The 143,202-nt window shown below is 49.8% G+C and overlaps 1 protein-coding gene and 2 long non-coding RNA genes across 4 annotated transcripts; 1 reads left to right on the plus strand and 2 right to left on the minus strand.

Moving 5' to 3' along the window:
- Positions 1-6,925: 6,925 nt before the first annotated feature.
- LOC105884756 (uncharacterized) lies at positions 6,926-12,232 on the minus strand. The gene is made up of 4 exons (XR_012913629.1): positions 11,033-12,232; positions 10,311-10,395; positions 8,255-8,402; positions 6,926-7,388 (listed from the first exon to the last, which is right to left on the minus strand). It is a non-coding gene; the product is annotated as an uncharacterized LOC105884756 (long non-coding RNA).
- Positions 12,233-55,163: 42,931 nt separating this feature from the next.
- On the minus strand, positions 55,164-58,554 carry CBLN1 (cerebellin 1 precursor). Its single transcript, XM_012788978.2, has 3 exons — positions 58,287-58,554; positions 58,018-58,137; positions 55,164-56,793 (listed from the first exon to the last, which is right to left on the minus strand). The coding sequence occupies exons 1-3, from the start codon at positions 58,548-58,550 to the stop codon at positions 56,596-56,598; spliced, it is 582 nt and encodes a 193-aa protein (XP_012644432.1). The 5' UTR covers positions 58,551-58,554; the 3' UTR covers positions 55,164-56,595.
- Positions 58,555-59,183: 629 nt separating this feature from the next.
- LOC105884754 (uncharacterized) lies at positions 59,184-99,209 on the plus strand. Of its 2 annotated transcripts, none has more exons than XR_012913666.1 (7): positions 59,184-59,266; positions 60,629-60,704; positions 67,827-67,905; positions 69,086-69,211; positions 73,183-73,339; positions 75,089-75,208; positions 87,598-99,209. It is a non-coding gene; the product is annotated as an uncharacterized LOC105884754 (long non-coding RNA). The 2 variants fall into 2 exon arrangements; XR_012913665.1 differs by having other exon boundaries at positions 74,946-75,208; positions 87,598-99,208.
- Positions 99,210-143,202: the final 43,993 nt, after the last annotated feature.

Here is a 143,202-nt window from a genome sequence, read left to right on the forward strand (position 1 = left end):
TAATTGACTGTATGCCTGAAAGAAATCAAAGTTAGACCTCTATCTGACACGATTTGTAACAAGAAACTCCAAATGGATTGACAATTTAAAAAACACAAAAAAAGAACACTAAATTACAACTATATCCATTGTCCACAGTGTATTAAGTGGAGGGAAAAGCAAGTTACAGTGAAATCCCATTTGGAGGGGGAAAAGACAACAGAGAAGAAGCCCACAGAAAGAGTGTATCTGCCTGCAATCGTCTGCCCAGCTTGGAGAAGGGCCTGGAAGCTCGGACACCAGGCAGGAAGCATCGGTTGCCTCCCTCAGGGAGGGGGGCAGAGGGTGGTGGAGATGATAAGAGGAGGGGGTGTACGATAGAAATTAAAACGGGTCCACTGCAAAATGGAAGAAAAGCAGCATGACAAGTAAAAGCACTTGATATAAAATATGATCGAAAACATCACTGCAAATGTTTACAAACTGAATATCCGTGTAGGCGAGGGTTATAACATAACAAACTCCAATAAAAACATTGATTTGATTAGGTAATAGAATTGTGGCTGACTTTTATCTTCAATTTCTGCTATTTTAAATTTTTTTGCAATAGTAAATGCCAAAATGATGTTTTGCAGAGCTTAAAGTCATTAAAAGTATATTTTCCCCATTTTTCTGGATATGTTCAGGAAAACAAGGACGTTTCATGTACGCGGTACAGAGTTGCTCTACAGGTCACCCGAGCCAGGCAGGAGGCAGCTCTCCTCTGCTCCAGCCATGATGACTCTGGCTCTCTTCATAGTTATCCTCTGTCTAAATTTATACAGGATTTTCCAAATTAAAGAAAAGGCCCTTCTTGATCTGTGCTTTCCTCTGTGAGGCTTTCATTTTAGTTATTTAATTTGGATTCAAATGAGCTGGAGAAACTGATGACAGAAATTCCTGGGTAACAAAGGTCACATTGGCCAAGGCTGGAAACGTCGCCGTTGATTGACTTTCTGATTTTGACTTCTCCAAGGCACCCCGGGTCTGTGCCAATCAGATGAAGGTGGCCGCAGGCCTCCCTAGCCAACAGAACGAAGGTTTTCATCTTTTATTAAGCTTTGGAGATGGCTAGTAGTGCTACCTCTGAGAGGCAAGGTTTAAAGAAGCAAACTGATATATTTTGCTCATTAAACCATTAAAAACCTCATTTAGGTGTAAATAAGGAAGGCCCATTAAACCTTAATGGGCAGCACGGGTGTGGCTTGGCTGCAGAGCTGAGTGCCCAGGCCCTGACCCCCGGGAAGTGATTGAAATAGAACCGCCACCAAAGCACTTCCCAAGCCCCCACTGAAACAGGGACGCTCCCGCAAGGGGAGGCACACGCAGACCACAGGGCGGGCGGAGGGGCCTCCCCGCTCACCAGTTTGGGAAAGGGCAGCTTTAGGGCCCAGTGGGAGCCAGAAGCCGGACAGTCTTAAGCCTGTGAGTCTGAAATCGGGCACAGCGGAGTGTGGATTCTGAGGCTGCCCCTTGCTCTCTACAAGCTTCTAGATTACTTAATGTCCATGAGCTTTCACTTCACTGATAAAATAGGATTGGGAAGTACCAAGCCCTCTTCACAGAACCCAATGAAGATTAAATGTGATAATGTATATGAAACCAGCTAGAGCAAAGCTCAATAAATATTTTAGAAACATTTTCTAAAAGATTAAAATATAGGAAAACCTCTTGAAAATATACACAAAATTTTCAGTATTTTCTAGGTGGTTTTGATTTTCTATCATTTATCTATGTTTTCTAACTTTCTATAATAAATTTATATTGTAAAAATGTTTTAAATACTCAAGAGACCTTCTTCTCTGCCAGCTCGCCAGCGTTCGGGTGAAGCTACAGACATGAGATGTGAGTTTACTTCTTACTCTGTAGGATTTTTGTGCCTTTTTTTAACCACAAACATGCATTAGCTTTTACAAAAATGAACACATGAATTAATTAATGAACTAAAAATGAAAACACTTTTATTTATAAATGGGGAAACTGAGGCTCTGAGGAACAAATGTATGTCCAGGCTGGTGGGCAGGGTCTCTCACCCCAGCCTGTGTCCTTTCCCTCTGCACGACTTCTCTTCACGTGACCCTCTTGAGAAACATTTATTAGAAAAGCAGTTGTCCTGGCAAGGTACAAACGGTGAAGGGGAACAAAAAGCTTATGTGTCTGGGTCTGTCTGCACCTGCCAGGCGAGTGTGGGAGGAGAGGGTGGCTGCGGCCTGCCCACAGGACTGTGGGGAGTAACGCCAGGGCAGGGCGTGCAACACGTCACCCTCGACTGAGTCCGCCACCACTCAGCGAGCACGTGCCCAGCGCCCACCGCGCCAGGCCCGTCTGGGACACAGGTGAACAGAACGGGCCTCTGTGGAGTTTGGAGCCTCCTGGAAGCAGCAAGTGACCAGGTAAAATGAATACATCTGACACATGCTGGCCAGGACCAGGAAGGACAAGGCCAGGGACTTGGTTGGCAGAGGCCAAGGAGAGGCTTTCTAGAGAAATGATGGATAAACTGAGACCGGAAGGATGTGTGAAGATCAGCCAGGTTAAAAGCAGAGGAAGGACCATTCTAGAAGGAGGAGCTGCATACGGGAAAGCCTTGTCTGGCCAGGGTGGCTGAAGTATAGTGAGCTTGGGGGGGCACAGGGTATGTCAGGGATGGGCTGGGAGAGATGGGGCTGCAGGGCTGGGTGGAGATTTGGAGGTTATCCTAAGCACCGGGGGAAGGTATCACAGTCTCAAGCAGGGGAGTGACATCACCTGTCCTTCATGCTTATAACCTCCAGCTACCACGTGAATTCTGTACCATACCCATTTCTCCTTCAGGCTTCTCTATGATGGGCCTCATGCCAGTAACCCAGAAGTCAACACGCACTCTTCTTTTTCTCTCCGCCAACTCTGTGTATACTCTAGCCACAAGCTCTTCCAGTTCTGCCTCCTTAATACGTTGTGGATCTGCTCGCCTCTCTCCAGCCCCAAAGTCATTGTGTGGACCTTGGCAATAGCGTCCTAACTGCATTCTAGGCTGCCACCCTCAACTCTAGCCCACAGTCTGATCAGGAACCCTAAAGCAGCTGGGATGGTGTGCAGAATGGCTGTGGGTGCCTGAGACTGCAGGGGAGAAATTACCAACCCCCCCCCCAAAAAAAACCTTGTATATCCTGTGGGCAGTTGAACTAGGGCAACAGCCAGAAGTCCATGGGGGAAGCTAGCAGATGCTGGGTGGGTCTGGTGGAACTGCCCACATGACCTTCTAGATCCTAGGTCCCTTGGACCCATCTGGGCCACCACCACATACACACAGCCTGGGGTCACCACTTGAGGTCTATGCTGGGAGCACCAAGAACAAGAAGAGAGGGACTCTCAATCGCTGTGGGTATAATGTAGGTATTTTCTCTTTGCCCAGCATGCTTCTGGGCCTTTGGCAAAGGATACAAAAATTCCAGACCTCAACTTACAATTTTGTTGAGGAAGCAAAACACATAAAACAAGTGCCCCATCCAGATATGTCTCTGCTCAGAAATGATCTCCCTCAAGTCAGGGTAGGTGATGTGCATGCTAAGGTATTTCTGTCCCATAATCAGTCATCATTAATTCCTGCATTTTAGCAGGGCTTTGGTTTAATGTTGAAAGTCAAGGATGATGACTGGTGGATATTAAGTTTCCATGACAGTGACCGTGGTTGCCTGGGAGTCCCCTGGTCAGCCTGCCCAGGGTGTGACTTCCCAGGAAATCCCCATCCATAAGGCCCTACAGAGTCAGGGCCTCATTCCATCTCTCCTCGCACTCTCCTTGGTTCAGGCACACCTGCCTTCCTTCAGCTCCTGCAAAGTGCCAAGTTCTTTCTTGCCTCGGGGCACGTGCTTACCCCTTGTCCTCTTACCCTCTTGCCCTTCCCTGCCCCACTCAGCTCCTCCTGCTGGTTCAGCCCTCAGCTCGAGCCTCACTGCCCAGAGGAAGCCTCGCCCAGCGGCCTCCTCCCTCGCAGCCAGGCGCCTGTGTTACCGCACATGAGGACGGCCCCCGCTCCTTAGTAGGCTTCCCTAGTTCCCAGTGAACACTCATCGGTGTGATAGTGAGTCCGGGGGCACTGGAGGAAAGTGCTGGCTAGAACTCCCCAGCAGCTGTCCTGCTCCCGGCCAGCTCTGAGCTGAAGTGGGGTTTAGGACATCGGAGCAGGGAGGCTCCCAAGTCAACCTCCTCACCCAGGGCCAGGGGTCTTCCCTGCACTGGGGGATGGTAACCTTGTGACTTGCGTACTCGTACCCTTGTGCACAACATCCGACAGCTTTGCCCGTCCACCTGCTGGCCTGCGGGTGTGTAAGACCTGCTGTTCTCTGTCAGCCTCCAGCACTGGGAAGTGAGGAAGGCCACCAAGCACGGAGCGAAGCCACCGGGGCTGGAGAACAGGCTGAGGCAGCAGAGCAAGTCAGAACCCAAACTGAAGGCCGACACACTGGGGACCTTTCTGGAGGGGATTCAGATGGCACCCTACAGCAGAAAGCAGGAACCAGAGGCGAAGGAAGGGGTGAGGGGCGGAGGGGCGGTCTGACACCTGCGCTGCTGTGACACTGGTCGGGCTTGCCACAGGGACTAGGGGAGCAGAGGCGGCCACGCCCAGGAAGCCAGCCAGTGCGGTGGAGGAGGGACACTTCGAGGCAGACCGCAGGCTTGCTGGGCGAGCCTCCATCGGAGCCCGTGGCTGTGTCTGCCTGGTGGCTCTGGCGTCCCGTTTCAGGGGCTGTTTCCATGTCTGGCGACGCTCGGAAGGCCCCTCCGGCGGCGTCCCACTCGCCCAAGCTGAGCTGCGGTCTTCCAGGAACCAGCGCTCGCTCTTCGCGTGATAATCAAACCGAGTCGAAGGGAGGAAGATGCCGACGGCATCCCGCCCGTGGCTCGGAGCCCGAGCGCCTTCCACGAGCCCTCAGCAATCCCACGCCTTTCCCAAGACGAGTGGCGCTGGGGCTCGTGTTTCCACTCGTATTCGGGGAGAAAGCCCAGCCGGGTTACGGCCACACCCCGGCCCTGGGCCTCGGGGATGAATGACTGAATACTGCGGATCTCTCCCTTCCCATCTGTGACAAGATGGACAGGGCCCAGTGGCCCAGGAAGCCCTCTCCAAGGAGGTGTCACTCAAACTGACACCTCATTTGAGAAGAAAATAGAAGTGAATTTCTGGGGAAAGTGCCTTGCAGGCAAAGGCAGCGGCGGTGCAAATGCCCAGGCAGGAGCAAGCCCAGACATCTGGGGAATGGCAACAGCACCGGCAGCTGCTGCGGCGGGTCGCAGTGAGGGGCTGTGGGGGGCAGCCCAGAGGATGTCAGAGAAGTGGCGGGAAGCCCCTATGTCTGACCTTAGAGGTCATGGTTTATACCGGGTGTGATGAGAAGACGTCAAAGTATTTTAGGCAAGGGTGGGACATGATGTGATTTACATTTGTGAAAATGCTATGCTGTGCTCTGCGATGTAGCGAATGGATTGGGCGGGGGAGCGACAAGGTGTAAGTATGAAGAACATTTATGAGACCTGAAGTTATGCAGGCGAGAGATGGCGGAGGAACAAGAATTGATGGCAGCTGGGACTAGAGTGATGCAGTGGAGACAGAGGTTGACAGACGTGGATATGGAATTAGAGTCAACAAGACATACCCTCGCATGGCCTGTAGAACCCCAGAAGTCCAACAGCCCTCCTTCATTTCATCCCATCTCTGTCCCTTCAGTCCAGGCTGGCAGCACACCTGCTGAAATGGCTGATGGACCCGCAAGTCATGCACCTGTTTTGTTTAGCAAATGGCTGCTCAGCCGCACGCTTGGTGTTCTCTGCATAGCACATGTTCCCTTTTTTTTTTTGCCATATGGATAGGCTGAGAATTTTCCAAATCTTTAAGTTCTGGCTCCGTTTTGCTTGAACACGGCCACGCCTTTGATGCTTTGCTTGAAAATTTCCTCAGCTAAATATCCGCAGTCATCACAAAACAGTGAACCCAATCCATCCAAGTTCTCTGCCACTTGATAACGAGGGTGGTTGCTTCTCCAGTTTGCGATATGTTCCTTATTCCCGTCCGAGACCTTGTCCACATTTCTAGCAATGGCCTCTTCGAGACACTTCAGGCCTCTTCTGTCATGCACCTCAAAGCTCTTCCAGCTTCTAGGCATTGCCCAAACCAAGCGGCTCCCACGCGGCCAGGGCTTTGCTACAGCAGGCTGGTGCATGGGGCTGGAGGGAGGATGAGGGGAAGGACTCTCAGACGACACCCGCACTTACTTTCAGCTGGGTTCGCTGGGTCAATGTTAGTCCATTTACCAATGCGAGAAGGCTCAGGAGAAATAAGTTCAGGGGTGGCTGTTAGACATCCATGTGGAAATGTGAACAAGTGTTTAGAAATGCAAGCCCGGATGCGTGGGAGAATTCTAGGTTTGAGATAGGTAGGTATTTGGGAGTCGTAAGCATATGGCTGGTACCAAGGGGGTCGAGGGAGATGCACTTAGGTAGGGAGATAACCTGCCCGGCCCGGGAGCCTCTCAACCTTGCAGGTTCGGAAGAGGAGAAAGCAGCAGCCAGGAAGCTAAGGGGCGGGGACTCTTTGGTAGCCTTGACGGGAGCAGTTTCAGTGGGCAGGTGGGCTGGCCTTGACGGGAGCAGTTTCAGAGGGCAGGTGGGCTGGCCTTGACGGGAGCAGTTTCAGAGGGCAGGTGGGCTGGCCTTGACGGGAGCAGTTTCAGTGGCGTGGTGGGCTGGCCTTGACGGGAGCAGTTTCAGTGGCGTGGTGGCTGGCCTTGACGGGAGCAGTTTCAGTGGCGTGGTGGCTGGCCTTGACGGGAGCAGTTTCAGTGGCGTGGTGGGCTGGCCTTGACGGGAGCAGTTTCAGTGGCATGGGGCTGGCCTTGACGGGAGCAGTTTCAGTGGCGTGGTGGGCTGGCCTTGACGGGAGAAGTTTCAGTGGCGTGGTGGGCTGGCCTTGACGGGAGCAGTTTCGGTGGGCAGGTGGGCTGGCCTTGACGGGAGCAGTTTCAGTGGCGTGGTGGGCTGGCCTTGATGGGAGCAGTTTCAGAGGGCAGGTGGGCTGGCCTTCCTAACCTCAGTGGGTTGAAGAGAAAGCGGGCTGAGCAGCGACGGCAGTTGCGGGAAACTGGTGTGAAGAGCTCCGGCCGCAGGAATGGTCCAGACGGCAGGGGGGGGGGGCAGTGCGAGCAAAGAGAGCTGCTAAAGGCGGGACCGGACACTTGCACAGAGACAGTCACCAGAGCAGGGCGGCTGGAATCCACAGGGTGGCTGAGAGGCAGGAATTTTCACGGGGTCCCCGACCCCCGTGGAGAGGGTGGAGCCCGCAGGGCACCGTGCGGTCCACACCGCCTGAGCAGTCGCTCCTGTGCTCGCGGAGCCTGAAGAGAAGGAGGGGACAGGCTGAGAGCAGAGATCAGAGAGCCAGAAAGAAGCAATTTAAAAGGAAGAAGAAGAAAGGCTAGAGCCACCAAGAGTTCTGATTCTGTCAGGATAGAAGCCAACCTCTGAGGAAAAAGAAGTTTATCAGACATTGGTTCTCTGTCTTCTGGTTTTCTGGTTGGTTTACCTAGTCAATACGTTTAGTTTTTCCTTGGAGACTTTTATTGCATTAAAACTTTTAAAAAATGTTTATTTTAAGCAAATTTCTAGACTTAGAGGAACCTCTTTCTTTCTCTCTCTCCCTCTCTCAGACACACAAACACACACACACACACACATATATATACAATGTCCCTTCTATCTACCTACCTAGAGAGATAAAGGTCACCTATCCCTAGTCGAATAGCATATCCCATTATCTTGGCCACTGTGATTGATTCAGACAAGACATGTGACCAACATTTGCCCAATGAGATTCAATCCTGGGACTTTTCCTTGAATTGTTGGGAAAGAGGCCCTCCTCTTTCCAAACAGGTGTCAAGCTGATAAAGCACAAGCCTAGGGCTGCAAGATACATGTCTTGACCACACATGGGGAGAGCCTGCATGAAAATGGAGTCAGAAAGACAAAAGTAGAGCTGAGAGATGGAGATGAAGCCAGCACTGTCCATGAGATTCTAAGGTTCATGAATAAATGAACGTTTCCCCCACTCAAGTCAATTTGATTTGATTTTCTACCACTTATGACCAAAGAGTCCTCACTAATGGAAACACCCAACGTGTGTAGCACAGACGTAGTACTAAGCTAGCAGAGGTAATCAAAGGAGTCTCAGAATCACTGGAGAAGGCAGGACAAAGAGGCTCACCTGAGTTGGGCTTCAGGGGAGATGGGAGGGGCATTGAATGAAGTCCGGAGAAAGAGGAGTTTCCAAGACTGGCTGTAGACAGTCTCAGCATTCCACAGTGTACCATACATCTTCTACATCTTTAATCTGATTTGATTCCATGGCAGACCTGTGAACAGTGGGGAAGCCATATTCTGTTTCATGAAAAAGAAAACTGAGTCTCAAAGGGGACATAGGACTCGCTCTAGCAGAGCCCTGATCCCAGCCCAAGTTTTCTGAGTCTAAGAAGACTGTGCAGGGTCTCTGCCAGCTTGGATAGCACCTTCGTACTAATTCACAAAATCCGCACTGTGCAGGTAGGCACAGCCCCCTGGGGAGGTGGGCGGATTGCTGCCTACCTCTGATCACAGAAGGGCACTGCCCACCCTGCGCCCCCTGGCTGTGCAGAACCAAGCTGCACACTGTCCTGCAACTCTTGACCTTGTCCCAGTTTGCTTCCTTCCTCCTCTCTCCCTTCACCTACACTCTGCTTCCCTCCCTCTCTCCACGCCCACACACAGAATGAAGTTGGCTTAAGCAAGCTTCCCCAATAATCCTTCCTGTTCTGGAATGCTATCACTATGCCTCAGCTGAAGTGGTTAAGAAGCTGCCACCCACCCACGAGATATGACATTAGCATGCCAAGAGCACCCCCAAAATTGCCTTCACTGTGATCTCAACTTCACCTTACATTCAATCAATGCTTTGGATTTAAGCATTGAAGACAATCATCACAATATGGAACCGGGAGCTCGCAATGGTAGACTACCGTATCCTTAACATATATCATTCAATTTCCTCTGAGAGACATGACACACCATATTTCCATTTCAATGGTTGAAAGTGCCAAGTTCGGAGAAGTTAAATATCTTGCCTAAGATCACCCAGAAGGCAAACTTAGTTCCATCTGATGCTACAGCCAGAATCTACCCCCATCATCACCTCCTAATACTTGGTCCCATCTTATCAAGTTTTACTCAGGACACTCTAGAGATCCAGGACAATTGAGCTTTGATGGGAAAAGAGTGAAAACCATACCCTAAGCAAAGCTAGCATCTCTGGCACAGTGGAGTGGAGGTATGAAGGCTCAAGAAGAGTCACCTTGGCTGAAATTCAGAGCCCCCCATCAAACCGCCCCTCCCCACAACATGCTGTATGACTGCACACAAGTCCCTTCACCTCTCTGGGTCCCAGGTTCCTCATTTGCTGAAGGGGATATTAAGCCATTTCTGTTTTTACAAACCAGTGCTGTCACAAGGGCATGGAGAGATGACACGTGACCCAGGCCATGCAGGTGAAACATCCTCAGCTCTGCCAGGCTACGGACAGCCTATCTGCTGTCGCCATAACTTCTTAAATGGCTGGCCTGCACTGTGAAGCTATAGAATTCAACTGAGGAATGCAGTCATCCTTAAAGAAAAAAGCACTATCTCCTTCCAAAAACCCCTCACAAGGATAAAACCACATTTGCCCTTGTCCCTTGTATTGAGGTGAAGTCACATACTCAGTTATGCTGGCCTCCCCATCTCCCTTTGCAGGTGCTGGGTGAGGTTAGACCAGGGTTATTGATGCAACCTTCCTATTTTAAATGCAAAACAAAAGATACATCGTTTGTCTTGAATGCAAAATAAAGCCCCAGTGCATTTTTCAAGCTGCAAAGGCTCAGTTGGTCCAGCATTCATCTCTGTGGCAAAAAGAACCAGCAAAAACTTAGCAGATTTTTAAGGTGCTTGTTTCCCTGAGAAAATAATCAAACAAACTCTAAGGAGGCATTTTCTAATTTGCTTTTGCATTGAATGCTTAAATTTATATAAATATGTGAGAAATGAAACCCTTGTGTTCTTATGATATTGCATATGGTTTCTAGAAATTAAACTTCCCCAGATTTAAAAAAAATTAGCAGGAACTTAACATCAAATGCATAAGATCTGAAGTGTGTTGTTCTTCACTATTTTTGTAGTTGCTGAGATAGTAGCGATTTTTAAAGCAGCCTGTCCACTAAAGCTTCACATTTTGCATTGGAACACATCATAAATACCTGCTAGAAAGCTCATGGCTCGAAGGACCTGTACCAGCTTTCTAATATCTGCAGCTAATTTCCTTTTCATAACAGGGTTGTCTTTCTTTCATTTGAAAAAAGAGAGAGAGAGAGACATTATTGAATCATTAGAATAATTGGTCCCCAATAAGTAAAATTTTCTTCAGATGATTAAATTAATTCTATAGGAAAAAGATAATTTTCCACTAAGCTCTGATGTCTTATTTCTTACTCAAAGAAATGATCACCCCTTCTGCCATCCCATCCTCCTTATTGTACACAAACACAGACAGCAATCATTTGCTTCCTAGTAAAGGGCTGGTGTTTAATTTCTCTGTATCAGGGAGCCAGTGTTTTGGGTCTCAAGGCTTCTTTTCAATGGGTGCCTAGAGACAACTCATTGGTGATGCTGGTGGAAGAGGGAGGGGCACGTACCTCAGTGGAATTTCAATCCTTATCCTCTGAGCCCTCAAGCCCACTTGCCCGGCTGGGTGCCAACCAAAGATATCACTTCCATTCAGTTCCATGACTGTTCACTACAAAAGAGACTGGACAACGCTGAACTTGGAATTGCAGGACAGACAAAGACACTCGTGTAGTGACCCTCTCATGCATGCAGAACTTCTGTGGGCCGGGCTTATTACTAATTTGGGGAGACATGTGGTTATTGAGTAAATGGGGGGCCCAACCAGGGGGTGGCAGGAGAGTAAACCCAGACTGACCTGGGTTTCAATCTTGACCCCACCTCCTAATAGCTCTGAGATCTCAGGCAAGTAGAGTAGCATCTCTAAACTTCCTTTGCTGTAAAATGTGACTAATGTCCTAACGCTTCTATCAGAGGTAATGTGATGTCATAGAGATGAGTGTTTGGCGTGCAGTGCCTGTCACTCAGAGACAAGGGAACCACCATGGCACATTGAGATTAGCCACAGAAGCTTCTTGGACATAGGTTTCAAGTGGGAAGAGGTACTTGGGCTTGACCAGACACAAAAGATCCCTGTTAGTGTATCGCTGGACTAAAGGCATAAACGGGATGCTGGGCTTGACACCCGCCCTGAAGCCTTCCTACCACCGTCAGCCCAGCTCCATTCATCCGGGTGGTTCGGGGAACGTTTGCTGTTCTTACCACTTGTCTATTTGCCATAATGAAAAAGGCAAGATTGCAGCAAACAAAATTTCCGGAGCATTCCAACTCGAGGCACACATGCTGATTTGAGTTAGCACAAAGGCTGTCAGATAATATCCTCTCAATAAGCTCTTGTTGGTGACTGCCACTGCTCTCCCCATCACTATGGACAGTAACAAGAATAGTTTACAAATGAAGCAGAACATACGTTCAATTCTCTGTAAGTATCCAAGATACTAGTGTCTTTCCTCCCTGAATCCACTTTTGAGAAGAAACGCAAGTGATACTGCAGAGAGCTCAGAGTTGACAATTAGTCCTTTTGGAACTAACCACTCTCCATGGTGTAGTCTGTGCTCAATGAACATTCAGCCAAAACTCTTGGACCTTTCCCACCTGGATCCCTGACAAACAGGAACTCGTTCTGGGTGAGGACTTGAGGTCTTGCTGGGCCTTCTAGTGGGAAAGAAAGATTCTGTTGTGGCCACTAGACTATCTTTGCTAGGGCAGGAAAGGAGACTCGCACGTTTTCACAGAGTATTGGAGCTGCAGGGACTCCAGAGGCCGTCCAACCAGAGCTCCTTGCTCCAAGGGGAAAACAGTCCTAGACCGGAGGAAAGACTTGTTCAAAGTCAAACAGCCAGCAAAGCGGAGCTGGGACTTGAACCCAGAACGCCTGGCCATTGCTCACCTCATGTATGTGCCAGAAAGATCTTCAGTGATAAGAATTAAAACCAGCACAATAAACCAAAGTGAGCTAGATTAGAGTAAAGATACTGATGGGAAAACAGATAGAGGACAGAGGTAGGTAGGTAGACAGATATAGATAGATAGATAGATAGATAGATAGATAGATAGATAGATAGATAGATAGATAATTGATAATTAGAGCAGAATATCCATTTCTCACAATTATCTGTGGATAATCAGAATTTTAACCACTTCTGCTTCCACTGTATTCAGTGGACAGAGGTATTCACCTCTGTCCTCATGAGGCTACACCCAGTCTTCCTTCTCTTCAGAACAGTCTGTTTCTAACTTTGACTCAACTTGTACACATGTCACAGTTTATGAAGCATACCTCTGTTATCCCAGTAAAATGCAAGCTCAGTCATTCTAAACCAGAGGTGGCCTTCACCACGTGACAACGTATCCTGGGCCAATGTGAGCTGTAAACCCTCTCTGAGCAGGGAGCCTCCCCTCCTCTTCTCTTGCAGTGTCCGTAGCAGAGATTCCAGAACAATTTTATGGGCTGGCTGCATTACCATTGCTCAGGAAGCTTTCCAAAAATGCTTATTCTTGGGCTCCACTCGCTGCAAGGCCAGTTCAGTATGAGGTTGGACCGATAACCCGTATATCCACACAGCTCCTCATGTGAGTCTGAGGGCTAGCCAAGCTTTGCAGTGCCCAACAGAGGGCTGACATCATGTAAGGCCCCAGTAAATACCTTCTACATCTGCAGTCCCCAACCCTGGGCCACAGACCAGTACCTGTCCCTGGCCTGTTAGGAACTGGGCCACACAGCAGGAGGTGAGCAGCAGGGGAGAAAGTGAAGCTTCATCTGTACTGACAGCCGCTCCCCACTGCTCGCACACCGCCTGAGCCCGCCTCCTGTCAGATCAGCAGCATTAGACTCTGTGTTATGGTGAGTTGTATAATTATTTCATTATATATTACAATGCAATGATAATAGAAATAAAGTGTACAATAAATGTAATGCACTTGAATCATCCTGAAACCATCCCCCGCACCCTGGTGCCAAAAAGGATGGGGACTGCTGATTTAAATGACCTTTGAAGGAGAAAGTCAAGCCCTTTCCATAAAACTAACAATTTCCCAGAAATGTGAGAGCCTTTTGATTCTAAAGCCTGCAGGCCATTGTCTTATCATTTTCTTATTCAAAATCATAAAGGAATTAATCTCCTTTTTGGGATAATTTGTTACAGACTGTGCAAGTGGATGACTAGAAGATATTTAATCATTTATAATCTAACAGAACTTAGCTTCACTGTGATGTAAAGGCATTAAAAATTATCTCTGGATCATTTGACAAATAATGTCAGAGAAAGAGGGAGAAAGAAGATGAAAGTCTGGGGAAGGGGGACATTCTTTTGCCAAGACCAAAATAAATTGCACCAACTCTATTATGACAACTTCTTTGCCTGAAAGAGGTTGAAAGGAAGATCATAAATAAAGATGTTCATGGCCAGAGGCCCAGTATCTGCCTGGAAGCCAATGGCCAAACTTAGACATGCCTTCCTTGCTCCATGCCAAAGCTTCAAACACACTGTCAGTAACTGGGGCCATCAAGGTGACCCAGGGCTGAGGATGATCTACCCAGATGTTGCGTGTGGTCATTTATTTTAATAATTTTTATTAGCTATGAACAGATAGCTCAGAAGTTATTAATGTAAAGATATAGGGTTCTCATCACAGAGTGACCTTGGAATGATATAAAGGTTCCCAAGAAGGACCCCCGACTCCAAGGTCTAAGCCCGAAGCCTGGTCACATATTTGCGAAGGGTGGGTAGAAGGCTCTACATCTGCAGAAGAGCCAGCTCATGCTGCCCAAAGCAGACACAGGGAGGTCGGACGTAGAGACAAGCTAATGTACATCATGCATATGGATGAGAGCTGTCGCAGCTTGACTGATGACAACGAAGACTTCTGAGATACCTATTTTTTTAAACTTGCTGGCCTTTTCTTGACTCTAAAATAATAATATCACAAGAAGAGATGAGACAACTGGCAAATATCCATGAGCAAGTGGTCCCAATGAGAACTGCTCGTGCTCTGCCCCCCTGAACAATGTGACACTCTGCTCCCCAAACTGCCTATTCAGCAAACCTTCCAACATCTGCGTGTCAGCACCTCAGTATAGCAAAGTCATCCTTGGAGCAGAGAAAGCTCAAGGAATTTGGATGAAAATGGACTTGGGAACTTAGAGACAGGGGACTCAAAGCATTCATAATTTTGTATGTGTGCCCTTTCATGCATAATTATAAATAAATGAAGTGGTAAGAAACAAAGAGCAATTCTAGCTATATTTATCCAGTTGGACCCACCTTATACAACTTGGATAAGAACTCTCAAATTTTTCTGAGATTCCTAAAATCACAGAATGTCAGAGAAGGGAATGCTTTTACACATCTCATAGGCCAATCCTCTCAATTGATTAATGGAGAAACTGAGGCCAAGGTAGTCAAAGGCCTAGGTGAGTAACTAGAGATGAAGCTCATTTAGAAATTCCAGTCTTCTTAAATGCTCAGTACTCTTTCACATATCCCATGAAAGAGAAAGGCATGATGGGAGGGTGGATGGATAAATGGGTAGATAGGTGGATAGCTTGGCTTTCGTGCATAGAAAAAAGTGAGGTACTTGCAGAAATGTAAAAACATATGTGAGAGCCTGGATCCATAACTTTTTCTTTCACTCACTTCTTCACCCCCTCAATTACCTAATTCCCCCATAATTAAGGTAATTAATTCAAGTCCTTCTTTTTAATATACAGTTGACCGACCCTTGAACAGTGCAAGGGTTAGGGTGCCAACCCCCCACAGCTGAAAATCTTAGTATAAATTTTGACTCCCCCCAAACTTAACTAGTAATAGGCTACTGTTGACCAGAAGCCTCACCAATAACAGTCAATTTATACATATTCATTACCTTATATGTATTATATATTATATTCTCACAATAAAGTAAGATGGAGAAAAGATAACATCATTAAGAAAATCATAAGGAAGGGAAAAAATATTTACTATTCATTAGGTGGAGGTGAATCATCATAAAGGTCCTCACCCTCATCATCTTCACATTGAGTAGGAGGAAGAGGAGGGGTTGGTCTTGCTGTCTCAGGGGAGGCAGAGGCAGAATGAAATCCACACATAAGGGAACCTGCGCAGTTCAGACCTGTGTTGTTCAAAGGTTAACTGTGCCTCCTTCACTCCTTCACTGAGCTCCTCTGGTCTCGTGACTTTACATTATCATCTAAATGTTAACAATTCCCATATGGAAACTCTATCTGCAGCCTTAACTTCTATCCCAATATTCTAGACACACAAGATCTGTCCAAAAAGTATCCAGCCATTGTTAACATAACGAGAACGTGGTGTGGCTCACATGTAGCCTGGCAGCCGCGGAGAGTGGCTGGGCGCGCCTGCGAACATGGCGACCTCACTGCACTAGTCAGTGGGGCGCTAGGCGCCGCTGAGTGAGCACGTGCACTGCGTGGCCGTCACACCCAAAATCGCTGAGTGGGTAGAGCAACGAATCTACATCAAATTTTGCCTTAAGCTTGAACATTCCCTCTGAGGAAACTATTGGGATGATTCAGAAGGCTTTCGGACGATGCAATGAGTGCAGAGCAAATGAAAGTGTGGCACATGCACTTCAAAGATGGTCGAGGAGCTGTTGAAAGTGATCCACGTTCTGGAAGGCCTGCAACAAGCAGAACAGCTGAGAATGCGGAACGTGTGCTGGTTAGGGTAAGAGACGCCGGGAGAACTGTGTGAGGTCCCAAGGTGCCCACTGTGAAGGGGACTGAGGCGTCGTTGTGCTACGTACAATGTTTCTTGTATCTTGCATCTTCTTCAATAAATGTCTCTATTTTTCCTATTACATGGCTTGATACTTTCTGGACAGACCTCGTTCATCTAACTGCCTACACGACTTCCTCTCTTGACTATATAACAGATATCTTAAACTTAACCTGTCCGGGAGTCCTAGTTTCTGGTGCTCGACACCTGGCGCCCCCGAATCTTCCCCGTATCTGTTCATGGCAGCTCTGTTCTTCTGAGAGCTTCAAGCCAAATCCTCGGAATCACCAGTAACGCCATTTTTTTCTCTTAAATTTCACATACAACCTGTCAGCAAATCTTGTTGGTTCTACTTCAACAAAATAATCAGATCAGTCTTGCCACTTACAGTGACTCCAATCCGGTTCCAGCTGCCATGATCCCTCAGTTGGATTCTTGCAATATCCTCTTAAGTCTTCTCCTTGGCTCTACCTTGTTTCCCTTCGGTATACAGTGTTTTCAATACACATCAGAGAGATCCTCTTAACATGAAAAGTAGAGCACATCACTCTTCCACCCAGCACCTGCAAGAGGTTCCCATCTCACTCAGAGTGAAAGCTAAATTCCTTAAGATGAACCACAAAGCCCCGCGTGATCCAGATGCCCTCACCTCCCACGGCTCCCGTGCTCTCTCCTGCCGCCCCCGCCACTCTCCCTGCACACACCAGGCCTGCCCCACTCTCAGAGCGTTTGGCCTTTCCATTCTTTTTGCCTCAGGTCTCCTCCCCACATTCCTGCCTGGCTCCTTTTCTCATCTCCTGCATGTCTTTATTTAAATGTCACCTTCCCAGTGACGTCTTTTCAAGTCCTAATATTTACAATTGCAGCCCACACACTCAAAGCTTCCTAGCCCTTTCTTTCCTCTATTTTTCTCCAATGCCATAAGGCTCAGATGATTTTGCTGTTTCCCAGATTCATCCATTCAAGGACACTTTGGTTATTTATTGTTGAAAGGGCTTGGCAATCAGACATTCGTAATTGCAGCAGCATGGTAGTCTGTATTCTACCAAGAAATGGAGGAAAGTTAAATTATTCCTAAAACAGACACTGCATTGCCCTTGGTCTTCTGCTTCCTCTTCATGGAAACTATGCAAAGTTATGAGGCTTGACTCCTTCTACGTTTCCCTGGAAATCGGGCACTAAATCTAGAGCAACAGGCCGGAATTAAAGATATTGATTTGCTTAAACGAAGCACATTTTCCAACACCTAGTTTAAAGGAGAAAAATCTCTCTCGATGCTGTCAAGACACTTTACATTTTGCAGCCTTGAAACAAATGCCAAGAGAATGTCTTTCTTCTTTTGACTTTTTTCCCTTGTAATATTTTTATTGTATTTTAATTTACCCTTTTGTTATCTAAGAGCAGAAGGAAAAATAATTCAAATAAAAAGACTACCGTGACTTGGGATGAGGTAAGAAGGCAGCCTCTCTCTGTCTCTGTCCCTCTGCCTCTGACACACACACACACACACACACACACACACACACACTTCTCACACATCCCCTTCACACATTTCTTTCTCTCCTCTTTCTGACTCGGAGTCACCGGAGTCGCCGGAGTCGCCGGCATGTGGTTTGGGAGGCGTGGTGCCAAACGCTGGAGCCTGCCTGGCAGCGCAAACATAAGAACAAGGTTCTGACGCTTTTGCTGTGTCCCAGATTCGTGCATTCAAGGACACTTGCTTATTTATTGTTGAAAGGGCTTGGAAATAATGCGCTCACAGTTGCACCCAAAGCGTCAGCTGATTGGCCACTCCTGTCTCGTCATTGTCTTCCAGGCTCCTCCTCTGTTTTCCACACTCACCATGTTTTTATTCATTAAGGAACATAATTGAGGAATACCTGTTTTTCAGAATTCTCATCTTACATTTTACATGACTGGCCAGACCATGTTTTCCCTGCTACCTATAAATTTATCTCTTTGGGTGCTAACTTCTTTCTGAGGTGGTCACAACTAGTGTGACAGTCTATTGTTTGTTGAGGCTTCAGTGTGTCCTACAGGGGAAGCCTCCTAACTGTTTCTAAACTTGCCTTCTTAAGTCAACTAAAAATGCCTTTAAAAAAAATAAGTCAGAGGTTGTGATTCTCCTGTCTAGAACCCTGGAGTAGATCACAGCTGAATGTTCTGTAGCCCTGTTTCTTCAGGTTCTGTGCTCTATTCCTTATTCCCTCTCAACTTCATATCCCACCTGGCTGTAGTTCATTCGGCTGCTATCACGAAAATACCATATATTACATGGCTTATAAACAAAGAAAATTATTTCTTACCACTCTAGACCTGGGAAGCCCAGGTCAAGGCACCAGCATGCTTGGTTTGGGACGAGGGCCCATTTCTCATAGACGGTGGCTTCTATCTGTGTCCCCAGGTGGTGGAAGGGGCAGGCAGGCTCCTTTGGGCCTCTTTCATAAGGGCACCAATCTCATTCAGGAGGGCCCCACCCTCGTGACCTAAACACTTCCTAAAGGTCTCATCTCCTAATGCTATCATGTTGGGGATTAGGTTTCTACCTATGAATTTTAAGAGGACACAAATATTCAGACCATAACAACACTTCCTTCCCCTTCTTTTATTATGTGCTAGCCCCACTGGTGTTCTTTCTGTTATTCTACAAGCCACGCTTGTCCTGCGTCAAGATCTTTGCACTATTTGCTACCTTTACCTAAAAGCTAATCCCCCCAGACACCTGCATGGTTGGCTTTTGCAAAATAATTCAGGTCTTGTACCTTCTCTTCGGAGGCCTTTCCTGACCACCCAAGCCCCCCCACTACTCCTAGGAGTTACCTTCTACTATATTACTTTTTGTATCATTTATCCCAAACAACAATTCTCGTATTTGTAAATTTCCTTACTTGTTTTCTTTATTTGTAATTGGGGATGATAATAGCAGCTAATTTATTGGGTTTTATGAAGAATAAGAGAACTTCATTAAAATACTGAGCCCAAGTATCTGTCTGCATAATAAGTGAGCAAAACCCAGTAGTTACTGCTGCTGTCATCATCACCATCATCATCATCCCCGCCCAGTGAAATAAAACTCGTGGGGGATTAGGACAAATAAGGAAGGAATCTCTCTGGTTCTTCCAGTCTTGACTCTGTGCTTCTGGAATTTCTCCAGACCAGCCCATCTCTCTGCTTCCTCTCAAGGCTGAGAAAACACCAGCTGGAACCCTCCAGCTCTGGCATGATGAGCCCTCTCTTTCGGAGACCAGAGCCAGCCACCTGTCCCTAAAAGCCATGCTTTCCTTAAACCTGCTCTGCAGAAGCAGACACTGCACTCACAGGCTCACACCTGCACTTGGAACCCTGCTTAGCTTTCAAAGGAGGGAAAAAAGTTGTTGATGTTGTTATTGATGTTGCTCTTTATCAAAATGCAGCAGTTTATGTTACAGCTCCGGCTCCCTCCCCCAGGTCCTAGCCTGCAGAAAATACACTCCGTTTTATTTTTTCTTCCTCACCACCAATTGGACAGACTTTGAGGCCCCTTTTAAGACATTTCAGGGTATTGTTTCCCAGCATATGTGGGCAGCATCACTACTTCCAGCCCCTCAGGACTACTTAGCAACATCAGCAAAGCAATTAAGCCCAGTTTTCAGGAAGATGCCAGCGGCTCTGCAGTGTCTGTATGGGAGTCTCAGCCCAATTATTTCCAGCTAGTTGTGAACTGCGGAAAAGTGGACTTTACTTCATTAGAACTTCAGTTCCCACTGATTAAAAGTCGGCTGCGCTGGAGACAGTAAGGAAAAATGAAACAATTAAACTTGTCATCAATAAAATTGCTGTGTATTCCTCAACACAGGGTTTTACTTCTCTCCAGAGGAGTGATTAAAATGAACTGATTGAACTATAATTTGATTGACTAGAGAGACTATCCACTGCACTGGAACTGAACTTGCACTTGCTGCTCTTCTTAGCTCAGAACATAAAACCCTCCTGCAGGTCTGCCGGAGCCCAGTGACAGATGCTCGGAAGCCATCAGGTGGGGGCCTGCCCAGAGATCTGCTGAGGGACTGTGCAAGGAAGAATAATGTCCTGGCAGAGATGTCCATGCTCTGGCCCTGTGAACATGTTACCTCAAGGCAAAGGGGACTTTGTAGATGCGCTTCATGATAAGGATCTTGAAAATGGGAGATTATCCCAGATTATCCAGGTGGACCCAAATCAATCAAATGAATTCTTCAAAACAGAGAGCCTTTCCTGGATGAGTCAGAAGGTGACGTGACTACAGAAGAGTCGGAGATGTGACACTGCTGGCTTTGGAGACGCAGGAAGGGAGCGGAGCCTGAGCTAGGGGACGAGGGTGGCCTCTAGGAAGGAAACAGATTCTCTACTAGAGTTTTCAGAAAGGAATACAGCCCTGGCCAGGCACAGTGGCTCACACCTATAATCCCAGCACTCTGGGAGGCCAAAGCAGGAGGATTGCTAGAGGTCAAGAGTTTGAGACCAGCCTGAGCAAAAGCAAAACTCTATATCTACCCAAAATAGAAAAAGTAGCTGGGCGTGGTGAGGTGCACCTGTAGTCCCAGCCACTTGGGAGGCTGAGGCAGGAGGATAGCTTGAGCCCAGGAGTTTGAAGTTGCAGTGAGCTATCATGATGCCACTGCACTCTAGTCTGGGCAACATTTTAAGCCACTAGGTTTGGGGTAATTGGTCACAGCAGCAACAGGACACAAATACAGGGACCCATGCCAGCCTGGGCATGAAGATTAAGCACTGGGATCCCAGAGGCAGGCACCAGACACAAGAAAGGTGTGTATATGGTGCAAGGACTTGGGAGGAGAGTGGGCGGGGAGGACATCCCTCATGTCCCGACCATGCTGCAGAGGAACTCCAACGTAATCGGACCCAGAGTTTGCAAGGAGGTTTTATTTCATTTGTCAAGAACCTGCACACAGTAGGTGCTCAGTAAATGCTGAGTGATTTAAGGGTGATATGTTAAAAGAATGAATGAATGAACAAATAAATGTCAATTAAATGAATGTTAAGTGAATAAAATTGCCACACCCAAGTTTATTAATGTGGACACTTTGACATAGGTTCAAGAACCTATATGTGTTTTACAGTCCAGAATCCCATGGAAACCAAGAAGATGGACTAGAAGGAGGCATAAGCCCACTGCCTAATTTGCTGTGTGCCTTTGGATGCCTTAAGCCCATTTCCAGGGCTTGTCTGAGACTTGCACCTAGATTTGGGGCCAGAATATGAGTTGGACTTACCCTGTGTCTTAGTCTGCTCAGGCTGTCAAAACAAAATACCATAGACTGGGTGGTGTAAACAGTAGAAGTTTATTTCTCACAAATCTGGAGGCTGGGAAGTCCAAGATCAAGATGCCAGCCAATTCGGTTCCAGGCGAGGGCTCTCTTCCTGGCTTGCAGATGCTGACCTGCCACTGGTCCTTGCCAGGCCTTTCCTTGGTGCACGTGTGCCCATGTTTCTCCTGTCGTCTACTTAAAGGCCACTAATGCCATCATGAGAGCCACACCCTCTGACCTGATGTAAGCCTGACCACCTTCTGAAAGCCCGTCTCCAAATACCATCACATTGAGGGCTAGGGATTCAACACACACATTTTGCGGGAGGACACAAAATACTCAGTCCTCACATCCCAGCAGCTGTGTGACATTGGCTGAATCGCTTAACCTTAGTCACTTCCACTAACTCCTCTGAAAGTCAGGGTTTGGGATGCACGTAACAGCATCACTTACCGAGTTTCTGTCACATCCTAGGCTCTGTTTTAAGTGCTCTTTGGGCATTAAACCTCGTACCACTCCTAATAACTCTGTACAGACTGATAGCATATCAACATTTCCATTTTATCTATAAGGAAATACAGGCTTAGAAAGATGAAGTGACTTGTCCAAGATCACAGCAGCAGAGCCAAACTTTGGACTCAACTCTGAGTCCAGACTGGGATTCTTAACCCAATATAAGGAAACATTATGGTTGAGTCTGATGTCATGATTGCTTGAAAACTCTTCAGTGGCAGAAACCTTTTAGGGAGCTAGGCAAAGGCAGTTTAAGCCATGTGAATCTTGTCTCCTAAGAAAAAGTAAAAGGAAGCTCTAAAATACCTACAAATGAAAAACCAGGGCGCGCGTGTGCATGGCTGCCCGTGTACACTTGCAGACATTGTGCAGAAGCCGTCGCTGTGCAATAGGAACATCGCACGTGGAACAAAGCACTGCACAGGCCTGCCACTCATGTAGAGTCCCCTAACAATTTATGCCTACTGCCATTTTCCACGGGAAGTGAAATGTGATTTCTGCATGTCAGGCGACAATCTTTAAAAGGCCTCCAATGATTCATATTTCAGTGTGCATTTAACCCACCCTGGCAAACAGCCTGTGTGGGGCCTCTCCACTGCCTTCTTCCTAGCAACCAAGGCCTTTTGTCATCACAGCACCCAATGGGCTCGCAGTCACTCTGCACGTGGGGCTCCAGTTCCTGACATCAGGCATGCTTCTCTGCAGCTCGCTGCTCTGAAAGGAAGATGGATCAATGTGGCCTCTATCTGGGAGGGTAGTGTCAAAAGCGCATGTCCATCTTGTTTATGACGGTCCTTCAGAATAACACAGTGTGTCGTGTTCTTCAGAAACAAGGACCTTAGGTAAGACTCACCGGTGCTGGGGCTGAGCAGGAATTGTGCTGTTCCTTTCCTTTGTGGCTTGGTCCCTTACTCTTGCCTTTGCACAGCCTCCAAGGGGCCGCCCGCTCGATCCCATGAGGAAAGGGAAAGGTGGTAGAGAGAAGGGGAAAGGGAAGTTGCACCTCCTAAGCCCCATCTCACTCTGCAGAGAGATCTGCCTGTCCCCTCTTTACAGATCACATCTTTTCCCAGGCTTTCAAAGAGCTACTCTCTGCCAACGACTCTCAAGTTTAGTCTCCATCCAAAATGCCTTCACCAAACTCTAGACCCAAATAGCCAATACCTAATGCCATCCCCACCTGCATGTCTTATAAACTCTCAAACTCAGTCTGTCCACCTGTTTGGTCTCCCATATACGTACGCACATGTTATTTTCTCAGTCTTGCCTACCTCAGTGAATGACACCAGTCTTCCCAGGTAGTCATCCCTGAACCCTGACATCCAACCCACCAGCAAGTCTACATGGCCCTCCTTCCTGAATGTACCGCAAATCTACCCCCCTCCCTCCATCTCTCAATTGTCATCTCTAAAACATTACAAAATCCTCATAATTGGTCTCCCCATGGCTATTCTTGCCCCTCTTCCAAATTAGTCACCTAACCATATCAAGAATGATCATCTGTAAACCAAAATATTTGATAAATCATTCTTCTTTCAAAATACTTTCATGACTTCAATTTGCACTTAATATAAAATCTAAAGTCCTTTCCTTGGGCTTCAATGCCCAGTATGATCTAACCCCTGCCTCCCTCTGCAACTTTATCTCATGCCTCTCTTTTCCTCACTTGCTATGGTTTGTTCACCCTGAGCCCTTCTTTTTTGCCCAAATATGCAACCTCTTGAAAACTTCATGGCTTTAGAACACAAGGTTCCACCTGCCTGGACAGATTTTGTTCTTACTTTCCCTTGGCTGTTGCCTTTTCTTCCCTCCAGCCTCTAGTTTATTCACCTCCTCAACTACTGTCCTCTGTCACATCATGTCACATGATTCACTTTTATAGCACTTACAACAATTTGTTTTCATCTTTTATTTCCATGTCTATTTTTTTTATCTGTTTCTCTATCCTGGAAGCTCCAGGTAAGCTTGTTCCATGCCTGAAACAGAATCAATGCTCCATGACTGCCGAGTTAATTAGTCACGGTATAGATAAATGAATGACCTGCCCAAGATACCATAGATGACAAAGGACAGAAAAAGGATTCAAACCCAGGGCTGCCCCTCTCCAAAGTCCATGCCCTAAAGGTTGAATCATGCCTTTGGGGCTCTAGGCTGGTCCTTGGTAGAACGTCTCCCTCTCTCCACCCCGTGCTGCTGGGAGTCCAGTGCTGCCATGCACGCGCCATTCCCACAGAGGTTTAGTGTAAAAGGTAATACCCCAGCAGAGGAATGACAGGTAAAATTCCAGGCATCCAACAGAAAGAGATGTGAGGAAACTCTACCCTCCAGCGCAGCTTTCTGGTCCACCTGTGTTTTAAATTGTCCCCATCCAGGGCGCCTCTGAAGGTGGCATTGGAAAGGGCAACCAATTGCTCCCCTGAGACCTTTCCTCTCATCTATGTGTCCCCAGAGACTGAGTCCTAACTGGGTAAGACCACAAAGACTTTCAGACATTTTTGGTGGTCTAGGAAGTTTGTTACAAATACATGGTGTGTCCCATGCTGTATGCCCCCCCAATTTCCATGCAGCTATGGGGACACCTCTGAGCACATAGCCAGCATCCCCCCAAATGTGTCTCAGTGCCTCCCAATTTCTTTCTGCTCCAAGACGTTGTCCAAATCCATGAGGGCCCTCCAGTTGGCAGCAGGTGTAGCCCCAACATGCATGCTAGACAATCGCCCCAAAGGATATCCTCAACCGATGGGGAATGGGAGTCAGCAGATAAATGCCTCAGCTTCCTCTTCTGCAAAAGGGCAACTCATTGGTTCGTTCCACACAGTTCCCCTAGCAACCCCAGCTGCCCATTCTGGCAGCCCACTCAGTGACACATCGTCTACTGGACTCTTCTCTCTCTTACTCTCCCTGCTTTCTGACTCCGCGGACTTGGATGGCCCACCATTAAACTACTTACACCCAACTCTGTGTCTCAGGCTCTTCTCTCGGGGGCAGCCAGATTAAGAAAGGTTCGATCCCACTGCAGTTTCCCACCACCCAGGAAACCATATAGTGTTTGTGGGGAACTCAGGCTGCAAAGAAAAGAAAAGCCAAGTATTTTCTCTGAGCAATGCTTCAAAATGAGTAAGTTTGGAAGTGCAGATCACTGCAATGAGATAAAACCTACCCAGCTGAATCAGTCAGTCCTTGACCATAAACTCTCAGTGAGCTTGAACTTCTGCGGTCATCACACTCTGCTCTAAAGCTCCCGTAACGTCCCTCTCCTCTTAGCCCAGCACTTAGGCCATTTATAATCTGGCTCCACCTTCGTTCCACAGCCTCACTGTTCTCCCTACAATGGTCCCTCCTAACCTCTGTGCCCCGTGTCCCAGTAGAATGCCAGCGCCTCCCCACCCCAGGGCCTTTGTTTCTCATGCCTCCATCACTGTGCTCAGGAAGTTGTCCTGACAAGGCCAGCTTCCCGGTCATTAACTCGTGCAGGTACACCTTGCCTTGAACTCAAAAATGCCCCATGCTTGGCTTAATGTTCTGCTTTTGTCAGTTAAAAATTTGTAACAATTTTTTAAACAAGTAGTTGTACACTTTCCTTTGCATAAGGCCCTGCAAATGAGGTAGCCAATCCTCCTCCAGAGTATAAGGATGCGATTTGGCTTGCGAATAACAGTCATGTACCATGTAGGGTGATCATCTCTCATACCAAAACATTTTTTTAAAGTCAAAAGTAGATTATTTGAGAGAAGGAGAAAATGGTTTCAAGGCTGCCTCTCTGCCCATTTCTTAGTGAAACTGGGACCAGAATTTGGGAAGAGTTCCTCCCTGGGGTGCCTCATATTCCCAGGTACCCAATAAATATGGTCCAAAGGTGGAGGTTGTGTCTGTGAGTTACCAGGAGGGCAGTTCCAAGGGTGCTCTTCCATACCTCCTTTGTTGAGTCTCGATGTCTTATTTTAGTATTTTGCTGGTCTTTAGATACTCATGGTTTATTTATGAACTGAGGGTTATTAACTGTTTGAAACTTCATTAAGTCCTTCCCTGGGGAAAGTCTCAGCTGAGGTCCTTCTAGATGATCCTTCCCCAAATATCTGTCTAATTTAGATTTAATAGAACAGTTTATTGTATGTTGATAAAATAATAATGAATTAATAAAGCCTTCGCTGAGACTTAGGTAACAGATATATAATCTATCGTTGTTAAAGCGCCATGCAAATGTCTTTGATAATCAGCATTTAATATGCAGCAACCCAGACGTAAATCCAGCCTAAACACACATTTGGAAACTCATTTTAAGCAGCGCAGGAGTTTCTGGGAGATGTGTAAATCTTGAGGCTGATGGCACGGTGAGCCACCTGGCGTCCTTGAGTCCCTGGAAGCCTGGAAGAGAATCCACTGTGGGAAGATGTCCGCTTCCTCACCCCAAGATCGGGGTGTGCAGATTCTTGCTGTTTCTGCCATGCATTTTAAGATGCACAACCCATAAAAAGAAACAAGGAGACTTCTAACCAGGGGATTCAGAACCCGTGATTATTTAAACAGGCAGGGGTAGCTTCATGTTGTTGCAGGCCGGCCTACTGTGGGCTTAGGCTGTGCGTGCGCGGCAGCTAACTCTCACCTGCTGCTTACTCTCTGTCTCACGCTGGCCCTCCACCTTGGATTTTCCAAACAGGGGGTCTACACCAAATATTCAGCCCAATATCACAATAAAAATTATCTTTTGCCCTCCTTTTCTTGTATCTCATGCTTAACACAATACTGATGCTTGGGTGGCTGATACTTGCGGTCATAGATTTATGCAAGAAGTTACATGTCAGGTTGGGGTTGTCATGATCTTAGACAAGCACCCAGGAGAAGGCAAGTTGTCATGCTGAGTCCATTCAGGAGGGCTCCTGTTCCAATACATCTGAAAGTCAGCTCTATTCATGTGGGTAGAAACCTAAAGCATAAGCCAACTCTCTCCACCAGTCTCGATGCCTGAGGCTGCCAGCATCATCACACTTCTTTGGGATTAACTGTAAACCAGAAGTTGGTGAAATAAGAGAAGTATTGGGTTTGAAACTACAAGACTTGAGTTCAAGGCCAGTACAACATATACTAGTCATATAACTTAGGGAGGTCCCTCCTCTTCTTTGAGCGTACAGAGAGGAGGCTGGATTTCATGAACTTGGAGTGTATTTACAGCTTCTGCATTCTGTCCTGGGGAAGTGAGCTGTTTAATTTCACTAGCGGCCATCGCACCTTAGCACTGACTAACTTGCTCAGGGTGGAAGCACCTTGGGAAGCAGACAGCAGGTCAGCGAGGGGACGGCCACCAGCACAGGCAGCTCTGCGGAAGGCGGAAGACGGGGCTGAGCAGGCACTGGGAGGACAAGCTCTAACTGCGGCCGTGCCCCTGTAAGAAGCTCTGGGTGTTGACAGATGGGTGTGGACACCTTCAGAGCAAAGAGAAGAATGAGGATGGAAGGGGAAAATAGCAAAGAAAAATCTTCACTGAGTTGAACTTTGGGTCAGGAATGACCTCTAGTCGCTGGGAACAGGAAATCTCAGAGCTGTGTGGCCCACCCCGGAGACTCCGTGCATAAGGGCACAGCGTTTGGAGCCATCCTGCCTGCCCCAGTCGAGCAAGTCACCTAAACTCAGTGTGCCTTTAAGTGTTCATCTGGAAATTGGGACTAGTCACCCTCCCGGAGCTGCTGTGAGAATCAAATGAGTATACCTGCAAAACTTAGCTTACCAAGGGCTTGCTACCACTGATTCCCCCTTCCCCCAGGGATCCTATGTTAGAGTCAGTGGGGAGAGGGAAGCCTGGTTCCCCTGTCCTGTGTCTGTAGCCCCCTTAGCTCCTACAGTACTTTTCTACATCCTATCATCTTCCAGATGGCCAAGCCAGGGACAGTGTCTGGGACAAGGGCCTTGGGCAACATAACAGGGAGTTACTGCCCAGCTGGCAACTCAGACTGATCCTTCCACGGGGAGAATTTTGTCCTTGGAAGCTCTGCAATTCCAAGGAAGAAACTACAGTGTCAGCTCTTAGCCCCTCCACAAGCACCTGCCTAACACTCCTCAGCATTTCCAGATGTCTACATACACAGACACACCTGCACATACAGGTGCGTATGGATGCACATATATACACAGAAACATGTTCATAGACTTAAGTACCCCCACACATACACAAATCTGCAGAGATACACAAACATGCACACATATACACTTACCCAGAGCAAGCTATATGTATACACATACATATATATACATAGAAACTAATGCACATACATTCACAAAAAGAAAGGCAAATATGCACATACATGTGTACACTGATAAAATGTCACCTGGCACACCGTTGCACTGTCACAAACTGCACATCCATGAACTGGACCACAGGTACATTACCTCCAAGGAGCAGAGAACCCAGGAAGACATCCGCTCAGCATCGATCTAGCTCAAAGTCCACATGACACAGACCCAGCTCTGCAGCTGCGCCAGTGGCCCCGAGCAGAAGGAGGAGCCAGTTCAGAGGAGACGGTGCCCTGCTGCTCCTGGGAAGATCCAGCTGCTGGAGACTCGGAAGTCCTGAGTCCCCACGGGAGTGGCTGCTGGGAGCCAGTGCTGTGCTGTTTGCAGGGCTAGGCAGGAGCTCTCTGTTTCTTAGGGTCCTTGGTCCAAAAACCAGCTTTTCTCCCAGCTATGAAAAGAAATTTCCAAGCAGCTCCTGATTAACTGAAGGTGGAACCAGCCAAAAGTCTGGCAAACTTTATCCTGACTGGCTTCGCTGTGGGAAGAAGAGGGAACCAGATGGGCTCCAGCCGGAGTTCACCAGGAGGGGAGGAGGGGTCCAGGGAGAAAGCGTTTCGTTGTGGAGCACCGGGAGCCTGTGGATTCTGCACGCAGCCTCTGCTTTTCCTGTTGGAACGCTCTGCCCGGGGGATCTCTGCTCGCTCCTCCCTGACGCGTTGTGGCCGCAGCACCCACGACCCTCCTCCCGAGGCCTTCCTTCGGCCCCTCGCTGAGGGCCACAGCCCCAGCACCAGCGTCCGCACTCGGCAAGTGCTGCCCACTTCAGGATGGCAATTGCCACTGCTCAGCGAGCTCCCCAGAGCCACCGTGCAGAGAAAGGAGAGGTTCCACACATGGCGAAGATGACCGTGGTTCCTGGCCCACCGAAGACTCAGCCTGAAACAATGTCCAGTTGTGCGTTAGCTGGAGGCACAGAGGAGAGTCAGAGCAGACCTGAGTCAGAGACACTCTCGGCCCTCCGCAATGCCAGGCTGCTTGCCGCATTTTTCCACAGTCATAAAAAAAATCATTTATGGGAGGCTTCCATTCAAATGTACCTGTAACTGGTAGTATGTTCACAATTAGGAACTGTTAGCACAAGGAGAGCTCACGGGACGGGGAAATTTTGATGGAAGGCACTCTGAAATGTTGGGTGCTCCCCAGCCCTCTCCTCCAGCCGGGCTCCCGGAATGAGCCAGTTTATACTCCCCTCCTGCCCGACTGCTCAGGAGAAGCTAAACAACCTGCCAGTAGAGGAGCTTGTGGCAGGGCCCATGCACCCTGAAAGGGCCAGTCTGAATGGCCATGACATCCTAAGCAGTTCTGGGAGTTTACTGACCTACAAAATGACAGGAAAGGCACAGAACTTTGGAATAGGGTTTGGCTCAGGAATTTGTGACAGAGAATTGGTATTAAAAATTCGAGCCCTAGTGCCTGCTCTGGAAAGAGGCTCATGTTTGGAAAGGGCCATGAGACCAGATGCTCGGTTGGCCCCTGCAAGTCTCCCATGTCCTACGAGTCCTCGCGGCCACTCCTGCCTCCCCCTCTGCCTCCCCTTCCTGTGTGCTGCACACTCGGTGTAGGACGACTGGAATCTGAGAACATACCCAGCGCTTCCCTTCTCCAGGGCCCTGGACTCCTGCTCTAATTCTCTTCTTTCTCGCCCGCTGGCTCCTACGTGTCTCTCCCTGCCCAGTTCCAGGGGGACTTGCTCTGAGCAGCCTTCTTTGCCCCACTTTGCTTAGAGGTTAAGTATTCTTCCCTGAGCTCCCTGAGCACGATGTGGGGGTTTTTACTTTTTTCTCAATTTCTCTACTTGACTACATGAGCTTTTTAAGGAGAGAGAATTTATCTTACTTACCTTTATATCCTTTGTAGCAGGTGCTACATACCTGGTATGTAGTAGGTGCTTACTATTAGTTGTTTGTATGCATGAACTGAGCAAGAGGCAGCTGTGCAGTGGTTAAGGTACAGGCTGCCTGGATTGTAGCCTAGTTCTGTCACTCATTAACAGGTGGGCTTTGATAAGTTCCCTTGTTCTGTCTGTGCCCTAGCTTCCTTAGCCTGTAATATCAGAATAATAAGAGTGCTGTTGTGAGGGTTTAGTGAGCTAACACATGTCAAATGTTTAGACAGTGGCTAGTTCATAGTAAGCATTCAATACATGTTAACCATTATCATTACATCAAATAAGGCCAAACCCATTGCCTTGTGGCTGTTATCAGTGATTCTGAAGACTTCTCTACTAAGTCAACACCACCAGAGATGAATCAAGAAATGACTCTACTTGCCCTTTGGGTCTTGTAACAATCCCTCCTCTGGTGCCCAAAAACCCCCTATTTAGGCCCAGTGGACTTTATTTACAGGACCTAGTTAATCAAGTCCATTTGTAATGTAAATGTGCTTCTCATTATGCTAATGTAAGCACTAGACATGCAAATCCATAAGCATTTGCATGCCTAATGCAACAGTTCTTGTCCATCCTGTTCCGTTGCTATTTACTATCTAGTTTTTATGACTTATGGATTTCCAACCCTTTAAATTTATATCAGTGCCGTGACATATCTGCAAGCAGCGACAGTTTTATGAGCACTAAAAAAGCTGCAACACACCACCACTAAATACTAATGACATAAATGGTAGCTGTAATGGCCCCTGTTTTTATTACAATACCAAACCTCCATATATTGCAATTACCTCTGCACTCAAACCAGACCAAGCCAACTGTACGGGAGCCATCCCAGCGAGGGAAGCCGGGCCAGCAGAGTTCCTGAGTCGAGCCAGCCCATAGCGCTGCCGTGCCGAGGTCAGCGGGCAGCAAAGAGCTCCTGGGAGAGTCCGGACCTGCAGGTCGGGGACCTCCATCAGGGGCCGGCATCCCCAATGCCGAGGCGGCTCCCACAAGCCTCAGACGCTACTCAGAGATTGTTCACAGGGCCAAACCACCCACTCTGCCATGCTCACGAAAAGAAAGAATGGATTGAAGGAGAAGACATCAGGACTGCTCAGTCCCAGTCCCATCGGAGTCCATAACCTGCTGTGTGGCCCTGAGCAAGTCCCTTCCCTCTCTGGGCCTCAGACTCCCCATCAGGAGGGGTAAGAAGTTTCCAAGGGAACTCCCTGGGACTGGTGCTATGGAAAATTCAAGCCCAAGATATAGCCATTAATTTTCTCCAGAATGAAAATATATCCACCAGGACATTTTTATATCTGGTTTTTATAAGTTCTGATTTTGTGCCTTAAAATAATAACACCTTGAATTTATTTTATGACATTTTCCATCTAAAACACTTTCTGCCTGTTACAGTACTCATTCTCAGTGTATCCAGAGGGGTGTCCTTTCTATTGTGCAGGTAGGGAAACTGAGGCCTGCAAAGGGGAACCTGATTTTGTCCAAGGTTATGAACACCTCGGGGCCACTGTCAGCCAGCACTAAAGCCCAGCCCTTACTGGTGACCTTCCATTAAGCTATGTCTCTAGTCTCCAGTGCCCCCGTGCCCCACAAGGCTCTGCAAGGAAGAGTAACACCTTCTTGGCACAATGAGAAGAACAGCACAAAGAGTCTTTTAGGCAGGACCTCGCAAAGCCTCAATTTCCACCACTGGAGCTTTGCTCCTTTGGCTGTGCCCCAGGCAGAGGGAGTGCGGACTAGTTTACAGAATCACTTTTCCCGGGGATTGGTAGTTAAGGGCAGCCTTGGATGGGCAGTTGTAAGGTACATCAGTACCTGGGGACATTTTCAGGAGACAGGGACCTGGATGTGGGATATCAAATCTGCACACAGCAGGAGAGGGAGGGGCTTGACAGGGAAGAGGGTCCGTGGGAACAGGCTGCCCCGTGGAAGGCCAGTCCCACTTTCGTTTGCCCTCCCAGCGGGGCTCTCGTCTGAGGGCGGGTGGGTCCTGCTGACCGAGTGCAGCAGCTGCTGCAGGGAAGGTGCTTAACCAGTGTTTGCTGGGCAGCATTTTCATCCCTGGAACTTCTGATCAGCACTCCACTAAGTCAATTAAAATCCATCCAGCATTAAGAGAAATTGCTGGGACTGGCTGAAGGATGGTGTGACGGACTGAATTTTGTCCCCCTGAAATTCTTATGTTGAAGCTGTAACCCCTAAAGTGACTTATCTGGGGCTACAATCTTTGGGGAGGTAATTAAATGAGGTCATGAGGGTGGAGCCCTAATCCAATAGGACTGGTGTTCTCATAAGAAGAAGAAAAGACACCAGGCATAGGAGGACCATCTCATATGTAAGAAGGTGACCATCCGCAAGCCAAGGAGAGAGGCCTCAGAAGATACCAAATCTGTAGACACCTTGGTCTTGACTTCCAGCTCAGGACTGTGAGAAATAAATTGCTGTTAAGGCACCCAGTCTGTGGTATTTTGTCATGGCAGCCTGAGCTGACTGAAACAGAGAGAAGAGGCTTGATGCCATGTCTTGCTGTGGGCAGGGGTGATCCATCTGCCATTTGGAACAAATTTGGGAAGGAATAGGAAAGGTTGCCAGGCAGCAAAATAGCTGTTGTGGGGTGCTGAGTGTCGGGGGTGCCTCTGAGAGACACCTGGACGCACCTACGCCATCTGTGTGGAGGACAGGTCAGATGTTCATGGGGGAATCTCTTCCCGCTTTATGAGTGGAGGCCATGGGAGACCTGGTATGCATTTGTCCATAGCAGAGAGAAAAATTAGCAAGTCAATGAACCATTCCTCCTGGACTGAATTCTAGTTCTGCTGCCACCCAGCTATGCACCCTTGGACCAGCCTACTCTTTGTGTCTTCTCCTCCATCTCGAGAACGGTATCACTGGGCTCAATCAGTGTTCCCAAAAGTCAATCACTAAGGCACTCAGCACAGAATGTCTGCCCTGTCCACAGACCAATTGTATGTTATTTACTGGGTAGCTTTCCTAGGCGTGCCATAGCAAACCACCACCAACTGGGTGGTTGAAACAGAAATGGGTTCTCTCACAGTTCTGGACTCCAGAAGTCTGAAAACAAGTGTTCAGCAGGGCCGTGCCCTCTCTCAAGGCTCTAAGGGAGATTCCTTCCTCACCTCCCCCAGCTTCTGGTGGCCCCGGCATCCTTGGCTTGCGGTAGCATCACTTCAATCTCTGCCTCCATCTTCACACGCCCTTCTCCTTGCACCTCTTGTCCTCTTCTTATAAGGATAGCAGTCATATGGGATTAAGAGCCCAATCTACTGACTATATTACATACTATATATAGTTTATGGTATATAATTTACTGTCATTTTCCATTTAATTCAAGCTTTCAGAGAAGAGATTGTATTCAAAATGCCTCGTACAATAACTCCTCTCTGTGTGTGTCTGTGTCCTGTCTTCCTCCTAAGAACACCATTTAGGCGCACCCTAAATCCAGTAGGATGTCATTTCAAGATCCTTAATTACACCTATAAAAACCCCATTTCTAAGTAAGGTCACATTCACAGCTACTGGCGGTTAGGACTTGGACGTATCTTTCTGGAGGACACTCCTCAGCCTACTCATATCCTAAACTGAGAGCTGCTGCAAAGGGGGGGCAAATGGGTGGTTGGGGCTCCAACCACCGAGGTCTACGCTGACATGACTTTCATCCACAGGTAAATTCCCGAGCGATAGCTCCGGTGGAGTAAAAGGAGGAAAGGCATTGCTCGGGGACTTAGGTCTGCGCGGTGCTCCAGGTCCCCCTCCTGAGGTGAGGGCGCTGAGGAGGGAGGAGGAAGGCCTAGGGCTGGAGACCTGCAGGGCATTGCCAAGTTCGGTGTCACCACTGTCATCGGCCTCAGTGATGATGGCAGGCCACAAGGTGTGCTGAGGGTGGCCTTCTCTGTAGGAGAAGTTATGCTCAAAAGTCAACTCCTGAACTTCGGGTTTAAGTTCTGACATGTAAAGAGCCTGGAAGTCGTCACTGTCATCCTTACAACCACAAATAGTGCTGAGCAAACTGAAAATTAATGATTTTTCTTGGACCCGTTAGAGATTTGAGGTTGCCGGGCAAAGTGACATCCCGAAATCTGGACAGATAGGCAAATACAGACCAACGGTCAAGATCGGTTTACAGGAAGCAGAAGCCCCTGTAGTATAAACTGGCAGGTCACTTAAATGGGGATTTTGGTGAATTGCTGGAGGCTGAGTGGGGACCAGACTGAGAGTTAGAAAATCATGAGCGCCACCGTCTCAGAAGCACTCCCACAGTTTCATGAGTTTTTGCCAGGAACCCCACCAACTTCCCATGGTGAAGAGTCAAGAAAAATCCCTGGAGGGGAAAAGTAGCCATTTTGAAATACGCCCTGTGTGCTCTCTGTAACAAAGGCCTGCTCTGCCAGGAAAAGGCTCCATAGCCTCATCTCACAGAGATGGAAGAGCAATTAGGCAGCCTCAGCTGCTACCTCCCTGTCTCACCCAAGGGCTGCAGGAAGGTAGGGGGATAAAAAACACTTGCGAAGGTCACAGCCTAGGGACCCAGGCCCTTTAGTTTTTTCCTCTTAAAATAAAGCTTTATTTAATATGGATAATATTTTTTTTATTTCAGGAAATTATGAGAGTACAAACATTTTGGTTACATTTTATGTCTTTGCCTCTCCTTAGCGAGGGTTAGAGGCATGCCCTTCCTCTCTACAATGCTCACCATGTCCTTTAGTTGTGAGTTTACCCTCCTAACCCCATAATCCCTGGAGAATATTACTACCACATGAGCATCATAGTGTTGATCAGTCAGTGCCAATTTGATGGCGAGTACATGTAGAGCCCATTCTTCCAATCTTGTGTTACCTCACTTTGGATAACGGGCTCAAGCTCAATTCAGGAAAATATAAGTGGTGCTAGATCACTGTCGTTTCTTATAATTGAGTAATATTCCATTGTATACATATGCCAAATTTTAATAATCCATTCATGAATTGTCAGGCACTTGGGTTGTTTCCACATCTTTGCAATAGTGAATTGTGCTGCCATAAACATTCCAGTGCAGATGTCTTTATTATAGATAATAGATAACAAGAATCTATCTAGAAGTTAAAATAATCAACAAGAAAAAATCAAACAACCCCATCAATAAATGGGTAAAGGACATGCACAGAAACTTTTCAAAAGAAGACAGAATAATGGCCAGCACACATATTGTAAAAACACTCAACATCTAATCATTAGGGAAATGCAAATCAAAACTACAATGAGATATCACCTAGCCCCAGTGAGATTGGCTTCTATCAAAAAAATCCCAAAACAACAAATGCTGGTGAGGATGTGGAGAGACAGGAACACTCTTACACTGCTGGTGGGGCTACAAATTAGTGCAACCTTTGTGGAAAAGAATTTGGAGATACCTCAAACAGCTAAACATAGAAATACCATTTGATCCAGCAATAGCACTATTAGGCATCTGCCCCAAGGACGCAGGCCCTTTAAAACACTAAGATTTAATCATAAGATTATAGATAATATTTGTTCAAACCAATAATAGTAACAACTGTGTGTTTATAGCGTATGGATAGGTGAAATTAATGACAGCAATTTTGTAAGAGATAGGCATGAGAAATTGGGCATATCCTATTATAAGGTGCCTGTACTACCTGTTGAGCGGTATAGTGTTATTTGAAAGTACACTTAATTAGTTATAAATGTATCTTGCAAACTCCAAGGAAATCACTAAAAAATTTTTAAAAGAAGTATAATTGATATGTAAAGGGAGAATAGAAAATAAAATCATATGTAATGCTTAATTAAAACTATAAAATAAAGAATGAGAAGGGGGTGGTGAGAACAAGTGTGATGAATAAGAAACAGTTACAAACCAGGTAGAAAGAAAAATACTTCAAATGTGAATGATGTCAGGACATCAATTAAAAGACAGAAATATCAGAATGAATTGTTTTAAATGGCCAGTCATGGTGGCTAATGCTTGTAATCCCAACACTGTGGGAGCCCTAGGTGAGAGGATTGCTTGAGGCCAGGAGTTTGAGACCAGCCTGGGCAATATAGCAAGACTCCATCTCTACAAAAATTTTTCTAAAAATAAGAAGACCAAATTATATGTTGTCTAAAAGAAACCCACTTTATATATATAAACACACATATAGGTTAAAAGTAAAATTATAATGTAGTGAATATCTCAAAACAGGTAAAAGAGAAGATTCTAAATGTTCTTGCCACAGAGAAATTATAAACATTGGAGGTGATGGACATGCCAATTTGCCTGCTACGATCATTCCACACAATGTATACATGGTATTGAAATACCTCATTCTACTCCATAAATATGTACAATTATTATTGGTTAATAAAATAAAATAAAAACTATGCTTTAAAGTAAAAAAAAACTTTTTAAAAAAGTAAATGGAGCCGGGCGCGGTAGCTCATGCCTGTAATCCTAGCACTCTGGGAGGCTGAGGCGGGCGGATTGCTTGAGGTCAGGAGTTCAAAACCAGCCTGAGCAAGAGCGAGACCCCGTCTCTACTACATAAATAGAAAGAAATTAATTGCCCAACTAATATATATAGAAGAAATTATCCGGGCATGGTGGCGCATGCCTGTAGTCCCAGCTACTGGGGAGGCTGAGGCAGGAGGATTGCCTGAGCCCAGGAGTTTGAGGTTGCTGTGAGCTAGGCTGACACCATGGCACTCACTCTAGCCTGGACAACAAAGCGAGACTCTGTCTCAAAAAAAAAAAAAAAAAGTAAATGGTTTGACTGATACTAAAGATAAACACAGTAAAAGAAAAGAAATCATAAGCCAATATCCCTGATGAACATATATGGAAAAATCCTTAACAAAATATTATCAAACCAAATACACAGCACATTAAAAGGACCCTACACCATAATCAAGTGAGATTTTTTTCTGGTATGCAAGGATGGTTCAACATATGCAAATCAATAAATTTGATATACCACATTAACAGAATGAAAGGAAACAATCATATGTTCACCTTAGTAGACGCAGGAAAAGCGTCTGCCTGCAGTCCCAGCTACTCTGGAGGCTGAGGCAGGAGGAAAGCATAAGGCTAGGAGTTGAGGCTACGGTGCCCTATGATCACACCTGTGAATGGCTGCTGCACTCTAGGCTAGGCAACATAGTGAGACCCTATCTTTATTTAAAAAGAAATTATCTGGCAAAATTCAACATCCTTTCATGATAGAAAGACTCTCAACAAATTAGGAATAGAAGAAATGTACCTCAACATAAGACCATATATAACAAGCTCACAGCTAACATCATACTCAATGGTGAGAAGTTTTCTTTTAAGATCATGAACAAGACAAAGATGCCCAAACTCACTTCTTCAAAGTACCAGAAGTCCTAGTCACAGCAATTAGGCAGGAGAAAGAAATGAAAAGCATTCAAATCAAAAAGTAAGAAGTAGGCCGGGCGAGGTGGCTCACGCCTGTAATCCTAGCTCTCTGGGAGGCTGAGGCGGGCGGATTGCTCGAGGTCGGGAGTTCGAAACCAGCCTGAGCAAGAGCGAGACCCCGTCTCTACTATAAATAGAAAGAAACTAATTGGCCAACTAATATATATAGAAAAAATTAGCCGGGCATGGTGGCTCATGCCTGTAGTCCCAGCTACTTGGGAAGCTGAGACAGAAGGATCGCTTAAGCCCAGGAGTTTGAGGTTGCTGTGAGCTAGGCTGATGCCACGGCACTCACTCTAGCCTGGGCAACAAAGCAAGACTCTGTCTCCAAAAAAAAATAAAAAGAAAAAAAAAAAAGTAGGAAGAAAATTGTCTATTGTTTGCAGGTGACATGATTTGACTCCACCAAAATACTGTTAGGACTAATAAATGAATTCAGTAAAGTACTGGGATGCAAAATCAACATACAAAAATCAGTTGTTTTTCCACGTATGATGAGCTATCTGAAGATGAAATTTTTAAAAATCTCATTTGCAATAGCATCAAAAACAATAAAATACTTAGGAATAAATTTAACTCAAGAGATGAAAGATTTGTACACTAAAAACTATCAGACATTGATGAAAGAAATTGAAGAACACACAAATAAATGGAATGGTATTTCATGTTCATGGATTAGAAGAATTTATATTGTTAGAATGTCCATACTACCCAAAGTGATCTACAGATTCAATGCAATCCCTATCAAAATTTTAATGACATTTGTAACAGAAATATAAAAAAATATAAAATTCATATGAAACCACAAAAGATCCCAAATAGCCAAAGCAATCTTGAGCAGAAAGAATAATGGTAGAGGCATCATACCACCTGACTTTGAAATATACTGCAAAGCCATAGTAATCAAAACAGCATGATGAGCACACAGGAAGTCTGCAGGAAAAAAAAAAGCATAGTACTGGCATAAAAACAGATACATAGACCACTAGAGCAGAACAGAGAGCCCAGAAATAAATCTATGCATTTATTGGTCAATTGATCATCTCCAAAGGTGTCAAGAACACATAATGGGGAAATGGTAATCTTTTCAATATATGGTATTGGGAAAACTGGATATTCATATGCAAGACAATGAAATTGGATCCTTACATCACATCATATACAAAAATCAACACAAAATAGATGACAGACTTAAATGTAAGACCTGAAATTATAAAACTACTATAAGTAAACATGGGGGGAACACTCCATGATATTGGCCAGGGACAATAATTTTTGGGATATAATCCCAAAAGCATAGGTAAAAAAAGCAAAAGTAGACAAATATGATTGCATCAAACTATAATGCTTCTGCACAGCAAAGAAAATAATCAACAGAGTTAAGAGGCAATCTAAAGAATGAGGGAAATTATTTGTAAGCTTTACATCTGATAAGGGATTAATATCCAAATACACAAGGAACTCAGACAACTCCTTAGCAAGAAAATTAATAATTTGATTAAAAAATGGGCAAAATACCTGAGTAGACATTTGTCAAAAGAGGACATGCAAATAACCAACAGGTATGTGAAAAGGTGCTCAGTGTCACTAATCATCAAGGAAATGCAAATCAAAACCACAATGAGATATCAACCAATGCTTGTTAGAATGACTGTTATCAAAAAGACACAGCATAAGTGTCAGTGAGGATGTGAGGGAAAGGGAAGCCTTGTACACTGTTGGTAGGAATTTATCTTAATATATACAATTTTAAAAAAACAATAGTAGGTTGGGGGATTCCAGGAAGAAATACAGATGTGACAAGAGAATCTTAAGTGTATTAGAAATATATGAAACAACCTCAGTGAGGGGAGTGGGGAGGAAAGACACTGACCTAAGTAACTTGGGAATGAGTGGAGTCTGTAAGACTAAGCAAAAGGAACTTCACATAAGCACCGTGCTCTAGTTGATAAAGTAATTTCCTACATGGGTACAGGTTAACAATTCTATACTAGAATTGAACAAATAAGTAAAAAAAAAAAAATAGTGGATGGTGGGAGCCAGGTTTCTCACTGTTACAGTGGAATTTACAGATAAGCAAGGGAAGGCTAGAATGACCCACATGGTAGTGGATTAGAGTTGGAGACATCAGTTTAACATCTGTAACCTAATACAGACATAGATGGTTGTATATAAATACTTATTGATATGTGAATGCACAAGGGTTAGTATACGCACATATTTTCTTGTTCTGTCTGCTATGAACTCCTACAAGCAATGACACCCATGGCAAAAGACATCCCCAATACCTTCTAATACCATTCTTCAGTAAAAAGAAACACGGTTCCTTAGAGAAAGGGCTGCCTCCCGGACTGCAGGAGGAAATGCTCAAGATGAGCCTGGAACATCTTGAAGTGCCAAAAAATTAAAAAACAAAACAAAACCTGCATTGAAGGGGGTATGTCATGTGGGCAATAGAGCTAACTGAAAGAGCTCCTAATGCCCCAAACTCAAACAATTTGAGCAACAAAATAAAGAAGTATTGCATTATAATCCAATGTATAAAATAAATATCCATGAGTCCATACTGATACAAACAAATAGATGTGAGAGAAATCTCCCTTGCAGAAGAACTCAAAATAATTCATGTACTCAGCTCTCTCAAGGAGAGGAAAAATCACTCCTCTCTCCTTAAATGTGGGCTGTCCACAGTGACTTCTTGCCAAAGAATACAGTATGGGAGGAGGGGTGGGTATTAGCTTTAGCGTGGAGAAGCCTGGCAAACGCTCCCTCAGCCAGGTGACGAAGGTCAGTGTTAACAGTGATACATCGTGTTGATGGCAGGTGCCTCTGACACGATATGATGAAGAAGGCACTTTACTTCTGTGGTCCTCCTCCCAAAAGTCCAAACTCCATTCTAATCACAAGAAATATATTAGATAAACTCTCATGGAGGGGCATCCTACAAAATACTTGACAGTCCACCTTAAAACTGTCAAGGTCCTCAAAACCAAGGGAAGTCTGAGACACCATCACAGCCAGTATGCCGGACCGGGTCTGGGGACAGAAAAAGACATTAGGTAAAACCTAGGGAATCTGAAGCAGCATGGACCTTGGTTAAATATAATGTATTGATACTGGCTCGTTGATTGTGACAAATGTACCATAGTAATGTGAGATGCTAATATTAGAGGAAACTGGTGAAAAGAGGGAAATATGGAAACTTTCTGTGCTGTCTTATCAGTTTTTCGGTAAATCTAAAACTGGTCTGAAAAATAAAGTCAATTGAAAACAAAGTCCTCACCTCCCTGACGCCGCCCCCCCGCCCCGCCCCCACCGTGACCCTATGGGACTTGACACCGCTCTCTGCTGTGGCACTGACCACCCTGTGCATGTCTACCCGCACGGGTGCCTAAGCCTGCCCAGGGCACTAAACCTGCCTGATTTGAAAGACAGGGAATTGAACTGAGAACTGCTTTGGAGACAACAACCCGTGCTTGCATGCAGATGTTCTGGTCTGTTCCCAAAATAGCCTGTCCTACTGGCTGTTGCCAGCTCCAGGGAACTGCTGTCTCCATTAAGAGACTTGTCTGTCCCCTGGACTGTGTCTTGCGTGGGAACAGCCCATTCCAAGACAAGCCTCCTGCACCAGCGTCCAGCTAAGCCCCCTCTCCCCCAGCGCAGCTGCCTGCCTGCATCTCCTCTCGGGGCTCAGGGGCCTCTTCGCCTCAACAGGGATCAGTTGCTTAGAATCAGCCGCTTCAGTCCGGATTGTTTCCTCACCTGAAGCAGTTAAGAGGTTCTATTTTTAAAGCCCTTGGTTTCTCTGGCTCACTCGGAGGTGGCTGGTGCTCCAGGACTCTGCTCAGGATAAATGCTCCATCTTTTGCTCTTCCCTCTCTCCTCAGCTTTTATGCCACCGCCAAGATCGTGCTCCCCTGGTGCTGGCAGGAGAAGCTGGGCTCATAACTCTTCCAGGGAAGGCACTGGAAAGGAAGAAATGAAGTTCAATCGCAGTGTCAGGCCAGAATTGTTTGTGTGTTGAGTGCAGGTGAAAGGAGCTCGGGAAGACCACCCTCAGTGCCGGGTCTTCTCCCCATCGCGCCGCCCCCCCACCCACCCAGCACGCACACGCACGCACACACGCACGATCATTTAAGTCTTTATAACATGACAGCACTTGCTAAGAGCCCTGCCCAGATGATCTTGGTGTTTCCCGTCAGCCAGCTCAGCTCTGCTTAGGGCTCCCTCACCCACATGACCACTGGCAAGGCCCAAGTTGACTCCTCCAGCTCGGATCTGGCCTCCGGACGACATCTAGCTGTGCATTTGACATCGACAGGTGAAATCTCAAAGGAAACTCAAATGTAGCATGTCCTCAACTGGCTTCATTGCCCCTCTTTCCCCCATGGAGTTCTCTGGCAGGGAGTGGCAAGGCATGCTCCAGCAAACCAGAACCCTCAGGGAAAACAGAGAATAGCCCTCGACACCTCTCCCCCTCACCCCATCTCCTCACCCGTCACTAAATCTGAAGGATCTCACTCCTGTATCTCTCTCAAATCCATCTACTGTTCTCCAACCCCATTGTCAGGGCCCTGGCCCACCTGCCTTTATCCCTGGGCCTGGTGGCTGTCACAGCCTCGTTGCTATCTGCCTGCCTCTGCCCAGCCCCGCTCCAGGACTTGCCCCTGCCCGCGCCCAGCCTGCGTCCTGCAAATGCAAAGACAGTCATGGCATGCCTCTGCTTCCAGCCTTGCACGAGGACCACCGTGCTCAGAGCGAAAACCCAAATCCTCACCTCTGGCTACGGCGACTCCCCAGCCTCACCTAGACCTCCTTCCTCCCCCACTTCAGCATTTTCCACTCTAGGAGTTTTGCATGTGCTGTTCCTTCTGTCTGGAATGCTCTCCTCCACCCTCAATCTTGGCCTGGCTAATTCCTAACTTCGAATCTTAGCTCAAAATCAGACTCCCTGACAACTCATAGTTTCCTACGTGGGCATTTCCTCCATAGCATGTATAAGTCTGTGTCATTATGCAACATGATATGATTGCTGGATTAGGGCAGACCCATCAGCTCGAGGGCAGGGGCTATGTCTGTTTGGTGCATGCTGTAATCTCAGCACCTGGAACAATTTCTAGCTCATTTTAGGGCCCAATAACTCCTTTTCACACAAGTGAATGAATCCTCCTAACCACTCTAAGAAGTAGGTTTTCATAATTCTGCTTCCTATGCAGCTCAGAAATGCTCTGCAACTTGCCTGGGTCACACAGCTGTTTGTAGCAGAGAGAGGATCTGAGCAAGGTCTGGTTGCCTCTAAAGACTGTGCCCCTGGTCAGTGTCTACACTGCCTGATCCCTCTTTGTTCATAGGACTGACGGGCCAGGGCAGTCCTGAGGCTTCCTTCCTCCTGACCTGACACTACCCATGCAGGAGGAGTGGACACCTGATCCAGGGTGGGGGGCAGGACCTGCACAGAGCCCATGGGGAGCACACTTGCATTTTTACCACCCAGCACCACCACATGCACACCCCGATTTTCCATCTTTCTAAGAATGACTAACGTTCATTGAGTACCTACTCTGTGCCTGGCACTGTTTCAAGTGTCTTACACATTCATTTAATTAAGCCTCCCCATGACCCTATGAAGGAGGTGTTATTCTTTTTTTTTTTTTTTGAGACAGAGTCTCCCTTTGTTGTCCAGGCTAGAGTGAGTGCCGTGGCGTCAGCCTAGCTCACAGCAACCTCAAACTCCTGGGCTCGAGCGATCCTTCTGCCTCAGCCTCCCAAGTAGCTGGGACTACAGGCATGCGCCACCATGCCCGGCTAATTTTTTATATATATATCAGTTGGCCAATTAATTTCTTTCTGTTTATAGTAGAGACGGGGTCTCGCTCTTGCTCAGGCTGGTTTTGAACTCCTGACCTTGAGCAATCCGCCCGCCTCGGCCTCCCAAGAGCTAGGATTACAGGCGTGAGCCACCTCGCCCGGCTAGGAGGTGTTATTCTTATCTCAATGTTTCGGATGGGAAACTGAGACACACACACACAAAAGTAACTGGCTGACAGCTACACAGCTGATCAGGGCAGGGCTGGGACAGCCTGGCCAAGAGCCCACATTGCCAGCCCTCAATTCAACTTGAGGGACTGGCTTGGCTCCATTGTCTACAGCCTTGGACAATCAAAATGCCCAAGTCCCCCAGGTGCTCGCCATGGAATCCTCTCTGCGTTGACATTAGATTGAGCCTCATGATATAAGAATGAAAATTACTGTCTGTGAGGCAACCTGAAGGTGGGATCCCAAAGGGACTGCCGTCAGCTTCTGTTCCCTAGGTCCCCACCCCAGAGCTGTCCTCCTCCACCCTGTCTTTTTTGGGTATATCGTTAGCCTTTACTTCAATACTGTGAGCTGCCTAAGGGCACATGAAGAAACTCCTTTTCTGCTGAAAATAGCCAATTTCTGTTCCTTGCAACCAGAGTCCTAATAGAACTCCTGGTTGAGGCTCAAATCAGAAGATTATAGACTAAGGCCTTTGATGTGCTGTGGCAGGTTTCTTACACTTGGACATTAAGCCAACATCCTAACAAAAAGAGGACAGCAACCATCTATGGCCATACCACCATGAAAGCGCCCGATCTCGTCTCAGAAAGATGATAGCAGGGAGCTAGTGCCTGTCACTGGGACATCTCAAGAAGGCAGTGGAGGGTGGGCAAGGCCTCCAAGACCAGATCAGGGAGGTCGGGGCTGCACACCCCAGGGAGAAGGGGAGAGGGAGGCAGGAAGCTGAGTGCTCACATTTAAGGGAACAAGCAGATCCAAGAGTGGCAATGAGTAGGAAGGGACAGCAGACAAGGTGGCTTTGGCAGTGTGAAGGGCTAAATTAAAATGACAAGAGTCAGGTGGGCAGGCTCTCCAGCAGGCACAGTCTGTACAAGGGCTCTTGCGAAGCTGCCTTCATTATCCGTGTGGAAGCCAGACAGAAACGCAGTGTGCTGCGACGGGCTGTCACGAGCAAGGCAGAGAGTGAAGGATGCAGCCACCGCACTGCCTCCACGGCACCCTACTGAGGAGTGAGCGTGTTAGCCAACTTGGGCAGGATGCACCTTCCTCCTGTAAAACACACTGATGCTAATTACACTTCTCAGATGGTCTCCTCAGTATTACAGAGATGACATCTTTGCATAATCATATTTCATTATGGGAAATAATAAGTAGCCCCATTCCCCTCCCACATTCCACTTGACCCTGAAAACCACACATTAACAGAGGGAACGAAGAGATGCTGACTCAGCAGATGTTTATTCGCGTGCTCCGCGCCCTAGCCCAGGCCAGGCGTGGGAGCAGCCATGTACAGAGCTGGGCTCTACATCAAAGTCCTGCGCAGGACTTGTGAAATGCAGGAGCTTGAGCCCAGCCCAGAGGAACTGGATCAGAACCTTAGGGCAGGGACCAGCAGGTGCGCTTCACTCAAGCTCCTAGGTGAATGATCGGGAGAGAAGTAGCGAGGTGGGGTGGGGTGCAGGACAGATCAGGAAGGGCCAGGGTGAATAGTTCATATTTTATTGTAAATGAGCAGGAAACCCATTTGGAACTTTCAGCGGAGGAGCGCCGTGATCTAGCGCACATGCCGTGGCTGCTGTGGGGAGAAGAGATACCTCAGCAAGAGGAGAAGCCAGGAGACAAATTAGGTGACTGTCATTGTCCGAGGGAGAGATGATGGTGGCCTGGTCAGGTGACCACTGGATTCCTTTCGAAGGTGGAGCTGATAGGACTTTGCTGATAGATTAGATCTTGGGCATAAGAGAGAAAGAGGGATCGGGATGATGCCAAGGTGTCCAGTCTGAGCTACCAGAAGAATGGGGTTGCCATTAACAAGATGGAAAAGACTTTGGCAGGAGAAGCTTTGGAGAAAGAAGACTGGGGCTACATTGTGCATGTATTATATTGGAGATGCCCGTTAGCCACATGGGCGAGTATGTGGAGTGGAGAGTTAGACATCAGCATCTAGGGTTGGCATTGAGGCTGAGTGGCCCTCCACTTTCTGTGCTATCTTTCACTTTTAGTTTGGAAATCCTCCTCCTCCTACACACACACACACACACACACACACACACACACACACACACACACACTACTTGATACTTAAGTATCCACTTAAGCATCCACTCTCTAATTTCAGGAGGAGGATATGACTTAGGCCTGACCGTAGTCTATAATACCTTTCCATAGAAATGGATTTAGAGATTGGCGTGAGACTCCTTCACAATAAATTAGATACCATGAGAATTTTGCAAAGACTTCTGGAACAGAGGATTTCCAGCAGAGACAATGAAAGGGTTGGAGCTTCTGCAGCTATTTTGTGAACCATGAGAAATGAAGGGAGTTGAGTGTATGAGAGACACAGAGACCTGGTACTAGTGACCACCTTATGCCTGCAGTGATCTTTGTCTCTCATACTTACTTTTCAATATGAGCCACTAAGAAATTCTCTTCTAAAGAAGGAAAAAAAAGTCCCAGGTGATTCTGATACAACATATCTGTGGATTGACTGGTATTTGGAAATAACCATGGTAATATATGGTCCTATGGCATCGCTACTCAAGCATGGTCTGCAGACTCATTACTTGGGGGTTTGTTAGTATTGAAAAAATCTCAGCCCCAACCAATAATGAGAATCTTCCTTTTACCAAGATCTGCAGATGATCTATATGTGTGAATAAGCATTATTAGTGCATAAGGAGCTTATGTTCTTCTGAGGAAAAAAAGATACATTTGTGATATAATTAAATAACAATGCCAGGGTGTGTGTGCATTGGCAAAAATTGTCTCAGGAACAATAGTAATAACTATTCTACCATTTAATGTGCACTAACTATATAAAGGAGGCTACATAAAGAAGCCCATCTCATTGTCAGCTGGCTCCATGGCAATGCAAAGAAATACCAGGTGACCACTGGTACATGAGCAAGCCATCGCTGGGACACAGCTGTGAGTGAAGACGGGCTCTCTAAATTACTAGTTACACCATTCGATAAAGTGTAAACCTTTGCATTTGAACTTCTATGGAAGTTTTAGTTCCCATTTTTATACGTATTATCTCATTAATCCTTAGATATCATTGCTCAACTTATTTTAACAGATAAGGAAACCAAAGCTCAGAGATGGTAAGCTCTTTGCCTAAAGTCACACAGTCAGGAAGTAGCTAACCTTACCTGCATTCCCCTTTCTTTGGTGGCAGCTATTCCCAGTTGGGCTACCCCTTCCCACCCCCACTCCCAGCCTGGCTCCATGCCTGGCCAATCAGCTCATTTTTTTCTCCCCCCGACCGTAGTGATTGTTCTGTGAATACACATGACTTACGTCAGTTCGACAGTCATCGGCTGTGGCACTTTTGCTGGCACTGTGGGGGAAATTGCTCTTTTCGTAAAGGGGAGACTGGGCAAGGGGAACATGAGCCTGCTGTTGCTAGAGTCGAATTGCCACGAGGGGGGACCTAGAAATAAACCTGGGCCTGAAGAAAGGCAAATTTCTGATGATCTGTTGAACCGCCTGGATTCAGCCATACCTGAATTCAAGACCCCTTGGGATGTTTTTGGTTCTGGGAGCCAGTAAATTCTTTTGCAAGAGTGGTGTGAAGGCCAGTTTGGGTTGAGTTTCTGGCATCTGAAGCCAAAAGAGTCCTGAATACAGTGATTAAAGTCAGTCTCAAAACCAGCTCAGTTCCTAAGCCTGTTTTGTTAATCAGTGGCCTTCACTGTTCTATACACAGAGGGTGAAGTCCTAAGGTCGTGGACATTGAGTCGGGCCATGCATGTGACCGTGCCGGGGGTGGTGTGGGAGGGAGAGGGTGCCCCTAAGCAAGCCCCACCCTCATTTCTTACCCCTCTTTGCACTACACCCCCCGCAGCAGCCCAGCACCCGGTCCTCCGTGGGCCCTGCAGGGCAGAGCTGGTGCAGGGCACACCATGATCGTGAGGTCAGTGTTGGCGAATAAGCGTTTCCATTGACAACTCCAGGCTACCTGGGTATTTCTGTGATGGATATTTTGCAGGCTGGGAACACACGTCTTTTCTCAACATTAGACTTGTGTTGCTGCTATTTCTACCCCTAATGCTGCCTGTTCCCACCTTGAGGACAGTCACAAAGCTGCCTTCCTTCCTGTGCATATGATTCTTGAGCCTTCGCTTTCCTCCCCCAGTTCCCCCCTCACCACCCACCTCTGCTCCACATTGCATAACAGTTCCAGGAATGGCATCCTGGCTACTTTGCACCTCTACCCTGAACCACTTGGGTCCCCTTGCTCCTCTTCTCTTGTTTGTCCCTGTCTCTTGCAGGATAACTTCCAGAGGAAACATTTAACAATGCACAGCTAACCTCAGTTTTCTCCAGCCCAATCACTTGGTTCAGCTGAGTTAAGCAACCCCAGCAGCAGATATTACAACCAAGAAGCCCATTTACTGGGCATGTGGCTATGAGACCCGTTTTCCAGGCCCCTCCCTGACCCCAGAGCTGCCAGCCTACTTCCCCTCGGCCTGAGTGTGGCTCTGTGGGTGGCTGGTTTAAGGGCTCCCTGGACCACAGCTCCTTCTGAGCCGCCGCTGAGGACAGGGATCAATGAGGAGATGGCTCTGCTCCGACGGAACGAAGTCCTGAGCTCTGGGCAACAGGGCTAGGTGGCTGCTTTGCCGTTCTGTCTTTCATACATGAATCAAGCCCCTATTATTCCAGGTTCCCTTCCAAACCCTGGGAATAAAGTCACAAGCCAGGCACAAGCCAGCCTGGGCCCTGTCCCCAGGCAGGGAGCGAGAGTAAACAAGCAAACAAATAAATGAGCATCTCCAAGGGTCCCAACTGCTGTAAGGAAGATGAAACAGGGCAGTGTGACAGAGCTCAGCTGGTAGGAGGGGGAGAGCCTCAACATCAGAGTGACCGGGAGGGCCTCACTGCGAAGGTGACCTCTCAGCTCAGGCGCAGAAGCAGCGCAGGCTCAGGCTGCACAGATGGGAGATGGAGGAGTGTCCCTCGCCCCCAGAGGATCCACAGGCACGGAGGTGCTGGGGCAGGAGAGAGCTTGGCATATTCTAGGAGCTCAGAGAAAGCCAGAAGGAGCCACTTTGCACAAGAGGAAAACAATTAGGAGAGGTCACAGAGGTCAGTAGGGGTCAGATCATGGAGAAGTTTGGGTTCACAATGGATGTTTTAAGCAGAGGATTCGCGTGGCTTAGTTTATGTTTTGAGAAGCTCATTCTGGCTGCTGAGGAGAAAATGGGGTAAGCAGGGCCAAAAGAGACTCAGATCACATCTCTGAGAGCTACTCTTCGGAGGGCTTTGCTATAAGGCAGGATTCTGGGGACTACCTTAAGCTGGAAACTCAGAGAAGACCCTCACTGTCTCCTGGGGCCTTGCATCTCATAGACGTCTATGGCATAGCATTTAGAGGTGGTGTGGTGTCACTCCTTGGGGGACAGCCTTGTTTCTGCCCTCAGCCTGGATCCCAGCTCTTGATAACAGAGACAGGGACACATTCAGGCAACCAGGCAAACAGCTGCAAACTTCAAGGCCTCAGTGAGCCCTGCCGCCACTCATATCGCTGCAGGAGATTGTTTAGGGCCCCATGCCGGCGACCTGCAAGTTCATGCCCACTTGGGAAGTATCAAGGGCCCAGAGGAGAAGGAAGGAAAAGCACCAGACACCCCCGACACGTGAAGATGAGCGCTGAGTTGCAACCGCAGCTTGATTGGTATTGCCAGCACGCCCTCTGCCTCAGCATCTCCAGAATAAGTAAATAATCCATCCACCTGAAATGAACTCCAAAAAAAGAGAACAAGAGAGACCATTTGGAACATTGCTGAGACCTAAATTGACCAACTTTTGTCAAGATGAGTTAGTAAAATAGAAGGCTTCTCATCAGCTGTATTTTAATGCCATATTTGGAGCCACTCAGTCATTATAAAATCATCTGAACTTCTCAGCAGAAGTACACATTGGGGAGTTTATTTTTGAGTCTCTCTGAATACAAAGGAGAGTCTTTCCAATACGAGTTCTGGGCAGAGCACACAGCTTCCTTTTAAATGAGGAGGAACAAAATGCCCAGTTGTTTTCCTTTGTTAGTAATTCCCTCTTCCCTCTTTGAAAGTTTTCCTGAAAGTGTGCTGTCATTTCTGATGATATAAGAAAAGGTTCTTGAGCCTCACCTGAGTAAGCAGGTTGCTGCTGGCTAGCAGAGCATTCCAGAGAATTCTTCGTTGGGCTGAACTCCCAGCTGGACGCTGGGCCTGAAGAATGTAGAGGATTTGGGGAATCTTTGATTTTATTTAGAGGAAACAAACTGAGCCCACTCCACCTCCACAATCTGCAACAGAAGCCAAAGCTGTGAGGGGATTTCAGAGCTCATTCTGTTTTCAGCTAGCTAGGACACAAACCCAGGGACCCTGTGGCCAACCCTGGGCAAGGAATTGCCAGCCCCCTCATTGGTCAAGGCCCCGTGTGGCCAATGTTCAAATGTTCACATCTGGCCAGTGTGCTGGCTCATGGAAAACCTGCCCGTAGCCTGAGCTGATCATTGCTACCTGCCACCATCACTAAGGGCTTCAATCCCCACTCACTGCCAAAGACTTAATGGCTTGATCCTGGATTAAACAGCCAATTGACACATACTGGATCCCATTGTTAGATACTGGGGGAAAGGGGAGGGTGTTCCTATTCTTTAAGGAACATAAAATATGGTCACTACCCTCTAAGGTGCTCCCAGTATGTTGGGCATGGGGTGGGGCAAGCAGCATTCAAAAACAACGTGCACTCTAGGGTCAACTGCAGATAGCAGGCCCCATGCAGTTCCATTCTAAGATACTGTGGCTGTTTGGGAGAACACTGAATGATTTACAGAGGAGCACAGTGCCAGGCCTGCACTCCAGAGTCTCACAACCCAGTGAGTTCCATTTCCAAAGTACCTGTCACTCTTCATCCATTCATTCAAGAAATACTTTTCACATGACTGTATTCTAGATGCTGCACCAGGCACTGAGAATATAACTCTAAACAAGGCAGATAAGGTAGACACCTTTGTAGAGTGCACCATCTGATGGGCCAGGCAAACGTGCTCACAATGCAGTCTTAGTAATCCCTCCATCCATCTGCTCACACATTCATGTGTTCACTTCCTCGCCCCTTCAAGGAACATTTAAAGAGCATCTCCTGTCTCTGACACTGTGCCGGGCGCTGGGCACACTGCAGGGAGCATGCAGGCGAGGGTTCCATCCTCATGGAGTTAGCAGCCAGCAGAGTTGTGGGCAGACTGCGATCTGAATAGGAGAGTTCAGGCGGTCAGCAGAGGGTGCACGGCCCTGACGGTGCCGGTCGAGAGGGCTTTGCTGGTTATGGGGAGCTCAAACCGAGCCCTGAGGTCAGGTGGGAGCCTGTTCAGATCAGGCAGGGGGCTATCCCTTGTCCCGCAGCCTGTATCCCTTCCCTCAACTCTTCAGAGCTCAGCAAGATGAACAAAGACCTCCCCAGGCTCTGGGCTGCGGCCACCCAACTGGAAGACCTCTCTTTATAATAACAAGGCTCGCCTTTCTGCCATCAGCTGCGTGGCTTCCTCTCTGCCTCCTGAGGTGCAGGCGGCCTCATCTATGCACAGCAAAGCATTTTCCCAGTGAGGACACCTAGCAACGAATCCGAACACCAACCCATACATCTAACGCTGGCCTCTTCCTCGCTGTCCCTGCTGACCGCCATCTCAGGGTTACAACTGGGACTTCCTGGGGACAGGCTGGGCTCAGAGTGAAATGGGAAGGAGAGGTAAAAGCAAGTACAGATGACAGGGAAGGCTGCTTTGTCTGCCTAGGGTTCCCGGGAGTGATGGGGGGATGGGTGGAGGAGGAGGATGAGCGGTCCAGGAAGTCCCCTGAAGGGTGATTTCATTGGCTGTGGCCATATCTAGCAATTGCGCCAGGCACAGTTTGAGTTAGCTCATGACACCATCATAGGACACCTGCTCTGTGCCTGGCACTATGGGGACACTAGGCCAAGCAAAGGAGGAGGGCACAGTTCCCACCTTAGAGGACCTCACCTTCTAAAGGGACACAGACATGCAAACAGGCCCCATACTCTAACGGGGAGCATGCAGACACGCAGACAGACAGCAGTCAGCCCCAGTGGTCAATGCATATATACATAAGCACCAGCGGGTAAAATATCCTACTCTTGTGATTGATGGGGAGTGGGGACGGGAAGAGTATGCAGGGAAAATAAAGAACACAGGATCCTTTTCCTGCGTCTATTATTCACATCCACCTGCTCTGTCCCTCCCTCCTCTGGTTTCAGTTTTCCCATCTGTTCAATGTGGCTGGGACCCACTCAGATGTTCCCTGTGTCCTATTTTTGTGATAGTGTGATGTGCCAGGTGTCCATTAATCCTTACTGTTGCTGCCATTTACTCAGCACCTACTATGTGTCAGGCAGTGCTGAGCAGTTGTTATACCTTTTAGCACAGTCTTCAAAACCACCCGTTGTGACGGCAGTGTCCCCATTTGAAATGTGAGGACAGAGAGGCTCAGAGAGAATATGTCTGTATACAGAACATGTCTGCATCTTCAGCGAGGGGCCCTGTGCAGAGCCATCAAGAGGCCGTGGTCATTGCCCTGGAACCCGATTTTCCTCTGTGGGAAGAGCCCAAAGGGAGGTGTGACCGCGCTTCCCCTCTGGGCTTGACCTTCAGTTCCAGGGTACCACTGGCCTCACCCAGAGTCAGTAATAGGTTTCAGTGTTTTGTTTGAATGTCTGTAGGGGTGACAAGGACTGGGCCAAGTGCCTGCTGGAAGTGGGTGGCTGGATGCCGGGAGGGGAAGGCTTGGACTCAAAGACGCATGGATCAGAAAAGTAAGCCCGCCTGGAAGAACCCCTAAGATGACTTCTAGCCCACCCGTTGCGTTTGCGAGTTGGGGGAAATACGGCTCAGATTGGAGGAGAGGGTAGTCTAAGGTCGCACATAAAGCCAGACGCCAAGCGCAGGGTGCACAATCAGCAGCCCGGGTCTTTCGCCTTCCACTCGGTCTGCGGCCCCAGCACCGAGCCTATGCGGGCGGGAGGGTCCTGGCCCTTCCCTCCGCCCCACACTGCGCCCCAGAGCCACCCCTTCAAGGCAACAATTAAGGAGCAGGGTGAGGCTCCGTCTCGGTCTGAGCAGTTACGTTCTCATTAGGAGCCGAAGCGCCAGGCTCCGAGCATTAGCGCTCGGCGCAGCTTGGAAGGTGCTCTCGGCCCTGCCAGCCGCGAGGCAGCGGCAGGGGAGCGAGCGGGCGGGCTGGAGCGGGAGCTAGCGCACCCGCGCTGCCTCGCGGACCGCAGAGATGACGGTGATCGCCTCCGCTGCTCGCCTGCTGGACCCGCACCCGGGCAGAGAAGCCAGGTCTGGGCTCGTTGGGTCCTAGAAGCCTCCCCGCGTTCTCCTCCGCACACCCCTAGGCCTGGCTGGGTGCTGGCGCCAGCAGAGTAAGACACAGCCTCCACCCTCGCAGAAATGCAGCGGGGGTGGGGAGGGAGGAGGCAGGGCAGTAAGAGAGCCCACATTCCAAAGACAAGCGGTGACAACTCTGTCTATCTGGGTGCGGAAGGCTCCCGGGAGGAGGTGAGTTTAAGTGGAGGCAGGAGCAGAGGAAGTAACCAAGGTGCCCTGGGCTGGGGAGGAGCCTTTGAAGGTGAGGCTGAGGCTGAATGAGGGGTGGTCCCAGAACCCCTGCAGGCTCTGATCTGAAGGGGTTTATTTTAGATGAAAGCAGGAGGTGGGACCAAGATCCACCGTGGCCTAGAGGACTCTAAACATTAAAGGAGCCCCTGTGACTTGCGGCTTCAGGACTGCTCCCTCCCTAGCCCCTGGTACCGAGCAGGCCCTTTCTTCTCTGTCCCTCTCGATTCTCAGCACACCAGTTGAAGTCTCTGGTTCTCTCCAGCTGGATCCTAATTTTCAGAAGGTTGACTCACCCCCACCTTCACCCCAGAGGTGAGGGAAGTGGCCCAGTTGCCATACGCCAGGCCCAAGGGAGGCCTCTAACCTCCAGGTCTGCCAGAGAACTACCTACAGCCACACTCAGGCTGATGGGAGGCTCAGGCCGAGGAGGATGAGGGCAGTCTGGGGGACAGGGAACTCCACATCTCCCCAGAGCCCTCTGGGCAGAAGCACCAGGTCAGCACTTCTGAGCTCTTTCTGGGCGCCCCATGGAATCCACAGCAGAGTGAGAGAAGCGCAGCCCCAGATGTCTTCCTGTCCAACCAGCACCAACGAGACCTGGCTGGAGGGTGATGACACAGTGTTGAGCCTTGGGAAAGCAATGCCCAAATTGTGTGGACGGGACATCTCCCCAGAGGAGACAGCCTTTTAGCTTAACTCTTAGGTCCTCAGCAGAACTTGATTTTGCAAAGTGGAGGAGAGAAAGGGTACTTCAACTTCAAAGAAATAACAAGCATGTAGGCAGAAAGGCAGTAATGGGAGACAGGTTCATCTAGGGCATGGGAAACGGTCAGCAGGTGGAGGAAGAAGAGGGTTGAGATTGAGAAGGGTCTCCAATACCAAGTTCAGATGTTTGGGGAGGCGGAGACCCTCCCCCAGGAAAGAGGCCAGCTGGAGTCAGAGCAGAATCAAGAGAGAACCTCCAGCCCCTCCTTCCCACCTGGGGACAACTTGTTCCCACTATTCACCTGCCAGGCCCTGGTTCCCCTGCCATCCTTCTCCTCCCCCAGCCTCAGGCCTAGTATTCAGGAGCCCGCACTTAGCAGCTGGGCCAGTACAGGTGGCAGCCAGGACTCACTAACCGAGGCAAAAGAACCTGCAGGCCTCTGGTCCAGGAACAGAGGATGGCTGGATCCACTGGGCAGGAAGGACCCTTGGAGATGTTTAGATTTCTCTGTCTTTATACAGATGAGCAAACTGAGACAGAGAAGGGACTTGCCAAAGCCACTAAGCCTGGACACAGCCTGGTAGCCCCACAGCTCAGGCAGCCAGAACCCTGGAGGTTCCTGTCCTCAGGAAGAGGGGTGACCAACCACTGGCAGCCCAGCCAGCGAGTGCCAAGGCATTGGGGCACAGCTTCTGTGAATGGTGGCTATCCAACCTAAGCAGAGGCTAGCCTCCAGCCCCCAGGGCATGCATGGTGTGCGGTGCCACTCCCTGAGAGCGGGCTCTGCCTGGCAGAGCTGTTAGATCAAGCTCGTTTCACTGCGAGCTTTCAGCTCTTCCAGGCCTCCCTTCTCAACCGAAAGACTGCCTGCAGAGAAAGCGTTTCTCTTAATAAAAATGATACTGGTAGTTTTCCTTTAAATTCCTTTTAGGGGCCTTCATCCCCACTTCTCTGTGGACTGACTGGGGAGGAGGGAAGTGTCCAGCAGAAAATGAAAAGCACTCGAGCCCGGCCCTCACTCCCAAGTCCCTACCTGGCCCCTGGGGACGGCAGCCACTGTGGTGGGGGGGCGCCCCCAAGGCTGCTGGCCGGGTGCCTGGATTGCGCAGAGGAGAAACAGGGCCCAGGTTTCAACCAAGGCCCGTGCTCATGAATCTCTAACTCTGACAAGCTGCAGGAATAAATACAAGAAATGTTGCTTATTGTGCTATTATTAACCTTCTTCCTTCCCCGCACCCACAGGGGATAATTAAATTCATCCCTGAATCTCAGGCCATGAAAAAGCCTCTAAATGGGATCAGAACCTCCAGGCCCCCACCCCTGCGGCAGCTCCGCCCTGCGCCCTTGGCCACCCACTTGCTTTCAGGCTCCCAACCTCCCCGCTGCAGAAGCGACCGGGTCAGCCTTCCAGACTTAAAACGAAGTCCTTTATTTCAATTTTGCTTTCACATTGTGTTCCCATACAATCAAAACTCCTAGATGAACCTCTTGAATAACAAAAGTCCTGCGAATGAGCGCAGTCACACATCCTGGGCGCTGGGTAATTCCGAGGGTGGATTCCGGATTCAGAGGTGGTGGTATAAAACATACTGCTTTGGGAACTGCGAAGTGGACAAGGATTGGGGACATCCAGGGACAGAAAGCATGGGGAGACCACCGCTCTGGACAGGTTGGTTTGGGTCCTCGAACTGCGATTATTCCCGATGCATTTGGAATACAAAAAACTCAAACTTCGCTCCCAGGCCGGCAGCTGCACCTGGCCTAGCAAGATATCCTCCAGATTTCTTATATTTGTGCCAAAGCAGTGAGCACAGGCGAATGCAGGGCTGGCCCTCGGCCTGGCGCGGGGAGAAGTGCAGGGCTGGCTTTTCGAGAAAGCCTTTGCCCCCGCCCAACTTCTCTCTGGTCGCCTTCTCACAAGTCTCCTGCCCTTCTGGGCCTCGACCTTTGGCAACCCCGGTCCCCAATCTCGCAGCTGGGGAAGATGGGGAGTTTCGAAAGCTATTTCAGAAAAATAGAAGTCCCACTTCGACTTTATTGGGTTAAAGCAAAATTAAATCTTGGCTATTCACACGTATGTTACAGAGGACGAGGAAGCGTCCAGAAGAACCTCCTTGGCGTCTGGAGGAGCCACAGAGCACGGGGCATTGACAAGCATCAGAACATCGAGCAGCCTTAGATTTCACGATCACTCTGAATAGGACATAGAAATACGGAAATACAGCCAGTTTCCACTGGGAAAAGTTCTTCATATACAAATGATATATATTTATATATATTTTTTAAACCAGTCACCACTAAGGTGAGTCCTTTCTCGGCTAACGAGCAGCCCAGGATACAAAGTATCTTCAGCTAATTAACTTGAGCGGTGTTTTAAGAAGAGCCAAATTAAAAGTAACTCCCCCATCCAATAAAAGAAAATTTACCCCCTCTCCACATTAAAGGGGGGACATATTAGATTTCAGTAGATAGGATTCAGAGGCGAAAGGGAGAAAGATTTCACATTATATAGTGAAATACAAAGTTTCTTTAAATAAATTGCAGGGAATATGAACATGGGAGTAAGAAACAATGACAAGGCAGTCTCTTGATTACTGCAACTGGAATGGGGGAAGCGAGTTTATTTTTGGAAACGGGAGTGCGCAGCGCTAAGCGGAATTTGCTTCTCCTAACAAGGAAACCGACAAAGTCGCCTGACCGCCGCGCGCACCTTTCCACCGGATACAGCTAGGGAACATACAGAAGTTTCCAGTCGTGGGCTTTCTTGCCCTCTTAATTTCGGCCTCTTTCTCACTCCCCCTGCTGCCTTCGCCCTCGCCCTGCCTCCTTGCGGGCTACGAGGCAGTCAGAGGGGAAACACGAGGAATCCGGAGAAAGTCGAGTACTTCCAGCCCCCCATTAAGTTCCCCCGCTCCAGCTTGAGGTATGCGCGGTCGCCTTTCTCCATTTGGATCAGGACTCCGTTGCTGGCGGCCTCCCGGGTCACGTCCTGGTCACCAGCGAAGGCTGAAATCACCGGCCACCCGTTTAACATGAGGCTCACCTGAGAAAGAAAGGCCGCTTCAGAGGCGCTGCCTAGGCGGCGCGACCCGGCGGCGGCGCGACCCGGCCGGCGGGCTCACAGCCGCGAAGGCCGCGGGCACTGGGCCACACGGGAGGGTAGAGAGGGGCTTTGCAGCTCAGGGTCCAGCGGCGGGAAAGACCGCACAACTGGGTGAGAGGAAGGGGAGTTTCCCTCGTTCCGCTTTCTCAGATGAGCGCGCTGAGCGAATCTCTACTCTGCTGTCATGCAATTTAATAAACCCAGGGGTGGCTCTAGCGCCCTGAGACCTTCCACCTCTCTCCTGCTTCCCCTAGCCTCAAAGAGAAAGTCAGGCTCCCAGGAAAACAAAAACAAAAAACCCCTGGCCTTTCCCAGTGGAGACAGTGGAGAAGCACGGCACGGATTTGAGCTGGTTAGAAATCTCGCACCACTGCACTCTGCGCTTCATCCCCAAACCGCCGGCCAATTCCGCCCCAGATGAAGCTGCGCCCGCCACCGCCCGGTTTTGCCCTTGCAGTGGCATCGTCACCAGGGCCAGGCGCCCTCTCCCCAGCGGCGCGTTCCGCCTCTGTCTGCGCCCGAAGGAAACGTGGACTTCTTTGGGGACATGGGGCGCCGGAAAGCACGGGCTCGGACATGGCTGGAGCCGGGAGGGAGTGGCACTACGCCCTTCCTCGCTCCATCCCTCACCCGCTAGGGCCCAGAACTGCGAGTTAAAAACCCAGAGTCGGTCCCCAAAGGGAGGCCTCGGGCAGGTGGGAGTTGGAGGGCGACGGCGCTCTGTCCGTGGTGCTGAAGACAAGCACGCAAGCCGCCTCGCAGACTCCTGAGCCGGAGCGAGGGGTTGGGGGTACTTGTCGGAGGTGCCGAAAGCGACGGTCGCGGGAAGCTTCCAGAAGCAGCACTGTCTGTGATGCTAACAGCCGCTGTTACAGGAAGTCCCTAGAGTCCCACAGGAAATCTGGGGAACGTCTTCGGAGGGGCCCAGAAAGGCGAGGCAAAAAACTCTGTCTCTGAGGATGGGGCTGGCTCCCTGGAGCCGGCCACAGGGAGAGCACAGGACAGTCCAAGCCCCAGTACTGTGAAGCCCATCATCTGTCCCTCCACGCAGTGTGAGCACATGCAGCTGCCACCTGTCTCCCACCTCCTCACAGCCCGCCCCACCCCCCACCCGTGGCCAGCAGCCCTACGGGGGCCGGGGCCTGGCCCCAGGCGGCGGCTGACCTGGATGGTCTGTCTGTTGTAGACCTTGACCACGTGGAAGTTAAAACTGTAGATCCCCTTACGTGGGGCGATGAAAGTGCTGCGCTCGGAATCAAAGTTGCTGCCGATGTTCACTAGCACCTACAACGAGACGGGAGCGGAGAGGAGTGGACAGGAGCCAGGCTCGGACTGCCGCCCCGCGCGTCCGCACAGCCCTTGGAGAGCACGGGGCACCGGCCTTCCACCGACCCCCCACGGTAAATGTGCATGCGAGAGGACGGAGCACTCACCTGGTCGAAGTAGATGATCATGGTGCGGTTACTCATCTCGGACGGCTCGTGGTTGGTGCTCCTGATGGCAGAGAAAGCCACCTTGGCGCTGCCGGAGCGCACAGAGATGCCCAGGGCTGTGCCCGTGGGATCGGACGCGGGGTTGGAGTCGCACACCACTAGGCACTTGCCCTCCAGCACGATGGGTTCCGTCTCGTTCTGTCCGCAGGCCGGGCCCGCCAGCCACGCGGCCCCCAGCAACAACAGCTCCACGGCGCTCAGCATTGCGCAGCCGGCGCCCCCCGGCCCCCGCCCGGGGCTGCTCGCGCCGGCCGCCCCCCGCCCAGTCCCGCGCCGCAGCCCCCTCCTAGGCTCCGCGCTCAGCTCTGCCGATGCCGCCCGGACGCTGCTGCTCCCGCTCACACTCCGGACAAGCGTCCCCACGCTGCGCTCCCGGAGCCCTGCCCGGGCCTCAGGGGTGCCGCGGCTGCCCAGCTGCACTTGGACGCATAGCCGGTGCCGCTGCTGCCCGCCGCCGCCGCCTGCCCGCACCCGCCGCCGCCGCCGCCGCCGCTCTGAATTATTGATGCAGCCGCGCTGCAGCCGGAGCGGGCGGAGAGCGCGCGCGGGGCACAAAGGCGCGGACCGCAGCCTGGCCCCGCCCCGCCGCCCTCCCGCCGGCCCACCTCCCGCCTAGGCCCCGCCCCGTCGCCTGAGGCTCCGCCCCCCAGCCAATCCTGGCGCGCCGCGCTCCCCGCCCAGCCAATGGCGGCGCTGTCCGCGCGCGGCCACCTGACCCCGCGCGCCGTTGTTATTAGGCGCGGCGAGGCAGGCGGCGCGCGGCGGCGGGGTTGGGCCGTGGCCGGAGCCGACTGCGAGTGAGGGCGGGGAGCGCGCGCCCGTGCCCGCGCCCGCCCGCCGCCAGCCGTCTTGCCTCCGGCCTCGCGCCCGGGTCCCGTTCGCGCCCGGGCCCTGCCGCCGCCTCCGTGGCCCGCCCTCAGGTAGGAGGCGGCGCGCGCCGGGCCGGGCGACACCGCCGCGCGGGTGGCAGGGAGGGAGCGCCCCCCGGCGGGCGCGGGCGGGCCGGGCGCGGGCGCGGGCGCTGGGCACCTGGCTGGGCCGGCGGGCGCGGGGCGCGTGCGTGCGCGGCGGGGCGGGGCCGGCGCACGTGGTGCCGCGGGGCGTAGGCTCGGCCGCCACTCGGAGAGGGCCCGACGCCGGTCGTCTCCGCGCCCCGCTCGCTCCCCGCCGCGGCCGCGAGGATGGAGCGCGGCTCGCGGCTCTCAGCCGCCACGCGCAACGGCCGCGGGGGTCGGACAGCGCTCGCTTGTCCCCTTGCGCGTTTGCTCCCTTGCTGGGGTGGACCCTTGAACCCCTACCTCTACCCGGTACTGCCGGGTGCGGGGCTGCGGTGACGAGCGAAACAGGCGCTGCCCGCCTTAGTGCCCCTCAGTGTGCCGCAGGCGGGGCGGCGACAAGGACCGTGGCATCGCGCGCAAGCTCGTCTACCTGTTTTTCTCTTTTAAATTTAAAATTTGTATTTGGCATCCATGCTTTTTATTTACTGTGCACCTTTGTGGCACGCTTTATCCCCGCGTAAGTGTGTACACCAAATCCTGCGATGTATAGGCGACTTTTAGAGGGTAATTTTGACCCTAAATGAATTTTCGCCCCGTGGGTAGAATTGGAACTACAGACACACAGACACACGCACGCACGCAGTCACACGTGAAAGTAAAAACACACCTTCGCTGAGTGTCAGGGAGAGGAGAGCGCGGAGGCGGTGAGGGAGGGCGCGCTCTTGCCCAGGTGCGCAAGGCCAAGACCTGCAGGGCGCGGGCAGCTAACCAGGTACGGGACTGGGGGCACATGATCTGTCACTGCGGACCCCCAGCGGAGCCCAGCTGGGATGCTGCCTGCAGCGCTCTTGTCCCTCTGGTCACCGCCAGCGACCTCAAGGGCGTGTTCAGCCAAGCCAGGGCAGAATCTTGGCCGCAGCGCAAGAGCCTCAGGACCTGGGGAGCCGTGGGGCTCTAGCTGACCGCACTGCCCCTTGGCTTTGGGCTCCTTGCTGCGGGGCTGCGGCCACCCAGGCTACGCTCTCTCCACGTGGGGAACCGGCCTTGGAGTCGCCAACAGCCACGCCTTTCCACTTCTAGGTCTCCTTTGTTTCCTTGAGACTTATCATAGCTGTTTAAAGAATTTCCCGGAAGGGGGACCCCACCACTGACCCACGCCTCTGTTCGGAGACCCGTGGAGATCACTGAGAAGGTGGCAGGAGAACACGCAGGGGCAGGGAAGGGGGGAAGAGCCAGCAATTTTACTTTAAATTAAAATGACATGAAAATATTTTCTCAATACAGATCTTTCAGAGACGTCCCCAGAAAGCGTCGCCAGCTGTGATTACACCTAATGTGAGAGCATGAACTAATTTCAGAGGTGAGACTGAATAATGAGACGGCATCCAGGGTAGCGGCCAAGACTGGCAGTTCTTCTGGGTGGAGGGGACCTGGAGGAACACTCTTGTAGAAGCAATCCCATGCTCGCAGTGCCGGGCGCACACTGCCAGTCATTGCACAAATATTTACTGAGCGCCTCCGGAGTGCCTGTCTGGCTGCATTCAAAAGCAAGGGATAGGGGGCAGGGGAGCCTGTTTTCATGGCACTCACAAGCAGGACTGAGGTTACCCGGAGGAGATGGTGGTCATCCTCTTCCTCTTCTCTTCCCAGTGTGCTCTGGTGGGCAGAGCCCATGTCTGAACTGCCCTGGGTATGCCCTGGGCATGCTAGTGATTCTCCATATTGTATTTCCAGTCTCAGCCGCTTGGATGTAAGCCCTGCCATTCTAAGGGCTTGCTGTATATATCTTTGCTTATATATCCTCTGTGCATGTTTATCGGACTCTAACTTTGTCTCCCTCCCTGCCTCCCAAACTAAGCCCCTTCCTTCTTTCCCTCTCCCGGTGACATCGGCTGCACCCATCTAGATGTAAGAACTCTAGGGACCCTCACGTTTAACCTGACCCCATTTTTGTGTCCTGTTGTTTGAGCCATTCTCATAAGTCTGCCTTTTGGGGACTTATCGTCTCTGGTCCAAGGTACTGCAAAAGCCTCCGAATTTGTCCTCCGGGGATTAGTGAAGGATCAGTTGAAGGATCGCCTCCTGGCTCTGCCATATGCTGTTTGTTCTTTCATTTGGTGATACCTATTGAGAGCTCCGGGATAGGTAACCTCCAGTTCTCTCCCTTGTAGCTGAGACTTCAGATCGATTACTCCCCTGGCTTTCCCCATTCCTCTTCGACATACTCTGTGTTCAGAAAATTATGAATGTTAATTTAATATTTAATAGATATGTGCTTTCATGAATTGTGAGGATTAAATAAGATCAGGAATATGAGGAGGAAAATCCATTGGAAACCTCAAAAGCAGTCAGGTTCATTTTTAGTATTGTTAAGGTTTTAGAGTCAGAATTCTTTTAGCTGCAAGTGGCAAAACCTAACCGGCTTAAGGATTTTATTTGGTTGATACAAAAAGCCTAGGGGTGGATCTTGCCATTTAAGGTATAATTAGATCCGTCAATCAGTGTTACCAGGATCTGTTTTCCAGTTTTGGCTTCATTTTTAAACAAGTTGTTTCCGTATGATAGCCTTTTAGAAAGCAGTACCAACTGGGTGATTGGAGCCACTTCCTTGTTTCTGAACATGGAGAATAGACTGTTTGGATGACTAGGCTGGGATTCAGGTACCTTTCTCTGGAAAGGGGTTTGGTGTTAGCTCCACATGGTCTAGAATACAGAGGTTCTCCAAAAGAAAATCAGGGCAGGGGTACCAGGCAGGTGGAAACAACAGGCGTTTACTTTACACACACACAGAATGGCGATAAAGACTGATGCCGTCGCCACAACAATACATGTGTGTTTGTCACGGTGCTTTTCAGTCTCCAAGATCTCGACTAAACCTGAAGTCAGATGCTATCCAACACGATGTTATTTGAGATGCAGCTTTGAAGTGTAGATCCAACTCAAATAGTAGAACCAGATAAGTATAAATAATCAAAACACTATTCTAAAATATTTCTTTGACAATATTCTGTTGAAACTGATTTTTATCTTTTCATTTTTTTGCTTTGAAGAAAGATAAGCATTTCATTTCTTTGTAGACAAGTACCTAAAATTTCTCATTATTCATCAATTAAAGAAAACAAATGAAAATCTGAGAGAGAGCCTGAAAAATAAAAAGGATTGGAGTTAGGTCATTTTTGAAATGCAAGCCTGTAGAGCTTAACTTGGTAAGGCTCCTCAGGTGTTGAAATATTAGTAAGGCATTATAAAACCATTTCTCTGAGGCTTTTAAAGTAATGTAGAGATTTAGGAAACTGCAAGGTTGCAAATAGTAAATTTGTACTGTTATTGTTTATGCTTTACCTGCTGGTTTAAATGTGGCTTTGTATTCTGGTGAAGTGAAGGTTGATTTCCTCTCACTGCATTCTGAATTTCCCACCACGGTGCATTTTGAGAAATGGATATAATGGCAATCCCGATAGATATTTTATTCATGGCAAATCTACCTACCCTCCACCCTCTACCCCACACCATGGAAAGAAACCAGCCCTCTATTATTGGAATGAGAGAGCATTTTCAGGAAAAGGGGAATATTTTCTCACAGGATATGAAACAAAGTCATCCTTTTATTAAATCAAAATGGATTCTCTAATGTTTATACATATCAAACAGGATTTCATCTCCTTTAGTCTTGGTTCAAAGGCCCAGACAGTCCCCTTCCCTAGTATTTAGTCCATTTGCTCATAAAGAAAAAGAGAAAATCTACTTTGTTCTGAGGAGTGTTAAATTTAGGATTTCAAGAGTCAAGGTCATTTCAAGTTAATGCATGGATCTAGACTATAAAATACAGAAATGATTCTAAGGTGTACAAAGGATGAAATAATATTTTAACTTTCACCAAAACCTCTGTCTTCCTGGGTCTGTCTTTTTTTTTTTTTTTTTGTCTATTCTGATTCATTTTAAATGCAACGTTTTTGCTGTTTAAGTTTAAAAAGTCACCTTTCAAAATCAGCTTTGTAATTGGACATTTTTATTAAATGTAGAAAAATGCAGGATTACATTTTAATGAAGGCCAGGTTTGTTGGTAACATTTTTATTCTTTTTTAAAAAAAGAATTTGATCTTTAAAATATGAAAGAATACATTTCAAATGTCTTTAGCGCTTATGTTAATTCCAAATAACACATTTCTTAGGCTGTGTTCAGAAGGGGAGACTATATATCTTCTAAATTAAGAGATGCCAGCACCATTTTTAAAACGATGCCTTGAATCTGCTGTGGTATGTGCTGGTTGGAATTTAGTATGAAGCTGTTATTGAAGCAGATGACATTAAGGTCAAAGGCAAAAAAAACCCAGAAAATAGTGTAATCTTACAGAGCTGCTCTTGAGAGAGAAACCACATAGGTAACATCAAACAGTAGTTGGAATTTTTCCAAGAAGTAATTATCTGTGTGCTGTTTGCGTGGTTGATTATGGGGACAAACCAAGGTTTAGCCAATTCAGCAAACATTTATGGAGTGTTGTAATGTGCAAGACGCTGTTTTAGGGCCTGTGCCCGCTGCAGAGATGCACTACACTTGACGCCCGCGCCCAGGGCTTCATTGCACAGGCGTCAGAGGCACACACCTAAGGACCTGCATTTAAGACTCTTCCAGTTCTGCTAAGAAGACTTCTTCAAAGTGGCAGCTTTAATTATTCTTCGTATTTGTTTACATTTATCCTATAATCAGGAGATATATAAAACTTGCATATACATACAAAATTAATATATTAGAGAGCATATAATTCTCAAACAAGAATTTCAGGCATATACTTTTTTTTAAGGAAAGTAGTTACTCCAAAAAAAAAAAAAAAACTAGGCAGATATCCTAAATTGAAAATCATGAAGTACAAAACCCACTATCATTACCAATAAAAAGTTTTTAAAAATGCATTTGGCATTTATCAAAGAAATGGTTAAGTGTTGTCATCATCTGTGGGTGACTGGATTAATATTTGGGGCAAGTTATCACTAATTGTGGGAGGGATCTTAGGGGAATTTCCTGGGTCTTGTGTTCATTGATAATTGTATAAAGATGTCCCACAGCTCAGAGAGCTCTCAGGATGGGGTCTTGGAGAAAAGTCTGCTCACTGCAGGACTTGTTGAACCTCAAACTTGTGTGTCATCGGGAAGAAAATGAAGGAATGAATTTAAATGGAATTTGAAGAGAGGGAAAGGCAAGGGAAATGGGAGAGGTTTTTATTTTATTTTATTTTATTTTATTTTATTCTTTAAGTGGAAAAATCCCCAAGCGATATTTTCTAGTAGACTTAGAAATTAGGTCAGAGGCGCATACTTGGCCTTTCCACTCGGCCAGGCCTCGGAGACAGGTCCGGGAATGAGCAGGCTCACAGCGTGTGTGCTCCCCCATCACAGAGCCCGTCTCTGCTCTCCCTGCCCTGTTCTTGCCCCTGGAAGCTGGCCCCCAACTGGCTTCTGGCTGGGTCTGGCCGGTGGAGGGCACCAGCGGAGGCGGGAGAGAGGGAGGAGAAGAGGAGGAGAGGTTAGGGTACCTCTTCCTGCTCTCTGGCTTCAGTGCCCAGTGTGAAGAATGACGCCAGGAAGGCCCTGGCAGTGGGCTCTCCCTTTCAGGATTGTGCTTCCTGCACAGCGGCCCCTTCTGTCCTGGGCTCCGGCCCGCACTCCAGTGGTATTCCCTTCCCATCTTCCTATCTTGGCCTGAGGGTGGGCGGTTTGCCAGTCTGTGGGTTCTCAGCACCTCCTGTTGATCCCCCAACCCTGCCAACACCTTGAGAGGGTGTCCCTTCCTTAAAGTCTCTCCATGTGGGCTGTCTGAATTCAGTTCTGTTTCCTCCTGGCATCTCAGTGATGCCCTGTGTCAGCACAAACTGTTGCTTCGCTTCCAGAGCCAACAGACAGGAGGCATTTTGTCCTCTTGTGGAAGCATGAGTTGTTTGACCCCTGGCTGTATCAGAGAAAAATCATCCTGAATGAAACCCTTATTTATTACAAGTAAATCTGCCTGACATCACCACAAACAAAGCTATTCATCATGTTTATAACAAAATTATAACAAAAATTAACTACCGATACATGTAATTATGTAGTCTTCAGAAAATAAAGTGAAAATATTAAAAGAAGTATTTCTTAACATAACAAATACTAACTCTCCAAGCAAATTTTATCCTATAGCCTTACGGTATAAGAATATGTTAAAATCTTGAGATAAAAAGTATTATTTTATCAACTCATAAAGCTATTTTGAGTTTTTATGATATAAAAACCTTACTAAAATGAGTTTTATTATGGGGAAACATGACAGTTACTGTTATTCAATATTTTAAGCTTGTAAACTTTTATTTGTGCATGTTGTCAACAAGGATTTTATTGTTATTCCCTAAAATAGGTGATGTTTTACATTTTAACATGTTGAAAGTAAGCCATAACAAGGTATATTGCAATGTATAGATACTTACCAGGAAATTCTTTCAGTCACCCATTTAATGTGACCGTCTGTTTATTCCACTGCCTAGTATTGTTTGAGGTTCTTACCAAAATAATACTAGAGGCTAGTTAGGAAACATAAAACAATTAGAAAATAATATTTGACAAGTGAGCTATCCATAAATGCCAAAGAAACCTGGGATAGGTTCAGTGAAAATATCTACTTAATCCTGGTGTTTACTGGTCTGGCAGGACAGACTGAATGAATCCGCACTTCCTCTGGTTGTTGTGGTAACATACTGCATACTGTGACAGTTTCAAGTAATTATAGACACACTGAAATTTATCTATGGCTTTGCCACCATGTGGTAAAATTTCACGAGTATTTTTTATGACCTCAAATATTATGAAATTGATGCCAATCAATATTTAAGGCACCAACAATATCAAAATGATAGGATATTATTGAGGTAAAACATCTATAGCTTTTTTATTTTAATTTTTTTATTTTTATTATTGTGGGTACATAGTATTAATAGTTTATATTTATAAGGTGCATGAGATGCTGTGATACAGGCATGCAAAGTGTATTAGTCAAATCAGGATCACTGGGGTGTCCATCACCTCAAGAATTTAGTATTGCTTTGTGTTGGGAACATTCCAGTTCCTCTCTCTTAAGTTATTTTAAGGTATACCATAACTACCTGAGCAGGTGTAGGCCTAAAAAATATTCAAATGTACCATAACTTACTGTTGACTGTAGTCACTTTGTTGCACTATGAAATATTGTTCATTCTATCTAACTATATTTTTGCATCTGTTAACCATCTTCCTTTGTCTCCCCCTCTCCTACCCTTCCCATCCTCTGGTAACCACCATTCCATTGCCTATATCTATGAGACCAGTTGTTTTAATGTTTATTTCCCACACATCAGTGAGAACATACAAGACCTGTCTCCGTGCCTGGCTTATTTCACTGAACGTAATGTTCTCCAGCTCCATCCATGTTGCTGCAAATGGTAGGATTTCATTCTTTATGGCTAAATAATATTCCATTGTGCATATGTACTATATTTTCTTTATCCATTCATCTACTGTGGACACTTAGGATGATTCTAAGTCTTGGCCATTGTGAATAGTGCTGCCATGACATAGAGTGCAGGTGTCTCTTCAACATACTGATTTCCTTTCTTTTGGATATATACCCAGTAGTGGGATTGCTGGGTCATGTGGTAGTTCTGTTTTTAGTTTTTTGAGGGACCCTCATACTCTTCTCCATAGTAGTTGTGCTAATTTACATTTCCAACAGGGTACGAGGGTTCCCTTTCTCCACGTCCTCTCCAGCATTGCTTATTGCCTGTCTTTTTGACAAAAGCCATTTTAACTGGGGTGGGATGATGTGCCATTGTAGCTTTGGTTTGTGTTTCTCTGATGACTAATGATGCTGAGCATTTTGTCATATGCCTGTTGGCCATTTGTGTATCTTCTTTTGAGAGCTGTCTATTCAGAACTTTTGCCTATTTTTTAATCAGATTATTTGATTTTTTTCCTGTTGAGTTGTTGGAGCTTCTTGTATGTTCTAGTCATTAACCCCTTGTCAGATAAGTATTAATTGTTTGCGAATATTTTCTCCCATTCTGTTGGTTGTCTCTTCATTTTGTTGGTTCTATAGCCTGTTTAGATAAAGACCAGAATTTTGGAGTACCTTGAACCTTAACCGTTGCACTTTAGTTTTATTGATTGAGCTGCCCACATTTTATAGACTGGGGCTCAGGAAGGGTAAGTTCCTCTGAGACAGCACATGTGGCACAGTGGCTCTTATGCAGTAGCTCCAAAACCAGAATGCAAGGAAAGGCTAAAATCCCATCTCAGTGCTCACTAGGCAGGAGCCCTTTGGTAAGTGGTGTAACCTCTGCGTAATTTCCTCATTGGCAATGTGGGAATGTTAACAAGTACTTACCTTAAAGGCTAATTGTAAGGATTCGATGAGATAATCCATGATTTGGCTTCACCTGCCATTTTCTGCCCAGTCCATGAGTGTGGCTGCCCTCCTTCTCAGGTGCCCAGGTAGCAGGCGTTGGAATCCCAGGTGCGTTCTTCTCTGCCCTGTGCTTGCTCCGGGACCATCTCGAAGCCAGGTGAGTCGGCTCTTTGCCAGTGGCTTTTCTTCTCTTGCTGTGTAAGTCCAGACACTAATGTCTTCCTTTGAGTTTTATAGATATATTCCACTGAAAGTCCTCATCCCCAAATTTAAAACAAATACTATTTTTGTGCCTCAGTAACAATGTGTACACAGTTGGCACAGTTTCACAAACACATATGTTCCTTCTTTCTGTATTTATTGAACAAATGTATATGTGATAGGTATTATTTATTGAAGGAACCAGGCATACATCAGGGAACCAAACTGACAGAACTTCCTACCCTTTGTGGCAGGATCTGAGGAAATATCTGATTTTGTAACAACCGTATTAGTCTCCTTATAAACTTTATTGCTTTAATACTGAAGCTAAATCAATCACCCCCCACCCATCTCATCGACTGGGATGACTACCGAAAAGCCACAGTTCCTTTTTTTTCTTTTTCTTTTTTTTTTTTTTTTTTTTTTTGCAAGACAAGGTCTTGCTCTGTTGCCCAGGCTGGAGTGCAGTGGCAAGATCATAGCTCACTGTAGCCTCCAACTCCTGGGCTCAAGCGATCGATCCTCCTGCCTCAGCCTCCCGAGTAGCTGGGACTGCAGATGTGTGGCACCACTATGGGCTAATTTTTCTTATTTTGGTCTAGAGAAGGAGTCTTGGTATGTTGCCCAGGCTGAAACTCCTGGCCTCAAGAGATCTTCCCGCCTTGGCCTCCAAAGTGCTGGGATTATAGGCATGAACCACCACCCCAGGCTGAACATCCTTTAAAAGATGCTTCACAACTCAAGATTTGGCTTTTTTTAATATGACATTTTATTTTTTTTTTCATTTCTATCTAGGGATTTAATTGGAAAGTCCTCAATGTTATACATTTTATGTTGTCATTCCCATTTTCAAATTTAAGCAACTTCAAGGATTATGAATCTGGCTGCCTATAAATTAAAGGTGAAGGTAATCATTGTGTTTCATTGGTACATTCTGTCAATGGAGAGTGGTTTCCTTTGCTTTAGTGTATGAAAAATTTTAATGGGCCTTTTAAAAATATTCTTGTTTTAAAAATATTCCATTTTAAAATGTACTCTCTGAGAGATGGATTTGGTTTCAGCGTTTGAGGCTGAAAATAGGGTGTGTGGAGACGCTGTCCCTGGCTGAGCCTTTCTTCCTCCGTCCCCTGTCTCAGCCAGCCGGCCTCTCGCCTGTCTGACCTCACGGCACACTCTTGGGCTCCGAAGTGTATGACCACGTCCCCTTGGGAGGACCTTCCGTGCCCGCTCCTGCGACAGCATGAGGAAGTGGTTCCTCACAGGTGAGCGCTCCTCACACTCTCCCGGGGAGCGGGGAGGGAGGCTGGCCTTGTGCTGGCGTTAGGAGTGGAGCGCTTTCCCAGTCTCTCCCATCTTCATAAATGATTTTCTATTGTGCTGGGACAGTAGTTCTGTAAATAGAACATTCTCCCCTGGAAATCACCCACAATGCTGAGAGCACACCTTGCAAAAGGTGAGTCTGGAATATAGGGTGCATCCTCAGCATTGCCCAGAAGCTGAAGTTAGGGCTCCCTGGAATATCTAAAGCAGATTTATAGCAGTTCATTAGTGTAAGGAATCAGGGAAACAATGCGCCCCCTTTCCCCAGTGAGGGAACGGAGAGCTCCCTGGAAGCGCAGGCGTGAAGCTTTGAAGATGAGCTATTGTCAAGTGCTCTCGTGTATTCTAGAGAGGCCCACTTGCCTGTTTTGAACCAGTTTTCTTAGAGCATATGTCTCACTGTGCAACCAAATGGGTGTTTATATCCCAGCCACTTGGCAAAAATTCTGTCATTGCTTCAGGGAGATCCATTTCAGGCCTGAAGCACAGAGCTGGTAGTAGGTGGGATTGGGGAGTTTGAAGAAATGACACTGCTGCAAATTTAGAGAATTTTTTTGTTGCTGTTGTTCCCTGTGATCACTGCTAGACGGGACTATGCAGAGGCCTACGTCAGCTCAGTTATCCGGCTCACTCTAAATGAGAACATGTTTGTTCCTGTTCAGTGGGATGAAAAATATTTGGGCCTCTTCATGATATCTCTGTTGCCCACTGAATTCTTTCCACTGAAATACATTTCTCCATGTATTTGAGACAATCACCCTTTAAAAATCTTTAGAAGTCTATTTGATATTAAGTGCAAAAAAGATACAAAATAATTATAGGTTGTATTTACAGAAAATTTCTATAAACTGTAATTATGGAAGATTGGGAGAGTGTATGTCAACACATTGATTTATTATCATCTTTGGTTAGAAGTGTAATTTTTTAACTTTCTTTGTAGTCTTGATATTTTCTCCAACCCTAATAAATGTATTTTAATAGAGTTTTCTTGGATGCCTAAAAGAGAATTTCTTGTTAATATTACTAAAATCCATATAACATCCATGGGCACCATCAGGGCATTTTTGCCTCTACGTCAACCTTGCAAACTACACATAAGGATGCTAATAGGAGTGCCTCTCAGACAGGCTATTGTTTGCTTTCACCAATAAATCATTCATAATTGGAAATAGAAATCCTTTCTTTCCAACATAAATACATCTCTTTCAAAAGTACTTCTCTTTTGTGAATGATGTTTAATGTCTAAGAAACTAAAGTAACCTTTATTATGTATATTGCTCTAATCAAAACACTATTTTGTAAGGTGGACTCAAGGTTACATGTTTAAGAAAAGCATCCAGTTAATCCCATTAGGCAAATCATCTTATGCACAAACCTTTAACTATTGATGGGCTGTCTCTAGCATGCTTCAAGAAATAAATAAATAAACCTTTATTGAAAAGACATCACTAAGAGCATATGTAGGTATATAGAGCTGGATAAAATTAACTAGTATATTTCACAAATAACAACAAAACAATAGCTTATATTTGCAGAGTGCTATTTAAAAACCAATATACCATTCACAAATACATATTCATCTCAGCATGAGACTTTCAGGTGGTTATTAATATTAAATTTTTAGATGTACAAAATTGTGGATGTAGTCTGGCAGAGGTAAACTGATTTGCTATAGGTCACTCAACTGGCAGAGGTAGAATTATTTCCTGTCCCCAGCTCTGAAAGCCTGAATTCCTCCTCCTAAAACACTGTCCCTCAAAAAGTCAATTCTCCTGATTCCAGGGCTGGTGATGCAGTGTTTTAGCGAGTGTTAGCTCTGATTTAACTTTAAATGTGAGATCTTTTGTTCCTATCAAGCAATGAAGTTTAGTTTGAAAACTCTTAAAGATGATAGACCCCTCTCTCTATTCTTCTTTCTCTTTTGTCCCTGCACGATGTTCAGTATGTATTACTGCTGGAAGCAGATTATTGGCATTCCTGTTATGCTTTTCCATACCTCTTAATCATTTCTGCAGCTGTTGACATGACAACAATTATGCTTCCACTTTTAAAAAATTGTTACAAAGATGCAAAAAGAAAAGAGGAAAGCAAAGGAATAAACTACAAGCAATTATGTAAGTGATATTTTGTGATCTGACATTCTGAGGATAGAGGGATAAGGTGTTACACAGCACTGCTTTTTAATATCTGGGTTTTAATCTTTTGTTGCCTGAAGACAAAATTCACATGCCTTAAAGCTGGCCACAACATAATGATAGAGCATTTATTTTTCTCATCTTCACACCATTCAAATGTTTCACTATAGGAAGAATGCATATGTTGAGCAGGTTACGTTTTGGTGCCTACCAGTAGATATGTACAATTTACCCATATTTCCTTTTGGAAAACGTGTTAAAAACATGCTGAGAAGTAAATCGACACTGTGCAAAGCAAGCCCATGGTTTTAAATATATAGATTATACACATTGCTCTTCCCAATTAGGGATTTAACAGGATTTGATGACCTGATGAATGTATTTGTGAATCATTTATATTTCCTTATCAGTTTGAAGGTTTATTAATGTGTCTTTCTTGTGACTTAATGAAAAAAGTCCTTTCTTCTGTTGCCCCTCTCCCATCCCTGTTGTGCACCTAGTACTGTTTGTACTTATAACTGTTCTTTTAACAGTTAGAAGCTGATTGGCTTAACGTGTCTTATGGTACCACCCAAAGAGAACTTCATTTTATAAATACCAAGATCATTTCCCAAGATGTTTTCAAAAAGATGGAATATCAGTTTTCCTCACATGGTGTGTTTGCATTAGTATTTGGAAAGTGTCATGTGACTGTCATATTACACAGACATGGAAGTTCCTCAAAGAGCGTGTTTCCGGGCAGAAGCACCCAGGCATCCAAACTTTTAACCTAATGGACTATTAATTTTTAAAACTTTGTCAACAATGTTATTTTGAGATGCTTAAGATTTTGCTTAAGATGAGTTTTGTTTTCCAAAATGCATTTGCCTCGTTTTCAGATTATGTTGGAAGCTTAGCAGCAAAGAATGTGCCTGAGAGGAAACCACAGGGAAGTGGACTGTAACGAAACTTAGTCTCATCACATTTGTGTCTTTGTGAGATTTGTTTTAAATTGTAATGTTTAATGTTGATTAATGCTGTAATGTTTGATGTTGAATGTTGAATTACATTTTCTTTTGTTAAAAAATTCTGTGAAATATCAATGCACTTGTATTGGTCTAAAAAAAAAAAAAAAAAAAAAAATTCTGTGAAATAGAAATGTACCTGGTCATTTATTTAGCAAATTGAAGGTAGGGAGAAAAGACAATGGTAACAATAGCTCAAGATGTTTAAACCACAATAATTTGAAGGAAAAAAAAGATAACTAAGATACTGTCCTAACTCTTCCGCTCAATGCTTCTTCACCAAATAAAGAAAGTTCACTTCATTCTGAATTTGATGCCAACAGGAACAATGTTATAGCAAATCATGGTTTAATATACCTTGAAAATAGCACACCTGTTCTGTGGTCAGTTTATCAATTTTTGCCTCTTTACAAAATACAAAGACTTTGCCAACCAGAAAAATCTAGAACCTGGCAATCAAATACCATCCAAAGCAAATATTTAATCTAGTAACTAGAACTAAATGTTAGGCCTCATGACAGCTCAACATCCACTAACCAAGTTTCAGTAACCGGGTAAACCCTCTGTCTCGAGAGCAGAGACAAGTACACCGTATTTCTATATACAAATTCTGCCTTTAGCCATCTGAAAGGGCTCAAAACTAACGCAGAAAGCAAAGGGTTTATTTACAGTGTCCTAAGCATCCATATAATACCTCTATTTACATATTACTCTTAATAGCTAATATAATAAGTATCAAGTACCATGCTTAATTCTATATATGCTTTATTTCAGTTAATCACGGGAATCCTTTATGAAGAGATGGGGTCTTGCCATGTTGTCCAGGCAGGTCACGAACTCCTAGCCTCAAGCAATCCTCCCACCTTGGCCTCCCAAAGTGCTGCAGTTACAGCCGTGAACCACCACACCCAGCCGGGAATGATCTTATGAAGTAGGTACTTTTATTATTTTGATTTGCAGATGAGGAAATGAAGGACACGTAGATTGCCCAGGGCCCTGCTGCCGCGTGACAAGCAGGGATTTCAGCCTGTTCAGCCGGACCCCAGAGTCTGTTCCTGGCCATTAGCAGCACGTAGTCCTTGTGCGCCCCACACAGGCCTCATACCCGACTTTATGATGGATAGTCTTGGCCCTGTTTCATAGATGGAGAAACCAAGGCCCAGAGACTTTAAGTGACCTTCCCAAAATTGCAGGGTCGTGAGCAGTGGCACGGGGACCGGGGACCATATAGGCTTGGTTCTCTACCTCATGTGGTCCTCTTTTCTGTTTTGGGTAGGTCACCACTACCACTGCACAGTTCTCTTCTGACACTAGGAAGGCTGTATTTTGTACATTTCTGTTTCTGGTTTGGAATGAAACACTCTGTGGGTCTCTGTCTCAATCACTCGCCCCTCTAAACTGCACCCCACTGCAGGAGGGTGGCATAAGATCCCTCTGTACGTGGCATCGCTTTGTTTCCACCCCACCCCAGGGCTGCAGCAGGCAGAGTGGGACAGATGTAAATGAGGTGATTTGTCTTGGTTACCACGAGTTTCCCCTTTCTTTGCCTTTTATTTAACAGAAATATCCCTTCCCCCTTCTGTTCTAAAGCACTTCCCAACCATGAAAATAGAAAAGGAGCTATGAGTCCTCCCGAAAGCGTGAACGTGCTTTTGTGATTCCATCAAGACTGTTTGAGCCTAACTGCAGGTTGGAAGTCCCTGGACTGTCCTGGCCCCCCCCCTGAGAAGAGTGAGATGGGAACTGTTGGTGTAGACATCAGCATCACCAGAGACCTACTGCCCAGGGATGCCTAGACTGCACAGTTGCGGTAGATCTGGCAACTGGAGCAGCCTTTTCTGAGCAATGGGACTCTCAGCTCAGGCTCTCTCTTCTGCCCCCTCTCTGCTTGAACCAGGTGGACTCCTGCCCTCCACCAGTTCCTACTTGTCATTGATCCGGAGAATGTTTTTCAGCCTTCCAGTGATAGTTCTTTCATCTTTCTGGGGCCCATGACAGGCAGCATAGGCTTAGAGTGCAGCTCTTCTGCTACCTGCAAGTAACTGGCCTCCAGGAAGCCTGGGTGTGACTGGTCGCACGTGTGTGCGCGCGCGCGCACGTGCGTGCACATGTATGTGCATGTGTGTAGAGCAGGAAGAGCCTTTAAAGTGGGTGATTGAGGACGTCTCAGGGACCTTTAGCCCCACCAGGGAGCAGTGTATTATTCTGGGTTCCCCCAGAGTGGGATCTGGAGACAAGGACCGAGTGCCAGTGGTTTATTTTGGAGGCAATGCCGCATGACACCGGTGGGGGAATGGAGGAGTGAGGCATGGAAAGGAAGGCTGTCCAAGGTGTGTTCCTAAGTCATGTGCCACTGTGGGCAGCCCACTGAAGAATCTGCAAGTCAGTGTGGAAGACAAGCCTGGCATTACTGCCCTGCCCCGAGGGGGAGGGGATGAGGATTTTATCCTCCAGGTCCATTTGGTCATTGGTAAGAGCTTCTGGGGTGGGGGGTGTTAATTTCTTCTTTGGGTCATAGAGGTTTTCTTTAATTTCAGAAAAATCTTTCAGGCAGAGATGCAGACACTGGAGTGGGGAGTTGCTGGAACACACGGAAAGGGGGAGGTCCAGGGGCTGCCCGAGGTGTTTCAGTGGAGGAAGGGCGCAGAGAGCCTTCCCTGCCCGAGACTGTCTTCCGCAGGGCTTCTGTGTCTGGGCAGCGAGGGTTCGGTTACCGCATCACCACTGATGGGGCTGCGGGCACGGAGAGCTGACCGGTGAGAAGGGAGAAAATAGCAAGCAGCTGGTTTGGTGAACTCAGGTAAAGTCATTACAGTCATTGGTATGAACTGCTTATTATTAATGTCTGATTACAGTGCTGCATAATACCAATTATGCATATCATTAAATGTGTCAGATTAACTTTGTCATAAAATTTATGACCACATTAAATTTTATTCACATGCTCGGCTTTCATAATTTATTGCTTATATAACACAGTTAGAACTTCAGAAAAATCTCCAGGACAGTGTTGGTTTCATTACTGCCTTGCTTATACATGAGTAAGTTTCCCTACTCATTTGAAATGTTCACAGTACATGGTCGTAGTCACCAACTCTGCCTCAAGCGTTACCAGTGCCCAAACAATGTCACTTGTGCAGTCACCATGGCTGAGGGAATTACTCCCATCTCTCTGAGTTATCTTGCCATGTATTGATTAATTCAACCAACTTTTATTTGACCCCAACCATGTAACATGCATTGTACCAGGTGGTGTGGATTTAGATATGGATTAGAAGTTGGTTCCATTCTCCGAGAGCTCTTGGTCTGGTAGAGACTATCACCACTTTATAGACAATTGTTAAAGAAGAAAGCAGAAATGAATAAAGGACCTCATATCTGTTTCACTAGGTGTGGAATAACAAAGCTGTTCCTGTATTTGGTTTCCAGAAAACATCTCCAAGCCTATACCAGTTATCGTTTTGTACTTTCAGAAATGAGTAACATTATAGGATAGTACTTATTGCATGGTGCTAGCTGGGAATTTGTAAATGAAAGTTATTCATTGGTAAAATGTGTTTCTTTTAGCAAAGTGTACACCGGTAGCAAGATGACATCAGACGCTAGATCCACACACTTCTTAATAAAAAGCCAGCTAGGAGAACTACTATTTATAGCGGAGGCAAATGCTGCCACAAATGCGCTGTAGTGCCATAGGAAGCAGATCCAAATACGTTCTTGAAGTTTCTAAGTTGACATAAAAAGAATGTTTGGGGAAGGCCTGGCTAGTTATTGCCAGCTCTTAGAACTGAGCTTGGCAGGAGAAACCAGAGCCAGGGAAGGAACAGAGAAGGCCAATGGCAGGCCGAGGAGAGGGCTCCTGTTGGTGCTGGGCCCAGTGACCTCCCTAGGCAGGGACCGGCAGTGGGCCGGATACGCAGGTCCAGCCACACTGACACCCCACGGTGGAGAGAAGGTACATTTGGGGAGACTTTAAAGAGCTTACTTTTAGCCCTTCCAAAGAGCTATATGTACCGAACTGCCAGCCTGGGAACACCCCAGACGATGATATGATCTGAGGCTGTGGTATGCCTATAGCAAATAGAATAGCCCCATAAATAGCAAGGAAATTGAGTGGTAGCAACCAGGTTTAAAACAACCCCATCCTCTCTTCTGAACAGAGCAGTGATTTGAGACAAGATCCCAGCTTAGAAAAAAGCATGTGTTAGTCCATCCTTAAAACAGAAAAGATTTGGGAATGCCTAAAGCCAATACCATTTTTCTCCCTCCACCCCAAACCGGCACTCGAAGGGTCCCCATATCAGTTAGAAGCGTTGCCCCGAGCGCCCTCTTGAGCTGGAACTTGAGGACCATCTTGGAGTGCTCGGTCCTCCACGCCCCGCAGAGCGCAGTCCCTGACTCCTGCCTCTTTCAGTGTTCTTGGACCTCTCCCTTTCCAAGTCCACGGGGGCCGTGGTGGTGGATCTTTGTGCGAAGGTTTCTTGCTTCCTTCCCCCCTCTTCAGTCCGTCTTCCCAGCCCGTGCCAGCGCTGCGCCTGCTCGCCCAGAGAGTGAGTCCAGAGGTTGCAGCTGGGCCTGGGCTCACTTTCCCAGCCCCAGCCCGCAGCCCCTCCTCTGCTCTCCGCCAGCCCTTCCAGTCACCTTCGTCCCCAGGCAGTTCCACACCGCCACTCCCTACTCCTGCTCTTCCCTCACACTCCAAACCCTTCCCGTCAGGATTAGTCACTTTTTATCTCTATTCCAAAAACCAAGGCTCCATCATGTGTGTGTGGTGGTCACTGTAGTTACTGACTTGTCAATCTTAATTACCTTTGCAGCACCTAGCACAGTAACGGAAACACAGTGGATGCTCAAACATGGATTAATTTTGTAACTTAAAATGAGATAAGATGAGGATTTTAGGATGCCAGAGTCTGTGGGTCAGAAAGAGTTGGCTTGGTTTTCATGTCAGGCAGCGTTCTTAGTTTCAAGCTGTATAACAGCTCTGGGTCGTTCAGGCAACACACGGACTCTGCAGAGAACCAGTCTGCCACCACTGCTGGGTGTAGACTCCGCCAGCAGCACCACCACACTCCACGCCTGATGCCCGACTCTGCGGCTCGCTCTGGAAACTGCCCTTGCTCTCAGTGCTGCTGCCCAGCCAGAATGGGTTCCCTGTGGAACCTGCTCATCCCATGTCATGCCAGGAGTCACACATCATCTGATTGGTTGAGCTTGGATCACATGTCTAAGCCCTAGCTGCAAGGGAGGCTGGGAAGTGAGTGTCTGGAGTTTTTGGTCTCTTCCTCCCATCAAAACTCATGAGGTAGAAAAATCCCCAGACAAGAAAGCTCAGATGCTGGGTGGTGCTGGGGGAGGGAGGTCATGGAAGGTACAGAAAGAATGACAAATGTCCACCAGAACTTTCAGGACACCAGAACTCTAATTAAGAACTTCCTTTCATGGTATATCTGAGACTTGGCAGGAAAAAAAATGACATGCTCAAATTGAATGATTTGAGAATTGAATAAAGGGCATATTACAAAGGATGGGCAAGGTGTAGGGACACTGCAGTACAGCCAGGGCTAATAACAGTGGGAAGCCCTATCACCCCAGGCATGGAGAGGCGAGGGAAGGAGATCACTAGACCTGGAGAAAATACTCGTGTGTGGAGCTCAGGCCACACGAGAGACACGGCCAGCCCCAGGCAAGCCCCAGAGAGAACAGGGCAGTAGGCGCCCAGCTCTCTCCCTTCCTTTCCTGTGAGCAGCCACGGCCCCACCCAGAAGCCAGGGCTGGGGGTGGGGCACCTGCAGCCTGTTGGTGTCTGTCAAGGCAGGAGCACAGAACAGGTTGAGGAAGGGCAGAGGGCGGATCTGGAGGAACAAGTAGAAGGTACTCGGCTTCATCAGTATGTCTCCAACACCTTTCTATTCATTTCATGCAGTCTCTCCTTTGGGGATGTCATGTCATGTTTTCAGTACCCCAGCCCATGAGATCGATGTGATCGTAAAGTGTCCTTCTCATATTGACTTTAACGAGATGCTGTTTTCCCCTCGTTTGCTATTTAGAATGCTCTACTGTATGGGTCAACAGTCTGCACCATTAAAGGTTAGCAAATGCCAGCCAGCTTATTGTTCCCTCCCAGATTTGGGGGAAGAGTGGGACATGTGACCTGCACAATGTCAGGAATCTCCCTTTGCACGTCTTCCTGCAGACCCTTCTGTGTGTTGTCTCAGCACACGAGACTCCTGCTGCCTGTGTCTGCCACCTCCTCATTAATAGCCCCGCACAGTTAGTGGTTATGGGCCTCCCCAAGGGCTTGGGCATGTAACCCTGAGCCTTTTGAAGAATGCAGTAACTAGGGTTAAAATAACCAGTTATTTGCTTTGGAAGCTCATACTGAGAGCTTCACCATCTTTGAGTAGACCATGGGCTCCTTCACATAACATGGAAACCAATTGTTTTCACATAAATCTGAACCAGGGGAATTGAGGGATATCATGAGGTATGTAGGTAAAAGAAAAATATTCATTTTTCGTTTAAAAAAATTATATTAGTAGAATTCTAACTTTTAACATGCAAATGATAGAGAAGTACACAGAGCAAAAGGCAAAGTCACCCTTTCTGTGTGCCCACTCCCTCCCAGGTCCTCCCCCGACATTAACAGTGTGGCAGAAAAAGAACGACTTTTCTCCCTGTGTGATGAGCAAGGTCTGTCCTCCTCGGGTGCTGAGGACGGGGCCTTGGAACAGATTGCGCTCTGCCGCTGTTTCCAGGTCCAGGCAGACCCTGGGTCTCTGAGCCCAAGCCAGAGAGCGCCTGCTGCGTCTCACTTTGTGAGAACAAAACCACTTGCAAAGCTGCAAACCTGGGCGGTGTCACATGGCTGCAGCGTGCAAAGAGTTCCTGAGCTACTTCTATCCATTTATTTAAGTGCTAATTGTACATTTCTAATTTGCCACTTTCCTACCCAAATAGAAATTTGCTTTATTATTTTTTAAAAGTTTATACAATGGGATCTAATGATAACAAATATTTAAAATGTCTAGGTTTGATTTTTGGCATTTATAGATATCAGTTGCTTGTCAAGAGCAGAATGTGTATACTTTTGTTAGAAGGAGGTGTCCACAAAATGAGCATGGTTGGTATTTAATGTGAGCACAAGAAATACCTGTTTCCAGTGTTATGCCAGACACATTGAGTTTGCTATATGGATTTTAGGGAAGAGTTAAAAGGATTTTGAAAGCTGCTCATGTGCTTCGTTCTGTAGAAAGAGCTGTCTGACCTGGACCACGCTAGCCCTTCCATTCTCTTGACTCCTAAGTCACACGGTGTCAGCATCTCTCTTAGCTAACTCTCTTAGCCAGTGTTCATCTGATCTCAAGCACTATAAATGGCTCTTGGGTACCAGGCTCATCTTAGCAGATCCTAAGTTCATGGAGGGCAAGGTAGTTGTTCCGCAATGACACAAACACCATTTGACTGAATTCCTTGATCTTTCTCTTCCATAGCTTTCCTATATATATGACCCTAAACCTCTGTCTTCATCACAGCTGTGGCAAAATCTCAAAGTGGACTGAATACAAATGCCCACTCTCGAGAGCTGTCTCTTTCACCCATTGCCTAATCACCACCAAAACCAATGGCTGTTACCACCTCATTGCCACCTTTTCATCCAGCCACCGTCACCTAGATTCCTATGCTAGCCTTCTAGTTGGTTTTCCCTCAACCATTCTGAAGCCCTTTCACCAGTTCTTCACGCAGCAGAAAGAGTTACATTTTTAAAATGCAAATCTGATCATATCATTTCCTACTTAAAATTCTTCAGTAGCTTCCTATTTACCCTGCAAGACAGACACCACCCTTCACATAGCCTAGGTCTTGCATGGGTGGCCCCACCTGCCTCTCCAGCTCATCTTATTTGTGCCCCCCTTTATCTCGGAACCCCAGTCCTACGGCCTTCCTTCAGTTCCTCACTGCTCTCCCCGCCCTGGAACTTTGCTCGTGCCGAGCTTCGTGGCTCCTTCACTTAGTAAATCTCCTATTCATTGTTCTCAGTGAAATCAGCACCTTGTGACTGACCCTTCCTTAAGGCCCCTAGTATGTGGACCATTTTGCCACACACCTCTCCTTAGGACTTCCACAGCTGCTAATTAAACAATTATTTTTTGAACATTTGTTCAAGTCCATCTTCCCTACTCGGCTGTAACACCTATGTGAGCACATGCCAAATCCATTGTATTCAGACCCTTTTTTACATTCATCATGTTTCCAGTACCAGTCTGGCATATAATAAACTCTTCATAAATGTGTATTTTTAAATGCAGGAAGAAAGGAGAAGGAAGGGAGGGAACAGAAAATAGGAGCAGAGTAAAGAAGGGAAGGAAGCTGAAAGATTGTTAAAAAGCCAGATCAGGCTGCTTAATTTCAAAATTATTCAGGTACTTTCACATTTACTACTCAGAATTACTTCTTCTTCTTTTTTTTTTTTTTTGTTTTTGAGACAGAGTCTCACTTTGTTGCCCAGGCTAGAGTGAGTGCCGTGGCATCAGCCTAGCTCACAGCAACCTCAAACTCCTGGGTTCAAGTGATCCTCCTGCCTCAGCCTCCCGAGTAGCTGGGACTACAGGCATGCGCCACCACGCCCGGCTAATATTTTTTTGTATATATATTTTTAGTTGGTCAATTAATTTCTTTCTATTTTTTAGTAGAGATGGGGTCTCGCTCAGGGTGGTTTCGAACTCCTGACCTCGAGCAATCCACCCGCCTCAGCCTCCCAGAGTGCTAGGATTACAGGCGTGAGCCACCATGCCCGGCTGAGAATTACTTCTTTATTGTTGCTATTTTGCTATGGAATTTGCTAAAATCAGCTGATTTTATTTATTTATTTATTTTGGACTACATGTTGCATATAAAAGTACATTTTTGTCATGTGGATTGTCTTACTCAGCTTGCCTCGAATATCCAGCTACTTGCTGGGTGCCTCAGCCTGGATTTCCCGCCAGCCAACATACCCAGCACTTACAGATCCAGTTCAAAGCCAGCATGTGCAATACTCAGCTCCTTGCACCCCGCTGCCCAGAAAACCCGGATCCTCTTTCTGAATGTGCTACCCTAGTTAATGGCCCTACATCCCACCCCGAGCCTAGATTCCTTGCTCACTAACTGCACATCGGTTAACCACCAAATCTCACTGATTTGTCTTCCTACAAATATCTTGCCCACCTCTCCATTCCCGTTGTCACCTTCCTAGTGCAGTTGCTTACTGTCTCTCACCTGAGCAGTTGCAGCAGCCTCCCAGGTGGCCTCTCGGCTCCACATTCAAGCACCTCCAACTCCTCCTCCTCCACATTGGCCCCACGGTTCTTTCTTGTCATGTCACTTGCTGTCGAGAATTCCTCGATGACTGGTCCTTCAGTCAACAGCAAAACATAACATGGCATTCTTGTCCTCGTGTCCCTCATCTCTTTTGTCCCTCTCCAGCCTTGTGTCCCATCGCTGCTTGGTAGCTCCGTGCCATTGCCTGGCGCCGACAGACACCACTGTGCATTTGCACATTCTGTTCTTGTCTGGGCCGGCCCCGCCCCAGCTGGTCTGGCAAACTTCATGCCCTTCAGGTCGAAACACAATCACTGTCTTTACACGTGATTCATTCCGTGTAACAAGAGCAGGGCAGGATCTGGTGAGAGGCGACTGAGGTGGCCCAGCTGTGAGGTGTCGTGGTTGGGACTGGCTGGCGGCCGGGAGATGGCGGAGAGGAGGCTGGGACACCTCTACACCTAGAGTTCTCAGGACCTGCGGGGGTCCACGTGGGGCGAGAGGAGGGCAGAAACCCGGGGGCTCTAACCTGCGAGCCAGAGTGGACAGCAGCAACAGCAGAGACAAAGCAACAAAGAAAAGGGAATTACATACCCGTTACCCAGTTCCAGCAATTCTCAACTCCTGGGTCAATTTTATTCCTTTATAGCCTTACCTACTTTCTCTCCCTGTCCATCCTCACACACATAACAGATTATTTTGCCGCAAATCCCAGACATTTAGTAATTTCATCTGTCAACATTGTTGCCCCATCTCTAAAATAAAGGGACTCTTTATAAGAAAAAAACCTATGATATCATTATCACTCCTAAAAACATTAATGAAGAAATAACAAACAAAAACATTAATAATATGACTTCAAAAAAATTTTTTTAAATAAAAAAAACCTTAATAATATGACTTCATATTACCAGGTATATAGTTGGTGTTTATATTTTCCTGTCTTCTTTTTTTCCACAGTTGTTTGGTTTGTTGTTGTTGTTTGTTTGAATTTGGATCTAAATTGGCCTGTGTATTGATTCATGGCTGTGTCTCTTTAATCTCCTACCACGTCTCCCTCTGCCTCTCCCTCTGCCTCTGTCTCTGTCTCTTTCCGTCTCTCTGTGTCTCTTTCTGTCTCTCTGTGTCTCTTTCTCTCTCTCTCTCTCTGTGTCTCTTTCTGTCTCTCTCGCTCTCTCTGTGTGTGTCTCTTCTGTCTCTGTGTGTGTGTGTCTCTTTCTGTCTCTCTCTGTGTCTTTTCTGTCTCTCTGTGTGTTTGTCTTTCTGTCTCTCGCTCTCTCTGTGTGTGTCTCTTCTGTCTCTGTGTGTGTGTGTCTCTTTCTGTCTCTCTCTCTCTTTGTCTTTTCTGTCTGTGTGTGTGTGTCTCTTTCTGTCTCTCTCGCTCTCTGTGTGTGTGTCTCTTTTGTCTCTGTGTGTGTGTGTCTCTTTCTGTCTCTCTCGCTCTCTGTGTGTGTGTCTCTTTTGTCTCTGTGTGTCTCTTTCTGTCTCTCTGTCTCTCTGTCTGTGTCTTTTCTGTCTCTCTGTGTGTGTGTGTCTGTCTGTCTGTCTGTCTTCCTCTCTGCACTCCCTTCTCTCTCCAGTGTGGTGGTTCTCACTGGCACTGTTGACGGTGTTGAAGAAACCTGAATGCTTGTTTTGTAGGATGTCAGAATGTCCCTGACTGTATCCCTCTGGTGTCATTAACTTGTGCCTCTGTCTGCCGTGTCTCCTGAGAACTGGCTGTACAGACGAGGGCGCTGTCGCTCTGGGGGCAGCACGGCTGTTTCGTAGATGGTGTTGATATCTCCGTCAAGTCATAGTCTCTTGTGGTCTCTACTTTTTGAGGTGTTGGCTGTCATTGATGATTACTGCCTACATTCATTCATTAGGCAACCTCTAATAAATATTCTCATCCTATCATTTTTTTCTTCACTTACTAACTGAAATCTTCTGTAAAGAGAGAGCTTCCCTCCTCACCAGTTTGGCCACCTTGGGTACAGTTCATATAGGATAAGTAGGCTATAAGCTTTATTTTTCCCTTTACATACCAGTTTTCAAAATAGTAAGTTGTTTCCTGGCATAGTGCAAAGGCGATGAATGAATGTTTGTGTTTGTTACTTTTATTATTGATATTATTAGGAGTTTATGTGTTGAATGTTTTATACGTAGATTGCAGTTATTATATTTATTGATGTTTAAGTTGTTCTGTCTTTGGCCAGTGAAAACCCAATCAGGTCAGCTCTGGAGCCCTTTTGGCGTGACCTTCATTCTCTCTGGTGGCTTCCTGGCTTCACAGTGTGTTCCAGGTTCGTGTTGGGTATATCCTGCCCCAGACCTAGAATCAGCCATTTCTCTTAGGGTTCCTGGTTCCTTTCAGTGGAGAATACTAGTCAGAGACCACATTCTGGGCAGTAAGCATGCTCATTGCCTCGGGGATGGTTATTATTTTCAGTGGACAAAGGTAGGAAATATGGTTTCTTTAACAAAATGATTAATCCACTCTGACATGTCCAATTCAAATTCAGGACAGCATCTTTTTTCTTCGTGGATCTCACATCCATGCAGTATGAGTATCTCCCTTCTCTCATGCTGAAAATTTCCATTCTAAATAACTCCAGTGTAATTACTAATTTGCTATATCCCACATGATACACAATCAGCCTCAGATAATTATACAAAAACTACAATCAACAACATGGCTAATGAAAACTGTTTAGTTTTTTTCTCTTTGTCTTTCGGGTATGTCCCACCAGGGACGTACCGCTAAATAATTCCTCTGTGTGTATGCCACCAACTGTTTACATAGTTAGGTTCACTTGTTTTATTTTGCTTTAAATTTTTAATAATTCCTTTTTAAATGTATTTAATTTTATAATTATACAAATATTTACATAGTTGCAAAGTCAGATCTACAAAACAAGACATGTTCAACATCTACCCTCACTTTCTCTCCTCTCACCATTTAAAAACATGAGTTTTCCTTTCCTTTTGCATAAGAAAATGTGTCCGTATATTTCTATTTCTCTGCTCTTTCCTAAGCAGACTGAGACACTTTTCTCCTTGTTGTTCTCACTTAATAAGCCCTGGCAACCCCTCGTAGTGGCAAGCACGTGTCTTTGGACTGGGCTTCTGGCTGGCAGCTCTCGATGAGGACGAGGGTCTCCGACAGGCACAGACTCCCGCCCCTGCCCTGCGCGGGCGCCTGCTCTGTCGGGGCAGAACTGCAGGATCCAAACCCTGACCACTCCGTGGCGGCCCAGGACATGGGCTTGAGCGGTGGCCTCCTCGTCACAGCTGTGCCTGCTTTCGCCCCGGGCCGTGGGCGGTCCCCAGCGGGGCAGCCGGCGCAGGAGAACAGGATCTTCTCCTGGTGGCCACAGCGTGGCTGCTTCCACTCCACATCCTGGCCCTCTGGGAGTGAGAAATGGTGAGGCCACGTGGCACTTCCTGCCATCAGGTAGGGAGGCAAAAGGCAGTAATAATATCTTGTGATTTATATGGTGTTTATTATGTTAATATAAGTTCTGCTTGGGTAAGTCATTTAACCCTTACGACAACCCAGTGGAAACGAGACGTTTTTATGATTTCCCTCATTTTAGAGAGGAAGTCATTGAGGCGCAAATAGATTGTAAAAATTGCTTACAGCCAAGCAGCTCATAAGTGGTAGGGCTGGGACCGGGATCCAGGGAGCCCGGCCCTAGAATCTGTGCTTCACACAGCGCTGCCCGGCAGCACTTGGGAGACAAGGGGCCCGCTCTGTGACTGCTGTCCAATGCGGTGGCCTCTAGCCACAGTGGCTGCCGAGCCTCGCAATGTAGCTAGTTTGACTGAGGACTCAATTTTTACTTGTGTTTAGTTTTAATTAATTTAAATTTAAATAAGAACATATTGCTACTGTATTGGACAGCTCAGCTCGAAACCACTATACTATTCTCTTTTGGGATATGATGGAAGAGTGGCTCAGAGTTATTTAAGTATTTAGCAGTTTGTTGCAACTGCTATTTAAATCCAAAGGCACAACGTCTTTGTGGGTTCCATGAAACGGCCGCAGCCTGTGCACTTGAAGTCCCCAAGCACTGTCCTCCATGACTTACGGAACATGCCTTGCTAATTTCAGAGCACTCTTTACCAAAAAAAAAGTTATCCAAATATATTTTGTTCCTTTTTGTTGAAAGAAATGGAGGATCTAAGTGTTCTGACTCTAATTTGTCCTTATTTAAGAGCATAATTGTGTAAGATAAAAATAAAGAAAGGCTAATCACAAGAGGTAGAGCGTGACATTGCAGGTTCAGCTGAAAGTTAGAAGTTACATTTTTATTGATTTTTAAATTATACTTTTTTATTTTGGAAAACTGAAAAATATATAAAACTTTTCTTCAAAAGAAGAGTAAAGAATAATCTGACACCTCCTCATCACTTGGAATTAATCACTGGCATATTGGAGTTAGACTTTTTTTTCTATGTATATAATATTTTTTAAATTATACAAGTGATATATAAATTAATTATCTTTTTTAAAAAACATCACATTGACTTAAACCTCCCTTTGTCTGTTCCTCCAATCTCAGTTCCTCTCCTTAGTGCCCAGAAATAAATGCTACTCTGAACTTGGTGTGAATCCTTCCAGCCAATTTTGTAAACTTTTACATGAACATATACATATCCTTAGACACACATAATATTGTTCACATGGGGGCTTTGTAAACATTATATCAATGATACCACACTATATTTTGTTCGGCAACTTTTTTCACTCATCGTCATTTTTGAGCTCTGTGTATTTTGATACATGTAAATCTAGAGCAATGTCCTTAGCTGTTATATCCTATGAACATACCACATGTTCATGGTTAGTGATGCATGTTCTTGCTGACAGATATCTAGGTTGTGTCAAGTTTTTCATCATTTCAAATTATGTTGCAATGAATGTCCTTGTGTATGTCCCTCAGTGCATCTGTGCAAGTATTTCTCTGCACATATAATTTTAAGGTCACAGAGTTTGTTCATCTTCCATGTCATTAGGTACTTCCAGAACACCTCCAAATTGGCTGTGCCTTTTAGACTCCTACCAGCTGTGTGTGAAAGCATTCATTTTCCTACACTTACATCAACATCTTATGTTGGTCGACTTAAAAATTTTCCCTATCTGAAATAGGTAGCTTACTGTGATTACAATTTGTGTTTCCCGAATTGCTAGTGAGGCTCAACATCCTTCCCTGTTTATTGGCCATTTGAATGTCCTTTCTTGTGAAATTCTTGAATATGCCATGTATGCTTTTTTCTATTGAGTTGCTTATTGATTTGTGGGAGTTCTTTATAATTTCTGGTTAACAATCTTTTGTTTGCTAGGTTTGTTGCAAATATCTACTCCCTACTTATAACTTATCTTTTAACCTTTTTAAGATTTATTTTGTCATGCGGAAGTTTTAAGTTTTAGATTGTAACGATGGCTTCTAACAGGCTCCCTCATCCATGCTGAACCAATGACAGGCTTCACAGATCTTCTGGTTTAAATTCCAGGAGATGAGAAATGACTCTTGCTGCTGGCATGAAGGAGCTGATGCACGGTTGCTGTCTATTGGCTGATTGTCATTTTGGATAGAAAAATATTTTCTTGTGCATATTTATAGCATTTCGTTAAGGAACAAAGTTCACTTTTATATCATCGTGAATGTTTTGTTGTGGTGGTGAGGATTTTTTGATATATGACAATAGAATGTTGACAGTGTACAATCCTTATAATAGATTTTAAAGCAAGAATTGATTTTGCTCTCCATTGCATACTCTGAAAGTGTATGTTCATGGCTCTTTTTTCCTGGATTTTTTAGTTATTTGGATCTGATGTCTATAATTATATTGGAAATGAACTTCATATGTTTAAAAATTATTTTAAATCACATCTCTCTTCAGACGGAAATCACAGCAGACTGGAGCCAGTCTACCAGCTTTGACGCCCAGCCCCACCACCTGCTACCTGGAAACCTTAGGCAAGCCACTTTCATTCTTTGTTTCTCAGTGTCTTGATCTGTAAAATGGGGTGTCTGTAAAATAATAGTGCAAGCCTCATGGGATTGTTGTGAAGTTCATAACCTGTCAGAAAACCCTAAAGCAGTGCTTGGCATGGAGAGAGCACACTACAGAGGCTGCCAGCCATTGTCCCTCAAATATTTTAAAATTCTTAAAACTGAGGAGAAACACTTGTAGATGGAGTGTTCTCTGAAAAGTGTGTGCAAGTAGGCTTCTCTAATTGTCATTGCATGTGCCATTAGTGATACAGAAAAATAGGCAAATGCAAACGCTGCTAAGCACAGCCAGTCAATACAAAGCTATCCTTTGTAGAGTCTCCATTACATGCTCTTAAACACCGGAGCTTGGTGTGCGCTTACTACAAACACTTAAGAAACGGTGATTTAAAAGCAAACAAAGAAATCCCACAAAAGATATGCCCTTGAATGGCGTCTCCGGAAGCCCAGCCTCCACAAGCGCGGTTATCTGGATGAGATGTTTGGCCACACCTCCCCCACTGCGCCCCATCAGCGCCAGGAAGGCCAGGGCGGCGTGGGTGCAGGTGCAGATCCGTGGGCTTCACCATCGCTGTGTGTTTGACATCAGGTTGATGCTCCGTTCTTTTTAAAATAATTCTATATAGGATATATTTATGGGGCATGATGTGATGTTTCGATATATGTTTCCATTGTGAAATGATTAAATCATGCTAGTTAATAAACCCATCACCTCCCATACTTACCATTTTTTGTGTGTGGTGAAAACATTTAAAATCTCCTCTTTTCGCAGTTTTGAAATACATATTGTATTGTGTATGATAGTCACCATTCTATGCCCTAGATCACTAAATCTTATTCCACCTGTCTAATTGAAATTTCATACCCTTTGATCAATATCTGCCCCTTTTCCCTCGGCCACAATTGCCAGCCCCTGGCAACCACCATTCTACTCTGCTTCTTTGAGCTTCCTGTTTCAGACTCCACCTGTAAGGAGACCATGCAGTATTTGTCCTGTGCCTGGCTTATTTCACTCGGTGTGATGTCCCCCGAGTTCATTCATGTTGTGGCAGATGACAGAATTTCCATCTTTTTGGAGGATGAACAGTATTCCATTGTGCATGCGTACCACATTTTCTTTACTCCTTCATCTAAGGGTGGACGCCTAGGTTGCCCCGTATGTGAGCTGTCGCGAGCACGGCTGCCGGGAGCGTGAGCGTGAGCCTCTCTTGCCACACTGATTGCGATTCCTTTGGGTCTGTATCCGGACGTGGGATTGCTGGGTCATATGGTGGCTCTATTTTTAGGTTTCTGAGGAACCTCCATACTGTTTTCCATAATGGCTGTATTAATTTATACTTCCACCAACAGTGCACTAGGGTTCCCTTTTCTCCACACCCTCACCGACATTCACCTTTCGTCTGTTTGATAATAGGCATTTCAACGTTTTGTCATTTGTTCTGCCCACAGCCCTTGGCTGGCTGGGTGGCTCGACTGGATGGAGCATGTGGATGTCCTTCCGCCCGCTCCCCAGGAGCACTGGGCTCAGAGTGAGAAGAGCTGAGTTTGAGCCGTATAAAAATGCAGGGCTTTTAAACAATGAAAGTAGAATTTCACCAGAAACTATTTCGATGGCCACAACTGGGTAGTAAAATGAAGACTGATGCATATGTGACAAGACATGAGCCACATTATTTTATTTCTGCAATTCTACACTCTCTCCTTACCTTGGTAAATCATTTTGAAACAAGCACGCTGCCCCCACCTGCAGCTCTTCCATTCAAGCATGATGCAACACCGAGCTGTGGTATTTTCAGAAGTGTCTGCTGAGCATTGCAGCTTAGCTAAAAGCATCCTCTCCATTTTGCTCTTGCTGTTGCATGTGGGATCACTGCTCTTACCTGTTAACCCCAGCAGAAAATCTGCCTGCAAACAACAGCTTGCAACACAGCGTGGCGCTCGGTGCCGGCATAAAGGAGTCAGTGAGCAGGGCGTGGGGGCAGCCTGCGTTGGGGGCAGGCTGCTTTTGTTGGCACTTCCCTTTTGTGAAGGATGTGGTCCCTGTTCTGCCACCTGCAGCAGGCTGCACACCATCTACTTGCTATCCTTGAACTACGGGGGTGTTTTCCCCCAGCCGTAACCGGGCTGGTGTGAGAGGGGCTTCTCCTGCTGCGGCCTCGCTTCCGCGCGGCCTCCTGTTACCCTGCAAGATGAGGCAGTTTCCGTTGAAGAGAAAGCAGTCATTAATTTTTCATAAGAGCAGCAAAGTTGTGAATAGCAGAGGACCTCCTGAATAAAGAGCTTAGAGGTTCCAAAGAGAGAAGAATAACAAAGCCCGGGGAAAGTGTATTCTTCCTTACAGTGTGTGTCACCCCAGCCCCCCGCCATCCCCGGTAGGGAGGAGGAAGCCATTCTGCCAGCTAACAGCTCCTCAAATCTCGTGAACCTTAATTTTAATCCTTATCGGTGGTTTTTTCAATGAATAATACGGTGACCTTCAGCTTTGTCCTGTATTATGTGAGATTGATTCGTAAAGACTGCTTTAGTTTTTTAAGTTAAGGCAGAAGCTGTATGTATGCTACTCAATTCTAGCATTAGTGTTGTCCCAAGTGTGGCATTTATGCTCTTTCGCTTCTTTGGTATAAATAAATATCACAGTAGACGACCAGTGTGAACTCTACGAGGAATAATAAACTAAAATAATATGGCATTGATTTTGTTCAAGATGTCTAAGTGTGTTTTTATGATTGTGTATGTTTATAGCTTTTTCACACAAGTGACATGAATTCTGGGCAATTAAAAGGGACATGAATTTCAAGGCATTTAGGAAGAGAATCTGTTTTCTAATAGCTGTGCATTTTACCAAGCTGTGGTTTTTGAAAAAAAAAAAAAGCACTGTAGATTTCAGACTTCCGCCTTAAGAAACTGGGGAGTTATTGCCCTTTTGTATTGTTTTACAGTGTTATTACCATGAGACCATATTAGGGGACTTAATTTTGGCTGCTAAAGTACAATATGTGGATATAGCAATTTAATAAAGAAGCAGAGAAAGATTCCCTTACGCTGCATGTGTATTCCTTTTTTGAATTTCCTCTGACCAAGGGTTCTTAGACTGTAGTTTGACTCTTATTGGTAAGGTCTCACCTTCTCTTATATTGAGGGAGGGAGGCACGCCCTGGGAGCCCTGAGCCTTGAGCCTTGCAAAGTCACAGAGACAACTTGTTTGCAAAGAGGAGGGAGCCCCACAGGGCAGTCTTCCACCTGATGAATTTAACACATTGATGTTCCCATGAATTTCAGTAAAGTAGCAGACACTCCCTATTCCACTGGCCTACCGTCTCTGCCCCCTTCCCTCAGTCCCTAAAAGATCAGTGTTACTCTTTCCAGTGTTTTGTTGCATTATTTAAATTGCTCAAGAAATACATAAATATCAACCCCTTGGAAAATTAAACCATTACAAATACATTAAAGTCACCTTAGACCCCTACCACCAATAGAGATTCTTACTTCCCTTCCTCTGCCCAGTACTCTCTACCCTTCCAGTAGCAATTACCAGTCTGGTCTCCGTCCTCTGAAATATCGTTCACGCATTTAAGCACAGTACACCTGAGTCGATAGCACTAAGCAATCAGACAGCATTGTTTTTAAAGATTTTTTCCCCTATATAGGTATAATATGTGTATCTTTCTGCAACTGAAGTTTTCGCTTATATTTCTTGAAGATCTTTCAATGCTAACCCATATAGATCTACTTTATCTGTTTTAATTGCTTCATAATATTTCATGGTGTGTCTATGCTGTAGTTTATTTAGCTTTTCTTCTCTTAGGGGGCTTTTGTTTTTTGGATTATCCACTATTAGAAATGCCACTGTAGGCCTGGTGCAGCGGCTCACACCTGTAATCCTAGCAGTCTGGGAGGCAGAGGCAGGAGGATCCCTGGAGGTCAGGAGTTCAAGAAATGCAACTGTAGTATGTGCCGTCTTGTGCACATGAGTGCCTGTCTAAGTATATACCTCCAGGTGGAAAATTTTGTGCACATTTTAATAAACAGGGTCAAATTGCTTTCCAAAATGGAGGTACCAATTTATGTTCTTGGCTGCAGAGTACAAGGGCTCCTGTTTCCTCATACCCTTGCCAACTCTTGATGCTACTACATTAAAATGCCTGCTACTTTTAGGTGCAAAATGGCATGTCATTATTTTAATGTACATTTCTCTTATTACTGAGATTGAACCACTTGTCATGTGTTTATTGGCTGTGTTTATTTCCTCCCTATGATTTGTTTATTCGAACACTTTTATTTGTTTATTCGACCATGTTTCTACTGGGTTGTCTTATTGATTTGTAGGAGTCGTACACACGCACACACACACTGTATTATGATCCTGCACCTGTTAGATGTGTGGCAATCTCCCAGACCATGGCCCTCTTTTAAATTGGTTTATGGTATCTTTTGCTACCATTATTTTTGACCTTGATTTATTTTTTCAATCTTATTCTTCTTCTTTTCCCCAAATTTTCTTATGAACAAGTTACGATGATCATTGTAAGCGTGTTGAGCACTGGTTATCATGGAAATAGTTGCATTCATTGGCGGTTGAAAGTGAGACCTCTGTGCTGACCTCATTGCTCTCTGGATTCACCTGTTTCCCATTGTAGGAGTGTTCACGTGGGGAGAGAGCAGCAATTGCTGCTGAAATCCATTTCCTGCAGCCCAAGTTGATAGCGCAGCGTTGGTGTGAAACCGTCTGTAACGTGTTTATCTGCATTGAAGGCTTGGAGATTAGGAGACTACATACATGGAGATGTTGAGTGCATTCATTATATGTGGGGGAGTGTTTGGGTTTTTATTTTATTTTATTTTTTTAGGTATAATTGGGGAGGAAAAGGCATAGCTCAGCAGTTTACCTGCCATCTACTTTTCAGAAACTATGGGCCCACAACTCCCAAGGCTGTATTCTAGGTTTTATTGTACACTTCAAATTGGGATATATTTCACAACAGTTACATTTAATTGGGAGATTATTAAAAAGCATGAGCAAATTCAGTTTCTCACCCAGAAAATGCTGCCAGTGTCCAACCTAAATGAGGTCATTCTTCCCTTGGTGTTTCCCTGTCCTGCCAGGAGCTGTATGCGGCAGGTAAACCCGGGCAGAGCTTGGACCAGAGTGGTTCCAAACCTTCAGTGATTGGCAAACCATCTTTACAAATATCACCATAATCGCTTTTCTCTTATGCTGCTGTTTGCTTAATATTCTTAAATAACCTATTTTTCATTGTAAATAAATTTATTTAAAAGAGTAAATTTAACCTTTACCACTACCACAAATGGAAAACCAGTTTCACTTGTCATTTAAAAAATAGACAGTAACCATGAAACAAATGCAAGCACAAAAATTGCATATTAGTGAAACACTCTGAGCCTCAGGTCTGAGAAAGAAAGAGACCCTTTAAACCAGAGCTCTTGATTAAAAGGGTACCAAACTAAGATTTTTCTCCTCGACGTAAATAAAGTTGAAGGATAATTGAAAAGGAACAACTTTTCTTTCCATGAGACTTAATGCTGTACTGACTAAAATCATGTGGGAACCACCACTGTCCCACGTTTAGGAGAGTATTGGTACAGACACGGAATTAGGGCATCCCTGCGAAATGCAGTGTCCCTGGTTTTGGGGGGTGCAAGGTCACGTCCTTCCTGCCACTCACTGTCTCTCGCCCCCAAACACATGCTCTGCCGCACTTCCCTCTGCAATGCAGCTGATCGGTGCGTCGCATGCAGAGCTTCGGGGCCTGCGTGTTCTCATGGCTGAGCTCAGTGCTCCGTGTGTGGAGATCACATACTCTGCTGGCCTACCTTGGCCCTCCACCAGTGGGCTCCATCGGAGCCACACCCCAACAAGGCTCTTTGTCACCGAGCGAGCGAGAGAGAGAGAGAGAGAGAGAGAGAGAGTATAAAATAAATTCAGTGAAGTGGAAGCGTTGATGTGGAGAAGAGAACAGCTGGCTACTGGCTGTCGCAGCAGAGTGCCCTGGCCATGTGCAAAGCATAGCCGCGCTGCCCTGGAGTCCATTTAACCTGCTCTGGGCTCTGGTGCCAACATGCACCCGTTGTGTTCTGTAAAACATTTCATACAAATAGGGCTATTAAATGATTGCGTTCTCTATCTCCTGCCCCACCTCCCCCTCCAGCTGTGCTCTCAGAGGCAGCCAGTTCCAACCCAGCCGCTTCTAGGCCTCTGGTGGTCAGCCCACATTTCCGTCTGCTGTGCTTGTGCGTCTGTTTGCTAGTTTGCCGCCTTACACAGTGCCTACCAAGTCCTCGCTGTGCCGGATGAGAGTTAGTCACTTTCGCCACCCTTCCCTTTCCTCTAGCCTCGCCATTCTCCCTGTCGAGGAGTCTAACCACAGTCCGATGGTCAGTCCTTTCCAGGTGATCTGTTTATTCCCCGTGGAAACTCTCAAGATCTCCTTTTGATTTTTATTATTTCGAAATTGCACAGTGACGTACAAGATTTTATACCTAAGTATTTCATATTTTTTAAAAGATGTCAACTCAGTTATTTTCAGTAATTTCTTAGTATTTCATATCCTTTGGTGCTGTCATAAATTTTATCTTTTTTAAAATTCCAATTTCAGATTATTCATTGTTAGCACATAGATATATGATTGGTGTTTGTATGTGATCTCATAGCCTTATATATGTTCTGTTGGACATCCTTGTCTTGTTTCTAATCTTGGAGGGGAAGGAAATCTAGTTTTAAGTGTTAAGTCTTCCTGATACTTTAGTAATAAATGCTCAGTCTTAGTATTAACACCCTTAAGCATGATGTCAGGTGTATGTTTTTGTACATCCCCATTATCATATGGAGGATGTTCCCTTTAATTCCTACTTTACTGAGAGCTTTTATCAGGAATGTATGGGAGATTGTCACATGTCTTTTCTGCATCTATTAAAGTGATCATGTGGTTTTTCTTTATAGTTTAGCAATATAGTGGATTACATTGATCCTTGATTGACTTTTTAAAATTATTTTTTATTTCAAAATATTAAGGGAGTACAAATGTGTTTGTTACAGGGACAGCTTTTATGTTGCTTTCATCAAGGCTGTAAGTGTGCCCATCACCAGAGTAGTGTTCATGGTACCTCTTAGGAGGTTTTTGCCCTCCCCTCTTCTCCCTCCCCGTCTCTTGATTTCCAGTGATGTTTACTTCTTTCACTGCCCATGTGTCCCCATCAATTATTTCCAAACTATTAAAGAATACATGTAGTGTTCCTTTTTCCATTCTTGAGATACTTCACTTAGAATAATCGTCTCCAGTTCCATCCAAACTGCTGCAAAAGACATTAATTCATTACTTTTTATGGCTGAGTAGTACTCCATGGTACATATTAATATATGCCACATGTTGTTAATCCACTTATCAATTGATGAACACTTGGGTTGATTCTGCATCTTTGCAATTATGAATTGTGCTGCAATAAATATTCATGTGCAGGTGTCTTTTTGATTAAATTATTTCTTTTCCTTTGGGTAGATACCCAGTAGTGGGATTGCTGGGTCAAATTGTAGGTCTACTTTTAGTTCTTTGAGAATTCTCCATAGTGTTTTCTACAGAGGTTGTAATAATTTGCAGTCCTATCAACAGTGTGTAAGTGTTCCTATCTCTGCATCTGTGCCAGCATCCATTGTTTTTGAATGTGTCATTGACTTTTGAGTGTTAAACAAATTTTATATTCCTGAGATAAACCCTACTTTGTCATGGCATATTATCCTTTTTATTTATTGTTGGATTCAGTTTGCTAAAATTTTTCCTAGAATTGTTTTAGGTTCGTGAGGGATACTGATCTGTCTTTTTTGCTTGTAATATTTTTGTCTAGTTTTAGTATTAGGGCAATGCTGACCTCACAGAATAAATTCGGAAATATTCCCTCCTTTCCAATTTCATTCAAGAGTTATATAGAACTGCTATTATTTCTTCCCTAAAATGTGATATAATTCACCAGTGAAGCCATCTGACTTGGAGTTTTTTTTTTTGTGGAAGGTTTTTTTTTTTAGTTATAAATTCAATTTTTTTGTGATAAGGGCTATTAGGTTATCTATTTCTTCTTAAGTCAGCTTTGACAATTTTTGTCTTTCAAGGAATATGTCCATTTAATTTATGTTATCAAATTTATTGGCATGAAGTTCTTCACAACATCCCCATTATTATCTTTTTAACATCTGTAGGCTATCTGATGATGTCATTTCTCTCAGTTCTATGATGGGCAATTTCTGTCTTCTATCCTTTTATTTTTTCCTGAGAAGTCTGGCTAGAGATTTATCAATTTTATTAATCTTCTCAAAGAACAAACTTTTAGTTTCATTGATTTTTTTCCTATTTTTTATTTTTCTATGTCATGGATTTCTGTTTCTTTCTTTATTTCCTTCTTTCTACTTAAAGTTTGATTTGCTCTTCTTTTTCTAATTTTTTAAAGGGAAAAGGTAAGACTTTTCTTCTTTTCTAGTATAAGCTAGTACTATAAACTTTCCCCTGCTGACTACTTTTGTGGCATCCTACAAATTCTGATATGTTGTTATTTTAATTTTCATTCAGTTCAAAATACTTTCTAAATTCTCTTTTGAATTAATCATTGATATTTATATTTAATGCGATATGATTAAATTTAAATGTTATTTGTTTTTTGTTTTGTTGTTTGGTTAGTCTCTACTTTGTTCCTTTTTTTTACCTTTTCCCGCCTTATTTTGTATTGGATATTTTTTATAATTCCATTTTGTCTCCTTTGTTGGCTTATCAATTATAATTCATTGTCTTGTTATCAGAGTTGTTACTTTAGGATTTATAGTATATATATTTAGCTTATCACAGTCTACCTTCAAGTGACTTATGCCACTTCACATATAGTGTAATAATCTTGCAATAGCATATTTTTATTTCTCCCCTCCCAACCTTTTTAAAATAATTGATGGAATACATTTGACCTTTACAGATATTAAAACACCATTTTATGTTATTATTTTTTTATTTAAACAGTCAATTATCTTTTAAAGAGATTTTTTAATTAAGATAAAACTTGAATATATACCTATTTCTAATGCTCTTTATCCTTTGTATAGATTCCCATTTCCATATATTATTGTCCTCTGCTTAAAGGAATTTTTTAAAATGTTTCTTGTGGTGAAGTCTCCCAGTGATGAATTGTTTTAGCTTTTGTATGTCTGAAAAAGTATTTATTTTCCTTTTGTTTTAAAAGATATATTCACTAAATATAGAATTCTAGGTTGACATTTTTTTCTTTCAGTACTTTAAAAGTGTTGCATGACTGTCTTCTTACGTGCATCCATTTCTGTCCAGAGATCTGCAATAATCCTTACCTTGATCCTTTCTATATGATGTACCCTTTTGTCTGAAGCTGATTTTAAGATTTTCTTTTTATCCCTGGTTTTGAGCAAGCTGATTATGATACACCTTGCTGTAATTTTCTTCATATTTCTCAACATTGGGCTCATTGACCTTCATAGATCTGTGGTTTTATTGTTTTTATCACATTTGGAAATGTTTTAGACATTGTATCTTCTAATTTTTTTCTGTACTGCCTTAACTTTAGTTCAAGGACTCAAATCTCCCAAGTCTAGGTTACTTGAAGTTATCCCACAGCTCACAATGCTCTTCTCATTTTATGAAGTTCTTTTTTCTCTAGTCTTTCATTTTGAGTATTTTCTATGGCCATGTATTCAATCTTCAAGTTCACTAATCTTTTTCCTGCAGTCTCTAATTCATCATCATTCCCATCCAATGTAATTGTTTTTTCCCTGAAGCTGCAGTGAGCTGTGATCACACCACTGCACTCAAGCCTGGGTGAAAGAGTGAGACCCTATCTTTAAAAAAAAGTAAAAAAAAAAAAAATGAACAAAACAAACAGGCAGGTGGCTGAGAGAGCAAATGGAGGGAAGGGATGGAAATGGGAACCATTATCTAAAGGATAAAGTCTGGCATGGGAAGCATGATCACAGCCAAAGTAACAGCAACCACAAAGGATTTGGAGGGTTTCTCTTCCTGTCCTCTGGCCCGCTGTACTTGTGAAAGTGCTGATTCTAAGGAAGAGTCAGGAAATAGTCCCCAGCAGCTGAGTTTGAGCCCTAGAGTGTGCCTTCTGCATAGCTTGGAGCAACTCTACATGACCCAGTGGCTCTTATCAACCTTAAGTGACAAGATTTAGAAAATATGATTAAGAGTGGAGTTTATTCAAGCCCAAAGCTTGATAGCCACCCAGGAGCATAGATTCAAGTTATCCTGAACATACACTCCCATCCAATGTATTTTCTAACTTAGACATTATAGTTTTCAGCTCTAGAAATTTGATTTTGACCTTTTAAAAATGTCTTTCACATATCTACTTAACTTTTTGAGCATGTGGAGTAAAGTTAAAATAACTTTTTCAGAGTTCACATCTGTGTTAATATGGGTCCATTTTGATCGATTGACAAGATGTCCTCTTATGGGTCCAATTTTTCTGTTTTTTTGATTGCATGCCAAATATTGTTCATTTTACTGTGTTGGTGCAAGCTATCTTTGTATTCCTATAAATGTTTTCAAGCTTTTGTCTGAGACATACTTTAGTCTCTTAGAAAGAGTTTTATACTTTGTGCTTGCTTTTAAGATTTGTTTGGTAGGGCTAAATCAGTGCTTGCTTTAGGGGTGGTTGTTCCATACAGTGGAGGCGAAATGTTCCATGTACCCCAGTTAATCCTGAAGTTTTCCAGTCTGACCTGCCAGAATAGCCACTATTCCGTGTCTGTGTGAGCAGCAGGCCCTGACCTTTAGTCCGTGTGTGCGGTTTTTCTCCTGGCCATAGGTGGTTTCCTCACAGATGCACCTTTCGGTACTCAGCTCTGAGTACTCAGGACCATCTTCAGACACTTGGCGTTTTCTTCTGTGCAGCTCATTCCCTCTCCAGAACTCTTTGCTGTAAAATCCAGCTGCCTGGGTCTCCTCACACCCAGCCTCGTCTCAACTCCGCAGTCCACTGGGCTCCGCCTGGGTTTGCCTGCTTGCGCTACAGCCTGGAACCCTTCTCCAGACACCAAGCTCAACGGTCCCAGGGCTCGCCTCATTTGCATCTCTTCCCTCAAGGAGCGCTGTTGTCCAGCATCTTGCGTACTGTCGTTTCATGTGTTTTGTCTGCCTCCTCTCCCTCTTATTTTTGGTTGTTTTAGATGGAAGGGTAGGTCAAGTCCCTGTTACTCAATTTTGGATAGAAGTGGAAATTCGGCATTGATCCTCATTTTAGTGGGGTTTTAGTCAGAAGAGGAAATAAGGCACACGCTCATTCCACCGTGAACCAGAAGCACATTGCACATTTTTTTTCCATTTTATTTATTTATTTATTTATTTATTTATTTATTTATTTATTTATGTATTTTATTTTGGCATATTATGGGGGTACAGATTTTAAGGTTTCAATAAATGCCCTTTCCCCCCTCCCCCCACAAGTCTGAGTCTTCATCATGACCATCCCCCAGATGGTGCACATCTCACTCATTATATATGTATAACCCGCCCCCCTTCCCCCCTCCCACCTGCCCAATACCCTATTACTGTAGTACCTATGTGTCCACTTAGGTGCTGCTCAGTTAATACCAGTTTGCTGGTGAGTATATGTGGTGCTTGTTTTTCCATTCTTGGGATACTTCACTCAGTAGTATGGGTTCCAGCTCTAACCAAGAAAATATAAGATGTGCTATCACCATGCTGCTTGTGGTATTGGAGCCTCAATTAACACTTAGCTGATGGTTTGTAACTTTTTATCCAAATTCCTATTCTCTAAATGGACTTCTCAAGGAGTGGAAACTGTGTCTCATTAATTCTGGGATAATCTCAGTGCTAAACTGGAACTCTATAAATGTTTGTTGAATGAATAAGTGAATAATGTTGTCTTATTGGTAAGGTCAAGACTAAAGGTAAAGGTGCTTTTAATTAAAAACTTTGTAGGAAAATGCAGTTCACCCTTCAGGACCTTCTTCTTTCAGGCCACAGTTCTTTTGAAGCTGCTAACATTGGCATCTGCTTCTGCCTTTGTGGTGGGTAACTCTTCTTAAAAATGTCACCCATTGTTCTGGTAAAACGTGTCTGCAATACTTGGGGAATTTTATTCTAGACCATTTATCCTGGTGATTTTCTAATCTGATCTCAATGTGAAAATTATTGTGGAATAACAGAAAAATTTATCTTTCCAACCCATCTATTCTCTTATTTTATTTTTGTGTAATACCAATTTCATCCTTTAATAGGTCCTTAAGGTTCCCTGTATAAAGACAAATGGATAATTTTAAGGTCAAATTTTCTCAATTTTTTCCCTTTTCTATAGAGTGTAGAATTGTATCATATATTCACTTAATCTTTCAAAGGTTCAGCAGCTGAGAAATAAGAGATCATCGAGATATGTCACTTATTAATTCCTTTGCATATACAGGCAGCATAGCACACACTGTGGAGCCCAACTTCCTGTGTATAGCTCTGCTTCCTACTAGCTGTGTGACTGGGCAAGGCACTCAACCTCTCTAATCCTCAGTTTTCTCATCTGTAAAGTGGCTTAATAATAGTAACTTCTAGGGTTGTTAGGAAGATTAAATTGGTTATTATTTACAAAACGTTTCAAATGCTGTGTGATGCATGGTGTTATATAAACATTAGTTTAAAAATAAAGTGAAATCGAATAAAATAAAAATAAACCTTTATTTTAATAAGTTATTCCACATATTTTCCATTCTGCCTTTCCCAAGAAATAAAAATTCCACTTTGTTTTATCAAATATGTCATACTTTAATAGGCCGCATTTTTGGAAATCAGTTGAATTTGAGGGAAAAGAACCTTCTTAGTTTCCTTTGCTCTTCTGTGCAGCACAATGCCTGCCTTCCTCCTCATCCCACTGGGCTACATTTGGCACGTTCTTGCCCTTGGCACCTTTCTCTTTCCTTTAGTCAGAGCCTTTAGTTGTCCTCAACTCAGTTTTAGATTCTGCCTCTGAACTGCCCCTTCCCACCACCGAGTTGATGTAGAGATCATCCATCCCAAAGTCACCATCTATCCCCATCTTTGCCACGTTGCTATTACCTGAGACACCTTAACACCATAAATATTTTCCCAACCATGTTGGGTTCCTTTCTGATTTAACATCCTTATTTTCTGAAGTGTTTCAGTTGCACGGGTATCTGTGGCTTGCAGCACTTTCGCTTGTCTGGGCCAGACTTTTGATTTGCCCTCCCTTTTCTGCCTCTGAGGTTATTCATCTGTTTTGTTTTATTTTTTCCTCTGTCAGTGTTTGTAGAATTTTCAACTCAGCGTCATTTCTCTGGGTTGCTATTGTCTCAGCATCTCATCCAAATTATTAAGACGTTGTTCAGAAAACTTAGTCAGCAGTAAATGGTTGGCGGTGTCTTGTAAAAATGTATGACAGCTAATGCTTTTTGACATATTGACATTTTTAAATTTAGTAGTCTCAGTCTGTATAACGCCATCTTTGGGGGACTTCTGTACACAGTGTCACATCATATCCTTATATTTATTTCTGGCTGGGTATTTGAGGCAAAGTAGACTCACCAGGAGTTTACAGAAACAGAGATGAGTCTGAAATGCAAATCCTCTAATTAGAGTACTTTGCAATAGAGCCCAGTCCTGTGAAATATCAGAGACAGAACAGCCAAAAAAGGACATCCTACACACTCGTGGCATGTCCCTCTTCCTCCCCCACACTGTGGGGTGGCGGTCCTGACCATGCAGCTGGCCAAGGCCCTGCAGTGTCTGGCTGGACTCTCAGTTGTGCTTCTATGCACCTTGTCACCACAGCCTGTGTCGCAGGCAGAGCGTGAGCCGTGGGTTAGATAAATGAAGGCACATCATGACCGGTCACAGTTCCTAAACGAATCTTGGATGATGTGGCCCTGACACTTTCAAAGCTGCTGTCATTACTGAACATGGGCATGCAGAAAGAACAAGACGGAGTGATGAAATTTTTGAACTCTTTTGCCTAATTATTCATTCTTTTGTGTGTGCGTATGCATGGACACACATGCAAACACACACACACACACGCAAACACACACACACACTCCACATGCTCTCTTGCATAACTAAATGGTTCCCTGGTGCGCTGCTACCATTTCATCCAATCTCACTTCCGTACTGGTCCTGCTATTGTGTCCTTCTCTACACTAATTCTCTAAATGTTTAGAAAAATAAGAGGGTCTTTTATCTGTGTGTAGTAGTGGATTTTGCTGCCTCTTAAGACATTATCTTTTCTAAGTCCCTAAGTGTTAGAAGTGGGAAAACCATTTTTCTTTTGGATTTTGGAAATAGCATTTATGTGCATATACACTTATGCCATATATACACTTATACTGTAACGTAAACACTGGAAAAGCAAGCCGTTGGCTTCTACACGAGCTTTTTCCCTCTTATCTCGGCCTGAAGAGACATTTAGAAGAACGAGAGGCCTCTTTGAGTCTGTGTTTGTAAGACTCGCTGGGAAAAAGTCAATTATTTTTCAGACTCAGGATCACACGAAAATAAATGTGAATGTAAGCGGTTGCCCAGGTGCTTCCTCAGCAACAGTGCCATCTAGAACCACTCGCGCACCTTCTTTCATTTAGTCAATGCCAATGAAAGCTAATAAGAACACAGCACCATTTGCATGTCTCGCACTTTTGCTCAGCATGAAGTCCAGTAGTTGGGTGGGCGCATCTGGTAGCCAAGGGAGGCAAACAAAATTGATTTCCTGTAGCTCAGAGCGGGTTTCCCTGGAGTCAGAGAGCAGGCGGTTTGAGGTGGGTGTGAGAGAAGACAAGGCTTCGCTGGCGAGCGGCCTGCGCCTGCTGGCAGAGACCGGACGTTGCCTTGGGAGTCAGCGCTCTCTCCTCCTGGACCGGGCTCCCTGCCGGCGTTGCTCACGTGAAGGCATTGCGCTGGCCTTGGCGTAAAGTCTCAACCCATCGCATGTTTGGGATAGAAACAATTAAGGCAGGATTTATATTTGTAAAAACACTAGATTATCAAGGTAAGTAATTAGGGCCATGGAAGAAAGAGAACATGGAAATATAAAAATGTGGGTCTTGGAGTCAGATCACCAGGGCTCAAATCCTGGCTCCGCTTGGGCAAGTCAGTTAAACTCTCAGACTCAGCCTCTTCCTCTGTGAAGTGGAGGAACTGACAGCTAACAACAGGTGAGTTGAGAATAGTAAATGAGTTAATACACGCAAAACAATTCACACATAGTAAGCACTAAATAAATGCTAATTTATTATGATTTTTATGTTTATGCATTAAGACAGGATTTTTATAACTAAGATATCAAAAGAAGTGGTGACACTGGAATTCTTTGGCTTTAAAAAATGAATTCCAGTGCAGAATGAGGCCATCTGACAATCAGATCTGTGTGGCAATCAGAATGTTCCAGCGTAGTACCTCAGGCTTTATCTGGGGAAAATGTTTAAAGGAATCAAGAACTTTTTGTGGGTTTTCCCCCAAGAATAATAAATTGAATTCTCATTCCCTTTGCCTGTCTCTCTGTGAGTGCTGTTGCTTTCTCTTATACAATGGCCTGCGGATGTGTTTCTCCTCCTAGTTTGTTTCTGTTTGCAAAACTGGTTGTGAAGTCTTTATTCTCTTACATAGACACATGACAGTAGGGGCAGGAAGGCATGTGTATTTCCTAAATTTTAGCAAGAAATCTATCTTACCACCTCCATAGACTGGAAAATTCAGCAAGGAGAATCTATTGATGTCATCCCCCTTTCAAATCACACTCCACAGTGTGCTTGATGCACTGTGTGCTGTGCATTCATTGGGCACTTGGATCATGAGGCATGGTGAGGCCTTCAGAAGTTGGGGTGGGAGTGTGGGTTTTGTGGATACTGGAGGGAATCCTAAGGCCTTGTGTGACTTCTTTAGCAGTCTCTGTTGGTGCCCCGCCCATACCCACTGCATCTTCGTAAGGCAAGCTGCCTGCAGGCTCCTGGAACCCACTTTGTCCATGAGCATGGGAGACTAGAAGTACCTGGGATTTAACATGGCCGTGGGCACTCCAAACCAATGAGTGCTGGTTACATGGACATAAATACTCCAGCTCCCTTGCCTCTTGGCCAGGGTAATTCTGAGGCATATATTTTGCACAGTTTTCCATAGTTTCTCCAAGAGAGCCAATTGCGCTCACCCACTGTGGTAGCTGACTTAATAACACACCCTATATTGTCTGGCCACCTCCCCTTCCCTGTCTTACTTCTCCCCTCGCCTACCCAGGCTCCCTCCACCTCCCAATAAACCACCTTCTCTCAAACCCTTGGTTCTGGCTCTCTTCTGGGATTTCTAACCTAAGATTGTGTGTACACTTTCAAATGGATTAGGGAATCTATGAAGCCTGGATTAGGTTTTACCAAAACCACTCTGGGACCCAAATCAACAAGGGACATGTTGGCAGACCAGTGCTTCCCCTGGGCTTGGAATTCCACCCACTCAGGGTTCAGCAGACCACGGATGCAGACCTGTCAGGGTATGGTCTGAGGAGCTGCTGGGGACATGGGCCAGGATCACAGCCACCCATTCCCTCACCCCACAGTCCCTCTGCAGACAGCCCATTTGCATTGTAGGAGGGAGACTACAGTAGCAGCAGTCAGCATGCTGTGACTGTTGGTTTCTAACTGTGGGTGGGTCTCAACAAATGCTCCTATCCACTTCATCCTCTCTCCCTAAAGACATATCAGACAAGTACTCTGCGGTTTCCTAGTACCAACCTAGGTGAACCATTCACTGTACCCACCCATGTGTCAAAGCAAACACCTGCTTCCCAGAAGGTTCCCACTAGTGGGGAAAAGGTTGGGTCCCACAGCCTCTTGTTGCAAACTGGCTCACCCTTTGGCAGTCTGGGGCTGAGCCTGCACGTTTAGCCAGCAGACCCCTTGAAAGCCTCCTTCCCGGATTCCCCGTCGGACTCTTAGCCACGCCTTCTTTCCTATTTGGCTTTACCACCTTATGACGCCTTCATGCTCAGTGCACCAGCTGAAGCTATGTGGAATTTGTATCACTGTATATTAGCATTCCAAAAAACACAATGCAATCCCCGAGTAGACAATAAATTTGATTTTGCACAAGTGGTGTCCTTTATACTTTGCTCATAAGGCAATCTCTCAAGTGTATTTTTTTTGAAACACAACACAAATAGTCTAATGAAGTAAAAATGGGTTGCATGATGGGTTTTGTGCTCAGCAAAAAGAACTTGAACAAAGCAGCCATGCTGATGTCCTTATTTACAAAGGTTGCCATCTGGGAAATTAATGCCTGCTGTTGCTCAGTAATTAGGAAAATTTAGGACCCCTAGTGCTCCAACATCTTGCATTAAAGGTTGTATGTCATCAGTGTTTTCATGAGAATTTGCTGGATTCCTGTCATTAATAACAGGCGTAAGCCCAGCAAGCAGTAGAATATGCATTACATTTAATCAATTTGCTATTTGTATTCATTATGCATGTCGTCCATTTTGAGTCATGAAAAATTGAAAGGCCATGCAAATAGAAAGAGCAGCATGGATTACAAATGATGTAACAAGAGCATGCGTGCTATTAATTGGTCAATTGTGCTTGTCAGTACATTTAAAGTGATTAAGGCAGAAAGATTAGAAAGGACACGAATGTGCTTGGGAAATAGAAGCCCAGGAACACTAAGGCTCTCTCAAGTCCCTCGTGCCCAGATCAACACAGCAAAATCCAGTGACACGTGTTCCAACCAAGTCATCTAACAACATTTGTTGAACACTTACCATGTGCGAGGGACTGTACTGAGTATAGCAGAAACAAAACACATTCCGGTGAGGAGAGGGAAGTGTGAAATGAACAAATAGATACTAATATGATGTCCGGTAGCTAGAGACCCACGAAGACCAGCAGAGGTGGCACCATTCACGGTGGTGGTGAGGAAGGCCCCGCGCTTCAAACCACCCTTCCCTCCCTGGCCACGCTCCAGCCCTGGCCTGTCAAACCTCAGCTCGTTCCCGCCTCTGCACGGACGCACTCGCTGCCTCCCACCCTCTGAGGCGCAGAGCTCAGCTCCCAGGTCACCCCTGACCACCAGGACCCAACTCGCCCTGGCCCTGCTGTCAGATCGTCCTCCGCAGTCTCCTCGCAGCGGGGACTGCTGCCCTGTTCTTCTGTCCCTCCCACGTCTGAGTATCAGCCCCACGCGACCAGGCACAGGCCGCTGGAATCCACTGCTGCGTCCCACAGCCCGGAACAGTGCCTGGTGCCAACAAGAGGCTCATTAAGCCAAAGCTGAAAGAACGAATGAGTGGATCGATCTGTCAATCAACCAGGCAGAAATTAGACTAAAACTGACAGTTTGGTTTCTACTTTTGTATTCAGGTAGCTATCTCAAAAGTTTGCCTGAAAGCCACATGGAAGAAATGGATGTTTATCCTGAGCCGCGTTCTCTAGAGTGATTAGGTAACATTGATGTTTGCTTCTCGTGTCTGACAATCTATTGCCCTGCATTTCTAAAGAACTTAATATTTCTTTTCAATATATCGACTTGCTTTTACTCAATAAATGCTATGGTATTGTCTTTGAATATTAACAAGTAATGAAATACGGGTCCAGAGCAAAGCATGGCAAATTAGCATTACAGCAATACTGCTTCTTTAAAATTGACAGTCTGACTCCTTGTTTAACACGCAGTACCTTGGAAATAGGCCAGACGAGAGTGATACTTTGGTATGATGATAGCAGGATTCCAAGTTCAGTATATTCAGTGTATAATTCATAGAAGACTTGTGAGTGTCCATCATGTGCCAGACCCTGTAGCAGGTGCTGATGATTCCAGCTGAAGGAGACAGTGCTGCCCCAGGCACTGGGAAGAGCTGACTGTCAGCAATAGTGGTTCCAAAACACACCAGCACATTAGAGTCACCTGGAGGTCAACAATAATATATCTATGCCTAGGCCCCATCCTAGGCCAATTAAAGCAGAATTTCACACCTGGGACTTACACATCCGTATTTATTTTGAGCGTCAAGTGCTGCTCACGGGCAGACAGGGCTGAGACCACTGCCCTGGTAGAAGGGTGGATGCATAGAGCAAAACCACAACGAGCAGGACAGAGGCCATGATAGTAGCTGGCAGTTGTGAACTGGAAGATGTGACATTTCTCTTTACTGCATAACTTCAACTCAGAACAGAATGCTTTTGGGGATCAGGGGCTAAATGACCTAGTAGTATGCAGTAGATAAATGGTGTATTTATTACTATCCCCCCCAAAAAACTGATCAAAATTGGCAAAAAACCATTTATTAAATGATTATTTTTCCTACCCAGGGTGACACAAATAATTTTATTTTTCTGTATAAATCAGGAATTGGATGTTGTATACTTAGTCAAATAAAGAATTTTAATTATAACATAGTGTCTTTCCTAACTGGCAGGCACAAGAGAAAGGAGAACGAGAGAGTGCACAGGGCAGACGTCTAGGGAAAGGAACTAACATGTCCTCCAAAACTATTTTAAAATGTCAGAATTTCCTGACGTGCCCTGGTGACGATGATCCGGGACTCTCCGCCCAGACTGTGCCTCGGTAGTGGGCCTTGACGTGCCTGAACTAGGGAAGAAGCAAATATTTCTGGGTACTTAGTCGAAGTTTATGTTATTCATTTGAAGATCAGTCTTTGTCCCCCCACCTCGAATGTGGGTGAAAAGAACAGGAAAATGAGAACGATTGTGTAAGGGCCACATTGTGGCTGAGAGTGGTGCTTCTGAATGCCTTGGAAAATGATGCCATTTGTCTAGCGATAAACTATGATTGCTTTAAAGAGCAGTGTTTGGGACCCAGTAAGCACTCTGCAGAAGTGAGCCGACATGTTCTGAGAAAGTCCGAGCGCCGTGCGCCTCACCTGACACCTCCCCTCGCCCCGGACAGGGCCGGAGAAGTTTGCACGCACAGGCTGGACTCAGGCGGACACCTTTGGCGCCAGGGGCAGCAGCCGCCCATCAGATGCCTGTCCCACCGCCTCTGCCTCTGGGTCTCACAGTTAGCAACAGCTGGCGATGACCTTTGGAAATGTTTCCAGTTTCGGATGAGCCACTACCTGAACTTTTAAGGAAATCAACATTTTATAAAACACGAGGGATGACCCCAGAGAACGGTGGAGGGTCGCTGTGAGGATCTAGCAGCTCCCATCCCCAAATGACAGTAACCAGTGGGATCCACCTCCAGACGACCTGCCTGACGCAGGTGGCTCCCTGAGGACACACTCTTTCCTGTGGAGCAGCAGTTCTCAGGCCTCGCTGCACACCGGAATCACCGGGTGCTTGAGAAACACTGACGCCTGAGCCCGTGCCCGGCGGTTGCTGGGGGAGAGGGGCTGTGTCGCAGAGAAGCTCCTGGGAGGATCATTGCTCAGCCAGCACTGGGAACCCTGACCGGGCCGCGGTGGGTGACCGGGGATAGGGAGTGACGGTGGTGGCACCCTCCACGCAGCCCAGCGCCTGGGCAGGTCCAGTCAGCACCTGAAGGGGAGTGACGGTGGTGGCACCCTCCACGCAGCCCAGCGCCTGGGCAGGTCCAGTCATCACCTGAAGGGGAGTGACGGTGGTGGCACCCTCCACGCAGCCCAGCGCCCGGGCACATCCTGGCCCAGCAAAGGGTGGGCACTCGCTGTGAAAGGAGCTTTTTGGTGAAAAGTCAGTCTGTGTCCAGACAGTTCCTCTTCCTTCTCTTCACTCCCTGTTTCCTAAGGGGCCCAGCGGGACAGGGGAGCAGAGGCTACAGGCGTCACTTTCATGGAAACGCTTGGCGTTCAGTCCCTCCTCAAGTCCATGACGCTGTGGTGAGAAAAGCCACTTGCACGTGCAGCGAACCCTTGCAAGAGCTGGCAGCCGGGCGGCCATGAGCCCGGTAAGCTCTGCCTTCACCACTTGGGCGCGGTGCTCACGGCCGCGACACCCTGCCCAGGGCCGCACTACAGCCGCACGGCGGTCTGTGCTGCGCTTGACGGCAAGTCCGTCTTGCTCTTGTGTGATTAGGAAGCTTGAAAGCACTGCAAGCTTGTTTCACTTTACAGGCAGCTTTAGCAAAATAACTATAGTAACTCCTACTAAGGACTTGTTAAAAGGTCACAGATTCATAGTGACTTATTAGCTGAACATACACACCGCAACTGCAGGGATAAAAGCTGTACAAGTAAAAGCTTTTGGCTGTCGGCTTACAGTCGACACCCGGTTGTACACCTTCATATCATGGCTGTCGACTCCAGTCGACGCTGGGCCGTGCACGCTCACCTGCGCCGTCGACTCCAGTTGACGCTGGGCCGTGTGTGTTCACCCGCGCCGTCCACTCCAGTCGACGCTGGGCCGTGCGCGTTCACCCGCGCCGTCCACTCCAGTCGACGCTGGGCCGTGCGCGCTCACCTGTGGCTGTCCACTCCAGTCGACGCTGGGCCGTGTGTGTTCACCTGCTCTGTCCACTCCAGTCGACGCTGGGCCGTGCGCGTTCACCTGCTCTGTCCACTCCAGTCGACGCTGGGCCGTGCACGTTCACCTGCGCTGTCCACTCCAGTCGACGCTGGGCCGTGCGCGTTCACCTGCTCTGTCCACTCCAGTCGACGCTGGGCCGTGCGCGTTCACCTGCTCTGTCCACTCCAGTCGACGCTGGGCCGTGCGCGTTCACCTGCTCTGTCCACTCCAGTCGACGCTGGGCCGTGCGCGTTCACCTGCGCCGTCCACTCCAGTCGACGCTGGGCCGTGCGCGTTCACCTGCGCTGTCCACTCCAGTCGACGCTGGGCCGTGCGCGTTCACCTGCGCTGTCCACTCCAGTCGACGCTGGTACCGAGTGGTTAAAGCTGAGCCGCGGGCGACTGGGGCTCTGTGCAGGGTGCGAGCCCTGGCCAGGGCCCGTGGAGCCTTGTGTCCCGCCCCCCAGACCTGCCCATGCAGTTCCGCACCTGCCGCCTCCACCGAGCTCCCAGGACACTCGCGTGGGCGAGTGGGCCGAGCCGCGCAGGCTGGCCCCTGGGCTCTGAAGCAGATTCCACCAGCCCGGACAGAGGAGCGTCGGCACTCGTTCTGCACAGGGGCTGGCACGGGGCACTCCGGGCTCTCTGTAAAGTGACACAGCTCTGGGGGGACTGGCAGCAGCACGGCGCGTAGGAGTGGGGTGCGCACAGCTGGTGACGGGTGGGCCCTGCTCCACAGGCGAGGCTTCTCCCGAGTCCGTCGCGTGGCCCGTCTGCTGGCGGGCCTCCTCTGCACAGAGTTCCTCCCGTGCAGCCCTCCTCAGTGCCCGCTTTCTTGTCTTCACGCGCGTTTCTCCTTGTCTGCCGGAGTAGAACAATCTCGAGTGTCGGGAGGAGGGTGTGACTAAGGGAAGGGAGACAAGGAGGCCACTTCGACTTCATCATGTGCCTCATTAAGAGAAACAAGGTCCCGACCGCGGGGCCTCAAAATGCGAGCCTTTTTCTCGCCTCACAAGGAGTCCGGAGGCACGGGGTCTGGAGCTGGCTCTGCTGCCCAGCAACGTCCGGGCTCTTAGTGGCTGCTCTGCCACCTCTTGCCCCTGCTACCATGGCCTCACGTGACAATATCCGAATTCGGGGAAGGGGCACTGACTTCTCCCACCAAAAGGGAAAATACTTCCAGATGCAGCACGGACTTCACCTTACAGGAGAAGGGTTGGGGGCGCATCGCCTCCTATCTCCCAGCTCTGTGAGGGCTGGGAAGTGCTCGTCTGGCACTGAACTTCCGTCGGCCATGCCCTGCAAAAGGAAGGGTACTGGTATCTCTGTTTGCCCCCTCCGGTCCGCCCTCTGCCCTTCTCCACCCTGCGCCCTGCGCCCCACCCTCGAAGGCCGATCCCGATTCCCTCTCCAGGCCCCGCCCTCCGTTTGGGCTCCCGGTGGGAGGCACCAGGAGCACAACACGGGGCAGGGAGAGGAGCTGGTGTTTCTTCCCAGCTGAAGGCCACGCCTTTGCCCAAGGTCATGAAGATAATGCCCTTTGTCACCTTCTGAGACACTGCTTGGCCTTTCCTACTTAGTCCACTGGGATTGGCATTGATTTCACCCTGTTGTTTATTATGAAAGTTTTCAAATCTACTGAAAAGTTAAAAATAGCTTTACAAACACTAAGATCCTTCAGCTAGATTCACCAGCAGTTAGTATTTGCCCACATTTTCTCAATATATAAATAGCTAGGTAGATAATCCATTGAGTCATACAATTCTTTTATTTCTGAACCATTTGTATGTTGTAAACATTTTGACATTTCACTCCTAAATACCCCATCATGCATCTCCTAAAGATAAAGACATCCTCATAACACCCAAGAATTAACATTAATTCAATATCACCCAATTAGACCTTTTTTTGCTTAAAATGTACTTTTTTGATAATTCCCAACATTTGATAGTGCTTTGCAGCTGACAAGGCACTTTCACCAACATCGTTTCATGTAATTTCCTCAGTAGCTTCTGATGCAACTGTTGCCACTTCTCTCTTATACAGGAGGAAAAGAAGCATCAGAGAGGCTAATTGACCCACTAAGGTCACACAGCAAGTAAGTAGCATGACCGGGACTCACAGGCAGGCCTTCCAACCCCTAATTCCACACGCTTTCCATGACATCACAGCCCATTCCAGCCAAGGTGTTAGTTTTTCTATAACTTAGCCCCCTAAATACTTCTCTTCTATTCCCTCCTCTAACCTTCCCATCCACCAAAAATAACGAGGATCCTTTTCCAGCTTGGAATAGTGATACTCTAGGTGTGCCATGGGCCGCCTGGGCCGCTGCCGGGCGGGAGAGGCTAGGCAACACGTTTGGACGCCGCCTTTCATGTAAGCCTGCGTGACTGATTGCAGGGATTCTTAACTGCATCAGGCGCGATTCTCCCCCGGGTTGCCTGGGCCCGGAGTGAGAGAAAGGCTCCCTGTGCACACCTGGGTCTGTCCCCCTGGACGGGAGGGCCTGGCTCACACCTCGGTAAGAGGTGGGAACACGTGCCCTTGAGGCCCAGCAAGGGCAGACTCTGTGACTCCTCAGCCACCAGATCTGCCTCCCGGCACCTCTCGGTGCGTGCCGGTCCACCTCTCTCCTCAGCCACTGTTGCTGCTTGTCGGCCACCCCAGCCCAAGCCGGGCCGCTGCAGCGCCTCGCTGGCCACGCCAGGCAGCCCCTCGCCGCGGCGGTGTCCGCAGCTGCTGCCCCGCCCGGAGCCCCTCAGTGGCCGCCGCCTCGGAATAAAGCGCCAGGTGCCTTGCCTTGTCCTGTGAGGCGCAGGTGTGCCGTGGCCTCTGCTGACCTCAGCCCCCTCGCCCCACGTCGGGCCACGCCAGCCTGGCTTGCCTCACACGGCCGGCGCCACCCCACGGCCTCTGCGCCGCTCTCTTCTCTGCCACCGCCAGCCCTCAGTGGGGCCAGGCCCCGGCCCCACGCTGGCCCTCAGTGGGCGGCGCCCCGCACTCCCGCGCGGTCTCCGGGCATCGTCGCTTATCCATAGCAGCGCCCAACGCGCCGTTCAGCCACTGGGCCCCGCAGCGTCTCTGGAGAACATGGGAAAGGCCCGAGGCGCACAGCATCGCGGCCAGGCGTGAGCCTCGGGCTTTCTAACCGAAGCTGATGCCCGCTCGGCCTCCGCAGGACGGCCCCGGCCCAGCCCGGGCTCCTCTGGCAGGGAGGCCCACGCCCCTCCACCCTCACGGGACATGCCACACGAGGGCATGGCAAGCCCACCCAAACTTCGCCGCCTGTCTGCTCTTCAATTGCGCGTGTGCGTTCATGCATTCGTGCGCTCACACGGCCGGCCGTCTATGTCATCTCTCCGCGCACGCTCACTGGGCACGGCTCTCCGCGCACGCTCACTGGGCACGGCTGTCCTCTGCATGCTCACTGGGCACGGCTGTCCTCCGCACGCTCACTGGGCACGGCTGTCCTCTGCATGCTCACTGGGCACGGCTCTCCGCGCACGCTCACTGGGCACGGCTCTCCGCCACACGCTCACTGAGCACGACTCTCTGCGCACGCTCACTGGGCACGGCTGTCCTCCGCACGATCACCGGGCACGACTCTCCGCCGCACGCTCACTGGGCACGGCTCTCCGCACGCTCACCGGGCACGACTCTCCGCGCACGCTCACCGGGCACGGCTCTCCGCGCACGCTCACCGGGCACGGCTCTCCGCGCACGCTCACCGGGCACGGCTCTCCGCTGCACGCTCACAGGGCACGGCTCTCCGCTGCACGCTCACAGGGCACGGCTCTCCGCTGCACGCTCACTGGGCACGGCTCTCCGCTGCACGCTCACAGGGCACGGCTCTCCGCGCACGCTCACCGGGCACGGCTCTCCGCTGCACGCTCACAGGGCACGGCTCTCCGCTGCACGCTCACTGGGCACGGCTCTCCGCTGCACGCTCACAGGGCACGGCTCTCCGCGCACGCTCACCGGGCACGGCTCTCCGCTGCACGCTCACAGGGCACGGCTCTCCGCTGCACGCTCACTGGGCACGGCTCTCCGCCGCACGCTCACAGGGCACGGCTCTCCGCTGCACGCTCACAGGGCACGGCTCTCCGCTGCACGCTCACTGGGCACGGCTGTCCTCCGCACGCTCACTGGGCTCGGCTCTCCGCTGCACGCTCACAGGGCACGGCTCTCCGCTGCACGCTCACAGGGCACGGCTCTCCGCTGCACGCTCACTGGGCACGGCTGTCCTCCGCACGCTCACTGGGCTCGGCTCTCCGCTGCACGCTCACAGGGCACGGCTCTCCGCTGCACGCTCACAGGGCACGGCTCTCCGCTGCACGCTCACTGGGCACGGCTGTCCTCCGCACGCTCACTGGGCTCGGCTCTCCGCTGCACGCTCACAGGGCACGGCTCTCCGCTGCACGCTCACTGGGCACGGCTCTCCGCGCAGGCTCACTGGGCAGGCTCTCCGCGCACGCTCACTGGGCACGGCTCTCCGCCTCACGCTCACTGGGCACGGCTCTCCACGCATGCTCACTGGGCACGGCTCTCCACGCATGCTCACTGGGCACGGCTCTCCGCGCACGCTCACTGTGCTCGGCTCTCCGCCTCACGCTCACTGGGCACGGCTCTCCGCGCACGCTCACTGGGCACGGCTCTCCGCGCAGGCTCACTGGGCACGACTCTCTGCACTCTGCAGGGCCGACCCGGGGGAGGCAGCGGGGAGCAGGGCGGACAGGCTGCTGCCCCCCGGGAGCTGCCAGGAGTGGGGGCGACCGCGCCACAGACAGGTGGGGCTGCCTGCTGTGGCCAGGGGGCAGTGCCGGCCGGCACAGAGGGCGCCAGGCTCCCCCGTTGTCTCCAGGCATTCACCCCTCCTGCCCCAGGAGAAACCACCAACTCCCGGGTCAGCGCCCAACCTGATTGGCCCAGAGACAATTCCGTCCCCTGCCAGGGTGGCTCGGGAAGGAGCGGGGACCCATTTCAGGCCAGTGCGACAAAGGTAATTCTGCTAGGGAGACGGGCTTCAAGACAAAGTGCCCTTGCTTTAAAGAGAAAGCCGCGAGAAGGGATGGTCTCTCTTCTTCCTCTGGGTGTTGTCGCGTCTGGACGTGATGTCTGGAACTGCGCAGCCACTCGTCCCAGCCTGAGGACAAAGCCAACCCCACACACGCTGAGCAGAGAGGTGGGACAAACGGGGCCTCCAGTGACCGCTGCGCCGCTGCAGCAACCCGTCCTAGAGCCCTCTGCCTTCACGGCGGGGTCAGGGGACAAGCTGGTGTTTAATTTCTCTGTGTAGCCAGAAGGACCAAAATTTCACGAAGACACTCACTGCTCTATCCCCAGCTCCTACCTCAGTCCAGGGCCCATGGGCGCATTGCAGATACCCAGTAAATGTTTGTGGAATGGACGCCACCTCCCAAGCCAGATTTCCCGGGGCAGACCTGGAGACGGGCTTCGGTCACATGTGTCGTGTTAGGAGACGCTTCCGGTGACAGTAAGAGGGCCGCAGAAGTAGGACACGGAAACAAGGCAGAGGCCCAAGCACAGGAGCAAACAGATAAGTTAGTGGGAGTTAAACAAAGGGGGGGGCGGGGTAAGTGTCCACCTGCCCCCTGGAATGTGGCCGGCTCCGCCTGAGGCGAGGGAGGCGGGCTTCCTGCCTCCCGGCCAAGGTCTCTGGCTAAGGCCGCCCCTGGGGACTTAATCACCCAAGCGCTTCCCCAGGAGCAGCACCCGCTGACCTGGGAGGCCAGGTAGGAGGAAGCACAGAAGCCATAATGGGTCAAAGAGGGCCTGGGTGGGCCCCGGCAATGTGGCCTCAGGGTCTGTGTTGTTAATATCGTTATTAATGATTCTCGAGCAGGCTAGGCCCACTCTGCAAGTGCCTCCCACTTCCTCCTACTTCCTCCTACAGCCAGAGGGGCTTTTCCTGCTGTCTACCGGAATGGCCAAGGGGAGCTCCCAAGTCTTATTAAAATTAAAAAAGCCTTGCATTTCAAACTTATTATTGTACTTCATTACTCATCTTCAGGTTCTTTTTGCAAAACATTGAAAGCCAGATCATAATCTGTTGATGAAGTATTGATTATGCATCTACATTTGTATGCAGAGGTCTCTGCTACATAGATGGAATGCCCACCCTGTGATATCTTCTATTTTAAGTCAATATGAAGACAGATGTTCCCCCCAGGCAAGCTCTTATAAGATACTTGTGTCAATAAAAAAAGACATTAATGTCAATGCGAATTAATGCCCGCTTATTGGTTTGGGTGGTGTCCTCCACGCAGCTGCTGGCTCCAAGAGGTTTCTGAACACCAGCAGCTCCCAGCCAGTGTGTGTATCTTTCCATTGAAGTCCAAGAACGGGAAACGTCCAGGGAAGGGTGATTGGCAGGTGCTGCCCACGATCACTCCCGAGTTTGGAAGGGAATGAAAATAAAAGAGAACACAACTTGTAAGCAAATTTGGGAGAAGCTTTATTACTATCATTAGCAATGTGCTTGTCCTCCCCTACTTCTAAAAAGAATAAAATTAAAACAACAGAAGGAGAACGGTCTCCATCCTTGTTGGGTTTTGGCTGGGTCTCATCTCGACTATGCACATCTGCTGTTGGCCTGCCCCTGTCTCACTGCCCCTGAAACTCCATGTATTTTGTACTTCTTTCAGTCCCACTGTCACCTTTCCCTCCAGAAAGTAGGGTCCAAAAGCTCAAAGGGGTTTTGTGTTCACTGCTGTATTTCTAATGTCTGGGTATGGAATTCATTTTTCTTTCTGCTTCATTCATTCATCCAACAAATTGAGCAACTACTATGTGATGGGACTCTGCTAGGTTCTTGGGATACATCTGTGAACAAAACATTCTTATGAGTGAAAGGGCTACAGAGATAATAAGTAAGTACAGTGTAGAGTGAGTTAGAAAGCAGTCATTGCAATGGGGGGATTCCATTTTTAACACATTAACTGCCATGTGAGTTGTATTTAACTCACACTAGTTTTAAGCACAGGGCCGTGTGAAGGAAAACGTGGACAAAACCCTGCAGTCGGTTTGTGAAAATCTTTCTTGTTGATATTCTTATTGTTGCAATTAATATTGACAAATTCTAAAAACATGGGTTAAATGAATAGAAGTCAATAAATTTTGTTTTTCATTAAATTTTTCATTAAATTAGAAAAGATCATTTTGTTTTTAAAGCTTTAATTCTATTTTCATAATAAAACACCACAGCCCCAAGGAAAATTTTTTTTCTAGTATGGCTCTCAGTGTGTTGATAGGGTGGTGAAGGTCCGCCTCGCTGGGAAGGTCAGAGCGAGCAGGCCTTGGAGGAGGTCGGGACGAGATCCGCAGCTATGGTGGGGCGGGAGAGGGAGTTCCAGGCACTTGGAACAGCGGATGCAAACACCCTAAGGCAGGAGTATGCCTGGTTTATTTAAGGAACAGAAGAAAACGATGAATGGCTGGAACGGAGTGAGCAGAATGTTTGGACAATTAAATGAAATGAGTGAATCTGAAGCATGCAGGGGCCACCTTGCCCCTCAACATACGGGGACAGCCTGTGAGAAGAATAAACTAAACAGAGAAACAGAGCCCCCTGGATCCAGCCATGCCTGAAGCAACTCTACGCAACATCTTTTCAGTGCTTGAGGCAACAAGCCCCCCTTTAAACTCACCCGTGGCAGAAAGCATCGGATGAACCACCGGAACCGCGAGCCTAGGACGCCCAGAGGCTGTGCCCCTGCGGGACCTCCACGCACCGGCTGGCTGGTCCTGGGCGTGGGAAGCCCCGCCCTGGAAGGGAAGGCCCGGACCGTCTGTGCAGGGGAGGCTGGACAGCTGACAAGTGAGAAGGAATCTTTCAGGTCTGTAATTTTCAGGTGTCGGAAGGGCGCTGCGGCCCCTCTGACACGGCGTCCCAGGCAGGCCTGCCCTCGTCAACGCCTGCTGTGCGGGAGCGCCCGCACCGCGGTCCGGACCACAGCCGAGGGTGAGGGCGCCAGGTGTCGGCGTCTCCAACAAGTCGCATTCGAAGGACCTGACAGATTCCTCTTCAATTACCAAAGTTGTTGACACACCGTTTCAAAATGAGATTCCGTTCAATTCAACAGGCGCCGGGTGGTGGGGGCAGCTACGCCAAGAGGCTGGGTCGGGACGCGGCTCGGTCTGTCCTCTGCGCGTTCCCAGCAGGCGCCGGGTGGTGGGGGGGGGCTGCGCTGGACCTGTGGCGGGAAGCAGCCCGTCCCTGCGGGGGGGGGGGGGCTGCGCTGGGCCCGTGGCGGGAAGCAGCCCGTCCCTGCGGGGGGGGGGGGCTGCGCTGGACCCGTGGCGGGAAGCAGCCCGTCCCTGCGGGGGGGGGGGCTGCGCTGGGCCCGTGGCGGGAAGCAGCCCGTCCCTGCGGGGGGGGGCTGCGCTGGGCCCGTGGCGGGAAGCAGCCCGTCCCTGTGGGGGGGGGTGGTCTGCACTGGACCCGTGGCGGGAAGCAGCCCGTCCCTGCGGGGGGGGGGGCTGCGCTGGACCTGTGGCGGGAAGCAGCCCGTCCCTGGGGGGGGGGCTGCGCTGGGCCCGTGGCGGGAAGCAGCCCGTCCCTGTGGGGGGGGGTGGTCTGCACTGGACCCGTGGCGGGAAGCAGCCCGTCCCTGTGGGGGGGGGTGGTCTGCACTGGACCCGTGGCGGGAAGCAGCCCGTCCCTGTGGGGGGGGGTGGTCTGCACTGGACCCGTGGCGGGAAGCAGCCCGTCCCTGTGGGGGGGGGTGGTCTGCACTGGACCCGTGGCGGGAAGCAGCCCGTCCCTGCGGGGGGGGGGGGCTGCGCTGGACCTGTGGCGGGAAGCAGCCCGTCCCTGCGGGGGGGGGGGGGGGGGGGCTGCGCTGGGCCCGTGGCGGGAAGCAGCCCGTCCCTGTGGGGGGGGGTGGTCTGCACTGGACCCGTGGCGGGAAGCAGCCCGTCCCTGGGGGGGGGACTGCGCTGGACCCGTGGTGGGAAGCAGCCCGTCCCTGGGGGGTGGGGGGGCTGCGCTGGACCCGTGGCGGGAAGCAGCCCGTCCCTGGGGGGGGGACTGCGCTGGACCCGTGGTGGGAAGCAGCCCGTCCCTGGGGGGGGGAGGCTGCGCTGGACCTGTGGCGGGAAGCAGCCCGTCCCTGGGGGGGGGCTGTGTGGGCCCGTGGCGGGAAGCAGCCCGTCCCTGCAGGGGGGGGGGCTGCGCTGGACCCCTGGCGGGAAGCAGCCCGTCCCTGCGGGGGGGGGGGGCTGCGCTGGGCCCGTGGCGGGAAGCAGCCCGTCCCTGCAGGGGGGGGGCTGCGCTGGACCCATGGTGGGAAGCAGCCCGTCCCTGCGGGGGGGAGGGGGGCTGCGCTGGACCCCTGGCGGGAAGCAGCCCGTCCCTGCGCAGCCCCGGCTCCAGCACAGGCCTGCTGGGAGCGGGGCAGGGTCAAGGCAGCGGGCTGGCCGTGGTGGTGGAAGGGGAGGTGACGAAGGGGAGCCCAGGGTGGCCGGGCGGGTGCGGCAGTGCCGTGTCAGCATGGCAAGGAGGTTGGGCTCCTCCTGGTGCAACTCAGCCCTTTGCCTCGCGTGCTGTGGACACACTCCCGCTCAGAAAGTTAACGTCGTCACCTTGGCAGATCACTGGGTGGAGACTAGACATGTAGCCGGCAGTGCAGAAAGATGATGAGAAGGTTCTCCAGTTTCTCAGGACATGAGCAGTGGCACCATAGTTTTGAAAAAAGCAGAAGCCTGCAAATAAATACAACCCAAGAGCAAAAGTAGAGGCAGGAACACCACCACGCAAAGCTAACGGTGGTGCCAAGGAGGGCCGTTCATTCCGAGTGGAGTGATGTGAGAAGGTGGGTGGCCTGGAAGAATGCAGGGGACGTTGACCACCAGCGGTGGGGAGAGATGTGCCCCCTTCCCTTGCTCCTCACTTCTCATGGTGACATTGTTCTCCCAGCGGGGGACGGGGGGCGGGGGGATGACCAGGCCTGATCAGCGCTTCAGTGTAGATGGCTGTCCCCGTCACTGCACCAGGGCTGCCAAGCTTCTCCTCACTGTTCAGTTGCCCCCACTGTCATCCAGACTTGAGGGTGGCACTTTTGAGGCTGAAGCCACCTGCAAAGCTGCTCCACAAGGAGGCCAGCAGCCGGCCCCTGTGCCAATGCTAGAAGGCCAGCCCAAGGAGCCCAGCCCTTGAGGGAGCAGATGTTCAACTGCCACTGAACCCCAAAGCAGGTGGGAAGGGCCGTGGCCTGCTGGCAGGTGCCCGTGAGGAAGGCCAGAGGTGAAGGGCTAGTGCATGCGCCCAGCACCAGCTGAAAGGGGTGCTGATTCCCAAATGGCCTGAATAAGACCTCCGGGAAGTTAGACCCCAATAGCTTGTTTAAAGACAATGCCATTCCAACTATTCCGGTAACTCCCCAACTCTAGTTCTGTGCCTACCCAGGACCCTTCTAATTTCAAACTGGCTTCCCTGTCCGTGCAACAGGGGAGAGTATGTCGGCAGAAAGGGCCTGTTGACTGCTTCCCTTGGCCACCTTATTTTCCATTAATAAACACACATACACACACACACTCAGAATGGCTCCTGCATTCACTGTGCAGGGAATAGCGGGCATGGTGAACTCCATCTCCTGGGTGTGGATTGAGCCGAACACCAGGGGGTGGCTCTGGCTCCAACCCACGCCGCTCAACACATGGGAGGTCAACAGAGCCAGGTCAAAGCTGGAAGGATCCTGAGAGCCCACTCAGAGTAACGACATCTGCTCTGAGGTTCACAGAAGTAGCACTGGGGGTCTGAATTCTTGTCAAAATATCAGAAAACCTAAGGGAATCCATGCATTTGCTGATAATGAGGCCACACAGACTAACTAAAGCATCAGCCACCTCATTAAACTGGGAAGCTTAATACTGTTTTTATTGCACAATCATTTTTAAATGTCTTTTATTAATAAAATTGGGGAAATGAATTTGTTATTCCTTAATAAGTGCAGTGTCCTTAGCTGATGAAATCTCTGCAAAGATGGGAATGGATGTGCGGCGAGAATGCTGAGAGGCACCCTTGCTCTACGGGATTATAAACCACCGCGCTGCCGCCCCACCCCCCTCATGTTGCCGAAGGAGGAGAAACTGAGGGACAGAAAACCTAATATACTCCTCGAGCTTCAGATCCCCTTGAATTCTTCGGGTACTCTGCAATCCCTGCGGCTTACGGCAGCTGGGATCATGGGGGGTGATCTCCCCAGTGTCTGTTTGCCTTTCCATTAATTCCCTCAAACCTCAGAGAGTGCGAGGTACAGCCCTCAGAGCCACTGTTCCCGTCAACATGGAATTATCGTCAGTCTCCTTCATACTCCTAGTAGGGCGGGGGGGAGGAGGTCCTCCTACTTTAAAAGGGCAGAGAGACCACGTAAGGGGAACCCATTTCACCAACAGATTCTTTACATTATTTGACCTTCACAACACTCCACCAAGACGGCATGATTTCCTGCGTAACCAATAAGAAGGCTGAGACTGTCCAAGGGAGCAGGGCGTGCAGGACAGCCAGCTCCATGCGTGTGGGAGTCCTGCTCGCTCCGCACCGCCACCCTATGGGAACAGCGTGCTCAGGGCCACCCACATCTCGCCTGGGGAGGGGAGGGACAGAGGGGTGCGAGGACGGGGGCTGGGTCAGGAGGAAGAGGGGGCCCACACACATGACCAGGAAATAGGAACGGGACAGAGAAAAGGAGGACCACCATAACAGTCTCTGCGAGTCCGTGTCGACTGTGTGTGCCCCGTCCCGTCCTCCCGCAGACACGCGGCAGTCTCTGCACGTCTGTGTGACTGTGTCGTCCCGTCCCATCCTCCCGCAGACACGCGGCAGTCTCTGCACATCTGTGTGACTGTGTCGTCCCGTCCTCCCGCAGACACACGGCAGTCTCTGCACGTCTGTGTGACTGTGTCGTCCCGTCCTCCCGCAGACACGCGGCAGTCTCTGCACGTCTGTGTGACTGTGTCATCCCGTCCCGTCCTCCCGCAGACACGCGGCAGTCTCTGCACATCTGTGTGACTGTGTCGTCCCGTCCTCCCGCAGACACACGGCAGTCTCTGCACGTCTGTGTGACTGTGTCGTCCCGTCCTCCCGCAGACACGCGGCAGTCTCTGCACGTCTGTGTGACTCTGTCGCCCCGTCCTGTCCTCCCGCAGACACGCGGCAGTCTCTGCACGTCTGAGTGACTGTGTCACCCCGTCCCGTCCTCCCGCAGACACGCGGCAGTCTCTGCACGTCTGAGTGACTGTGTCACCCCGTCCCGTCCTCCCGCAGACACGCGGCAGTCTCTGCACGTCTGTGTGACTCTGTCGCCCCGTCCCGTCCTCCCGCAGACACGCGGCAGTCTCTGCACGTCTATGTGACTGTGTCACCCCATCCCGTCCTCCCGCAGACACGCGGCAGTCTCTGCACGTCTGTGTGACTGTGTCACCCCGTCCCGTCCTCCCGCAGACACGCGGCAGTCTCTGCACGTCTGTGTGACTCTGTCGCCCCGTCCCGTCCTCCCGCAGACACGCGGCAGTCTCTGCACGTCTGTGTGACTGTGTCATCCCGTCCCGTCCTCCCGCAGACACGCGGCAGTCTCTGCACATCTGTGTGACTGTGTCGCCCCGTCCCGTCCTCCCGCAGACACGCGGCAGTCTCTGCACGTCTGTGTGACTGTGTCGCCCCGTCCTCCCGCAGACACGCGGCAGTCTCTGCAAGTCTCAGTGACTGTGTCACCCCGTCCCGTCCTCCCGCAGACACGCGGCAGTCTCTGCACGTCTGTGTGACTGTGTCACCCCGTCCCGTCCTCCCGCAGACACGCGGCAGTCTCTGCACGTCTGTGTGACTGTGTCACCCCGTCCCGTCCTCCCGCAGACACGCGGCAGTCTCTGCACGTCTGTGTGACTGTGTCACCCCGTCCCGTCCTCCCGCAGACACGCGGCAGTCTCTGCACGTCTGTGTGACTGTGTCGCCCCGTCCTCCCGCAGACACGCGGCAGTCTCTGCACGTCTGTGTGACTGTGTCACCCCGTCCCGTCCTCCCGCAGACACGCAGCAGTCTCTGCACGTCTGTGTGACTCTGTCGCCCCGTCCCGTCCTCCCGCAGACACACGGCAGTCTCTGCACGTCTGTGTGACTGTGTCATCCCGTCCCGTCCTCCTGCAGACACGCGGCAGTCTCTGCACGTCAGTGTGACTGTGTCGCCCCGTCCCGTCCTCCCACAGACACGCAGCAGTCTCTGCACGTCTGTGTGACTGTGTCACCCCGTCCCGTCCTCCCGCAGACACGCGGCAGTCTCTGCACGTCTATGTGACTGTGTCGCCCCGTCCCGTCCTCCTGCAGACACGCGGCAGGTTCTGCACGTCTGTGTGACTGTGTCGCCCCGTCCCGTCCTCCCGCAGACACGCGGCAGTCTATGCACGTCTGTGTGACTGTGTCATCCCGTCCCGTCCTCCCGCAGACACGCGGCAGTCTCTGCACGTCTATGTGACTGTGTCGCCCCGTCCCGTCCTCCCGCAGACACGCGGCAGTCTCTGCACGTCTGTGTGACTGTGTCATCCCGTCCCGTCCTCCCGCAGACACGCGGCAGTCTCTGCACGTCTGTGTGACTGTGTCGCCCCGTCCCGTCCTCCCGCAGACACGCGGCAATCTCTGCACGTCTGTGTGACTGTGTCGCCCCGTCCCGTCCTCCCGCAGACACGCGGCAGTCTATGCACGTCTGTGTGACTGTGTCGCCCCGTCCCGTCCTCCCGCAGACACGCGGCAGTCTCTGCACGTCTGTGTGACTCTGTCGCCCCGTCCCATCCTCCCGCAGACACGCGGCAGTCTATGCACGTCTGTGTGACTGTGTCACCCCGTCCCGTCCTCCCGCAGACACGCGGCAGTCTCTGCACGTCTGTGTGACTCTGTCGCCCCGTCCCGTCCTCCCGCAGACACGCGGCAGTCTCTACACATCTGTGTGACTGTGTCACCCCGTCCCGTCCTCCCGCAGACACGCGAAGTCTCTGCACGTCTGTGTGACTGTGTCGCCCCGTCCTCCCGCAGACACGTGGCAGTCTCTGCACGTCTGTGTGACTGTGTCGCCCCGTCCTCCCGCAGACACGCGGCAGTCTCTGCACGTCTGTGTGACTGTGTCATCCCGTCCCGTCCTCCCGCAGACACGCGGCAGTCTCTGCACGTCTATGTGACTGTGTCACCCCGTCCCGTCCTCCCGCAGACACGCGGCAGTCTCTGCACGTCTGTGTGACTGTGTCGCCCCATCCCGTCCTCCCGCAGACACGCGGCAGTCTCTGCACGTCTGTGTGACTGTGTCGCCCCGTCCCGTCCTCCCGCAGACACGCGGCAGTCTCTGCACGTCTGTGTGACTCTGTCGCCCCGTCCCGTCCTCCCGCAGACACGCGGCAGTCTCTGCACGTCTGTGTGACTCTGTCGCCCCGTCCCGTCCTCCCGCAGACACGCGGCAGTCTCTGCACGTCTGTGTGACTGTGTCGCCCCGTCCCGTCCTCCCGCAGACACGCGGCAGTCTCTGCACGTCTGTGTGACTGTGTCGCCCCATCCTCCCGCAGACACGTGGCAGTCTCTGCACGTCTGTGTGACTGTGTCGCCCCGTCCTCCCGCAGACACGCGGCAGTCTCTGCACGTCTGTGTGACTGTGTCACCCCGTCCCGTCCTCCCGCAGACACGCGGCAGTCTCTGCACGTCTATGTGACTGTGTCACCCCGTCCCGTCCTCCCGCAGACACGCGGCAGTCTCTGCACGTCTGTGTGACTCTCTCGCCCCGTCCCGTCCTCCCGCAGACACGCGGCAGTCTCTGCACGTCTGTGTGACTCTGTCGCCCCGTCCCGTCCTCCCGCAGACACGCGGCAGTCTCTGCACGTCTGTGTGACTGTGTCATCCCGTCCCGTCCTCCCGCAGACACGCGGCAGTCTCTGCACGTCTATGTGACTGTGTCATCCCGTCCCGTCCTCCCGCAGACACGCGGCAGTCTCTGCACGTCTGTGTGACTGTGTTGTCCCGTCCCTTCCTCCCGCAGACACGCGGCAGTCTCTGCACATCTGTGTGACTGTGTCGCCCCGTCCTCCCGCAGACACGCGGCAGTCTCTGCACGTCTGTGTGACTGTGTCACCCCATCCTCCCGCAGACAAGCGGCAGTCTCTGCACGTCTGTGTGACTGTGTCGTCCTGTCCTCCCGCAGACACACGGCAGTCTCTGCACGTCTGTGTGACTGTGTCACCCCGTCCTCCCGCAGACACGCGGCAGTCTCTGCACGTCTGTGTGACTGTGTCGCCCCGTCCCGTCCTCCCGCAGACACGCGGCAGTCTCTGCACATCTGTGTGACTGTGTCACCCCGTCCCGTCCTCCCGCAGACACGCGGCAGTCTCTGCACGTCGGTGTGACTGTGTCATCCCGTCCCGTCCTCCCGCAGACACGCGGCAGTCTCTGCACATCTGTGTGACTGTGTCACCCCGTCCCGTCCTCCCGCAGACACGCGGCAGGTTCTGCACGTCTGTGTGACTGTGTCGCCCCGTCCTCCCGCAGACACGCGGCAGTCTCTGCACGTCTGTGTGACTGTGTCGCCCCGTCCTCCCGCAGACACGCGGCAGTCTCTGCACGTCTGTGTGACTGTGTCACCCCGTCCCGTCCTCCCGCAGACACGCGGCAGTCTCTGCACGTCTGTGTGACTCTGTCGCCCCGTCCCGTCCTCCCGCAGACACACGGCAGTCTCTGCACGTCTGTGTGACTGTGTCATCCCGTCCAGTCCTCCTGCAGACACGCGGCAGTCTCTGCACGTCACTGTGACTGTGTCGCCCCGTCCCGTCCTCCCACAGACACGCGGCAGTCTCTGCACGTCTGTGTGACTGTGTCGCCCCGTCCCGTCCTCCCGCAGACACGCGGCAGTCTCTGCACGTCTGTGTGACTGTGTCACCCCGTCTTCCCGCAGACACGCGGCAGTCTCTGCACGTCTGTGTGACTGTGTCGCCCCATCCCGTCCTCCCACAGACACGCGGCAGTCTCTGCACGTCTGTGTGACTGTGTCGCCCCGTCCTCCCGCAGACACGCGGCAGTCTCTGCACGTCTGTGTGACTGTGTCACCCCGTCCCGTCCTCCCGGACACACGCGGCAGTCTCTGCACGTCTATGTGACTGTGTCACCCCGTCCCGTCCTCCCGCAGACACGCGGCAGGTTCTGCACGTCTGTGTGACTGTGTCGCCCCGTCCCGTCCTCCCACAGACTCGCGGCAGTCTCTGCACGTCTGTGTGACTGTGTCATCCCGTCCCGTCCTCCCGCAGACACACGGCAGTCTCTGCACGTCTGTGTGACTGTGTCGCCCCTTCCCTTCCTCCCGCAGACACGCGGCAGTCTCTGCACGTCTGTGTGACTGTGTCATCCCGTCCCGTCCTCCCGCAGACACGCGGCAGTCTCTGCACGTCTATGTGACTGTGTCACCCCGTCCCGTCCTCCCGCAGACACGCGGCAGTCTCTGCACGTCTGTGTGACTGTGTCACCCCGTCCCGTCCTCCCGCAGACACGCGGCAGTCTCTGCACGTCTGTGTGACTGTGTCGCCCCGTCCCGTCCTCCCGCAGACACGCGGCAGTCTCTGCACGTCTGTGTGACTGTGTCGCCCCGTCCCGTCCTCCCGCAGACACGCGGCAGTCTATGCACGTCTGTGTGACTGTGTCACCCCGTCCTGTCCTCCCGCAGACACGCGGCAGTCTCTGCACGTCTGTGTGACTCTGTCGCCCCGTCCCTTCCTCCCGCAGACACACGGCAGTCTCTGCACGTCTGTGTGACTGTGTCATCCCGTCCCGTCCTCCCGCAGACACGCGGCAGTCTCTGCACATCTGTGTGACTGTGTCACCCCGTCCCGTCCTCCCGCAGACACGCGGCAGTCTCTGCACGTCTGTGTGACTGTGTCGCCCCGTCCTCCCGCAGACACGCGGCAGTCTCTGCACGTCTGTGTGACTGTGTCGCCCCGTCCCGTCCTCCCGCAGACACGCGGCAGTCTATGCACGTCTGTGTGACTGTGTCACCCCGTCCTGTCCTCCCGCAGACACGCGGCAGTCTCTGCATGTCTGTGTGACTCTGTCGCCCCGTCCCGTCCTCCCGCAGACACACGGCAGTCTCTGCACGTCTGTGTGACTGTGTCGCCCCGTCCTCCCCCAGACACGCGGCAGTCTCTGCACGTCTGTGTGACTGTGTCACCCCGTCCCGTCCTCCCGCAGACACGCGGCAGTCTCTGCACGTCTGTGTGACTCTGTCGCCCCGTCCCGTCCTCCCGCAGACACACGGCAGTCTCTGCACGTCTGTGTGACTGTGTCATCCCGTCCCGTCCTCCCGCAGACACGCGGCAGTCTATGCACATCTGTGTGACTGTGTCGCCCCGTCCTCCCGCAGACACGCGGCAGTCTCTGCACGTCTGTGTGACTCTGTCGCCCCGTCCCGTCCTCCTGCAGACACGCGGCAGTCTCTGCACGTCTGTGTGACTGTGTCATCCCGTCCCGTCCTCCCGCAGACACGCCGCAGTCTCTGCACGTCAGTGTGACTCTGTCGCCCCGTCCCGTCCTCCCGCAGACACGCGGCAGTCTCTGCACGTCTGTGTGACTGTGTCGCCCCATCCTCTTGCAGACACGCGGCAGTCTCTGCACGTCTGTGTGACTGTGTCGTCCCGTCCCGTCCTCCCGCAGACACGCGGCAGTCTCTGCACGTCTGTGTGACTGTGTCGCCCCGTCCCGTCCTCCCACAGACACACGGCAGTCTCTGCACGTCAGTGTGACTCTGTCGTCCCGTCCCGTCCTCCCGCAGACACGCGGCAGTCTCTGCACATCTGTGTGACTGTGTCACCCCGTCCCGTCCTCCCGCAGACACGCGGCAGTCTCTGCACGTCTGTGTGACTGTGTCGCCCCGTCCCGTCCTCCCGCAGACACGCGGCAGTCTCTGCACGTCTGTGTGACTGTGTCGCCCCGTCCCGTCCTCCCGCAGACACGCGGCAGTCTCTGCACGTCTGTGTGACTGTGTCGCCCCGTCCCGTCCTCCCGTAGACACGCGGCAGTCTATGCACGTCTGTGTGACTGTGTCACCCCGTCCCGTCCTCCCGCAGACACGCGGCAGTCTCTGCACGTCTGTGTGACTCTGTCGCCCCGTCCCGTCCTCCCTCAGACACGCGGCAGTCTCTGCACGTCTGTGTGACTGTGTCATCCTGTCCCGTCCTCCCGCAGACACGCGGCAGTCTCTGCACATCTGTGTGACTGTGTCACCCCGTCCTGTCCTCCCGCAGACACGCGGCAGTCTCTGCACGTCTGTGTGACTGTGTCGCCCCGTCCTCCCGCAGACACGCGGCAGTCTCTGCACGTCTGTGTGACTGTGTCGCCCCGTCCTCCCGCAGACACGCGGCAGTCTCTGCACGTCTGTGTGACTGTGTCGTCCCGTCCTCCCGCAGACACGCGGCAGTCTCTGCACGTCTGTGTGACTGTGTCACCCCGTCCTCCCGCAGACAAGCGGCAGTCTCTGCACGTCTGTGTGACTGTGTCACCCCGTCCTCCCGCAGACACGCGGCAGTCTCTGCACGTCTGTGTGACTGTGTCACCCCGTCCTCCCGCAGACACGCGGCAGTCTCTGCACGTCTGTGTGACTGTGTCGTCCTGTCCTCCCGCAGACACGCGGCAGTCTCTGCACGTCTGTGTGACTGTGTCGCCCCGTCCTCCCGCAGACACACGGCAGTCTCTGCACGTCTGTGTGACTGTGTCAACCCATCCTCCCGCAGACACGCGGCAGGTTCTGCACGTCTGTGTGACTGTGTCGTCCTGTCCTCCCGCAGACACGCGGCAGTCTCTGCACGTCTGTGTGACTGTGTCGTCCTGTCCTCCCGCAGACAAGCGGCAGTCTCTGCACGTCTGTGTGACTGTGTCGTCCCGTCCCGTCCTCCCGCAGACACGCGGCAGTCTCTGCACATCTGTGTGACTGTGTCGCCCCGTCCTCCCGCAGACACGCGGCAGTCTCTGCCCGTCTGTGTGACTGTGTCACCCCATCCTCCCGCAGACAAGCGGCAGTCTCTGCACGTCTGTGTGACTGTGTCGTCCTGTCCTCCCGCAGACACACGGCAGTCTCTGCACGTCTGTGTGACTGTGTCACCCTGTCCCGTCCTCCCGCAGACACGCGGCAGTCTCTGCACGTCTGTGTGACTGTGTCGCCCCGTCACGTCCTCCCGCAGACACACGGCAGTCTCTGCACGTCTGTGTGACTGTGTCGTCCTGTCCTCCCGCAGACACACGGCAGTCTCTGCACGTCTGTGTGACTGTGTCACCCTGTCCCGTCCTCCCGCAGACACGCGGCAGTCTCTGCACGTCTGTGTGACTGTGTCACCCCGTCCCGTCCTCCCGCAGACACGCGGCAGTCTCTGCACGTCTGTGTGACTGTGTCGCCCCGTCCCGTCCTCCCGCAGACACGCGGCAGTCTCTGCACGTCTATGTGACTGTGTCACCCCGTCCTCCCGCAGACATGCGGCAGTCTATGCACGTCTGTGTGACTGTGTCGCCCCGTCCTCCCGCAGACACGCGGCAGTCTCTGCACGTCTGTGTGACTGTGTCGCCCCGTCCCGTCCTCCCCCACGGTGGTGGTGGCAGAAGACCGAGGTCTTGGTCTCAGCATGGGCCTGCAGAGCTTTGCTTGGCAGCTCCAAGAAATCGCCCCTGCATTGCTCCGGCTGCCTGGGCCATGCTGGCCTGCTCCGGACAACCCCACACCCCTCTGGTGGCTTTGCTGGTGCTCCTGTTACCCCCAGACTCAGCGACCCCTCTCCCTGCCCCGGTGGGAGCTGACATGGGCAAGACCCCCAAGGCCAGCCCCTCCCACCTGCATCGGCACCTCCTCGGTCAACAAGCCACATGGAAGTACACGCGTAGGCCCCACTCTTTGTTGACGCTCCATGACTGTCCTTAAGGTCACCCTTTGTGATATGTCACCGAGAGCGAACAAATTTGTGCCGTGTCTGTTCCATCAGAGCTGGTTTCTGTCTACATCTGTCATTGCTGATTGCATTTGAATGGGTTTAGTCTCTATTTTAAATAAAAGATTTATGCCTTAGCTGTCAGAGCCTGCCTTTATTTGAAAATTTAATCTTGTTTCTAGGAGTCTAGATTAACTTATTAGATTTAGGCGTCCCTCATGTGTCTCCGAGAGAGAAGGGGACTCTTCTCTCATTCGCCCGCCCTGCTGCACGCGCCGTCCAGGGAAAGCCGAGAGCTGGTGGGCTGCACAGAGCCCTTCTCGGCAGCTTTGCTTGCGACCCTGTGTCCAGGAGCGTTCTCCCGGATTCCTGGGTCTCTGCACCAGCTCCCAGGGCCTGTGTTCACAGCAAGGGCCCTCCCTCAAATAGGCCCTTTCTCAGGAGTTTTGTGAAGGCTTCAGGAAAGACGCCCAGTGGGACCCTAACTTGTCAGCACAAGCTGTGCCAAGGAGTTCTGCATTTCCCCCACGTCTGTGTTGTGTCTTCTGCCCCGTTAGAGCTCTCACCCTACTGGTTGGACCACAGGTCAGAAGGCTTGGGTTTGAGTCCCAGCGTGGGACTGTGGCCCTGCCACTTCATTTCCCTGGCCTCACCTGAAGTCTCCCCTTCTGAATGGTGGAGATATTCTAATGCCCACCTCACAGGACCGCTGTACCACTTGGTTGGGCATGGGCTGGGAGGGATGGGAGATTTAAGAGCTGCACTCTCCAAGTTTGTTGCTGCTTCAGCAGGGGCTGCAGGGTCGCCACCCACCCGCTTTAGAGGTGAGGACGGAGCAGCTCACAGGGAGACGTGACCTCCGAGTGCACGATGAAGTTCATGGCAAGGCTGGCCCACACCAGGAATCCTGATGCCAAGCCAGTGCCACAGGCTCTTCCTGCCCCCTTCTGTCTGCCTCCTGTCCCCCTTCCCTCTCCCTCCTTGTCTCTCCCTTCCCTCTCTCCTTGCTATGGACTGAATGTTTGTGTCCCCACAAATCCACTTGTTGAGGCCCTGACCACCAGTGTGACTGTATTTGAGGCAGGGTCTTTAGGAGGTAATAAGGTTAAATGAGGTTGCAAAGATGGGGCAGATAGGACTGGTGACCTTACAAGAAAGAAGGGGAAGAGAGATTCACCCACCAGGGAAGGCCACGTGAACACACAAGGAGATGGGGGATGGAGCCACCTGCAGGCCAAGAGGCGAGACTTCGGAAAGAATCCTACCTGGCCTTGCCTGGCCAGCACTTTGACTTTCGGCCTCCGGAACCATGATGGTAAGTTTCTGCTGTTTAAGCCACCTGGTTGGTGGCGTTTTGTGAGGCAGCTCAGACCGATGTGCTCTCCCTGCCGCCCCGCCCCGCCCTGCACCTGCCATCCTCACTTTCCTGTTGCAATTGCGCCACCTGCTGGTCATCTCTGGGAGCGCAGCAAGGCTCACACCTGAGGCAGGTTCTGCACCAGGGCAGCCGGGCCAGGGAAGAGCCCAGGGGCTGCGCTCCACCCCTCCTGTGCCCTCTCCCACACCAAATAGCCTGACACACCTCATTCCTGACATAGAGGCAAACATGCATTCTTTTTTAGCCATAAGCTTCTTGATGTCGGGGCCCCACCTGGCCCGTCTCTGCATGAGCGGCCCACTCAGGGCCCCGCAGCATGACTCCGGGAAGGCACTCCGCTTTCAGGATTTAATTAGTCCCCATCTCCCTGGGGCTGAGATCACAGAAGCGGGGACACTCGCACCCCTGCAGGGTGCACAAATAGGTAGCGGGTGGAAGCATGGTCCCCAGCCCCGGGCAGGGACCCACGCCCCCCACTTTGCCGACTGGCAAGACAACTTGAAGGGGAGGGAGACACGGGGCCTGTCTCCACCACGCAGCTGCCCAGCCTGCCAGCACCTGCGCACCGAGAGGGCAAGGAAGACGCTTGTGCCCGAGGGGAGCCGCGGCTTTCCTCCCAGGGCAGGCTTGGGCAGGCTCTGGGGGCAGCCAGGACCCCGCCTCCCACGCGGCTGTTGAGAGGCGCTAACGCCAGGACCACCATGCGGGGGAGTGGCCACAGCCTTCCTTTGCCCGGTCCAGTGCGGCGCAGCTCCGACCTGTTGCTGGTCTCCTCTTTATTGAAAATGGTGGTATTTTTACTCATCACGAATTTTTTGCATGAATTTTGATTTTTTAAAAATATTGCCTTCATGAAAGCAGAGACTCAAATAAATATGTGCACACCCATGTTCATAGCACAGTATGCACAGTAGCCCAGAGGTCTCGGCCGGCCAGTGTCCGCCAGTGGATGACTGGGTGTCCAAAAGGTGGAACACCCACACAGTGGATGATGCTCAGCCTTATAAAGGAAGGGAGTTCTGACACTTGCTGCAAAGTGGTGGGCCTTGGGGACATGGTGCTAGGTAAAGGAAGCCAGTCACACAAAGACAAACCCTGTACATTTCCCTTATGTGAGGAGTCAAGTCCGCACAGAAAGGGTCAGGTGCTTGCAGGTGCTGGGAGAGGGGCTGGGAGAGGGGCTGGGAGAGGGGCTGGGAGAGGAGGGCTGGGAGAGGGGCTGGGAGGGGGGCTGGGAGGAGGGCTGGGAGAGGGGCTGGGAGAGGGGCTGGGAGAGGAGGGCTGGGAGAGGGGCTGGGAGAGGGGCTGGGAGAGGAGGGCTGGGAGAGGGGCTGGGAGAGGAGGGCTGGGAGAGGGGCTGGGAGAGGAGGGCTGGGAGAGGGGGGCTGGGAGAGGGGGGCTGGGAGAGGGGCTGGGAGAGGCGCTGGGAGAGGGTTTCAGCGGGAAGATGAACAGGGTTCTGGAGACGGGCGGTGGGGTGATCGCACACAACGTGAACGTACTGCCACTGAGCTGCACGCTTTTTATTTTTAACTTTTCAACTCTATCTCTGCTTTCTTTTTTTTTTTATTTCGGCATATTATTGGGGTACAGATTTTAAGGTTTCAATAAATGCCCTTTCCCCCCTCCCCCCATAAGTCTGAGTCTCCAGCATGACCATCCCCCAGATGGTGCACATCTCACTCATTATGTAGTATATATACCCGCCCCTCTCCCCCCTCCCCCCCGCCCAATACCCTGTTACTGCAGTACCTATGTGTCCACTTAGGTGCTGCTCAGTTAATACCAGTTTGCTGGTGAGTATATGTGGTGCTTGTTTTTCCATTCTTGGGAAAAGTATGGGTTCCAGCTCTAACCAGGAAAATATAAGATGTGCTATATCTAAGATCAAGTGTAGAATCAATGCACGCTTTTAAAGTGGTTAGAATGATAAATGTTATATTATGCATACATTACCATGATAACAAATGCTACATTAAAATATTATTTATCTGGATTGCTAAGGTTTTTGGTGCCTCTTAAGTTTTATGGGCAAGCTGAGTGCTGCTTTTCTCACCCTTGCCCGGCCCTGAACTCTTCATGTTGTCCTCATCTTACAGATGGTGAAGCCAAGCCCAAGGGACCTTGGAAGTTGACAGGCCTGCTCAAGGTCACCTAGAAAACTAGAAGTGACCAGGAACTCAGAAGCCAAGCCCCGCTCCCAGCTAAGGGCTTAATTGAACCAAGCCCCCTGCCTGCCCGCCCCAGGGAGCTCCCAGGGAGCTCGGTCTCCACCACCACCTTCTGCAGTCTGCTGTTCCCGGGACGTCTCGCCCTGCAAGGAAGGGCTTCTTTGGTAGGTCAGACATCCAGAGCTCCAGCCCACCCACTCCATACGAAGCTGGGCTTCCATCGGCCCCAGAGAGAGCTCTGGGCAGAGGCAGGGCTGCTGGGCAGATGGGCAGGCACGCAGCAGCCGAGCGGAGTCTGTGCATGCTCCAGCTGTGGCGAGGCTGCTACCTGTCTCCCACCGTCTGTCTCCTCTCCCTGCCTGAGCAAAGTCCTCATTTCCTAGTGCTCTTGCTAGTGGCAGGTACCCAGGACCCAAAGCACCGTGTGCCACTTCAGGGAAGTGTCTTTACGGAGAGCGGCGCCCCCTTTCTTCTCCCTTCCTCATTTCTGCTGACCAGAAAAGCAGGTGTGATGGCTGGAGCATGTGCTGCCACATAGCGAGAAGGTGGAGCCCAGGATACATGGGGCTGGGTCCCTGACACGGGCAGGACTGGAACAGCCCTGGGCCACCCACCTGCTCCCTTCCCTGAGAGGTTCGGTCCCAGCAGGACGCAGGCCACACCCCTGGAGCAGACAACTGCCCAACCCCAGGGGACGGACCGAACGCCCCACTGTCGATGCCTGTGGGGACAACAGGCTGGTCTGAGGTGGCTGAGGACTGCCCACCCCCACGGCCTTGGCCATTCACAGTGCTTACAGGCAAGCACACACCTCACCCCGCAACCACGGCCCTCAGCCTCCCAGGCACCCACCTTCCACCAGTGCCAGCCACGCCTCCATTCCGTGAGTGCCAGCCACGCCTCCATTCCGTGAGTGCCAGCCACGCCTGCCTTCCACGAGTTCCAGCCACGCCTGTGTTCAGAGATGCCAGCCACGCTCTGTTCTGAGATGCCAGCCACGCAGTGTTCTGAGAGTGCCAGCCACACTGTTCTGAGAGTGCCAGCCACGCTCTGTTCCGAGAGTGCCAGCTACGCTCTGTTCCGAGAGTGCCACCCACGCACCGTTCCGAGAGTGCCACCCACGCACCGTTCCGAGAGTGCCAGCCACGCACTGTTCCGAGAGTGCCACCCACGCACTGTTCTGAGAGTGCCACCCACGCACCGTTCCGAGAGTGCCACCCACGCACCGTTCCCAGAGTGCCACCCACGCACCGTTCCGAGAGTGCCACCCACGCACCGTTCTGAGAGTGCCAGCCACGCACTGTTCTGAGAGTGCCACCCACGCACTGTTCTGAGAGTGCCACCCACGCACTGTTCCGAGAGTGCCAGCCACACTGTTCCGAGAGTGCCAGCCACGCACTGTTCCGAGAGTGCCACCCACGCACTGTTCCGAGAGTGCCAGCCACACTGTTCCGAGAGTGCCAGCCACGCACTGTTCCGAGAGTGCCAGCCACGCACTGTTCCGAGAGTGCCAGCCACGCACTGTTCCGAGAGTGCCAGCCACGCACTGTTCCGAGAGTGCCAGCCACGAAGTGTTCCGAGAGTGCCAGCCACGCTCTGTTCTGAGAGTGCCAGCCACACTGTTCTGAGAGTGCCAGCCACACTGTTCTGAGAGTGCCAGCCACGAAGTGTTCCGAGAGTGCCAGCCACGCTCTGTTCTGAGAGTGCCAGCCACACTGTTCTGAGAGTGCCAGCCACACTGTTCTGAGAGTGCCAGCCACGCAGTGTTCTGAGAGTGCCAGCCACGCACCGTTCCGAGAGTGCCAGCCACGCAGTGTTCTGAGAGTGCCAGCCACGCACCATTCTGAGAGTGCCAGCCACGCAGTGTTCTGAGAGTGCCAGCCACGCACTGTTCTGAGAGTGCCAGCCACGCAGTGTTCCGAGAGTGCCAGCCACGCTCTGTTCTGAGAGTGCCAGCCACACTGTTCTGAGAGTGCCAGCCACACTGTTCTGAGAGTGCCAGCCACACTGTTCTGAGAGTGCCAGCCACGAAGTGTTCCGAGAGTGCCAGCCACGCTCTGTTCCGAGAGTGCCAGCCACACTGTTCTGAGAGTGCCAGCCACGCAGTGTTCTGAGAGTGCCAGCCACGCACCGTTCTGAGAGTGCCAGCCACACTGTTCTGAGAGTGCCAGCCACGCAGTGTTCTGAAAGTGCCAGCCACGCACCGTTCTGAGAGTGCCAGCCATGCACCGTTCTGAGAGTGCCAGCCACGCAGTGTTCTGAGAGTGCCAGCCACGCACCGTTCTGAGAGTGCCAGCCACGCAGTGTTCTGAGAGTGCCAGCCACGCACTGTTCTGAGAGTGCCAGCCACGCAGTGTTCTGAGAGTGCCAGCCACGCACCGTTCTGAGAGTGCCAGCCACGCACCGTTCTGAGAGTGCCAGCCATGCACCGTTCTGAGAGTGCCAGCCACACAGTGTTCTGAGAGTGCCAGCCACGCAGTGTTCTGAGAGTGCCAGCCACGCAGTGTTCTGAGAGTGCCAGCCACGCAGTGTTCTGAGAGTGCCAGCCACACTGTTCTGAGAGTGCCAGCCACGAAGTGTTCCGAGAGTGCCAGCCACGCTCTGTTCCGAGAGTGCCAGCCACACTGTTCTGAGAGTGCCAGCCACGCAGTGTTCTGAGAGTGCCAGCCACGCACCGTTCTGAGAGTGCCAGCCACACTGTTCTGAGAGTGCCAGCCACGCAGTGTTCTGAAAGTGCCAGCCACGCAGTGTTCTGAGAGTGCCAGCCACGCAGTGTTCTGAGAGTGCCAGCCACGCAGTGTTCTGAGAGTGCCAGCCACGCACCGTTCTGAGAGTGCCAGCCACGCACCGTTCTGAGAGTGCCAGCCACGCACCGTTCCGAGAGTGCCACCCACGCACCGTTCCGAGAGTGCCAGCCACGCACCGTTCCGAGAGTGCCACCCACGCACCGTTCCGAGAGTGCCACCCACGCACCGTTCTGAGAGTGCCACCCACGCACCGTTCCGAGAGTGCCACCCACGCACCGTTCCCAGAGTGCCACCCACGCACCATTCCGAGAGTGCCACCCACGCACCGTTCTGAGAGTGCCAGCCACGCACTGTTCCGAGAGTGCCAGCCACGCACTGTTCCGAGAGTGCCACCCACGCACTGTTCCGAGAGTGCCAGCCACGCACTGTTCCGAGAGTGCCAGCCACGCTCTGTTCCGAGAGTGCCAGCCACGCTCCGTTCCGAGAGTGTCAGCCACGCTCCGTTCCGAGAGTGCCAGCCACGCACCGTTCCGAGAGTGCCACCCACGCACCGTTCCGAGAGTGCCAGCCTCGCACCGTTCCGAGAGTGCCACCCACACACCATTCCGAGAGTGCCACCCACGCACCGTTCCGAGAGTGCCACCCACGCACCGTTCCGAGAGTGCCAGCCACGCACTGTTCCGAGAGTGCCAGCCACGCACTGTTCCGAGAGTGTCAGCCACACTGTTCTGAGAGTGCCAGCCACGCAGTGTTCTGAGAGTGCCAGCCACGCACCGTTCTGAGAGTGCCAGCCACGCACCGTTCTGAGAGTGCCAGGCATGCACCGTTCTGAGAGTGCCAGCCACGCAGTGTTCTGAGAGTGCCAGCCACGCACCGTTCTGAGAGTGCCACCCACGCACCGTTCTGAGAGTGCCAGCCACGCACCGTTCTGAGAGTGCCAGCCACGCACCGTTCTGAGAGTGCCAGCCACGCACCGTTCTGAGAGTGCCAGCCACGCACCGTTCTGAGAGTGCCAGCCATGCAGTGTTCTGAGAGTGCCAGCCACGCACCGTTCTGAGAGTGCCAGCCACGCACCGTTCTGAGAGTGCCAGCCACGCAGTGTTCTGAGAGTGCCAGCCACGCACCGTTCTGAGAGTGCCAGCCACGCACCGTTCTGAGAGTGCCAGCCACGCAGTGTTCTGAGAGTGCCAGCCACGCACCGTTCTGAGAGTGCCAGCCACGCACCGTTCTGAGAGTGCCAGCCACGCACCGTTCTGAGAGTGCCAGCCACGCTCCGTTCTGAGAGTGCCAGGCACGCACCGTTCTGAGAGTGCCAGGCACGCACCGTTCTGAGAGTGCCAGCCACGCACCGTTCTGAGAGTGCCAGCCACGCACCGTTCTGAGAGTGCCAGCCACGCACCGTTCTGAGAGTGCCAGCCACGCACCGTTCTGAGAGTGCCAGCCACGCACCGTTCTGAGAGTGCCAGCCATGCACCGTTCTGAGAGTGCCAGGCACGCACCGTTCTGAGAGTGCCAGCCACGCAGTGTTCTGAGAGTGCCAGCCACGCACCGTTCTGAGAGTGCCAGCCACGCACCGTTCTGAGAGTGCCAGCCACGCACCGTTCTGAGAGTGCCAGGCACGCACCGTTCTGAGAGTGCCAGCCACGCAGTGTTCTGAGAGTGCCAGCCACGCACCGTTCTGAGAGTGCCAGCCACGCAGTGTTCTGAGAGTGCCAGCCACGCAGTGTTCTGAGAGTGCCAGCCACGCACCGTTCTGAGAGTGCCAGCCACGCACCGTTCTGAGAGTGCCAGCCACGCACCGTTCTGAGAGTGCCAGCCACGCACCGTTCTGAGAGTGCCAGCCACGCACCGTTCTGAGAGTGCCAGCCACGCACCGTTCTGAGAGTGCCAGCCACGCACCGTTCTGAGAGTGCCAGCCACGCACCGTTCTGAGAGTGCCAGCCACGCACCGTTCTGAGAGTGCCAGCCACGCACCGTTCTGAGAGTGCCACCCACGCACCGTTCTGAGAGTGCCAGCCACGCACCGTTCTGAGAGTGCCAGGCACGCAGTGTTCTGAGAGTGCCAGCCACGCACTGTTCTGAGAGTGCCAGCCACGCACTGTTCTGAGAGTGCCACCCACGCACTGTTCTGAGAGTGCCAGGCACACTCTTTTCTGAGAGTGCCACCCACGCACTGTTCTGAGAGTGCCACCCACGCACTGTTCTGAGAGTGCCAGCCACACTCTTTTCTGAGAGTGCCAGCCACGCACCGTTCTGAGAGTGCCAGCCACGCAGTGTTCTGAGAGTGCCACCCACGCACCGTTCTGAGAGTGCCAGCCACGAACTGTTCTGCGAGTGCCAGCCACGCACTGTTCTGAGAGTGCCAGCCACGCACTGTTCTGAGAGTGCCAGCCACGCACTGTTCCGAGAGTGCCAGCCACGCACCGTTCTGAGAGTGCCAGCCACGAACTGTTCTGCGAGTGCCAGCCACGCACTGTTCTGAGAGTGCCAGCCACGCACTGTTCTGAGAGTGCCAGCCATGCACCGTTCCTCAAGTGCCCGCCGCGCCCGGGTTCCGGGTTCCTGCGTCTGGCCGAGGAGCAGGGGCAGGTGCTGGGAAAGGCTCCCAGAGCAGCTCTTCAGCAGGAATGCAGGACAGGCTGGCCCAGGGGGAGGGCTGGCCGGAAGCAGGGGCTGGCGGGCGCGTGGCAGGCGGGGCAGGGCCACACTGAAGCAGCTCCCTCCCAAGGGTGGCCAAACCAAGCACCTCACAGTTTTCAAAGCACTTGCTGCCTGTGAAGCCTCCTTGTTTCCAGTGAGGGGGCAAAGGTCAGAGACACCAGAGGACTCGCCAAAGCCACGCCGCAGTGACAGGCACTGCACGGTGCCAGTTCTCGTCTTCTGGCTCCGGGACACTGCATCCACCCACCTTCGATGTCTCTCAGAATCTGGAAAATATCCCAGAACGTGGGCCCTTGGCGGTGGACTTGGGAGGGACATGAAGGGACACTCGGGGTTGACGCTTTCCCTGCTGTGAACTGGCCCCTCAGGGAAGGTCCTGGAAAGATGTTGGGGCAGAAGGAGGATGTCTTCTTGGGGCCCAGCCCTGCCACCCCCCACAGACATGGACACCACATGCCCCTTGCAGAATCCTCTCGGGACCCGGCTCCCCGGTGGGACGCATGGGTGCCCACACCCTCCTCATGCAGCCCCAGGGGCGCTCTGGGGAGACATCCTTCTGCGTGGAGTGCTGAGAGTCCACGGGAAGGCCCTGCCCTGCCCGGCAGAGCGTGATCCTGCAACAGCAGCTCAGCCAGTCGGCTCTGCGCCCCTGGAATGCCCAGCAAGGGACACGATGGCCAGGCCAGGGGAGGCAGATGGCACATGTCTCTGCCCCATCTTGGGCTTCCCAAGCTCCAGTTTTGCACCTTCTCCTCCTGCTCTGAGAACCACCCCAGATCCTTCCAGCAAATGCCTGCTTGGTTCAGGTTAGCCAGAGCTGATGCTGGGGTTTGCAGTGCAGGTGCCTGCCCGGCGACGCAGGCGGCTTAGCAGAGCAGACAGGGAGGGCGCTGTCCCAGCAGGACGCCAGGCCACGAGCCTCATATGGACGTCTGCTCTTGGGCAATAGGGAATTTGCGGCCAACATTCATGATGTTGAAGTCACAACTACTCCCAGTACATATAGGGTCACTCTCGATCAGAATCGGGAGCAGAATGGGGCCCGAGGACAGGACAAAGGTAGGAAAGTGGCCACCTAGCCGCCCAGCCCGCATGGCTGCAGGGGCAGCCCCTGGGGTGTCCCTGAAAATGCAGCCCCAAGTTGCCCCACAGAGCTCTGCGCACTTAGCCCGCACCTGGCGGGCAGCCGCTGTCTGTCTCTCCGGCCGCCCCTGCGCGCCCCAAGGCCCAGCAGCACCAGTCTCGGCTGCTCCTTCTGGAAGGCTCGCCTGGGAGTTGCAGCCAAGGTCAGGCTCAGTTTTATGGCCCATCATTCCCCTGTGGCGAGCAAGCAGCCCTCCGCTTTGCAGGCTAATGGTGCTGGTTAATATCTCTCACATGCTTGTTGTTTCAAACGTTTGCGTGGATTACTCCTCACCACAACCCTGGCAGGGGAGAAGGGTATTACTATTAACCCGAATTTTACAAGGAAGGAAACTGAGGAAGACAGGTTAGCAATCCTGCCTGTGGTCACAGGGGCAGGGAGAGGCAGGGCTGTGCCGCGCACCCCGGCCTGGGCTGCACACGCGTGACCAGGGCACGCACGGCCTTGGGTGGAAAGGGCTGCGTGGCTGTCACTCCACTGCGCTCACGCCAGACTCTGCCCAGGCCCTGTGACCAACTCCCTCCCACCTTCCTGACGTCCCTCACTCGGGCTCAGCCTCCCCTCTAGTCCCCAAATGCTGACAGCCCGTCTCCCCTTGCTCCCCTTCCCTTCACCCTCCCACCCAGCCCCCGCCCCCATGCTTTCTCCTTTCTCCTGCAAGCTTTGAACAAGAGAAGCAGCGGGAACCTGCCCGGCAAACCCCGGATGTCTGCACTGGGGCTGCCCAAGCGCCTGCTGCTGGCCGCCGGAGGCAGACGGGGAACTCCTCAGCTGTCTCCATGCTGTGATTAGTTAATCACTGAGTGCGTGGGGCTTTTAATTAGCTGCCAGCCCTGCGCAGGCAGCTGTTCCACCAACCACAGCTGCTCACGGCTGCCCCGTCTGGGCGGATGGACGCCCGACGCAAGTGATGCGTGCCTGGCTACGGTGCCGGGGCGGCGGCTGCCACCCCACGGCCCTGAGGGAGCAGCTGAGGGAGGGGGAGGCCGCCATCGGTGGGCCGTCGGTGCATAACGTTGAGAGGCGAAGTCTGCCCGAGATCTGTGGGGGTGGGCGGAGTGGATCTCCATCTATATGTCAGAACTAACGCGACTCAAACAAGTGTAGGGAACGAAGAGGCCCACTGGTGCCACGCAACCAGAGAGTGCAGGACTCCCGCATGCTGGGTCCAGGCACGAAGGAAATTGAGAGCAGATGGGGCTCGAGCTCTCCGAAGAGCTGCCTTCCTCAGCAAGTCAAGTGAACACAGGGAACATGAGGCACGGATGACAGGGGCATGTTGTCACTCGCCCAGGGGACTTCCCCGGGTGCTCTGTGGGGCAGTCACTCCCACGCACCGCTGCTGGCCCTGCCCTGTCCCAGCCTCCTCATGTCCAGCTGTGACCATTCGCCTGCCTGTGCCGTCCGGCCGAGGCTTCCCCAGCTTCCGCACTGCTGGTGTTCCAAGCTCAGTTCCCCTCGGCCACAGGGCCGTCCCGCACACGGCGGGTGGCGAGCAGCCCCCCGGGCCTCTGCCAGCTAGGTGCCAGCAGCCCCGCCACAGCCAGACACGTCTCCACACACTGCCCAATGTCTGCGGCAGGCGCGGGGGCAAAATCTCACCTGGCGAGTGCTCCTGCGGCCCCCTGGCCCCCGCCCCCCGGCCCCTGGCCCCTGGCCTGCAGTGTCTGGTGCCACTGTGAGGGCAGGAGCGAGAGGGAGGGAGGGGAGCAGGCGCGGAGGACGGCAGGAGGGAGGCCTGCATGTGGCTGCTGCTCGTCTCTCTGCACTCAGGGACGAATGTCTGTTGGTCGCCGTGGAGCTCCGGCACCACACACACACTCGGAACTGGAGGTGGGTGGGCGCTAAGCAGCTGCACACAGGCCAGGCCTGGCTGGGGAGGGCAGGCCCAGCGGCGAGTGCCCGCCGTGCCCAAGTTCTCCTGGCAGCCCCACGTGGCAGTCACAGGCACCGGAACAACAGCCTTGCGAGGGCCCATGCCAGGCGCTATTTACGCGTTTCACACCTATGGCCTGAGGTGACAGCTCGTAACAGTGATCTGCGGGGGATGTAATAGCTTGCTGTCCCATTTTACAGATGAGGAAAGGAAGGCAGAGAGGTTTTTGAAGTTGTTTGTTTATTTGGCAAAGATGCCCAGGGACACGGCTGAGATTCGAACCCCAGGGTCTGGCCACAGGCTTGAGTCCACAGGCTCGCCCATGACACCCCACCAACCCTGCCAGAGGGCAGAGAAGCCCTGTGCCACCCTCAGCCTCTGAGGGGCTGCGTTCAGTCTGTGCTCCTGGGGCAGGAAGCAGCCAGTCGCCTGCATGGAGCCTACCACCCAGGACCCCACAGCGGGCGAACCAGAGAGGCCGTGGGTTCGAAGCCAGAGGACTTTTTAAATTCTTGACCCTCCACCAACTTGTGGGGGCCATTGCTTCCCTTCCCCGGGCTTCGTCTCGTCACCTGCACATCGAGGAGAGCAACCCCAGCTTCCGGAGGAGGAGGAGGAGCAGGGGCTCCCTGCCTGCAGCTGGTGGGCGCTCAGCAGGTCACTTAAGTTCTCTGAACCTTGACCCCAGCCACTCAGCATGGGGTGACAGTGGCCCTTGGCTGCTTGGCTCGGGGGGAATGAGAAAATACACGGAAACCTGTCGAGCCTGGCGGGCAAGACGGCAGCCCCACCCCCACTCCGCCTAGCCCCCACATCCAGGTCAAACGGACAGAAAGCTGGGACACCTGTGAGCCCCACGCCTACACACCCCACACCAGAGGACCGCAGGGCTGGTTCCCCAAACGACAGCTTCCTGCGCAGGAGATGGGCGCAGCCACCGGCATCCAGTCCCGCCTGTGCCTCGCCCTGCTTTCTGCGGCCAGGCCGCGGAGGGGTTATTCCCACTAAATCACGACAGCAACTGGGCCCAGCTTGCCAGCCAGGCCGGTATGTGGAGCAGGACTGGCTTACGGTGTTCAGACCTAAATTGTGCCCTCTCAACCGAGACCCCATCTGGGGTCAGCCACCCGCTGCCCACACTCTGGCCAGGCCTCCAGGCGGGGCTTTCTTGGGGAGGCTGGGAGTGAGTGGAGGAACATGAGCCCTGGGTCACCATTCTGTGCAGCAGGACCAGCCCTCCAAGAGCCTAAGCCCAGCCCCAAAGCTCCCCTTGCCAATCCCTGCCCCCTGCCCCAGCTCTGCAGGTGATGAGGCCAGCAGGGGCAGGGCGCTGCCTGGACTTGGCTGCAGTTGTTTCTGTGCACTTGTGTTTACCCCCCTGCAACGGGCCAGACCTTCCAGGGCCATCATTCTGTGCATTCCACTGCCACCCCCTGGTTATCATAGGCCCCTGTGTTTGTCCATGTTATGTATTCATGCCTACCACGCATGAAGCATCTACTCTGTGCCTGGTACTTTCTTCACATATTTCATTGAATGCTCACTGTTGCTTAGAATAGGAACTATTATTGGCTTTATTTTGCAGAATAGAAAACTTGGACCAGAGAGGTTAAGCAACTTGCACAAGAACACACGCAGCTGGCATGTGGTAGATTTTCCTACAGAGCCTGTGCTCTTAATTATGTCCCCTGAAGACATCTGAGTTTACAACCCCTGGATTAGATAATAATAATAACCACGTTATGAAGTTACAAAGTTATCTCCTCCTATGGTTGGTCTGGAGAAGTAGAGATTCTTGTGCCATTTTACAGGTTGGGAGCCCCAGGCATGTAGTCGCCCAGGCCCTGGGCTGTCCAGTCACTATGCGGTGGAGCTGGACTCTGGCCTGTCTGGGCTCCAAGCCCTGCCTTCGTCCAGGCTCTCGTTAAGTAGGGGACTTGTCCCCAGTACATGCCTGGGTGGACCTGCCAGGTCTTATGGCTCGTGGAGCCCTGACACTTGGCTGTTCTGCCCCTGGAGAGAGAGGCTGGGAACCCGTGGAAAGTCCTCTGACATACCTGTCCTTGCATTCCACAGGCTAGAAGCAGGAGGGAGACCTTAAGGACGACAGGT

The sequence above is a fragment of the Microcebus murinus genome, chromosome 20 (assembly GCF_040939455.1).
Source record: "Microcebus murinus isolate Inina chromosome 20, M.murinus_Inina_mat1.0, whole genome shotgun sequence".
In the NCBI taxonomy this organism is placed as follows: Eukaryota; Metazoa; Chordata; class Mammalia; order Primates; family Cheirogaleidae; genus Microcebus; species Microcebus murinus.

Excerpts from the sequence above, each read along its gene's own strand:
- CBLN1 (XM_012788978.2), bottom strand. The coding sequence starts at position 58,550 with ATGCTGAGCGCCGTGGAGCTGTTGTTGCTGGGGGCCGCGTGGCTGGCG. Across the intron at positions 58,138-58,286 it reads TGATCATCTACTTCGACCAG|GTGCTAGTGAACATCGGCAG; the intron begins GTGAGTGCTCCG and ends GTCTCGTTGTAG. Across the intron at positions 56,794-58,017 it reads ACAACAGACAGACCATCCAG|GTGAGCCTCATGTTAAACGG; the intron begins GTCAGCCGCCGC and ends TTTCTTTCTCAG.